We start from the raw sequence: 121,606 nt of genomic DNA on the forward strand, positions 1-121,606 counted from the left end.
GGAGGTGGGGGTGAGTCATTGAGCCATCTGTTGGATCTCCTACAGCGGAGTCCGCCCCACATCCGCCACAGGAATCCGGCATGTTGATCCAGCTGCATCTTGGGCAGAAAGAAAAAGAAAACAGAATCACTCGGCCAGAAAAACTACACTTTAGGTATAATTCATCAGCATTAAGCCACAGGAAAACACTAGCTACTAGCTACTGGCCACTAGCTCTAAGCTTCACTAAAAGACCCAGACTTTATATAAATTTGAGGCAGAGACCCGCTCTGTTTACTAATAAAATTAATTTTAATGGGTAGGAAGCATAGTAACACACTATGCCAGTATGCTAGCCATACAAAAGGAAAATAAATGTGTCTTAAGTCTGGACTTGAAAGTCTCTACAGAATCTGACTGCTTTATTGACGCAGGGAGATCATTCCACAAAGCAGGAGCATGATAAGCGAAAGCTCTGTGACCGCAGACTTTTTATTCACCCGAGGGACACAAAGTAGTCCTGCACCCTGAGAACACAGACTTGCCACTCATGCTACAGTTACTTTAGCTACAAATGACGGTGATAAGCAGTTGACTTTGTTGTATGGTGGGTGTTCCCGGGGCGTGCACGCTAACATCTCTGTAAGATGTCTTGTAAATCAGTTCAGAAGTATTACAAAAACAGCATTTTTAGATTTGGAACTGTTTTCCTCGTGAGCTTTTACAAATATGTGAGAAACATATTACATTTATATAAAAACAGCTAGACAACAGTCACTATGCTGTGAGCTAGGCGGCACTAAAAATAGATGAAATGCAGAAAGGCAAATGCTGAATGATGTGACATGCTGACTGCCAATGGGAGTAAAAAGGCAGCATTTTGTCAGCTGCTTACGTGAACAAAATTAACCAAGATGGTGGAATACACTCTGATATAGCTATAATTCTATACAACTCTAAGATGCTTGGAATTTTCCTCATATTTTGTAAAAAGTAGCATAAAATAAATAGTTCTAAATCTAAAAATTCAGTTTTTTTGTTATTGGTAACCAGATAATACCTCTGAAGTGGTTTACAAGACAGCTTACGGCAATGTTAGCATGCTAACTTCTGGTTAGATGTCAACTGCATTTGAATCTAATCTAACTAGCAATACAGGAACATCACCGTGAAAGATGTTGGAGTGAAACACATCAAGCAAAGTTTAGTTCTGTTAATCAGTCAAGCATTAAGTAAAAACTCATAGTGATAGCATTGGGTTTCCCTGTCCTTTATAATATATCATTAATAAACATTACACATGAACACCAAGTAACCACAAGCTGGTAATGCCGAGGGAATGATTAATTGACAAATGACATCTGCTTGTCACCTTCATTTGGACCTAATGTGAGTATAGGGTTACTGATTTTCTGGTCTGAGAGGAATTTGAACCAAACATCCTCTGGTCTCAAGCACACTGCTTTGACCTTTGGAATTTCAACCATCACCACCATTAATTTGTAGAGCAAGTAAATGGCCTGCCAATATGTAGATGTTGGGCAACACAACACACTTAAGTCCCTTTGGCTGCTCTCTTGTTTGCACTCGGCAACATCTTTGGCTGAGCAGGGGTAACCGGTGTTAGACTGGTGTCCCATCCAGGGGTCACAGACTCTCAACTGCTTCACGCTGCAGAATCCAGAGATAAACACCGGCCTCAAAGCCAATTGACTCAGTTGCTGCCATGTCACTGCCATTTTTCTGTCACGTCAAATTAGTCGCCAGTGTGACTATACGCAGCTGTCGACGTGTTTTACCATAGAGATACATTGTATATTTGGGAGTGGTATTTGCTCTTGAATTCCAGGTTTTAGTAATTATTTGTTTGAATTTTGTTATATTTCTGTTGTTGGGGCCTTAGTGTGGCCTTCAACTATTCAGAGGGTTTGGATAATATCACATAGGAGCGATATAAAACCAAATAGTCACCAGCAGGGCGGACATCTTGTCTGTACCAACTCGAAGCTGGACAATGGAAAAATGATCCTACACAATGGCCAGATGTTCAATATCCTGATATTTATTCCGACCTCATAAATACACCAGGTATTTATGAAAGCAATTTGTATTTTATATCACTTATGTCATGTATATGCATTGCGAATTGCCAGTCTACCCCAGGAGGGGCCAAAAGGAACGCGTGATACCGATCATTGTGATGCATGATCCTCTTGGTGTGTCATCATTATGCTTTGTGAAATACTGGTCTGTGCCCAGGAGGCCATGCTGCCCAAATTTTGCATTCTTTGTTTTGTTTTTAATATTGTGATGTATTTTAATTTTCTTTCTTGCTTTTCTGCTACAACGCATTGCCCAGGTATAAAAAAAAAAAAAAAAAAAAAACAGTGGCTAAAATGTAAAAAAAAAAAAAAAGAAGTTATAAATAAACAATCTTGTCACGCCAGCCAGCGTTGCTAAGGACGTTGCTAAGACCTCACAGAGTTCTCGGATGTGCGACTTCTCAGCTTGCTTAGCACTTGTCTAATATTGTAAACTAAGTTTATGTTTTAAAAAGTGGTAATGGTTTATCATTTAAACAGAAAATGAACAGAAGCGTGTGACTGTTCCCCTATTTTATGTACAATTTTATTAATTTTACACTCGATGGCGGGAGCTTCACAGTTATATCAAGGCTGTAGTGACACCTGCTGGTCACCTGCTGGTACGGCTGAAATAATTAATGAATCATTAATAAATTGAAAATAGTTGTTTATGTTGTCATAAGGCTTAAAACTTTCCTTTTTGCTAAAGCTTATAGTTAGGGCTGGATCAGGTGACCCTGAACCATCCCTTAGTTATGCTGCTATAGACTTAGACTGCTGGGGGGTTCCCATGATGCACTGAGTGTTTCTTTCTCTTTTTGCTCTGTATGCACCACTCTGCATTTAATCATTAGTGATCGATCTCTGCTCCCCTCCACAGCATGTCTTTTTCCTGGTTCTCTCCCTCAGCCCCAACCAGTCCCAGCAGAAGACTGCCCCTCCCTGAGCCTGGTTCTGCTGGAGGTTTCTTCCTGTTAAAAGGGAGTTTTTCCTTCCCACTGTAGCCAAGTGCTTGCTCACAGGGGGTCGTTTTGACCGTTGGGGTTTTACATAATTATTGTATGGCCTTGCCTTACAATATAAAGCGCCTTGTGGCAACTGTTTGTTGTGATTTGGCGCTATATAAAAAAATTGATTGATTGATTGATAATTTAAAGAAAACGGTTTTAGTTGTTTATATACACAAACCACTGTACAAAACCTAATTTATTTTCAATGTGTGCATCTCAATTATAAAATTAAATATATGCTACTGCTACTTTGTGAATTATTTAAAAAATAATAGTGAGCGTTTATCAAATTTGTTTTGTGAAAGTGTAAGGTGTTTATAAATGGATTACTCTTGTTATTGATAATAACAATGATAATAATAAAACTTTTACAGAAAAGTTGTACATGGCTCTGAGACTAAACCACAATAAATAAATAATCAAATGTATTTAAACTGGGCTTTTCTGGGCTTGCTAAAAGCCCATATAGCCACAGTGGGAGTCAAATTTCAGCATCACGAATTTTCAGCACTCAGAAGGAAGGAGTTTTGAAGGAATGTTCTGGATTCTCCATGAAAGTTCCATTCAACATTCTCAGGTTTCATTCTGTATTCTCAAATTTCCATAACATTTTCTAAAATGAAGTCAGGTCTGGAAGCTTATGCTGGAGATGCACATCACCACATCCACCACACCATGGAACTGCCCCAGATCCCGGATGACAACCACCCAGGCGCACAACCAGCACAGTCAGTTAGTGAGCCAGTTGAGCCTCATTCTCCTATCTCGCCATTCGCCAAACGCCTTTGTCCAGCATCATCACAATTCCATAAACTCTTCCCAGGCGTCTCCTGAAATTGGAGGCAGAGAGCCCAGGAACATGGATATATTATGTTCTGTCAATTATGTTCTCGTTTTCTTTCCTGAACAGCAAACTTTCAAGTTTGAATTTTACTCAGTAATATGCATTTTTTGGATTTATTTCGAAATTCAATGTGTACATAAAATGTAAAAAGTACATGTAAAGTTTTGAGGATAATACCAAAATATGGAATTGCCTTCGGTTCTGGATGGCAACCACCTACCCAGGCAAGCAACCGGTCCTTTCCCACATCTCTGAAATAACCATCTATCAGGTGAAATGTGAGCATCCATTGCTGTCCTCAAAAAAAAAAAAAAAGAAATAAAATAAAACAGAAAAATAATCAAAAAAATCGATACTAATTTGGTCTTTACTGTTTTAAGTTTGGTTTAGGGGCTATGTACGCCACTGAACAGCAGCTCCAGTGACCGCTTTCACAGCATTTACCGTCCTAACAAATGTATTGAGTAGTCTCGCGAGACCTCAACGACAACTAACGACAGCCATGGAAATAGCACCACGACGTCTCGCGATGTGATAGTAGCGTTACCCCATTTTCCCACTGTCCCTCAGTCTGTCGGATTTCGGAGCTACGGGAGAGTCGCCGTGGAAGGTTTTGTTGATGAAATCATCCTAATTTGGAAAAAGACACCACGTTATATGGTTACATAACCATACTCCGAGCTCCTTTATCTAATATTTGAAGATGAATATCAAACTACGAGGTAAGAGCGAAGTAAAGTGTGTGTGTAATGTGGAAGAATGTCCCTGAACGTTAGCTTTGGCTGTTTGCTAGCTGCATTGGATGAATGTGTTTGCAGACCATATGAATCCGCTGTGGTTCTTTTTTTCCCTCATCCTAAAAGTTATTTGATTCCAAAGAGGTGTTTGACATTGCTCGTGCAGCATGAATGGCGTAAGGACGTTGTAATCCAGCTGCTAACAGTTAGCCGGTATGCTAATGTGCAATCACTGCATCCCCCACACAGGCTGCTTGTGTCCCGATCGGATCATCGACTGCTGCCGTTTGGATTTGATGGTTCAACAACATTAAGACTCCCCCCCATCCCCCCACCCCCATCCCCAGTTAGCGTAGCATGTGTTAACAGTAAAATGTGTCCTGATGTCAGTCAAATCCTCTGTGTGAAAACAAATTAAACACCCAGATTGGAAGCGAATCAGATGTTGTAGTCCAAGAAAACAACACAGGAAGCCCTCAGATCTCTCAGCCTGCCTGCGTGGGGGTGGATGAGATGAGTTAATGCATTTGATTGACACGGATTGGTTTCCATGGTACTGACAGAAGAGCTTTCAAAAAACAAATGTGTTTTAATCCAGGGGTGCTCAACCTTTTTTGAACCAAGATCTGCTTTTAAAGTTGAAAGTCGAAAGCCATAGCATAGCCACAATTTATTGTGCACCAGTATGCAACCCCTGGCAAAAATTATGGAATCACCGGCCTTGGAGGATGTTCATTCAGTTGTTTAATTTTGTAGAAAAAAAGCAGATCACAGACATGACACAAAACTAAAGTCATTTCAAATGGCAACTTTCTGGCTTTAAGAAACATTATAAGAACTCAGGAAAACAAAATTGTGGCAGTCAGTAACGGTTACTTTTTTAGACCAAGCAGAGGGAAAAAAATATGGAATCACTCAATTCTGAGGAAAAAATTATGGAATCATGAAAAACAAAAGAATGCTCCAACACATCACTAGTATTTTGTTGCACCACCTCTGGCTTTTATAACAGCTTGCAGTCTCTGAGGCATGGACTTAATGAGTGACAAACAGTACTCTTCATCAATCTGGCTCCAACTTTCTCTGATTGCTGTTGCCAGATCTTCTTTGCAGGTTGGAGCCTTGTCATGGACCATTTTCTTCAACTTCCACCAAAGATTTTCAATTGGATTAAGATCTGGACTATTTGCAGGCCATGACATTGATCCTATGTGTCTTTTTGCAAGGAATGTTTTCACAGTTTTTGCTCTATGGCAAGATGCATTATCATCTTGAAAAATGATTTTTCATCATCCCCAAACATCCTGTCACTTGATGGGATAAGAAAAGTGTCCAAAATATCAACGTAAACTTGTGCATTTATTGATGATGTATAATGACAGCCATCTCCCCAGTGCCTTTACCTGACATGCAGCCCCATATCATCAATGACTGTGGAAATTTACATGTTCTCTTCAGGCAGTCATCTTTATAAATCTCCTTGGAACAGCACGAAACAAAAGTTCCAGCATCATCACCTTGCCCAATGCAGATTCGAGATTCATCACTGAATATGACTTTCATCCAGTCATCCACAGTCCACGATTGCTTTTCCTTAGCCCATTGTAACCCTGTTTTTTTCTGTTTAGGTGTTAATGATGGCTTTCGTTTAGCTTTTCTGTATGTAAATTCCATTTCCTTTAGGCGGTTTCTTACAGTTCGGTCACAGACGTTGACTCCAGTTTCCTCCCATTCATTCCTCATTTGTTTTGTTGTGCATTTTCGATTTTTGAGACATGTTGCTTTAAGTTTTCTGTCTTGACGCTTTGATGTCTTCCTTGGTCTACCAGTATGTTTGCCTTTAACAACCTTCCCATGTTGTTTGTATTTGGTCCAGAGTTTAGACACAGCTGACTGCGAACAACCAACATCTTTTGCAACATTGCGTGATGATTTACCCTCTTTTAAGAGTTTGATAATCCTCTCCTTTGTTTCAATTGACATCTCTCGTGTTGGAGCCATGATTCGTGTCAGTCCACTTGGTGCAACAGCTCTCCAAGGTGTGATCACTCCTTTTTAGATGCAGACTAACGAGCAGATCTGATTTGATGCAGGTGTTAGTTTTGGGGCTGAAAATTTACAGGGTGATTCCATAATTTATTCCTCAGAATTGAGTGAGTCCATATTTTTTTCCCTCTGCTTGGTCTAAAAAAGTAACCGTTACTGACTGCCACAATTTTTTTTCTTGATTTCTTAGTGTTTCTTAAAGCCAGAAAGTTGCCATTTGAAATGACTTTAGTTTTGTGTCATGTCTGTGATCTGCTTTTTTTTCTACAAAATTAAACAACTGAATGAACATCCTCCGAGGCCGGTGATTCCATAATTTTTGCCAGGGGTTGTAATAACACAATTTTCTGGCACAAAGATAAAGTTTTTACAGTAACAATACATTATTAAGATAAATGTGCACCGTGCAAAGAATAAGCACAAGTAGGCGTCAGACTGGCCTGTAACAGCACAACAGCAAAAAAAACCCTTTTTTAATTTTTATTTTATTTTATTTATTTATTTTTTGCCTGGTTGGTTACACCAGTTTTAATCAGTACCGTTGTTAATATTGATGTGAGGTGGGTGTTTCATGCAAAGCAGCAATTTAATGTGCTGGTTCAAGCTTTGTGATCAGTGTGAGAGGTATAAAAATCTCATCCAGGATCATTTGTGTTCTGGGAATCATTTCCTCCATAGTATTATAGTCAGGTTCATGAATGGTTGGACAGTGACACTATTTTTGTGTCTTTGAATCTGTACACAACCATAAAAGAGTTGGCATGAAATGATCAAGACTTTGTATGCAAAAATATCACATAACACATAAACCAAATATCACATAAACCATTTAGGAATTACAGCCATTTGTGTACACATTCCACTCATTTTCAGATTTTCTTGCAATTGTTGCCAGCTTTACTTGGTCATACACCTTGCTTGTGTGTAGTGACTTTGAATGTCTTATTTTGTGATTTGGTGATAGTATGTTACTGTGTGGTAAATCTGTGTGGACTATGCATTTCTCGTAAACTTAGTGACCATGCAAGAATGAGTGAGGGAAGCCACCAAGGCACCCATGGCAACTCTGAGGGAGTTATAGGCTTCTGTGGCTACAGTAAGAGAAACTGCACATAGTGCAGACTGTTGCATCACCACTCACAGCTTCAGACCCGAGGGGCAAAGACAAAGATTTATTTATTTATTTTTAAGTAGATGTTAAATGTCAGCTAAAGTTTGCCAGAAGGCACATGAAGTCAGGTCCTAGATATGTCTATGTAAGGTAATCCAAATCCTAACACTTTCAGCAGTAGGGGTGGTATGTAGGCCGGCCAATTATCTCAGGCATTACTTTATAAAGGCTCTTTACATCACAAGATATGTGGCTCAGCCCAAGTAGATTTAAGGGTACAGCCCGACCGGTATATCAATTGGCTGATATGAACCTTTCACAGATATATCGGTGGCATTATAGTGACATTAAATCGTGTAGCCAGCAGAGGACACGCTGCCATTTTTTTAGGATGCTTTCAAGCATGGCCGGGACCCCCATCAAAACTAGATGGGAAGCCTATTACAAGCAAATACTGAGCGATGTGACATAGTAACTACCAATCTGAGTGAAGGCAGTGTGACCTACGGTGCTTGGTTGTTTGTTTATGTAGATAGTTTATTTATGTTAAAATTTATGTTTAAATTGTAAAACATCAAGCCTCAGTTAGATTTCTTTGTTACAAGGGTTTGATGAAATGTGCGGAATCATTGCCATACTTGCAGATATATCGACATTGGATTTTTTTTATTTTTATTTTTTTTACTCCGTAATAGTCGTATTAAAACGGGCCCCCAAAATTCCTTATCAGTCAGACTTTTTAAGAAGTGAACCTACATATGACGACATGGTAGGTCCACAATGCACGCCTACACATTTGTAGATGAGTTGCAGTTGGGTCACAGTGTGTCCAAATTTTAAAAACAAAAATACTTGCCGTGAGTGTTACATGATTTCAAGACAGATGGCACTGCAGTACGTGCCTAAGAGCATTTATTTATTTTTATGTGTGTCCTGAGTTACAGAGGTGGTCTGGGGTGCGGTTCCAGCTGACCTCTGCTGCGGCTGCATGTAGTTCATTTACAAATAATGCAGAAACACTGGCATCACTGCAGTGATATAACTGTTCCACTCAGCAATTGCTAATAATAATAATATTACCATATTTGCATTAAAGATGGGTCTGGTTTGATTAAAGTGAATCGTGGTCAGCGAGAAGAGCCACAAAATATTTCCTCATCATCAGCTGCTTCCATAAAAATCTTGTCAGGCATACAGTATGAATGTTTGATAAATCCCTTATTGCCTAACTTATTCCAATGGAACAAGTTTTCTATTTTGAGAGTGGGGTGAAGTAATTTTAAGAGTGTGCCGTACATAGACTGTACTCATCCATGCAATCTGCACCTTTTACCTTCTGTTAAACTATCCACAGAAATTACCTCAGGTTATATTATTCTTGTATGAACACATGCCTGTATAAAGGGAGTTCTCCACAGTTTATCTCAAGCATGAAGGAGCATAAAGACGCATTTGAAAGACACTGTGCATCTTTGGGTACACGCAAAATAAATTCCCGGCTCTGTTTACAGATAAAAAATTAAAATAAAATCCTAAGCAAGTGAAAAACGACACGTCTGTTTGTGTCTGTATTAAAGGTGTTCAGATCTCCTGATCTGCACAGGGAGTGCAATGAAAATTTCAGCACCACGGAGCTGTCTGTCTCTTTTTGACTCCTCCTGCTGGTGATCATGAACAAACAAAGCCACGCAGTCTACCATAGAAGAGTTTGTTGTTAGATGTACATTAACCCCACTAGTGGAGGTGGTTTGGATTTGAAAGACCAGTCTCACACAAAAGACAGAAATGTGAAAAATATGCTGGAAACCTGTTGAAGTTGGAGCTCATCAGTAGGGATGTGAATTGTACAACAACTCACGATTCAATTCGATTCCGATTCTTGGGGTGATGATTCGATTCAGAATCGATTTTCGATTCAAAGAGCTCTGAGAAATAGTTACATTACTTAAAAAATGTTTATGTTTAAGAAAATGCACTTGATTTACAAGGTTAATCAAGTGATTCTAGATGTAAATTTACTTATCTGCTTTGCTCGTTCAGAGTAGGCTGGCAGTTTAGCGAAGCGCTGGTCAGTAATCGGCAGAGACCACTGCTCCGCTTCTTTTAGCTCCCGGTGATGGTGTAGCATGTGGGCTTGCGGATTTGAAGTATTTTCGAAGTACTTGACTTTCATTTTGCAGATTTTGCACACTGCATAAGTAATGTCAAGCTCCTTCTTACGCAGCAAATAATAAAATCCAAAATGCGCCCAAACATTTGCCTTCAGCAAAGACGGTGCTGGCTGAATTAGCTCTTCGTCCGCCATGCTAAGCTGCAGCTCACGAATGCTTGAAGCACACCGGACCCTCCCCTCGCGGGGACGCTGTAGTACGGAAGCCGTTGCCTGACAAGCAGTACACACAGCGAGTAAGCAAGAAAATGTTTTTAAAAAAAATGCTTTTTAAAAATCGATTCTTGGACATTTTGGATCGATTCAGAATTGTAATAAATAAGAATCGCGATTCGGACGTGAATCGATTTTTTTCCGGCACCCCTACTCATCAGTGAACTCATTTCACCACCTGCGAACTAACCACAGCAAAGAATATGAAAAGCTTTGAGACTTCACTGCCAGTGAAAAGCCTAAAATACCTGCAGAACATACTCGGCAAACTTTATTTGATCCAAGTAAAATTTAAACCTGTGATTAAAGTTTTTCTGTTTTTACTTTAGTGCTTAAGGGTTAAGCCCCTTTCACACCGGGGGTGCTCCCGGTTGCTCCCAGTTGCGCCGTGCATCATTATGACAACGCCACGTGGAAGCAACTCAGTGCCAAGACGATGCAGCTCGGCGCCACAACAGCGCGAGGGCGCAAAGGAGGAAGCAAGTCGGGCGCCGAAAAATTAAACCTGTTTAATTTTTTTGGCGTCCTGTGCTCGGCGCAGAAAGGAAGTGGTTCCAGCGCAAGTCGGGGCAAAGAGGCGTAATTCGGGGCAAAGAGGCATTACCCGACGTGACTCGAAGCCAATTTATGATTCCTGCTGTGTTCCGTTGTTCCCGCAGTATAAATCACACAGGATTGTTGTTATACCATGTACTCAATGCAGTAAAAATTACATGCTGAAGAAAAAAAAGCAGAATGATTGCCAGAAATATCCAGTAAAAACTCCGGACATCTCTAGTCCACTCATGGATGTTCGTTCACGCGTGCACATGTGAACAATTAAAAGAAAAAAAAGTGTGGCTCCAGGCATTAGTTCCTTGTTCTCTGCTCAAACTCTCACATCACAGTTAAAAAAGGGACAAAAAAGGACATAAGTCCTGAGACAGGACATGTTAACATCAAATAGAAATCCAGACATCTCCACATTCGCTTGAAGGTTCGTTCGCGCGCGCGCGTAGCTCGTGGTCAAAGGAGGAAAGAAAAGAAAAAAAATTGTCTGCAGGCAGTTAGTTCCTTTCTCTCCTCAAACTCTCTTATCACAGTTAAAAAAGGACATAAGTCCAGGACATGTCAACATCAAGGTGAACTCCAGACATCTCCACATTTGCTTTAAAGGACGGTGCGCATCTCGCGGTCAAAGAAGGAAAGAACAGACAGCAAAAACAGTTTACTACTTCCAAGGGCAGCGACGTGTGTACTGTGTTCAGAAAACAGACTGGATGAGAGGCAGAAAATGAGGCTATTTAAAGTTTAGAATGAGGGGGAGCAACTGGCAGCCAAACTCGCAGCGCAACGAAACATCATCAGGCGCAAGCCGACACAGTAATTAACCGGCAATTAACTCCAAACAGCGCGTTTTTTCGGCGTCGTCATGGCGCAATAGGGAGCAACTGGGAGCAGCCCCGGTGTGAAAGGGGCTTTAAGAAACCAAATAAAACCCATTTTCCAAAGCATTGTTTCCATGAATGCCATTAGTCAGCAATAATTAATGCCTACTAGGACTAAAACCTTTACAAACACAATACCCCCCAACTGTGTTGGAATAGGGCACCGCAGTCTCATTTGAACCCTGCATGATATCCTGGGATTTGACCACTTATGGGGACCTCGGCTCCCGTTGCACAATATCCACACAGCATAACTTCACATGGACAAACAGTGGACTGTTTTGTTTTCGGCTGCAGTCACGAAGTAGTTGCAAAAAGTGTTTTTTTTTTCGGTTCCTGGTGAAGAAGGGAAGATGAAGTGAGTGGGAGATGTTGTGTTGGTAAGTGTTGGCCTACACAGCTAACCAGACTAGCGCCGTTCTCTTGACTGCAAAAATACCTTGACATATTTGTACTCCGGGCATAAACAAACTGCAACACGTCCACTTTCCCACCACATCGTCACTTTTTCTTTGCATTTTCACTTTGCATGTAATTTGCCCAAAAATTCAGAGAAAATGCAGTGTTTTTTTTTTTCCCCGGAAATAGAGAAATTGTCATATGCATCATATTAATACCACTTTAGCTCCTGCCCTCAAATGAGACTGTGGTGCCCTATTCTCTGCCCACTGTACGATCTGCGTCGTAAGCTATTGACACACATCAGTAAATATGTCGTGATTTTATTACCTCCGCCAAGGAGATTGTTTTCGGTCATGTCCGTTTGTTTGTTTGTTGGTTGGTTGGTTGGATTGTTAGCAAGATTACTCAAAAAATCCTCAGCGGATTTCAATGAAATTTTTACCAGGGGTGTATCTTGGCCTGGCAGGGGTGGTGGCCAAGTGTTAATGCGCTTGATTTCAGTGCAGGGTTTAACCCTCTGGGGCCGACGCTGTTGTATGCGACAGCTGAGACCAAGATTTACTAAATTATAAATAACTTTTTAATGATATGAGATAGAAAGGTACTTTTTTGCTGAAATGTTAACTCTGCGGACTTTCGAGCCACCATCCACCATCTTTGTACTCCTCATAGAAGCTGTGTGATGACGTGAGCAATGTGAGTGTCCAATCGTAATTGGTTCACCATCACGTGGTTTATTTATTTATTAAAAAACATTATTCCTAGTACACAGCCTTCCCCTCTGCAATCAGTTCTTCTGTAAGTACATAACATTGATGCCAAGAAACAGCATTGCCTGTTCGTAATAAACAGCATATTTTTTTTCCCAAAATACTAAGAACGTGGCAGAATAACAGTAACAATGCATAAACATGTCCTATTTCATGCAGATCCCATGCTCTGTTGTTGTTGTTGTTGTTCCGGTGTCAGGAGCTCAGCACTCCCCCCTGCCTTCACTGCGCCTGCTTCATTTCGGAGCGTCAACAACGATTTACCGATTATCGCCTCATTTCTGCTTAAAACTGCACTCCAGTCACCATGTATTTCAGCGATAGACATCTGAAGCTTTTGTACAACAATCATTTTCACATAAAGGACGGGGGCGATCACAGCGCGACAACAGCGCGTCTGAGTTTGACTCTCTACATGCAAAGCGATCAAATTGAATAATGTGATAACCATCAGATGACGATGTCAAACTTCTTAAATCATTCTAAAGTCAATTTTAAGCAGAAACAAGACTGTTAAAGCAGAAACAGGCTAGTTGTAAAGAGAAACAAGGCGATAATCTGTTAATCACTGCTAGCGCGCCACCATGGTGCTGCTAAAGCCCCTTTCACACCGGGGCTGCTTTGAGTTGCTTCCTGTGGCATCATGATGACGCAGGAATATCTGCGTCAGGTGCACGCAGCAGGGGGCAAAGAGGAGGTGAGGACGCAGCCTGCAGGTTCTCTGCACAGAGGAATCAGAGTGCACAGTTTGGCTGCAGCGAGCAGCTGCATTTTTTTGTGTGCTCTTTTTGAGCATGTAGTTTTCACTACATTGTGTACACGGTATAAAAACAATCCTGCGTGATTTATACTGCGGGAACAATGGACCACAGCAGGAATCATAAATTGGCGTCGGGTAATGTTGTATTGTGAGGGTGTGGCTTCCAGTCATGTTGAGTACCGTCCTGTTGCTCTGACTTGCGCTGAAACAACTTAATTTCTGCGTCAAGCACAGGACGCCAAAAAAATTAAACATGTTTAATTTTTGGCGTCCGATTTGCTTCATCCTTTGCGCCCCTCGCGCTGTTGTGGCGTTGAGCTTGGCACTGGGTTGCTTCCACGCGGCGGCGTCATGACGACACATGATGCAACTGGAAGCAGCCTCGGTGTGAAATGGGCTTAACGCTCCGCGATGACACATGGGAAGTGAATGCAGGGGGAGTGCTGATTGTAGGAGAGTGCAGAGCCCCTGACACTGGTCCTTCAAGAAGCCTCAGAATGCTCCATTTTGATCTCAAAATGGTCTTTTGCACCATACCCCCCACTTGTTCACATTTGGTGTCGCCCCCTTGCTAAATTTTACTAGAAAAGACCCTGGATTATACAGGGTGATTATATCTAATCTCACTTTATAATGCTGTTGTCAAGATGTGGTTAGGCCTTCTCCTGAATGACCAGATTGGGCTGTGTGTGTGTGTGTGTGTGTGTGTGTGTGTGTGTGTGTGTGTGTGTGTGTGTGTGTGTGTGTGTGTGTGTGTGTGTGTGTGTGTGTGTGTGTGTGTGGTGGGGGGCACTATTAGAAAAGAGGTGGACGTACACAGAGGAACAAGTGGGAACTCTCGTGTATGTCATGGTTTCATTTTGCCTTTTCAGCCTCTGTGGCAGTGAGGGACTTAAAGTGGCATCTGCTTTGATAACACACCAGTAGTCCAGTTACATCCCAGTGGTTTCATTATGTAGACCAGTGATTTTCAACCTTTTTTGAGCCGTGGCACCCTTTTTATATTTACAAAATCCTGCGGCACACCACCAACCAAAATAATATTATAATGCTATTACCTCTGGTTTTGCGCAAAACCCAATTATCGCAATAGAAAATCCATACAGAAAACACCGCATTTCGAAAATCCTCAAGCATTTTGCGCTCTGATCTCAAGTAGGGCTGTCACGATTAGGAATTTCTGGAGATGATTAATTGTCAGACAAATAATTGCGATTGACGAATATATTGTCTATTTTTTTTTCTTTTTTTCCCCTTCTTTATATTCTACTATTGTAGTATAATTACACAACTCTGGAAGAACGTTTGGCTTCTGTGAGTGGAGAAACTGGGGAATGGTGCAACATTTTTATTTTTATCTTCATTTTACATACAGTCCCAACTTTTTCTGATTTGTGGTTGTTTCTGTTGCATTTCTGAAATTGTTTCTCCTCATCAGTCACGTTTTGTGCTTAAACACTGCATTAAGCTCAAGATTGAACAAATAAATACCTTTGGAAAATAACAGCTGTTAAAGTTCAGAGTTCTCACCTGCTTTTTGTGATCTCTGCGTCTGAACATTGTTTTTTTTGTGGCTCAGTTCATTCATATATTCTCATTTTTTAAATATGTTTTTAAAGATATTTGACCATTTATTTCATCTCATGATCTCATAAATTCAGCATACGACGCGCACATGGTGTGAACAGGATGGTAACGGCAGAATCACACCTTTAGAGAAAGTTCAGAGAGAAGTAAAGGCAGCTTCATGTTTCCGTTCACTTGGGTTAAAATCCTCTCTCTGCTCCGTGCTCGCTGCGCACTGAACGTCGCGCCTGCATTCAGGAATCTCCCTCACTCACCCCCTCCCTCGCAGTCTGCAGCCTGTTAACTCCGCGCGCGCACACACAGGCACAGACACACACACCGACAGCTCCGCATTTTAGACGGCTTTTGAAGGAGACAGCACTGTTTTAATCGGCCGTCAGCCTCCTTGTTATTGTCCCACATTAAGACGAGAGCGAGGCTGCAGCACGTTTGACATCAGATTCTGAGTTGTTTTATGCTTTATGAATAAAATAAATAATTCACGGTAATCGCGAATATGAAAAATACCCGCGGCACCCCTGACGATCGATCACGGCACCCCGGTTGAGAATCACTGATGTAGACTAATCCCACTAATTCAACATAAGCACTCAAGGGGACGTAGAGCCCATACTCTAGATGCTGATCAGGTTAAAAACAAAGTTTAACTTTTATTCTTTGCACAAGATAATGTGACCAACAGCAAATTTTCACTCAAGTGTCATGACTGTTGTTGTCGCATAGGTCTGTAAGTCAGTTATTTTTTAAACATGGTGCTTCCGCTCCATGCAACAAGAGGCCAGATGAATTTAATTTGCAACATTAGTTATTTATAATGAAAACACCACATTAGCAAGCAGAAGCTAACAGCTAATGTTACTGTGCAAGGCACAAAGAACTTAGAGTAAACTGCTTCTTGTTGCCACTGAACAGATGTGCCTGGATGCATGGTCTCCTTTAATGTCTGAGCTAAATATGTGGACTAATATGTGGACCTCACTAAATGAAAATATACTTTTTGAAATGACCAGTACTACAGTTAGCCTGACCTTAACCTAGCTGTCCTCCTCTGTTGCGGTTGTGACTGTCCCACTAAATGTATTCATACTGCATGCTTGTTTTACAGTCTGACCCACTGGGTTCTTCGATACAGAGTTGATCAATTTTATTTATTCAGGTATTTCATCACCAGTATAGTGTATAATACATGCAAACAACTGTTATGGCAGAGTGAGAGAAATCTTTTTGTGAACTTGCTCACAGATGTTTACTTATATTTGAGTATAAATTTCTTAAGCATATACCCAAAAGGGTTTGGGCCAAAACAGTTTGAAAAGCTTATTTTATTGTGTTTGTTTAAAAGTGCACATTGGAGTGTTGTGGGTCTTTAGTGCCCTTCTAATTATGACTCAAATTACTTTAGTTCAAGTAATTGTTTCAGCAGGATTGTGAGTGTTTCTTTGCTTTTGGGGGAAATTAACAAATCTTCTGCAGCGGTTTCATTCAGCTCTTTGTTAGTGCGATCCTCAAGAATGTTTGGGGGAGCTTTGTTTTGCTGACCTACTTAAGGTGGTCATTTTGTCCTCCATCTGTGATGATAATGAGACACCGATCCTCCAACACACATTTAAATAAATCCAAAACATATCTAAATGAAAGTGACATCCTGATGACTGTATGTCACACTATTCAAGTGGTGATGAAAAAGTTTGTTGTTGTTGTTGTTGCATGTGTGGTATTTGTGGCATTTAACTGTGCTTCATATTCCCCTGTTGTTTTATTGTAAAGAAAGTAATGTTTCTCTGTAATGTTGGAAAAGTTGTTCTTTTACACGTGCTTTGTTGTGAGGATGCAGCAGTGCTCAGTGGGAATGCAAACTAGGGCTGAAACGATTAGTTGAGTAACTCGAATAATCCAATTACAAAAAATGTTCAAGGCAAATTCTTTGCCTCAAAGCTCCATTTAACATTGTAGTACATATGCCAGGCCTGTGTATGGCGCTGTAATGTCTCCAGAAAAACAACAGAAGAAGACTAGAGCATGCGCATAAGCCCTGTAAGAGCTAATCAGTATAGCACTAAAAGCTACAGCTTTCCAACGCGACACACAGAGTAAAATAAAGCCTTTTAAGAGGAAGAGGGTCCATGCTGATCATCTGAAATAGACTTGGTGCGCATTTAAAGGACATATCGCACTGTAATTATACCAATTTAGATTTAGGCTATAAGTGACAATCCGATGACTCACCAGGATTATGTTGTGCACTGCCGTGACCGGTTTCAAAATATACGGCAATTGCAGCAAACAGCTTCAGAGACTTCCGAAAACAAAATACTCGTGAGTACTCGTGTGTTTCCGACAGGTGACGTCGTTACTAAAAGCGTCCCAGCGTGCGCTTCAATGGAATATATCTGTTAACATGAGGAATGGAGGCACAGATTAATTCCAAAGTTTACACAAGTGTGATGTCATGTTATGACAACTCGTTTTTAAGTGATAACTGTTCATTTTGATGTGCAGTCACGGTAAAAGCAGCAGCTGTGAGAAGGTTCAGTGCACCTGCAGCAATTAGTCATGAACACAGCCTGTTAAAAATGCTAATAAGTATTGTATATAACTGTGAAAAATCTAATAAATATATACAGTGAGGAAAATAAGTATTTGAACACCCTCCGATTTTGCAAGTTCTCCCACTTAGAAATCATGGAGCGGTCTGAAATTTTCATCTTAGGTGCATGTCCACTGTGAGAGACATAATCTAAAAAAAAAAAAAATCTGGAAATCACAATGTATGATTTTTTTTTAAATAATTTATTTGTATGTTACTGCTGCAAATAAGTATGTGACCCCTTACCAACCAGCAAGAATTCTGGCTCTCACAGACCTGTTTATTTTTCTTTAAGAAGCCCTCTTATTCTGCACTCTTTACCTGTATTAATTGCACCTGTTTGAACTTTTTACCTGTATAAAAGACACCTGTTCACACACTCAATCAATCACACTCCAACCTGTCCACCGTAGCCAAGACCAAAGAGCTGTCTAAGGACACCAGGGACAAAACTGTAGACCTGCACAAGGCTGGGCTGGACTACAGGACAACAGGCAAGCATCTTGGTAGAAGACAACAACTGTTATGATTATTTATTAGAAAGTGGAAGAAACACAAGATGAATGTCAATCTCCCTTGGTCTGGGATTCCATGCAAGAGCTCACTTTGTGGGGCAAGGATGATTCTGAGAAAGCTCAGAACTACACAGGAGGACCTGGTCAATGACCTGAAGAGAGCTGGGACCACAGTCACAAAGATTACATTAGTAACACATGATGCTGTCATGGTTTAAAATCCTGCAGGGCAGCAAGGTCCCCCTGCTCAAGCCAGTACATGTCCAGGCCGTTTGACGTTCACCAGAATAGAGCTTTTTGGAATCAACTCCACTTACCATGTTTAGATGATGAGAACAACCCCAAGAAAACCATCCCAACCGTGAAGCATGGGGGTCTGAATCATCCGAATGGTTTCCACCTGGATGTCGCCCAGTTTCTGGCAAAATTTGATGCGGCGCTGCTCCAGTTGTTCTGTCTTTTTCCTGGAAATGAAAATCCGCCGAGCTCACTGCACAATGGCTGCTTACCAGAAAATGATGCAGTCGACAGGTGTGAAAAAGTTCATGCATGCACACGAAGGTTCAAGGTTTGCTCATGCAAGCACACGTGATTTAAATCCATCAGGTTTTTGCAAAAAATAAAAAGGTCCAATACTTTTCTAACAGATCTCGTACATCTGCGTGTCCAGGCATGTCCGTGATCACATCAGCAGTAAAACCAGCAGCTGTTACAAACAGCAGCGTCACCACACTTTAAGTTCCAAAATCCAACAGACTCTGAAAAAGTTAAGAGTTTTGGGGTGAAGTGTGTCGTCTCCTCTGTAAATCCGAGCCGCTGCTTTCAAAGAAAACCACAGAAACCTTGTTATCGGACATAACCGCATTAGTTATTCTCCGTCTGTCTCCGTCTGGGATGTTTCTTTTATGCTCTTAACTACGTCACACGCAGAGAAATGCCAAGAATTGCAGAGTGAGACGTTTGTTGGAAATGCACCTATTTCCTCGCTTCAGGCAGGGGTGCGCTTGGTTTCAGTGCAGAAGGTTCTGGGTTCAAATCCCACCCCTGCCACATTTCTCCATGTAATGTGGAGTTGCGTCAGGAAGGCCATCCAGCGTAAAACCTGTGCCAATTTAACATGCAGATCCACCTTGGATTTGCTGTGGCGACCCTGAGTGCAAACAAGGGAGCAGCCGAAGGGACTTACTAGGAGAGGAATAAAAAACATCAGAAACCACTAATTATGAGCGCATGTGCGAAGGGAGACTTACAATCATGAGTACTTTGATGTTGTATTGCTAACTGGGATGTTAAAACATATGCGACATGTCCTTTAAAGCGAAGCAGTGTGTTTGTCTATTTTTAAAAAAAGACACAATTTTGCTGTCCGCTCTATGTGCACTTTATGTCAAATTTTCATGGGCCGTGTGTAGAGCGGATTTATGAGCGTGGGTTTTGTGGAAAAGCTGCACTCCAGAGACCAGTGTTTCACAGGCTGTGCTCACATTCACGTGCAGCCTGACTGCGCCTGCGCTTATGGTCCGGTGTGAGGAGCTCAGTCCCCCACCCATCTCAGCACTCTCCCTTCCATCATAGCTCCTGCACTGCACGTGCATCACTTTGGAACGTCAACAGGAGAGTGCTGAGCTCCTGACACCGGGAAAGATCCAAAACTTGTAAACATGTGAAAAAAATAAATAATCGCACAGGAAAACAGTTATACACTAAATTTGACAATCTGTGCGATGGAGCAGCACCATTGTGATGTTTAAAAACACAAAAATACTTTTTATCCGATTACTCGATTAATCGGCGGAATAATAATGGACTGCATTTATATAGCACTTTTCTATCTGCATCAGACACTCAAAGCGCTTTAGAAATAATGCCTCACATTCAGCCCGATGTCAGGGTGCTGCCATACAAGGCCCTCACTACACACCGGGAGCAACTAGGGGATTAAAGACCTTGCAAAGGGCCCTTAAGCCCCGTTTACACATAGACGGTAAGAGCTCCCGGAAACGTTCCGGAAGAGTTTTTGGCTCCTCCAGGCCGTCTTAGGGATCAAACGCCGTTGTTAACGCCAGCGCTAGGGGGCGTGGCGTAGTTCCATCTTCACCGGGAATCGTCGAAAAAAATTATTCAACATGTCAAATAATTCCGGAGAATTCACGTGACGACAGAGACCTCGCGAACAACGGCGTTTGATACTTTTTAATCGCCGTTTCATCCTGTCCCTTCCTGTAGTGCCGCAGTTTACACCGCCGTTATTCAGCGGCCGGCGTTGTATCCCTAATCAACGGTGTATAAAATGGAGATAGAGCCCATATCGGCGTACACAACAGCGTTTTAACCTGCGACAGAGGCAGACAAAACTGCGGCGCTAGCGGACAGGATAAAACGGCGTTCCAAACGGCCGATAGGCGGCGGTCAGTATAAAAATGCTAGCGCGCTGCATGCAGGCCTCTCACTCACGGCCAGCTCCAGATATTTTTGCAGAGAAGCTCCAGTATGCCTCCTAAAAGAAAGCTGGCAGCGGCAAGGACTTACCACTGGTTCAGAAGCAGAGGGGAGGCCTGTGGTGGAGATGGAGCAACACGTTGAGGAGGGGGAAAGGAAGGAGAAGAAAAGGCTGAGGATGATCTCCCTCCCCCTGCAGTGACAGAGGCATGTATTCCTGCTGCTTCAGCCTATTATACTCTGGGGGCGGTGCCTATATGCAAATGATCCTGGAGTAACGCAGGATTTGCCTGGATAAAAACCTGGGTATTAACCAGAGGTACACAGGGCATTATCGGCGGCAGCAGAACACCGCCGTTCTCACACGTGTCTTAACCTGCGATTGTAAAGGATAGAACTGGGTATTAACCCCCGTTGCCTGACGTGTGCAGGATGCTACGGCATCAAAACGCCGCTTTATTCGGCGGATTTAGCGGCGTTTTATCCACCTATTTGCGGATAGTACGGCGGTCAAAATGCCGGCGAAATGCTCCACTCCTTTCCACTGCGAAAACAGCCGGAACTACCGCGAACTTCAGTCTACGTACTACCCGCCGACAAAACAGTCTATGTGTAAACGGGGCTTTAGTCATTTTCCAGTCAGGCGGGGATTTTAACTGAGGATCCTCTGGTCTCAAGCCCAAAGCTTTAACCACTAGACTATCACTCCCCCTACACATAATCGATAATCCACATAATCAATAGAACACTCAGTTACTAAAATAATCGATAGCTGCAGCCCTAATGTCAGTCAGTCCTTTTCCATCATGTCATATCAGGGACTCATACCAACCAAGACGTTTTTTTTTTATTGTCTGCAAGAAAAACAGCTACAAAATCAAAAATGATTATTATTAATCATACTCATGTTACTGGTGTTATTATTTTATTTATTTTTTGTCTTTTGGTCACTTTGTTAATAACGTCACAGAATCTCTGTGGCCTGGAATTACTGTTGACTTTTTAACAAGTGAAGTGTTTCACTAACTTTCTGTGGAAACCTGTTCATCGTTTTCCTTTCCGATCATGCCAGAATGTGTGTAAAGGAGCGGGCGTGTGAATGCTCACACAGCTTGTCCTGCATAAATAAATAAATGCTTGTTCCTTAAGTGGTCATTCAGTGGTCAGAGTACTCAGCAGAGTGTTACTCATTCCTCAAATTCAAACAAACAAACAAAGTCATGCCTGATAAAACATCACCTAACGATATTCTGTTTATCTGCTGTGTCGTTTAATGTATAGTATTAATGTGCATCAGTCATCTTTAAAGGTACAAGAATGATAATGTTACAGCTGTTGTACTGGGAACAAGGTAGAAATTCACAATTTCAACATCAAGGTGCAGCAGACTGGAAAATTAACTTGAGAACTATGAAGAGAATAGTTGAGGGCCAAAAGGAAGAACAGAGTTTTGAGATTAAAGTCAGATTTCTGAAGAAATGGACTGCATTTATATAAGCCCAGTGCTTAACCACTAGACCCATCACCTCACCTAATAATAGTAATTAGAATGACCATTTACATACAGAGGGCTTTCTCAGGAATCAACGCATTAAACAAAATGAATTCCAATAATAAAAGAATAAATGTCATGACTAAAAATTACACAACAGTGCACAAAAATCTCAAAATAAAGAGCTGATAATGCAGAGACGTGCGACTTGTTCTGTGGAAAATGAGATTGTCTGTTCCTTCCACTTCCAAAGCCAAGGTTTGGTGGCCATCAAAACCACCTCTGATTGTTCATAACTGTTCACCTGATTTTGATGTACAACCCCAATTCCAATGAAGTTGGGACGTTGTGTAAAATTTAATAAAAACAGAATGCAGTGATTTGCAAATTCTCTTCAACCTACATTCAATTGAATACACCACAAAGACAAGATATTTAATGTTCAAACTGATAGACGTTATTGTTTTTGTGCAAATATTTGCTCATTTTGAAATGGATGCCTGCAACACATTTCAAAAAAGCTGGTACAGTGGTATGTTTACCACTGTGTTACATCACCTTTCCTTCTGATGCACTCAATAACCGTTTGGGAACTGAGGACACTAATTGTTGAAGCTTTGTAGGTGTAATTCTTTCCTATTCTTGCTTGATGTATGACTTCAGTTGTTCAACAGTCTGGGGTCTCCATTGTCGTATTTTGCGCTTCATAATGCGCCGCACATTTTCAATGGGCAACAGGTCTGGACTGCAGGCAGGCCAGTCTAGTACCTGCACTCTTTTACTACGAAGCCATGCTGTTGTAACACGTGCATAATGTGGCTTGGCATTGTATTGCTGAAATAAGCAGGGACGTCCCTGAAAAAGATTGGATGGCAGCATGTGTTGCTCCAAAACCTGGATGTACCTTTCAGCATTGATGGTGCCATCACAGATGTGTATGTTGCCCGTGCCATGGGCACTAACACACCCCCATACCATCACAGATGCTGGCTTGTGAACTTTGCGCTGGTAACAATCTGCATGGTTTTTCTTTCTCTTTTGTCCGGAGGACACAAAGTCCATGATTTCCAAAAACAATTTGAAATGTGGACTCATCAGACCACAGCACACTTTTCCACTTTGCGTCTGTCCATTTCAAATGAGCTCGGGCCCAGAGAAGGTGGCGGCATTTCTGGATGTTGTTGAGGTATGGCTTTTGCTGTGCATGGTAGAATAGTAGAGAAGCTTGAATCTTCGACTGGACTGGGTTGCTTGACGCGAGAACGTTTCGCTTCAAATCGCAGAAGCTTCCTCAGCTAAAATTCTTGCTCTGGTAGTCTGACTTCTGTCTTGACTCTTGTAGAGAAGAATAATCAAGAAGTCACAAAAGCTGGAGTTTTAAACCTAACCAGACCCCTCCTACCGAGAGGCAGACTGCTATAGGCTAGTGACTAAACAATAGCTCTAATTAGCACCTATTATGCTCTAGTTAGCACCCTCCTAATGACAGGGCAGCTGTCCCTCCTAATGATGGGACGGACCCTCTCCTGATGGCTCCCTTGACGACTCTGCTGATGACGTGAATGACTCATTACCATGAACAAAAGGCTGAAACTGCTTTGACCTGAGTACCCCATTGTAAACAGGGGATAAAGCGTGTCTCAGACCCCCTCCCCGGTTAAGGCTGGGTTTCAAACGTTTCACAAAGAGTGCCTCCTTGACCCCTCTCTCAAACCATTTCTTCTCTCTGGCTAATATTTTAACTTCCTTGTCCTCAAACGTGTGATTAGTGTCTTTAAGGTGGAGATGAACTGCAGACTGAGGTCCACTGGCGCCCTCTCTGCAGTGCTGGTATAGCCTTTTGTGTAAAGGTTGCTTAGTCTCACCTATGTAGTGTTTGTTACAGTTTTCCTGACATCTGATAGAATACGCTACATTGCTCTGTTTATAACTAGGGATCCTGTCCTTAGGGTGAACTAATTTCTGTCTCAAGGTGTTAACCGGTTTAAAGTAAACTGGGATTTTGTGCTGTCTGAAGATCCTCTGTAGTTTTTCCCCTACTCCTGCTAAATAAGGGAGAGACACTCCTTTTCTTCTTGTCTCCGTCTCCTGTCTATCTGGTCTCTTTGTTCTCTGGAACTTCTGCACTTTGTCCAGGGACCATCCTGGGTACCCACATACTGTGAGGGCTTTCCAGACAAGTTGTTGTTCTTTAGCCCTTCCCTCTGCAGTTGTGGGCACCTGTAGGGCTCTTTGTTGAAGCGTCCTGTGCATGGTAGAGTTTTAATTTGATGTAGTGATGAACTGTGTTAACTGACAGTGGTTTTCTGAAGTGTTCTTCAGCCCACGCGGTAAGATCCTTTACACAATGATGTCGGTTTTTAATGCAGTGCCGCCTGAGGGATCGAAGGTCACGGGCATTCAATGTTCGTTTTCAGCCTTGCTGCTTATGTGTAGAAAGTTCTCCAAATTCTCTGAATTTTCTGATTATATTATGGTCTGCAGATGATGGAATCCCCAGCAGGGGTGGTGGCCAAGTGGTTAATGTGCTTGGTTTCAGTGCAGAAGGTTCCGGGTTCAAATCCCACCCCTGCCACATTTCTCCATGTAATGTGGAGTTGCGTCAGGAAGGGCATCCGGCATAAAACCTATGCCAACTCCACCTCGGATTTGCTGTGGCGACCCCGAGTGCAAACAAGGGAGCAGCCGAAGGGACTTACTAGATGATGAATCCCTAAATTTTTTGCTATTGAACATTGAGAAACATTGTTCTTCAATTGTTGGACTATTTTTTTCACACAGTTGTTCACAAAGTGGATGCTCCTTTTACACCCAATCATGACACTCACCAGTTTCCAATTAACCTGTTCACCTATGGAATGTTCCAAACAAGGGTTGTTTGAGCATTCATCAACTTTCCCAGTCTTTTGTTGCCACTGTTCCCGCTTTTTTGAAACGTGTTGCAGGCATCGATTTCAAAATGAGCAAATATTTGCACAAAAACGAAAAAGTCTATCAGTTTGAACATTAAATATCTTGTCTTTGTGGTGTATTCAGTTGAATACAGATTGAAGAGGATTTGCAAATCATTGTATTCTGTTTTTATTTACATTTTACACAACGTCCCAACTTCATTGGAATTGGGGTTGTAAAATTAAATCTGAAAAGATGTTAAAATTAAATGATAATAAGCTGTGAAACATTTTATTATCATAGAAACATCTGAACATTGCAATGTTCAGATATTTCTATGGGTGATCACTTTTTATCATAAAACTGAGAGTTAACAGCACTGGTGACTGTTGTCTGTGATAAACAGCAGCAGCTGCAGGCTGCTTTATATGACTAAATAAAATTAAATGGACTAGACCTCTTTTTTTCTCCTTCACATGTTTCACAGGTGTTGTGCAGATGCTGAAGACTGAGTGAACCATGGCACAGTTTCCCACTGCGTTCACAGGTTAGTATTATTGTTTGTGAGTTTGAATTATTATTGTTGCCTCATGTGCTTATGGCCAGTTTGATCAGGACAGCAGTTTACTGAACCATTAATCCAACATGATATCCATCAGGCACCAATGAGTGAATAGATGAATGAATTAACACATTATGAATGAGTGCTTCCTGTCCAGTTTGCTACACAATAACTAGGGCTGGGCAGTATGACAGAATAAATACGTTTTTTCCCCCCCCATATTAATAAATGCATATCATGATACATGATTTAAATAATGCTGCCCATTTGAAGAGTATCCTTATGATGACTGAAACCCGAAGACGCTAGAGTGCTCATTCGTTAAACTTATTTTGGGAAACACTTTGTATGTAAGGTTAGAAAGGGCTACATAAGAAGTAGTAGTAATAGTAGTAGTAGTAGTAGTAGTAGTATAATCCACTATGCACCACACTACCTTTTTTTAAAGAAGCCCGCCACGGCATCTCTGCAAATTAATAAACAATCGTGTATTAAGTCAGTCATTCATTCATTTTCTGCCATGTATTTTGGTCCACATCGTGGTCACAGCACACTAAGCAGCTCATCCCACACTTCCTTATCCTCAGACAAGCCCTCAAACTCTTCCAGGGTCATCCCAAGGTGTTCCCAAGCTAGCTGGGAGGTGTAATCCTTCCAGCATGTCCCGTGTCTTCCCCAGGGGGCCTCCTCCAACTTGGATGTGCCTGGAAGACCTCCCTGAGATGGTTCAGGCATCTGGCGAAGATAGCCAAACCACGTTAGCTGGCTTCATTTGATGCAAAAGATCAGCGGTTGTACTCTGAGTTCCTCCTGGTTATTCAAACTTCTAACCTTGTCCCTGAGTGTAAGATCAGATAACCTACAGATGATCCTCATTTCCACCACTTGCAACTGCAATCATGTTCTTTCAGTCACTACCCAGAGTTCATAAATGAGGACAGGAGAGTGAGCTGACTGGTGAATCGAGAGCGTTGCCTTCTTGATTAGCCCTTTCTCTGTCGCAGCTGTCTGGTGTGGCATCCGCATGGCCTCAAGTACAGCCCCGATGTTTGTCCACTTCACGCTCCATCTCACCCCCCACCTGTGAACCAAACCACAAGATACTTGAACTCCTCCACTTGTAATACTAACTTAGTTCAACCTTTTCAGACAGAGGACCATGGTCTCAGGTTTGGAGGTGCTGATCCTCATCCCAGTCGCTTGAGCTAAAGCCGTGGTCACAACCCGTCGTACTTGAACGTGCGTGCAGTCTACTTGCATAAAAGGTGGGCTAAATTTGGAGATCCGTACGTCGTAAGTACTGCCGCAGTATGAATTTAAGAGCACGCAGACACACCGTAGAGGTTTTAGTGCATGCAGAACTTTCGCTGCGGTCAGACTGCAGATTCACTAGCAGTACAGATGACGCACGTTGTGAGTACTGCCTCAGTACGGATTCAAAGCAGCACATTTTCATTCAATTTCTATTGAATTAATCAAATCTGTACAGAGGCGGTATGCTACTCACCACATACTATGGAATGAAATTGTAGGTATCAGATCTTGAAGATTGTGATACACATATATAAATTCGAATTAAGTTGAAATTTAAAAATCTGGTAATCAAGTGTGTAGTGAATATATTCCTCTATCAGTGTTTCACACCTTGTGTGACTTTTCACTAACAGGCTGGACATGCTCATGCATCGCCGACGCCGAAAAACACCTGCCGCTCCGGTCCCGCTCATAACACACACTCCTAGAGACGTGCGTTGAACGTACTCCCTCCCTCCTCTTGCTACTGCCTCCGTACATTTTCACAAAACGTAGTGGCCGTGGCATCCACAGAAAACGTACGGCAAAAAAAAAAATGCACGGTGGGTTGTGACCCGCGCTTAAGTTAGCACAGAATTTCATCTGTGGCAGAGTAGTAGAAAAAAAAGTAAAAAATAAGAAAAATAATTTAAAAAACTAAAAAAAAAAAGGTAGACACAAGTTCTAAAGTATAATTCACAATATTAGTATATTTACCATAATGTATATAAAATTTTTAAAAAATAATGTAAAAAAAATTTTTTTTTTACTTTTAAGGACACCTGAGTATATGTTGGGACTATTGAACCGCTGTTAAACTAAAATCTGTGTAATTCTGGTGGAAAGTCAGTGATCACCTGCAAGTACTTGGGCTCATTTTTGCCTGAAATTCAGGTTTTAAAGTCTTTATTGGCTCTTGGACAGTGAACCTCAGTTGTTCTCAGAGTGTGAACATATAACTTTTAAGTGTGTTTTGAGACGAACCTCCATTCATGTTGTGCGTTGTCTTTAATCTCAGCTCTGTGTGGTTTGGCGACATTGCTTTCAGTAAGTTATCTGTCAAATTCATATCTATTGAGTCGTACATTTACTCTCAATTTGCTCAGCTTTTAAAGAAAACACGTGGGTTTTTCATTTGTTCTCTTTCTTCATCCGTCTGTTGTGTATGCGTCACTTCATCGGACTTGCTTTACAAGAACTGAAACTCATGACTAACACATTGTCTTAATGCTTTTTTTTTTTTTTTTTTTTTACTTTGTCTGGACTTCCAGGATTGTTGGCTAATCCCAAACCATCTCTTTGTGTCTTTGTGGGCGTGTTAGGTCCAGATGTGTTTCTGATCTCCTTGGACGAGAGAGCTAAACATGACCAGCAGTTTCACAGCCTCTCTCCAACTGCTGGCGGTTTTATCACAGGTACTAACAGTCAGCTTGACGTTCTCATTGTTAAAGTAGACCTGCATTAAAATAAATGTGGTCAGATCTCAGAAAGAAGTAGCTGATATGTATTTATAAGACCCTTATGAATGCAGTAAAGTAAATCTGCAAGCCCAAATGTGTAATTCAGCGGAGAAATCTTCATTTAAAAATTACAAATTTGCAGCTAAAATTTGGCCCTCAGCAAAAACTGTTTGTACATCCGGGTCATTGCAGTGACGTCCGGCAGAAGACGGAGCGCTCCTGCCTTCAGTCCGATCCCGCATTGAAATTGATTTTATCTGTTAGTAATGTTACTGTTATACACATCCTGGTTTCAACATCCAAAAGTAAGCTGCAATGAATGTGAGATACAGCTCTGCATGCTCAGATCAGTGGCGACATCGACAGCGGGCAACGTTCTTCTCCAATGCCTCGCTGTCTGCCTCCGCTGCGCTTACTGAGTCTGTGTGCTCAGTAAACGCCGCAGCGGGCCACTCACACCCCCGTGTCTGCTGTGCAGCCGGCACCACATCCCTGTCTACTGAATGGAGGTGCAGCCAACTTGGCACAAGTCCAGAAAATACGCTCGCTGTTTTGATGCGGAGCGGCCGGTGACACCTGTAGCTGCAAGGACAGACTTTCCGCAGCGCCGCACGTCTCGGTAATCAGAGCCGCAGAGCTCCGTGGCCGCTGAGAGAGGTTTATATCTTTTTAATGACTTGGATTCTTTGCGGTTCCCGCCTCCGTACCCCGCAACGGTAACACCGGAGGCGAAACACAGTAGATTTTCAATGCGACACCACTCAATCAAACGGGCGTATGAAAAAGTCCCCCAAAATAATTTTCAAGCACAAATAAAAGAAATGTGTACTCACCAAGCATACTGCAAGACAATATGAAGTTTTAAAAAAAGTAGATCCTTCCGTATAAGACAAGAAACAGGTGCAGATGCAAACTGACGTAAATCCACAAATTACAGTTGGCGCGTGCAATGCATGCTGGGAATAGGGTCTTTTCCCTGACGTCTTGGCAGCGTCCCGGATGTGATGACAGTTTTGCGGAGGGCTAAATTTTAGCTGTAAATTTGTCATTTTTAAATGAAGATTTCTCCGTTGAATGACAGATCTGGGCTTGCAGATTTACTTTACTACATTCAGAAGGATCTTACGTGTAAATATAAGTCATTTTTTGGTCCACAGATCTGACTGCATTTATTTCAATGCATGTCTACTTTAAGTTCTAAATCGTGATGTCTATCGGTACAAGGATGCTACTCCTGGTTATGAATTAACACATTCTGATCTGGAAGGAGACCCAGAGTGGGCCGATTGTTTGCTCTTGGTGGAGAAATGAGCTCAAGCTTATGTAATGTTGTACCAGTTAGAGGAAAGATACATGAGTGAGGACAGTCTTCAGTCTGTCATGTCCTTCCATGTCTTCTGTTTCTCAGGAGACCAGGCCAAGAACTTCTTCCTTCAATCTGGACTGCCCCCACCCATCTTGGCCCAAATCTGGTGAGCCACAAGATCAGGAAATTGAACATCAACTCACACAGTGACAGACGTCAGAAAGTCACATGTCAAAAGTTTTGCACAGTTTCATTTCATGATTAAGTCTGTGTTTACGTGCTGGTAAACATGCCGCTATGACAAGGACAAACCAGGTTTTAATATTCGTTGTGCTATGGAAAAGCCCAGAACATCTACCTTAAATAATGCAGAGAACGGATAGATAGATCAGTTCATCCCGATTGTTAACGCGAGTACAGTGGTCCCTCGTTTATCGCGGGAGTTACGTTCTAAAAATATCCCGCGATAAGCGAAATCCTCGAAGTAGTCAGCGTTATTTTTTACAATTATTATAGACGTTTTAAGGCTGTAAAACCCGTCACTTTATACACTTATCTCAAACAGGCATTAACATTTTCTCACTTTTCTCTCGTGTGTAAACACTCTCAAAGTTCAGACCTTAGTAGAAAAATAAGACCAACTTGTTTTCAGGCCCAAACATTTGTTTGAGAAATAAAAATAGAATGTTCTCCTACAAATAATTATGACGGCTTTTAGAACTAATGAATTTAATTTTAACGATCAACCTACGAGGTTGGACACATAAGAAATTATTAATAGTGACTCACCAGTATTTCACAGTTCCTCTGATTGCGCCTCTTCGTCCTGGCGCCGCTCCGCAGCGTGTTTTTCCACTAAGTGACACCTCGGTGCAGGTGTCTTTTTCCGAGTGAAGAACACAGTTATGGGTAGTTGTTGGTGGTCTTTTTTCTTCTGGGCAAGAAGATTCTTATAAACAGACACACAGAACACAATGCGCGTACTCTGCCTTCGCGGTGCTGTGGCCGGCCTGCTTGATGAGGACGCAGAACACAATGCACTGTTAAAAAAAAAAAAAGCATGCAAAATTGGACTAAAAAAATCCGTGAAACTGCGAGGCCGCGAAAGGTGAACCGCATTATAACGAGGGACCACTGTACTCAAGAACAATAAATGCTTTCATCTTGTAGGCCATCAAATTTAAAGGTTGGTGCATTTAATAAGGACATTTTTCCTTAATATCTGGTGTGCCAGATCAATCGAAAAAGAAAATTGGTCATCCATCTGTCCAGGGAGTGATCTGCTCTGCAGAGTTGAGTTTTTAAGCAAATCAGAGCGAGAGTTTCCTGTTTTCATACAAAACTGTGCAAAACACTAAAACCCTGTTGTATCTTTCAAGTACGTAAATTATTGTCTGTCTGATTCTGCTTTCACAACCTGTTTGGCGTTTTTTTCTCCTGTCAGCATGTGAACGCAGCATGAGAGTTTTTGCAGTTACTTTTTGTATTTGTTTGAAACCTAACAAGGTTTGTGAATTCATTCACAGCTCAGTCCCTCTCTCTGGAAATTCATATTTATCTTTTTTTTCTTTTTTTTCTTAAGTAAATGCCACAAATGTTCTATCCCGGTTCAGACGTCTCTGCTTTTCACTGTTGGCCTGCAGGGCTCTGGCTGACATGAACAGTGACGGCCGTATGGATATGCACGAGTTCTCCATCGCCATGAAGCTCATCAAACTGAAACTCCAGGGTCATCCGCTGCCCCCAACGCTGCCACCCACTATGAAACAGCCCCCACTTCCTCTCCCCCCTCAGGCCGGCTTTGGTAAGACACGCACCATAACGCCATGCGGGCAAAAAAATGTTTTTAGTACTTACAGGGTTTCTCTCGGGCCACGTTTGTTATCAGAGGTCTTAAGTCAGGGTGCAACTAACTTTTCATGATACAGTATTTCCTTTTATTTTAATTTTACAGTTTTTTATTGACTCATTAAAATGTGAAAAGTTGACAAATTACCAGTTTTCTCTGGCAACCAATTAAAAAATGAAGATAATATAAAGTTTATGATGATATAAAGAGGCAGCATGGTGGATTAGTGGTTAGCACTGGTAGCCTCACAGCATGAAGTTCATGGGTTTCATTCCCACCTGTGGCCATTCTGTGTGACGTTTGCGTGTTCTCCCCGTGTTTGCGTGGGTTCCCTCCGGGTGCTCACGCTTCCTCCCACATCCAAAGACACGCAGGTTAGGTAGACTGGAAATTTTAATTTGGCCGTAGGTTTGCGTGTGGGTGTGAATGCGTTTGTCTATATGTGGCCCTGTGACAGACTGGCGTCCTGTCCAGGGTGTACCCTGCCTCACGCCCACCCTATGACTGCTGGGATAGGCTCCAGCCCCCCGTGACCCTTAATTGGAGTAAGCAGGTATAGAAAATGGATGGATAGATGATATAAACAAAAACGATGGTCATTTTTATATTGCTGGATCTGTCTGGGGAATTGCTGGATGTGTCATATAAGGAATAATCTTATTATATACATAATGGAAATTAGGAGCAGGTGTGGTTGAAGAGGCAGAGAGAATTTACTGTCCCTCTCTGTAAAGCAGGGAGTAATTGACCCTGCTGCTGGAGATCACCCGCCCTATGTGTTTTCCATGTGTGCCTGCAACGACAGTGTTTTAATCAAGTCTGCTGTTTCCTCAGTCTTGATTGGCTGAGTGCACCTGACTTGGTTAAATAGCAGTGACTGGGGGTTAAATAGCAGTGAGTGGAGCACGCAGAGTTGTTAAACTTGCAGGGCAGGTGGTCTCCAGGAGCAGGTTGGGGACTCCTGCTTTAGAGGAAAGGACCATCAGCAGGATGGCATCAACTACATTGCTCTCTGTGCCAAGAAATATTCCTGCAAAGATCATTTTCAATAGGTTTTAGTCCTGAATATATTATATTCCGCTCAGCGACTGGAGCAGTCACACCCACAAAGTCAACCACTGGTTACATCAGAGCTCTGCAAGCACAGTTTGAATGCAAACATGAATCCTGGGTTTGTGTTTTCTTTAGGCATGCCTCCAATGGCTCCCCTTGCAGCTTCTCTGCCAGGTGTGCCTCCACTCCCCCTCCCTCCACTACCCGTCGGTGTGTCTCCGCCACTGGTCTCCTCTGCCCCGCCCTCTCTCCCTCAGCCCATCGCCAATGGAGCTCCTCCCACAGGCATGATGCAGCCCATCTCAGGCTTCTCACACCCAGGTGAGAGTAACACACACACACCCTGTGGAGGAAGGCAGAATGGTCATATGTCACATGCAGCAGTAATGGTGGCTTGAAGTGTAATTTTTGCAAATATCATTCAGGTTCAAGTCGTTTTTATTCAGTCAGACTGAAATTACGCTTCGATATTTCAGCTTCCTCTGTCAACAAACCTTCGTCCTTCAATCGTTCCAGTGCCAAACTACAGAAGGGGTCGTCTTTTGACACTGCTGGGTAGGTGACATTATGTAGAATGTTCTGAGTTTCAGTGTGGCTGTCTACTAAAAGAAGGAAAGTGCATTTTTGGAGTCTGTTTAAAAAGTATTCAACCATTATTACCCACGTACCTCTGTTACCCGTGTCAGTTGCCAGCCTCCGTCTGACTGGGCCGTTCCTCAGTCCTCCAGATTGAAGTACAGACAGCTCTTTAACTCCCACGACAAGATGATGAGCGGACACCTCACTGGTAAACACACATTTGCACACGCTCACTCCTGATCGTGTTTCATTCACATTCGTCACTTTGACCGTGCATTTGTGGACTTTGACACGTATCTGTTTCAGGTCCACAGGCTCGCACGATCCTGATGCAGTCGAGTCTTCCTCAGAGTCAGCTAGCAACGATATGGTCAGTGCAGTCATTCATTAGAAGACGTCAGACGTCATATCTAAAGAATGTTAACATATTTTAAAGTGGATTTTCTCCTTAATGTTTTTCCTCCAGGAGTCTGTCAGACATTGATCAGGATGGAAAGCTAACAGCGGAGGAGTTTATCTTGGCCATGCATCTCATTGATATGGCCATGTCGGGTTTACCGCTTCCTCCTGTGTTGCCGGCAGATTACCTCCCACCCACATTCAGGTAAATGCTGCAGTTACAAGAATCACACAAGTCCATTTCTGCCTCAATTACAAGCAGACTTGAAAGTTGTGTACCTGTGTTGTGATGTCCCTGAAGCGCTGTGTGTTAATAATAAATATGATTTTGTGTCTTTAAGGCGCGTGCGTAGCGACAGTGTCCAATCAGACCAGAGGAGTGTCCAGGAGGAGGCAGAGGAGGAGGTGGAGAGCCAGGAAAAGAAACTCCCAGGTGATTGGTTTTAACCTCTGCTGGGTTGGCGCCTCCTCACTTGATGAGACCTGCTGTTAGTTCTTGGTGTTTTCGTTTGAAAGTCACCAATGCTACATTTTCATTTTCTGATGAACAAATACGCTTCATTAGCAGCAAACCGTATTTATGTTGCACTATAAAGCATGTAGCACTGATTCAACATGGCTTTGTCCTTCATCACTAAAATTCCCAGTCTTTTGCCCCATTGGTTTCTTATTTTAGACTAACACAGTCCAATTAAATTTATTTGTATAGCACCAGTGGTCGGAGCTAACAGCACTTAAAGCACTCATTCCCAGCAGTAAACCTACAGAGAAGCACAGCGATTACTAATGTGGTCACTGGCAGTGAGACCTATGATTCACTAACAGACTCAGAATTTAGATATAATGAGGCTGAGACTTGCTCCATTGTTAATAACACAGTTTAAAAGGAGAGGAACAATAGTTTGACACTACACAAGTATGCTGGCCATACGAAAGGGGAAAACAGATGAGTCTTTAACACGACTTGCTGTGAAAGTAAGGGCAGGGAGTCTGGGCTGTGTGGGCGTTTTCAGTTTTACTCCAGTATTGTGTACTCTCCTTCCTTACATGTTCCTTCCATTTGTGTCACCACAGTGACATTTGAGGACAAGAAGAGAGAGAACTTTGAGCGTGGAAACCTGGAGTTGGAGAAAAGGCGGCAAGCTCTGCAGGAGCAGCAGAGGAAGGAGCAGGAGAGGCTGGCTGCTCTGGAGAGAGAGGAGCAGGAGAGAAAGGTACCACAGGAGGAGAAATCATTCCTCATCACAAAACGGTTTCTTTGGTTTCCAAGCTGACATTTGTGCATTTGTGTTTCAGGAGCGTGAACGTCTGGAGCACGAGAGGCGGAGACAGCAGGAGCTGGAAAAGCAACTCGAGAAGCAAAGAGAGTTGGAGAGACAACGAGAAGAGGAGAGACGCAAAGAGATAGAGAGGAGAGAGGTGTGGAGAAGGGGGAGGACAATAATGGCAATAGTTATTTTGTTGAAAAGCCTGATTGGGGTTCCCCCAGCAGGTAGCTTTTGGTGCATCGTTAATCATGTAGTATGTGAAAGGTGTAAAGGTGCTCTGACACTTGCACGACCTGTGTCATGTCGTGTTTAACAGGTACAGACTGAACGTGAGAGGGTCACCAGCACGTGGAGTTGCACAAAGAGAATTTTGAAATGTTCAAAAAATCTTTCACACATAAATGTCGTGCAACATGGAACAGTCTGCTCACCAACACTACATGCAGCTCGTCAAGTGTAGTAAAGAAGAAGTGAACAGAGCGAGTGGCTGCGTCAGTGCACCGCATCAGAGTGCAGCTCGTCTGAAGGATTATAACAAGATGTTAATGATCTGTCTCAGGGGGTGGCTGGATGACCGACTCCGATTTTGATAAAATTTTCATCATATACCCTCCAAGTAGATTGATTATGAATGGCAAAGTTAGTTTTTCCATCAGGCAAAATTTTACTTGAATTTTGGTCAATTCAGAATTTGATGTCAAAATGGCCTCAAATTGTGTTACATTAAAAATATAGTTAAAATGGCCAACTTTGACATATCGGTTCTCAATTCTTGACGGGTAGATAAAAAAAAAGTGAGTGTGATTCCTCATACAGGGTGCTAGTGACCTTCAAAAACCACTGTTTGTTCTGTGGCATACGTATATCCTTATATTTCTGTAATTGACACTTTTTAAAATCTATAGGTGAGTATTTTCAGGTCCAAATCTGGGTGAGCGGGAAATTTGAAAGTTCTCATAAATCAGTCAATTTTCTGCTTATTTCAGCAAACAAGATGTCCTTTCCTGTGTTTTCCAGTACGCAGAAATCGATTTATACGGTTATTTTGGTGATTAGAGGTCAAGGTCATTGATAAAGGTCAAGGCCATTCTCAAATTTTCCAATTTTTCACATATCTTTTGTGCTTAACAGGGCATTTTAGCACCTTAAATAATAAAATTTATTTGTGACTACATCAATTAATAGAACATATTGTTAGAATAAAGTTAATTGCTAACAACATTGCTAACAGTTTTAAGTATCTTCACATTCCGTGAGGTCATCAAATTGAGCATTCTAAACGCAGAAGTTGATGGAAAAACTTGTGTGATTCAGGAAGCGATTAGAGCTGCTTTCAGCAGCCAACTTGCAGAGAAAATGATTAATCCACTATGAAATAATTATTTTTATATACCCAGCGCAGAGCACATGGCAGCTGGTGGAACAAAGCACGGCGTCCAGTTGGGAACACAACGGGTGGGATTGTCATGACGACACGCATGCAAGTGCATGCATCAAAGTCATGCAAGTGTCAGGGCACCTTAAGGTTGAAGCACAGCTTTGATGGTTGATCTTCACCATTGCGGAGAAAAAAAAAACATTTTTATATCCCTACCCAGGCAGCAAAGCGAGAGATGGAGCGTCAGCGTCAGTTAGAATGGGAGCGCCAACACCGCCAGGAGCTTCTGACTCAAAGAAACCGGGAGCAGGAGAGCATCGTGCTCCTCAAAGCTAGGAAGAAGACACTGGAGTTTGAACTGGAGGCCCTGGTACAGTCACACCATAAATAAACAAATAAATACACACAAGTGAGGGCACTGCAGCGCCTCCTGCTGGGAAAATGCCACAGCACACCCTGCTAGATCGTAAAAATATAATAATAAGATAAATTGAGAAACGTATTGAGACAGTTAAAATTGTTTTTCAGACAGGTTTTTTTTTTTGTCTTGAGTTTGTGCCAAACAACAAATTTGGACTTTTGGAGAAATTAAATAATTTGTAATAATTTGTCAGTTGTTACTGTGGAAAATTGTATTTCTTTATTTTTTTCATCCTCCCCGGGTCTCACCAGAATGATAAGAAGACCCAGTTAGAAGGCAAACTAAAGGATGTACGGTTTCGTCTGTTGGCTCAGCGGAGAGAGGTGGAGCAGACCAATCAGACCAGAGAGACCCGGATCGCTGAAATCACTCTGCTGCAACAACAGCTGCAGGTCTGCAAAAAACACAACTGTTACTCAGAGGAACGGATTACTGTGTGTAGCCATTTCTATGTGTGTAGCCATCCTCATCCTACATGCACTAACCATCCAGCAGGAGGCAGACACATATTTGAGATATTACATAGAAGAAACAAAGTTGGTTTGTGGATTGATCTGGTGTATTAAAGTCCACCAGATTTTAAGGCCTTTCATCTGACCATAAACAAAGTGCAAAACCTGAAATGTTGAAAAACATAAAACTGCCAAGACGGTATGGCTTCACTTAATCAGCCAGTCTTTCTTTTGTGTGTTTGCAGGACTCTCAGCAGTGGTTGGGAAGGTTGATTCCTGATAAACAGACTCTAAACGATCAGCTGAAACAGGTCCAACAGAACAGCCTGCATCGTGAGTTTGCATTTCTTTAATTTGGCCTTCCATCATTTCTGCATTTGTCTGCGACTTCGTCTGATCTCACGTTTCTGTGTTTAGGTGACAGCCTGTCATCTCTGCAGAAAGCTCTGGAGCAGAAGGAGTCGAGTCGGCAGCAGCTCAGAGAGCAGCTCGAAGCAGTGGAGCGGGAAACCAGGGCCAAGCTGCTCGAGATCGACGCTTTCAACACCCAGCTGAAGGTAAAAAAAAAAAACAAATAAATGAAGCCCTGCCTCATTAAGTCACACAGTAACAAAGAAGGAAAGCAGATCGAAGGCTGCAAGAGGGCTGGAAGATACAAACGCAACAAGATAGAAAACACTGAGTGACAACACACAAAGCTAATAGTATCTCAGATCTGCAGCACTCTGTTTAAACCCTGTGCCGGCTCTTGGTGCATGTGCTGGTGTCGCGTGTCGCTGCACCACGGAGCCACCTTGGGACTTGGATGGCAACCACCCAGGCAGACAACCGATTCCTCACCGCCTCTCGAGAGTAAACATCTGTCTGAAATATTGGCGTGCCTTTGACCTCCTCCATCAGTACCTGTCTGCTGGATCATTCAGAGAGAAATGCACCACATGGTCAAAATTTCATAGCTGGCACTCTCTCACAACACAAGTGATTGCCTCCATTGGAGTCTCCCTTGCAATTTTGACCTAATCAGTACCACTTAAGGTGGCCAGGCGACACTTACAATCCAGCCTCAGTGTACTATGGCCTACACAAAATGTATGGTGGTCACCCAGGGTGACAGCTGTAGCCAGGTCGGGGTCAGTGAAGGATTACACATGGGTCACGTTAAAACTGCTTAAATCATATTGAAAAATATACCACATTATTTGTCTAATCATCAAGATTCCGAAAAGGTATAGTGTGGTCTATCTATTACTGAATGTTTGTGGAATTATGGGGTTAAAAACAGCAAAAATGGTGACAAAGGTCAATTCTAATTTGTGCAGGGTTCAAAAGGAAAAGTTGCTACAATTTTAGTATGTCCAACAGTCCAACACGAACTTTAAATAGCAATCCAATCCAAAATTGGTCAGTCAACTTGCAAAAACATTCAGATAGTTCAGAAACAATCCTGACAACACTGTTAATAAGCTTGTTTGTTTTTAAGCTAAGCATCATTGCTGCTACTGTGAGCATGCAGTGGTCGCAGCGTGCAATAGCACAAAACCAGCAGAACCAAAATTGCACCATAAATGGAACAAAATGGTAACTGGCACGAGTGAGCCATATCATATGACATACAAACCACCAACCAAATGAGGATCTATTTAGGTGTTATATAATGTAAACTATTCCTTTTTAAAACCATATTAACTCGACCAATAATTTGCATCATTTTTTAACAGAATTGTAGCAACTTTTTAACTTTTGACCCCTGTGCATACTGAAAATGACCGTTTTTCATTTGTGTAGGATTCCAACCCAGGTTTGTATGTTGGTCCACAAGCTCTTTATTCACTGAGCTACCTGCCTTAAATTTTATTTTCCTTTGGTCTGTCTGCTGTCCTTTGACACAATTAGTATCTTATAAACACTCACATCCCAGTGTCACTTTAAAGTCCACTTATGCTGCGCATGTGTGTGCGCATGTATCTTGTACATTTGTTATTGTGTGTATTCATGTTGAAGTGTGCTTTTGGAGATTGCGAGCTGAGGGATTTTACACTACCAACAGGTCAATAGAACAAAACTCTTCTGAGACAGAAGGATGGAGGCAGTTCTGGGTTTTGTTCCCTGCAGTTTCATTCGTCTGTTTCAACGCTTGCTCGTCTTATTTTTGTTCTTTGTCGTCATTGTCTTCTTTTTTTTTAGCCTGTCTGCTGCCACAGAAGCAGTCAGGTCACAGACATCTCCCGTGGTCTTGTCTAATGAGGAAGCGATAAGAGCGATAGGCCGCACACATCCCCGTAAATTAATTTTCAAATGGCTAATCAAATTAAATTGTTGAATTTTCTTCAGCTTTGAGGAAAATGCTTGTCTGGGTCATATTTCCTTCACAGGAAGACCTACAGATACCAAACTGAGTGCGTACATAATTCTTAGTTCTTCATATCATGTTCCAAAGTCACATAACTGTAACCTTGATCTTGACCTTTGTGGTTCTCGACGTGGAAACCACCTTTGTGATGTTTGCTTTATTATCAGATTATTATTAGTTGATCCATGTTGAGACAACAACAGGGCTGCAGACTGAATGTTTTCATTGTCTATTGTTCACTTCTCTATTTTTTGATAATACCACAGAAAATCTGTCATCTAGAATGAGGTTCTTGGTCTTTCTGTGCAGTCTTGCTAACACTAGTTTGATAGGGGACCCTTGTGTTGCGGTGGAATTAATGATATTCTTGAAGATGTTGGTCTGTTTTCTGAGCTGCAGGTAACACAAACAGTTAAAGAATGCAATGGTAGGAAAGATTTGAGTGAAGTTCAGTCATCTTGCCACGCAAGTGACCTTCAACCACAAAACATTTTTACCTGTGTGGACGTTCAACCTGTGTGAGAGGCTTCTGTCACTTTTGTGCTGTAATGATCGTAGCATACTATGTGTATATATGTATGTGGCAACCTCTCCCCTCACGCACAACCCCCCTACACACACACACACACACACACACACACACACACACACACACACACACACACACACGAGTCCCTTTATACAGAGAGTAACGACAACTGAGAATACGTGGCCATTTTGGGGCCAGTTGTGCTGAACCACTGAACCAGCGCATTGTGCACAGTGCACTAACCTATGTGTATATAATGCAGCATTGCAGAAACACTGGGTGGGTCAGGGAGAATGGTGAGTGATATTTTGTATGTGTGTGTGTTTGTGTTTAAATTGTTCGGAAATGTAGGTCTGTGAGAATGAGCTCCATTAGTATGTTCCAGATGGCCTGTGAAGGGAAATTAGTTTGTCTGAAAATATGGTAAAATGGTAAATAGAGTGCATATATCGCACTTTTTCCATCTGAATCAAAAGCTCAAAGCACTTTACAATGATGCCTCACATTCACCCATTCAAACAGACACACACCGATGTCAGGGTGCTGCCATGCAAGGCGCGCACTACACACTGAGAGCAACTAGGGAATTAAGGACCTTGCCTGAGGGCCTTCGTGATTTTCCGGTCTAAGTTTTAAACCGCTGATCTGGTCTCAAGTCCATCACTTAACCACTAGACCATCACCTCCCTTAAAAAAATAAATGAGCAACACATTCATGTATACACTCAAAACAGACAGACAGACACACACACACACAATTTCTAAATGCTTTTGTATCACTGTAAGCAGTACGACTATCTCTACTCTTTCCAACAGTCAAACGTGTGCAGTGAAATTAATTTCTGCACACACAATGATAAAATGATTTCAAAGTGAGGCAGTCTGAGTCCGTGGACATTTTTAAGTCAAGGCTCAAAACCTATTTTTATTCTCTTTCTTATGGATAGTTTTTATTTTTATTTGTTTTATTCTTTTACTTCTGTTTTATTTATGTATTTGAATTTTTTTTTTTTAATTTTTAATTATTTATTCAATTTTATGTTGACTTGTTTTATGTAAGGCACCTTGAGATGGCTTTTGCTGTGATTTGGTGCATTATAAGCTAATTAAATTAAATTAAACAAAATAATAACAAAATTACCAAGGCTGTGAGTCAATCTCTGGGCCAACAAAACCAAAAACAAGATCAGCAGCAACATAAAAAGATAAGCATGATAATTGTGTCCTCTTTAAATTTCAAAGACCAAACCACTTCTGTTTCTAAAATAAATTTTTAAATCTTATCTTTGGATGTCAGCAAGTCACAACACCAAATACAATACACGGGACTGAATAGTAACTTGACCGATCTCACAAAGCTTTGAAGAGGAGGTCTGCTTCCATCCCACATGGCCGACGTTCTTCTCCCACATTTTAAATCTAATGGGATCTGATGGAACTCTAACACTTGAATCCCTTGGCATTTTCACCAGACAAACAAAAAGGCTTTTGTAGTCAAATCAATGTGTCGTTGCCTAACAGGCAGAAGCAGAGACGAGCGTGGCCCTAAAATAGTTCAGTGAATCACGTGACCATATTTTTTCCTTATTGTCATGTTGTTACTCTCTACATAAAGGGACTTTAACATGCACAACCCCGCCTTCCAGACACACAACCCCCTGCCTGTGAGGGCGGTTTTGCTAGTTGTAATAAAAGTGACAATAATAATTCAGTTACATGAATCAAACTATTGAATCACACACATCAGTGAAAAGGAAACAAAAGAATACTTTTGGTTTTAGTTGGTACCTCAGTTCTAGGGTTTGTTTGTACAGTGCTTCAGTTTCTTGGGGATTTCGGCAAGACATTTCTTTGCAGCCATGTGACCGTAATGAACTGTTTGTAGAACAGAGATATGATGCTGAGAAGTGAAGCATGTTTGACTGTACTCCTGTCCAACTGCTTTTTTTTCTTTTTTAACATTCCTTTCTACTTCCCAAATTCTATCCTCACACTCATGTTGCCTACTGGGACGATTCCTCGCTCCTTTTTTATGTTTTTTTTCTCTCTCTCTCCCTCTGCTTCATCTTGTCTCCTTTCCTTTTCATCTCTACGTCTCTGCCTCCCGTTCACTGACGTCTCACTTCTTCTCAACCTTCTTATGTTCTTTGTTTAATCTGTATATTAAAACTTTCTTTCCTGTATTTTTTTATTTCTCCTGCACTACTGTTTTGTTCCCTTACCTGTGCCAGTGTCTGTGTGAGTTCTATGCCAACCACTGTGCCAGGATAGAAGCCCTGCACCGCCAGCTTGAGGAGGAACAGAGAGGGAGACAGGTAGAGCACACTGCCACAGCTGGACTGGAGTGGTAACGCAGATGAGATTTAATCTGTAATATAAAGCCACATTCTAGACACGTGACTGTAGTAGCAGGTGTGGCGTATCCAGCTGGACTAACCTGCAACTTTTTTTTTCCCCATTAGAGATAACTTTACAATCAGAAGAGAGTTTCTGTATCACTGTTGAAAATGAAGATAACTCACAGCCATTATGCATGAATTTAATCTATTAAAAACATCTTCAACCAGAAGATGGTTTGAAGATTCACTGCAGGTTTATGTGTAGAAATGTCAGTGAGTTCACTCGCACACACGAAACCGACAAACTCTCAACATGTAATGGACGTTCTCTGTGTGAGTCTCTGTAATAGTGTGTTTGAGTGGCACAGCTGGTTGTCATGACTACACAGAACTGCCTCGTCCCACCACAGCCCCCCAGACACGCCTCCTCATTTTTTGTTGTCGTTTTCAGCAAGCTCCGCCCCTTTACTGTGAATAAGGTGTAATAGTAAGATGGCCCAATGCCAGCCTCAAACACTGTTAATGCCCCGCCCCCTCCAGTGACCACCCAAACCTTTATCTGCACAGAAACGGTTGCATTTGAAAAGATGATCTTGCTGCACAACCTGTATTTGAGGAGGAATTTCTATAAAAGTCCGACCAAGGAATCGTGGAAAATAGGTGTTATAATTAGAGCAACACGTTTAAAAAGTTTGTTTTTTTGGAGGTGACATTAGCTGGGTTTCCACAACAAATTTACGCAAAAGTTACAGCATCATGCAACACTTTGTCCATCATATGGGACCTATTATCACGGAAAACTGTTTCCATTGCATTTTGTAAAATACAGCTTTTTCGAATTGCCTGAAAACCCACTTCGTGAGAGTGTAAGAACGTTTTTCCGATATGACTTTTTTTTTTTCTTCTTTTTTTTTCAAAATGCAAGTTTCCATTGTGCATATTTTCAATTTGCTTCTTCACATTGTGTAATTTGGAAATGGAAACCCACCTACTGTCACTTTTGAGGGAAAAACAACAAATTATTCAGTCCCTCAAAGTAACACACAGGGGAAAAAAAATTAATCTATTAAAGGAAAGGTTGGAGCCAGATCTGGGTTTGACTCAAAACCTAATGCCGCATTTACACATAACGGTGACAAGTCATGAATGCCACGAAGTACACATTCTTGGCCGCTGATCACGAATGTGATGATTCGGGGCAGAGGCGTCAGGTGTCCTCAAGAACTGCTGCAACCTGTTACTACACGTTACGATTAATGGCACGTGTTGCTGGAGAATTATCAGGAACCATTACACACGGTCAAGAATAATGTTCAGCGTTGTTGCGCGCTATTGCGTGTAACAGCATATCGTTCTGTCACGTTGTGAACGAGGTGCATTGTCTCCACACACACACCCATATTCATCCAACCGAATTCAGATCGCTCCAGTTTTTCAGAACTTTGTGACTGCATGCGTAGTTGGGCTCTGTGCCATGGAGTGGCGCAGAGAGGAGGAGGACAGAGCCAGATGTGTGGCTTCATGCGGTTCTCGTCTCACGCATTTTCCCAAACATTAGGCACGTGCAGCAGGTGGAACACCTGCAGGAGTGCGCTGAAGAGCACTGAAAGAAGACTTTTAGCAGACTTGGTGTCAGCAATCAAACTGAATGCGGTGCAGCAGGGTTTAATTGTGCGCACACTTCCTCCGCCGGACTGGAGGAGGTGCAGAGATGTCTGGCTGCACGTGAGTCTCCTCTCGCTCATCTGGCTCAGACTCGTTCTCCCGCTCATTGGTCACAACAGCAGGTGGAACACCTGCAGGAGCATCCTGAGGAGCTTCAGGAGGAACTGTGGAACGACACTTGGCTGACTTCGCGTCACTGTTCCTCTTCGGCATACTGCATCAAACTGAACGCTGTGGAGCCGGGTTTAATTGTGTGCATGTGACAGAAAACAGTGCTTTGTCGTGGCGTGCAGTAAAATGTGACGCCGCGTTACAAGTCGTGTCAAAACGTGACAGTTTCTGTGTCACTTCGTAATAACGCGTGACAGTTTGGGCTCCAAGAACCATCACAGGAACCACTACGAACGTTGTCATGTTCTATTAAGGATCACTACTCATCAAGATGGATCAATACGCTCAGTTGCGACCTCCACGACGTGAGACGAAATGAGGGTGGTGTGTGACATTCGTGGAAGATTTTTTCACAGCCAAAAACATGCTCCACGAATATCAAGAATATCACACACCAACACACACTATTAAGAAACCTCTTCAGATGCATTAAGTCACATTAAGAATGTCAGGAATGTGTCACGAATGACAGAAAAATGACATTCATAACGCATCTTGCTTATGTGTAAACGCACCTTAAACAAGTCTTCCCTGACACAAGAACCAGTCCCTTAAAATTCTGCCTAACTCTATCCACTACGTTTTGGGATGTTTTGTACATGGAGTAATCATATGACCTCTGACCTCCTCTCTTAGTTGGCTGACATATTGTGACACATGCTGACATGAGTGTCTTTGCTGGCAGAGAGGATTTGAACACGATATCCACTGGAGGTCGTATCAAGCTGGAGCTCTTTGACTCATCATGCTGGTGTAGCATCATTGTGTTGTAGTTGAACCTTTTTTGTGTACCTGGTTCCAGGTACCGCTCCCGTGGTTCAGAATTTTTGTATGTTGGACTGATGGAACATACCTCGTTTTGAGACCTGCCCTGTTTACACACCTGCTCCAGTCCCCGGCTGGTCCGTTGACCACTGAAACACCTCTGGGAGACCATCTGGAAATTCAGGCTATTGCTTAAACACATCTCAATGCTGAGGGTGTGGCTTGAAGACGCACAGGAAAGAACGCATGGCATGAACATAAAATATACTAATCAGACGGTACCTTAAAGTTGTGCTGAAACAGCATCAGTGGCGATGGTCAATTCTGATTTGTTTGTAGTAGACCCTAAACAATTGCTGTATTTTTTGGAGTTTAAGTCAGACCATTTTTCTGTATTATCAGCTCTTTAATTTGGGATTTTTTTGTGCATTGTTGTAGTGTACTTATTATTTCTGGTATTTATTCTTGTGAAGTTTATATATATATAATGTTAACATAGAATGTGGAGTCCAAATTGCCTTTAAAGAACATTAAAAGGTTTGAATGCTATCTCATATTCTTCACTGGCCATAAAACTCTGTGCTGATTCCAGTTCAGTAAGCTAATCTGTTAGTAAGTGCTTAAAAAGTAATAAAATTAATACAGAGGATGGATTGGTTTCAAGTGCTGTAAGTTGCTTAAAATTAGAGATTGTCTTTTTATAAACAAGTTTTAACCAGCCCTAAATCAATGGGGTATTATTTTAAATTGGATATAAAGTCAGTAGCTTTTAAACAGGTTTTAACCAGCACTAAACCAAATGTTTGTTGGTTTAAACTGGATTTGAACTGGCTAGCTTTTAAACAGGTTTTAATCATCCCTAAACTAACAGGGAAGTTAACCCTTTAATCCCCTATTGCTCCCGGTGTGTAGTGAGCGCCTTGTATGGCAGCACCCTGACATCGGGGTGAATGTGAGGCATAATTGTAAAGCTTTGAGCATCTGATGCAGATGGAAAAGCGCTATATAAATGCAGCCCATTTACCATTTAACAGTCCATTGGTTTAATGTGGCTATAAAGTAACTACCTTTTTAAAATAGGTTTTAACCGGTACTGAACCAATGGCACGTTGGTTTAAATTGGAGTTAAACTGGCTAGGTTTTTAAACAGGTTTAAACTGGCACTAAACCAATGGCGCATTGGTTTAAATTGGAGTTAAACTGACTAGGTTTTTAAAGAGATTTAAACTGGCACTAAACCAATGGCGCATTGGTTTAAATTGGAGTTAAACTGACTAGGTTTTTAAAGAGGTTTAAACTGGCACTAAACCAATGGCGCATTGGTTTAAATTGGAGTTAAAGTGGCTAGGTTTGTGATGAACGGCATCAATACTTTGTGCTGTTGTTTGGGTAAAATGGGATAATTTGTTGTTGATTTGTGGTAGTTGTCCGTGTGCTTCAGGGTGACTCTGGAGGCTTAGCAGTAAAGCAGCAAGTCACATTTATCTGCATACATTTAGCATTTAGGTGGTTTGCATGGTTACCACCAAGCAGGTTTTGATAGGGCAGTGAAGCAGTAGGCGGGGCGGAGCTTGATGTTGTCACTTCACTAATACGTCTTGCTGCTGGTGGTCATGGTGTTGGTGTTCCTGATCGTAACCCGTAGTGAACAGTCCATCATCCCACCTGTACCTCACTGCTGTTCCTTCCTGTATCCCATGGTGCTTTGCAGGAGCTGAGGGAGATCCACAGCCGACAGCAGAGGATGAAACAGAAGGAGTTAGAAGGAAACACACAGACACAAACACACACACACTCTCATTTACACACTGCGAGTGAGAGGAAGGCGGCTGAGCTGCAGGAGAGCAGGTACGATGTCCGGTCACGCACACTCACTTTACAGAATGTTGATTAAAAATAGTGAATGTTACAGCCGCTTTAATTATAACTAAGCGCATCTGTCTCAGGCTGTCTTCAGAGGAGGGCGTGGCCTGGAGGGACGAGGCAGGAGGCACCGCCCCTAAAGCTCCGAGTCCATCTGCTGGTTCTGCGTCCCACGCCTGGCTCAACAGAGTGACCCAGGAAGAAGAGGAGAGGAGGAGGAGAGCAGTGGAGGAGGAGGAGGAGGAGGAGGGCCGAAAGGCCGGAGGAGGAGGAGGAGCAGCCGTAGAAGGGAAGGAGAATGAGGGGCGAGGCAAGAAACAGATGCAGGAGAAACTCAACAAGCTGTTTAGCCAACAGGTCGACCCGTGGGCCTCAACAGGTCAGTGACACGAGCCACATGCAAACCACTCTCACTAAACCCGTCACTTAGTATTTACTGCCTTTTTTAATCATCTGCACCAAGTAACCTGACATAATGAGAGTTAAACCGTGTGATGAGCTGACGCAAAATATCAGCATTAATGGCACTGCGCCACCCTGTGGACACATTATGTCTGTGTTTATAATAAATGCGATATCTCTCACTCGCTTTCACTTTATTACTTTTACCTGCATCAAGGTGAAACTTCTTACACAAGATCAAGGGCGCAGTTTAGAACTAGAAATTGGGGGGACAAAATGCGAGACCCACAGGGGGTCTGGGGGCCGCTTTAGGCCCCCAGAAACCAATGGTTTCTAGATAAGCTCAGATGCATTCTGAGCATCCAGAACAGTAATTTTAATGTTTTGAGAAGACCATAAAGTGGACACCATTAGACTTATACAATTTGAAACTGTGGATATAATTACTTTATTCTGAGAATAGCCAGCATTGATTTTATTAACATCCTGGTGTAAGTAAGGTATCACCACATGTGTAGAACTCAAAAAGAATGATAGGTTGAGTTTTCATTAAAAAAAAACAACTGCAATGTGGTAAAATGTATTCATAAATATGAAAGAACAGGCTCTTAATAATTATTAACTATCGCATACTGTATTTTTTTTTTCTCTAGATTTGTTTTTGCATAAGTTTGAAAAAACAACAGATCATGTTTAGGATAAATTACTTATCATGAATTTAATTTTCGAAGTGGCACTAATGTCAACACTCATGGTGAACATAATTTCGCTTGCATAGACTGATTTTGGAGATCAAGCAATAATTGCAGATGGCCTTTCTGAGGTCCCAGATAGCTTTTCTGAGTTTAGTAAATTAGCATATGGTCCATTGATACTTATGTGTAAACACTAGTCCCTAGAGGCAACTGTTTTTGGTTTCAAATCTGGGCAAATGAAGTCCCAGAAAATTCAGAATGTGATAAACAAGAAACAGGTGTTGTAAACAAGTCAGTGCTGCTAAAAATACAAACTTGCAGAAACAAAGATACTATTCTGACATGGTTTTGCACATAAGACTGACATAGCATGTTTCAAGTACACACATATATGTCAAAAGGTGGGGGGGACATACCATATTCTGTCCCTCCTGGTTGAAAAGGTGGGGGGGACATGTCCCCCTATCCCCCACAAAATTGCGCCCATGCACAAGATCACAGAACAATCAATCATTTAATCAGTTATTAATAGATACCTATTTTGCTAATCGATTAATTGAGTTATTTTTTTTATTTATAATCCAAATTGTCTGATTTCGGCTTCTTCAATATCAATAGTTTTTGGTTTGTGTTACTAGTTTCTTCACTCCGTTCTCTCAGTAAACTGAATATTGTTGGTTTGTGGACAAAACAAGACATTTTAAAGCGTCATCTGGAGCTCTTCGATTAATCATTTGCTTGTTTTCTCAATTAATCGACGATGAAAATAATTGTTTTCTTGTATCCCTAAAGGTTACCTCACTCAGACCTTGAACGAGTTCATTGTTGGACATGGTTTTGGTTTAAGTAGTCTCACCCAGGCGACCAAATCTTTGAAATATTGTGTTTGTAATATCTTGACAAAGTTGTCGTGTGTCAAAGTGAAATGTGGCTAAGCTAAGCCCACGGACAGGTTTGATTCTGGGCGTGTTTCAGTTCTAATGCATGGGTGAATCTTTTTTTTTTTTTTTAACAGCAGAGAAGGCTCCTCCTCCGAGTCTCTTTGACCAGAAGGTTACAGGCGTCAGTTTCGATCAGCAGCAGCCAGTGAAGGTCGTCTACTACAGAGCCCTGTATCCGTTTGACGCCCGCAGTCACGATGAAATCAGTATCACCCCCGGAGATGTTCTCATGGTGAGTCATTCACTTTTACACCAGTGCAGATATTTCCCGTTGAGTTCAGTTGTAAATCTTGCGCTCTGTTTTTGAAGATGAGATTGGATCAAATAACTGTTAACTTATCGAGACAGCAGCCGAACTATGTAATGTAGCCCGCTGCAGCGCGTCACATGGAAAGATTTAATTTTCAGCAAAAAGACTTTTTAACTGTTACCAAGTTAATGTGGGCACAAAAGAACTTATTAAATCGTTTTTGTGATGTTGTTTTTGTACGTTATAGCCGTTATGGAGTATCAGTTTAATGTTGCATTTGTGGTATCAGGAATTTGTTTATACTGACAAGCTGCACGTCAGAAACACAGAACAGGTCCTGCAGGAAGCTCAAAATGTCACGAGCCCTCACAGATCGAATTCAGTCTGCCAAAGCTGCTGTGACGGCAGTGCGTTTGTATTAACCGTCTGCTTTCTCCTCTGCTGTGCAAACTGAAGGTGAAGGGGGAATGGGTAAGTTCTTAGCCCTGCCCACCGCTGTGCCTCCCTCCACCAATCACAAGCCGCCACTCATTGGTTTCTGTCTTTTAGCTCATCTCATGTGCTGTCTGTGTTCATTCCTTTGCCAGCGCATTAAGGAGTTTCCACATGAAAACAAATATTCATGAGATTTCAATGAAAAATCATACATGATCAGAAGAAGATGATAAATGAGAAAAGTGGAGGAAAAAAAAAAACATCAATCTGTTGCCATGCTTATTTTCCAGATACAGTGCACCACCTAGTGGGGATGAGCAGGAGTAATAAGTGTGTGAAATTCAAAAGAAAAGTTGTATTTGCAGAACACTGAGAAAGATGATCGTAGAAGAAATCGTTCCATTTTCATAGCTCCATGAATATTTAAATTTCCCTTTTTTACAAAAAAATCTGTCATATTTAAAATAAATTGTCAGATTGTAGCAAATACACTCTCAAACCAATTTATGATTTAAAAAATACAACACAATGCTGAAATACCCTCAGCTGTATCAGCATAGTTTTCTTTCTAATTTATATTTGTTTAATTGGTATCTCATTGCAAACTCTCTCTCTCTCTCTCTGTGTGTGTGTTTGTGTGTGTGTATATATATATGTGTATATATATAATTGAAGAAAATAAGAACAACCCCAGGTTTCTTTTCAGCACTGTAGCCAGGCTGACAAAGAGTCAGAGCTCTATTGAGCCGAGTATTCCTTTAACTTTAACTAGTAATGACTTCATGACTTTCTTTGCTAATAAAATTTTAACTATTAGAGAAAAAATTACTCATAACCATCCCAAAGACATATCGTTCTCTTTGGCTGCTTTCAGTGATGCCGGTATTTGGTTAGACTCTTTCTCTCCGATTGTTCTGAGTTATTTTTGTTAGTTACTTCCTCCAAACAATCAACATGTCTATTAGACCCCATTCCTACCAGGCTGCTCATGGAAGCCCTACCATTAATTAATGCTTCGATCTTAAATATGATCAATCTATCTTTATTAGTTGGCTATGTACCACAGGCTTTTAAGGTGGCAGTAATTAAACCATTACTTAAAAAGCCATCACTTGACCCAGCTATCTTAGCTAATTATAGGCCAATCTCCAACCTTCCTTTTCTCTCAAAAATTCTTGAAAGGGTAGTTGTAAAACAGCTAACTGATCATCTGCAGAGGAATGGTCTATTTGAAGAGTTTCAGTCAGGTTTTAGAATTCATCATAGTACAGAAACAGCATTAGTGAAGGTTACAAATGATCTTCTTATGGCCTCAGACAGTGGACTCATCTCTGTGCTTGTTTTGTTAGACCTCAGTGCTGCTTTTGATACTGTTGACCATAAAATTTTATTACAGAGATTAGAGCATGCCATAGGTATTAAAGGTACTGCACTGCGGTGGTTTGAATCATATTTATCTAATAGATTACAATTTGTTCATGTAAATGGGGAATCTTCTTCACAGACTAAGGTTAATTATGGAGTTCCACAAGGTTCTGTGCTAGGACCAATTTTATTCACTTTATACATGTTTCCCTTAGGCAGTATTATTAGACGGCATTGCTTAAATTTTCATTGTTACGCAGATGATACCCAGCTTTATCTCTCCATGAAGCCAGAGGACACACACCAATTAGCTAAACTGCAGGATTGTCTTACAGACATAAAGACATGGATGACCTCTAATTTCCTGCTTTTAAACTCAGATAAAACTGAAGTTATTGTACTTGGCCCCACAAATCTTAGAAACATGGTGTCTAACCAGATCCTTACTCTGGATGGCATTACCCTGACCTCTAGTAATACTATGAGAAATCTTGGAGTCATTTTTGATCAGGATATGTCATTCAATGCGCATATTAAACAAATATGTAGGACTGCTTTTTTGCATTTGCGCAAAATCTCTAAAATTAGAAAGGTCTTGTCTCAGAGTGATGCTGAAAAACTAATTCTTGCATTTATTTCCTCTAGGCTGGACTATTGTAATTCATTATTATCAGGTTGTCCTAAAAGTTCCCTGAAAAGCCTTCAGTTAATTCAAAATGCTGCAGCTAGAGTGCTAACAGGGACTAGAAGGAGAGAGCATATCTCTCTTCATTGGCTTCCTGTTAATTCTAGAATAGAATTTAAAATTCTTCTTCTTACTTATAAGGTTTTGAATAATCAGGTCCCATCTTATCTTAGGGACCTCATAGTACCATATCACCCCAATAGAGCACTTCGCTCTCAGACTGCAGGCTTACTTGTAGTTCCTAGGGTTTGTAAGAGTAGAATGGGAGGCAGAGCCTTCAGCTTTCAGGCTCCTCTCCTGTGGAACCAGCTCCCAATTCAGTTCAGGGAGACAGACACCCTCTCTACTTTTAAGATTAGGCTTAAAACTTTCCTTTTTGCTAAAGCTTATAGTTAGGGCTGGATCAGGTGACCCTGAACCATCCCTTAGTTATGCTGCTATAGACTTAGACTGCTGGGGGGTTCCCATGATGCACTGAGTGTTTCTTTCTCTTTTTGCTCTGTATGCACCACTCTACATTTAATCATTAGTGATTGATCTCTGCTCCCCTCCACAGCATGTCTTTTTCCTGGTTCTCTCCCCTCAGCCCCAACCAGTCCCAGCAGAAGACTGCCCCTCCCTGAGCCTGGTTCTGCTGGAGGTTTCTTCCTGTTAAAAGGGAGTTTTTCCTTCCCACTGTTGCCAAGTGCTTGCTCCCAGGGGGTCGTTTTGACCGTTGGGGTTTTTCCGTAATTATTGTATGGCCTTGCTTTACAATATAAGGCGCCTTGGGGCAACTGTTTGTTGTGATTTGGCGCTATATAAATAAAATTGATTTGATTTGATATATGTATGTATGTAATACATAATTATGTAATTATGCATTTATTGTTACTTACATTAAGTATTACGATCCTGTTGTCTTATGTACAATTTGTACATGTTCAGTCAAGCCCCCCTATTTTGTCACGTGATAATTTCACAAGGACCACACTGGACGTGTTTATGCTTTCTTATGTTATCAATGTATCATTGATATAGTCACCTCTGTATTTTTATATTAATGTTGCAGAATAAACTCAATCAATCATAAACAATATTTTATTTACATTTTAACGGCATCTACAGGAGGACGTGCGTGTGCGCATACATGAGCTTTTGATAAGGGCAGAAGTTAACTTTGACAGTGTGTGATGTGTATGCATGCTGACATCCCCGAGATGTCTTGTAAATCACTCCAGAGGTGTTATCAGGTTACAAAAAACAATGCTTTCAGTTTTAGAAGTGTTTATTTGTCGCTAGCTTTGACATAATATATGAGAAACGTGTTATATTTACACATAAATGAACCAGTTATGGAGTGTCAGAGAAAACAGTCAGAATAGGTCCAGGTTAGCCATCTTTGAACTTGTACATGGTCTGTGTCCCAAGAATGTACCCTGTGAATTTGACTCTGGCAGTAATAGGACTGGAGTTATTCTGAGCGCAGACAGACGGACGCATGGGCGCAAATCCTTCGCAGTACCCGATGGCCGTATTTTGATGGCATCGGGTAATGATGTGTTACCAGTGACGGAGACGAGGAAAAACACTCCCGTCCCAAAGCAGTCATGGCAACATACCAAGTTTTTACCATATATTTTTAAAAATGTTTTTAGTTTAAATTTTTTAAATTTTTTTTAGGTTTGTCATTTTGTTTGTCATCATCTGTTTGTGTGCGGTCTTTATTCATTGAAATCTCATGGATTTTTTTTTTTCTCCTATGTGGAATGTCTTTACTGTCTCTTTTTTTAGTGTTAATTAGAACTGTAAATGTTGCTGCTGTGCTTGTTACGTTAACACGGATAAGGTCTTCAGACATGAAGAACGACTCGACTAAGGCCTTGTAACTGACCCTGTTCCCTCCTAACATCCATTTTGCTGTGTGGAAAGGTTGACCGCTGGTGTTGCTTGTTGTCGAGGTGCGGTATAAGTCGCGTCCGTGCTTATTAATCAGGAAGAGTTGTTGGTGAAACTCTGTGACTTGTTTATGTGGTTTTGGTGAGTCCTGCACCACCACAGTCTTCATGCCGTCTTCTCTGTTAGGTGGACGAGTCCCAAACCGGGGAGCCCGGCTGGCTGGGTGGAGAACTGAGGGGGCGGACCGGTTGGTTTCCAGCCAATTACGCAGAACGGATACCTGACAGTGAAGCACCAATCAGCCTGCGTGCCACAGCCTTAGCCACACCCACTTCTTCCCAGCAGCCTGTGGCCACACCTCCACCAGCTCCTGGACACACCTCCTCCTCGACATCCTCCGCCAACAGCAACTGGGCTGATTTTAGCACCACGTATGTTCATCTCAAAAAGCTCGGCCTTCATGTGTGAAGAACCACCAGCGGCTGAAATAACGCATACCGTCACGACTAACATTTACAGGTTAATCACTTCCTGCTTCTCCACTGACCCAAACCTTTTTGTTTGTATGCACACAGTTGGCCTTCCACTGCAGCCAGCCAGTCGGACAGCGAGGGGTGGGACGCCTGGCCGACCTCCTCAACCAGTCAGAATCCCTCACTTAGTGTTCCCTCAGCACAGCTACGCCAACGCTCCGCCTTCACACCTGCCACCATGACAACGGGCTCCTCGCCCTCTCCTGTCCTGGGACAGGTATGAACAAACAGGAAGCCTCGTTTTGACTGGATGCTGAGACTGAAACCCCGTGGAGGAGATAAAAATAATTAAATATAAAAAGAAACTACTCTTTAGGCAAAGTAACAAGAGTCTACATGAGCATAGTTTTATGAGCTTTTTCTGTTATTGCCTTCAAAGCGTTGCATCTTTTTACAGCAAAATCATCTTCAATTTTCACTATTTATGTTGTGTTTCTCTGGATCCTGATTGATTTTTCAGAAGAGGGAAAATAAGGAATAAAAGCAAGCAATACATGTGAAATGACAAATCTATAATTATATATGTGTGTGTGTGTGTGTGTGTGTGTGTGTGTGTGTGTGTCAGGGCGAGAAGGTCGAAGGGCTTCAGGCTCAGGCCTTGTATCCTTGGAGAGCAAAGAAGGACAATCACCTCAACTTCAACAAAAACGAGGTGAGATGAACTGAATTGATTTTTTTTTTTTTTTCTGGTGAGCTTTTTTTTTTCTTTTTCGTATATAAATTGTCGCTTCCTGGAGCATTCATAGTTTTATACTTTTTCATTGTTTAGTTTTATGGAAGTTAATTTTTATTATTAGCATATAATATTTTATTATTACTAGTAATTATTACAATTTTTTTCCTTTTTTAATGTAGATAATAACCGTATTGGAGCAGCAGGATATGTGGTGGTTAGGAGAACTGCAAACAGGACAAAGAGGCTGGTTCCCCAAAAGTTATGTCAAGCTCATGTCCACCACTGTGATCGCCCCTGCTGGTGTCGCAGCACGCAGCAAAAACACTAGGTACCTTTTAAAAACTCTTGTTGTAAAGTCAAAATCCACTTGGAGGAATTTGCTGTTTTTGTCAATATTTCTGAGAAAAGTCAAAATTTTACACGTATTTGTCAGTCTTATATATATATCATTTTAAAAAGTAATATTTTCTCACAGTGAGTCTGGAGTATCAGACACCCCTCCCAATGGAAAACGTCCCTCCCCTTCACCGACAAAACCCTCAGATTCCAGTGAAGGTAAATGTGAAATCATATCCACACAGGGTTTGTGTTAGTTTGTTTAATAGTTATGGAGTCTCTCTCTCTCTCTCTTTCTCTCTCTCTCTCTTGCACACAGAGTACGTGGCCATGTACACCTACGAGAGCAGCGAACAGGGAGACCTCAGCTTCCAACAAGGTGATGTCGTCATGGTGACCAGAAAAGAAGGGGATTGGTGGACCGGTACAGTGGGAGGCAAGACTGGCGTTTTCCCGTCCAATTACGTTAAACCGAGGGACTCTGCGTCAGAGGTGAGAGGACACACCAGGAGACACCCTGAAAAGTATCATCTTCATTTCAAACAGTCATCGTTGTTTTAACCTTCTCAAACTCTCATTTGCAGTCGCTGGGTTCGGCAGGGAAGACGGGCAGCCTTGGAAAGAAACCAGGTCAGTGAGGAAGAAACCAGCGGTCAGGTTTGACATTTCTATACCACATGATCAAACATTTAAGAAAACAAACAAAAAGATGGAAAGTGAATTTGTGCTTTTATAAAACATGGGAATAAACAGAATACAGGTTCTGCAGAAGCACCAACATTAACAACTCTTCCTTCGTTCTTCTTTTTCCTGTCTCTCCTTTAGAAATTGCTCAGGTGATCGCCCCCTACAGTGCAACGGGAGCAGAGCAGCTGACTTTAGCTCCAGGACAGCTGATCCTCATCAGGAAAAAAAATCCAGGAGGCTGGTGGGAGGGTGAGCTGCAGGTACACAACTACAAACTGGATTTACATACATATATATTCATTAATTCATTTTCTATACTCACTCCAGTCAAGGGTCACGGGGTGCTTGAGCCTATCCAAGCAGACATAGGGTGCGAGGCGGGGTACACCCTGGACAGGACACCAGTCTGTCATACGGCCACAAAAAGATAGACAAACAGATTCACCTACCGTCAATTTAGAGTCACCGTTTCACTTAACCTGCATGACTTTGGAAGTGGGAGGAAGAAGGTGGAGCACCTGGAGGAAACCCACACAAGCACAGGGAGAACATGGAGTTTATAGTCCTCAACTTCGGGGCAAGAACTCACAATCTCCTGGACAGTGGGCAGACACTCTAATCATGAGGCTAAATCCCACACGCTCTAGCATCTTTTGGCGTTGGGAAGTGAGGTTTACTGACTACATATGCACAGCGACTCCTGCTGACCTCCGTCACATGAGCTGAAATGCTCTAAAATGCTTTAATTGTACATTGTGAACATGGAGGTTTTTCTTATAATTCTTATTTGTAAAATGAAGTACTTTTTTGTTAAAAACTTAAATAAATCATCACAAAGCAGTTTAATTTTGTTTTGTGGCCATTATCACTCATAATTATTGACTGTATTTTCCAGACTATATGTTGCAGAGGTGGGAGTAAATCACCATCAAGTCACTCTGAAGTCATCAATCATCAAGTCCCAAGTCAAGCCTCAAGTCATAATGACCACCAAGTGTTTGAAAGCTGACTTGAGACTTGACTTTGGACTTGCAGATTGATGACTTGACAGTGACTTACCTCTGATATGTTGTACCTTTTTTTCTTTATCAGAAACTAAATTTAGATTTCTGTGTATTGTTGTGTATTTTATTATCAGCATTTATTCTTTCATTATTAAAGCTTATTGTGTTTAATGCTTTGATTCCCAGGGAAGTCCTTTGTAAATAGTCATTCTAATTATTATTTTTAATAACAGATGTATGATTTTTTTTTCATTATATAAGTTGCTCCAGAGTATACGTCACAGCCCCCCCCCCCCCCCCCCCCCCACAAGTAAAAAAATAATAATTGTGAATTATACTGTGGAAAATACAGTGCACTGTTTCATATGAATCATGAAGGTTCTTTTTGGGGTTCTTGACTACTTGCACCCTGTGTTTCGGTTGGTTCAGGCTCGAGGGAAAAAGCGACAGATCGGTTGGTTTCCAGCCAATTATGTAAAACTGCTCAGTCCCAGCACCAGCAAGACCACACCCACAGAGCCCACTCCTCCTAAACTGGCGCCTGCCAGCACAGGTATGTGCCCACTGAAACAAAGACAAAAATATCATTTTAAATGTCATTGACAAATCCTCCAAATCCACAGTCTGTGCGCACTACAGTATTTATGGCCACGAACGAGTTTAAGTGCACTTTTAAATGGTAAATAAACTGCATTTATATAGCGCTTTTCCATCTGCATCAGAAGCTCAATGTGCTTTACAATGATGCCTCACATTCACACAAACACACTCACAGACTGATGTCAGGGTGCTGCCATACAAGGCGCTCACGACACACCGGGAGTAACTGTGGATTAAGGACCTTGCCCAAGGGCCCTTAGCGATTTTCTAGACAGGCTGGAGTTTGAACAGAGGATCCTCTGGTCTCAAGCTTAACCACTAGACCATCACCTCCCCGTACAATCACCGGGACCTCAATTTCTTGAGAAGTAATTGAGGTCCTGTTGTTTAATAATAAATATAACAAGCAAATTAAACGTGTAAAATTTGGAATATGTTGCTGTCTGAGTTCTTTCTATGAGATTCTAACAGCGGCCACTGAAAGTGCTTCTGTGAATCATTTGTTATAAATATTTAAAATATTTTTACTATTTTGTTTGTCCTGTTTTTGTTTGTCCAATGACTTCTCAGGACATACGTAATGGGGATCTTTGCATTAAGACTGCTGTAGTAGAGGAATTTCTTCTGATGTAGTTTGGGACTGATCCAATAAGGATGCCGCTTACAATCAAGCAAAAAGGGAAACTGTTGGAATTCTACTTTGAGACCAGGTCGATCGAACAACAATATCACTGTAATTTTGCAGTTAGAAAAGCTCCAGACAGAAAGACAATATGGAGGATTGTAAAGAAGTTTCAAACTGATACAACTGTTCATTGTTAACAAAGGGAGATTTGGCCAACCCAGAGGAGTGGAGCACATATTTAGCACGTTTTGTAAATGCCAAAACTCTTACAAACTGAGGCGAAATTAGAAATGAACACCAGAGATACAATTCCCTGAGATATGCTTCAAGATGACATATATCTGTATCCAAAAGTGTGTAGATTTTCTACTGCTTTATTTTTGTGGCACTTTTCGGGGGGGAGGGGACACCCTGTTGGAGCTGTGTCTGCATTCTCTGCATTGCATCAGACCTGTTTCCGGTGGGAGTTGGACTCCACCAAGGCTGCCCCTAGTCACTAATCCTATTTGGGATGTTTATGGACAGCATTTCAAGGTGCAGTCAGGGACCGGAAGGTGTCCAGTTTAGTGACCTCAGAGTTGCAACTCTGCTTTTGCAGATGATGTAGTTCTGTTGGTTTCATCAGGTGGTGACCTCCTATGAGCACTGAGCAGATTTGAGGCTGAGTGCGAAACGATGACAATCAGCACCTCAACATCTGAGGCCATGGTCCTCTGTCGGAAAACGGTGGATTGTCCCCTCTAGGTCAGGGGAGAGTTACTGTCCCAAGTGGAGGAGTTGAAGTATCTTGGCGTCTTGTTCATGAGTGGGAGTAAATTGGAGCAGGAGATAGATAGACTGATTGGAGCTTGGAGCAGCAGATTGGAGCCCGAAGGTGAGCCTCTCAGTTTAACATTTGATTTACGCTCCTATCCTCACCTATGGTCATAAACTTTGGATAATGACTGAAAGAATAAGATCACGGCCCCGCGGTTCTGCTGCTGGAACACCGCCGTCTGTGCTCGTCTGCCCGCCTTCGAGGCCTGACAGCCCCGCTGCTGCTGCTGGAACACCGCCGTCGGCGCTCGTCTGCCCGCCTTCAAGGCCCAACAGTCCCGCTGCTGCTGCTGGAACACCGCCGTCTGTGCTCGTCTGCCCGCCTTCGAGGCCTGACAGCCCCGCTGCTGCTGCTGGAACACCGCCGTTGGCGCTCGTCTGCCCGCCTTCAAGGCCCAACAGCCCCGCTGCTGCTGCTGGAACACCGCCGTCTGTGCTCGTCAACTATGTTTGGTGGCTGGAGTGGATTGACGGAATTAATGTAGTGAGTGCAAGTTATTCTGTTTTCTAATTATGGGGCCTAAAAAGGGGACTGCGGTTATGGAGGAAGAACTGGAGGAAATTAGAAAAATGTTAAAGGACATGTCGGCGCAAATGAAACCTATTAAAGAGGTGGTGGATCAATTAACAATTTCACAACAACAACAAAAATATTGGAATTAACGAATTACAAAAGGCAAATGAAGAGAAGGACAAGTCAATAAGACTTATGGAAAATCGCATTGCCGACCTTGAGCTACAGACTAGGTCAAATGACCTCATCACGGGTTTGGACATTAAACCTCGGAGTTATGCAAGAGCAGTGGCTCCAGGAGGGGAGCCCTCTGAGTTGGACACCCAATCTGTGGAGGACAGGTGATCTCTTTTCTGAGTGCTAAAGGAATTTCGATAAACTCTGGAGACATTGAAAACTGTCACCTTTTACCCCAGAGAGGTCAAACGCAATCAAAGTCACGGTGTTGAGGTTTGTAAAAAGAAAACAGAAGATTGCGGTTCTCAAGCAAGCAAAAAAACTTAAGGGAACTAATGTGTACATAAATGAACACTTGACTAAAAAGAATTCAGATCTTTAAAGACAAGCTCGACTCCTAAAAAAGCAAAATAAGATACAGGCCACATGGACATTAAATTGCAAAATGTATATTAAACTAAACGGGACACCAGAAGAGGCTAAAACCCTGTGCATTAAAGATAAATATGATTTGAGCAAGTTTAACTGAAGAAAGGCATAAATAATGAAACAATATGGTGAAAATCACAAATAAGATCAATGACTAACCTTATGGATGGCTTTTCATCATTTGATGATGGAACTCTTGCGCCGGAGTCTAGCTTAAAAATCTTTGAAGATACTGAACACAGTTTTCATAACTTTGAAAACAACATTGACCCAGATTGTTTTTTTTTTTCATGAAAATATTATTCAAAATTGTAAATATTTTACTGAAGAGAAACTGAAGGATTACTCTTTAATAAATGGGACTTTTTCTATTATACATTTTAATAGTAGAAGTCTCCTTACAAATTTCTCTAAAATTCAGGACTGTTTAAGAACATCAAATAAGCAACTTTCAGTTATACCTATCACTGAGACTTGGTTGAGTATAATAATCGATTTGATTATTCGATTATCGATGCGAATTTGATAATTTGAGACAGCTCTTGGACTTGGTGGACAGGGAACTGCAAAAATTTAAATACTGGTTTGACTCTAATAAATTCTCACTTCATTTTGGTAAAACTAAGTGCATTATATTTGGAAATAAGCCTAGAAATTTAAGCAGTAAATTATTATTGAATGGTATTGAAATTGTATCTCAAACTAAATTTCTTGGAGTTTTTGTTGATGACAAGCTTAGTTGGAAAACTCATATAAAACACATTGAGTCCAAAATATCAAAGTTATTGCTATCATATACAAAGTACAATACTTTCTCCCCCAACATCTGTTGGTTTCATTGTATCACTCATTACTTGTCCCTTATATGACTTACTGCATTGAAGTTTGGGAAAATACATATAAAACAAATACTAATCCAATATTTCTGTTACAAAAAAAAGCTATAAGAATGATAAATAAAAAACCATATCGTGAACCAACAAATTCACTGTTTGTTCGTCTTCAGTTTTTGAAATTTTATGACTTGGTTGATTATTTACAATACAGATAATGTATAAAGTTAAAAATGTACTCTTGCCTCATCATGTCCAGGAGCTGTTTAAAATGAGAGAGTCCAGTTATAATTTGCGTGGATCTGTGGTGTTTGATAGAAGAAAGATTCGAACTACTGCTAAAAGTCATTGCATGTCTGTAAAGGGTGTTAGAGTGTGGAATGACTGGATTGTATTAAAGTATCCAGTACATTGGCTTGTTTTCAAAGACTGTATAAAAATAATACATTAACTTGTTATAGTTTGCGTAATAAATTGACTGTGTGGCTATTTTTTTGTTTGTTTGTCTGTTGTATTACTTTATATGTTTCACTGCGTTACATTGCAGACTGGTAATTGTTTTTTGTATTTATTTTTTGTTTGTACACAGAAATTGATGTAAAAATCATTCAGAAAAATCATTCAAGATGCACCCTGGTCATCTCCCTAAAGCTGGGCTTACACTGTGCGAGTTTTGGCCCTTTTTCAGCCGATTTTTCACTCGTGCGAGAATTTTTTGGATCGCGCCGAGTTTCAGCTTAATCGTGTGCCCTGCATCGTGCAGTCAACATGGAGTAACGAGCTGCGTTTAAACATCTCACGACCACCTCCCAATCGGGAATCGTATGGTCAGATGAAAATCAAACCTGTTTGATATTTTGGTCGGCCATCGTGACTCGTGAGGGTTCCGTGCTGTTGAAGCAGCACTACAAGCGTTTATGTGCTGATTACCTCGTGCACTGTCCATGAGCAAACACCGGAGAGAGCAAACAGTGATCTCATGTAAAGTCTTGTGGGTTTTTTCTTTTTATTGCGTTCCCTCGTAATAACCTAATATCACATTAAAGGTCATGCCTATCAGCGCGCACAGTGAGTGGAATCAGGTAGGGGAGACTGAACGTATATATCACACACACACACACACACACACACACACACACACACACACACACACAGCAGACAACAGGGTTTATGACAGATGAGCACAGCTGTATGACTCCATATACAATATAGTTTATTTATACAACAGTGTAAGTAGCAACACCTGTTATGAATGTTTATGTTTCCTTTTTATACCGTCCTCTCATGAATCATGTTGCTGTCTGCTGTGTGTGCACGCACATATGCGTTCAGTCTCCCCCACCTGATTTCACTCACTGTGCGCGCTGATAGGCATGAAATTAATTTTTTAAAAGAGATTAAAAAAAAGCTTCTGTTACATTTTGCTTCTGGAAACATGAGCCCGGCGTGTGGTTTTTGAACGTACAGTGTGAGCAGTCAGATCGCATCAGAGCATCGGGGTGTACAGTGTGAGACCATGAATCGTGTGCTCTGATCTATTAAACCCTGCGGTTTTGTTGCACAGTTTGAGCTGGAGCCGAGTACAACGATTGAAAATATAGTACAGTGTATGCCCAGCCTAAGGAGCCATGATTCATGTCAGTCCACTTGGTGCAACAGCTCTCCAAGGTGTGATCACTCCTTTTTAGATGCAGACTAACGAGCAGATCTGATTTGATGCAGGTGTTAGTTTGGGGGATGAAAATTTACAGGGTGATTACATAATTTATTCCTCAGAATTGAGTGATTCCATATTTTTTTTCCCTCTGCTTGGTCTAAAAAAGTAACCGTTACTGACTGACACAATTTTTTTCTTGATTTCTTATAGTGTTTCTTAAAGCCAGAAAGTTGCCATTTGAAATGACTTTAGTTTTGTGTCATGTCTGTGATCTGCTTTTTTTCTACAAAATTAAACAACCGAATGAACATCCTCAGAGGCCGGTGATTCCATAATTATTGCCAGGGGTTGTATATTTTCCAACTGGCTTGGGAATGTCTTGGGATACCCTGGAAAGAGTTGCAGGACTGATCTGCTGGAACTTCCATCAACTCAGAGGATTCTGATAAGAGGCAACCAAATGCAATAACTCAAAAATTTTATAATTTTGAGGGTGTTTTTTCTTTGAACTGTGTTTTGCGCTTGCATGGTCAAAGTGAGTCCGACTGATGTTCTCTTCCCGCCGCTGTGCGGCAGTTGTGTGTCAGGTGATCGGCATGTACGACTACGTGGCCCAGAACGACGATGAGCTGGCCTTCCAGAAGGGTCAGGTGATCACCGTGCTCAACAAGGACGACTGTGACTGGTGGAAGGGGGAGCTCAACGGGAAGGAGGGGCTGTTTCCAAGCAACTACGTCAAACTCACTACAGACACGGACCCCAGCACGCAGTGTGAGTACGCACACGCAACACGTATGAACACTCTACAATCCCAATCTAACACACGCACACACACAGGTGTGGAGATGCTGTCCCTCTCTCTATCTTGGTTTGACCTATGACCTTTCACCTCTACACTCCTTTGGGCCTCTTTGAAAGCCTCCTGCTCGCCCACTGTTTCTGTGTGTTGTTTGTTTGTTTTCGGTGTGCGTTTGTATGGTGTGCATGTGTGTATATGTGGCTTTAGTTTTCTTCTGCATGTGTCCCTGCAGCCTGATCCTCCTCAGTGTTTGTAATGTGACCGTAAATTAATATTGATGGTTTATGGTGAAACAGAGCTTGTATTTTGTCAGTTTTCTAATCAATTAATCACATAATCAAAGGGTTAATCGATATTGGAAATAATCATCAAAGACAGCCAAACTGTTTGTTGTAAGACTGATGATTGGCAAGGACAAGAATTAAAAACTGGTACTAGTTGAAATCCAGTTTTCCCATCCATCAGAATTATTTGTCTTCGATGTTATCAATTCTTCTCATCGGTTTCAGAATTTTTCCACACAGAAAGAATGGGACCGATAATTAAACCAGATAATGAGATAAATTCCCATCCCAATAAGTCAGTGTTGTTGCTCTGTTCTACAACCCCAATTTCAGTGAAGTTGGGATGTTGTGTAAAATGTAAATAAAAACAGAATACGATTTGAAAATGCTCTTCAGCATACATTCAACTGAATACACCACAAAGACAAGATATTTAATGTTCAAACTGATAAACTTTTTTGTGCAAATATTTGCTCATTTTGAAATGGATGCCTGCAACACGTTTCAAAAAAGCTGGGACAGTGGTATGTTTACCACTGTGTTACATCACCTTTCCTTCTAACAACACTCAATAAGCATTTGGGAACTGAGGACACTAATTGTTGAAGCTTTGCAGGTGGAATTCTTTCCCATTCTTGCTTGATGTACGACTTCAGTTGTTCAACAGTCCGGGGTCTCCGTTGTCGTATTTTGCACTTCATAATGTGCCACATATTTTCAGTGGGCAACAGGTGTGGACTGCAGGCAGGCCAGTCTAGTACCTGCACTCTTTTACTATGAAGCCACGCTGTTGTAACACATGCAGAATGTGGCTTGGCATTGTCTTGCTGAAATAAGCAGGGATGTCCCTGAAAAAGACGTTGCTTGGATGGCAGCATGTGTTGCTCCAAAATCTGGATGAACCTTTCAGCATTGATGGTGCCATCACAGATGTGTAAGTTGTCCATGCGATGGGCACTAACACACCCCATACCATCACAGATGCTGGCTTTTGAACTTTGTGCTGGTAACAATCTGGATGGTCTTTTTCCTCTTTTGTCCAGAGGACACAAAGTCCATGATTTCTAAAAACAACTTGAAATGTGGACTCATCAAACCACAGCACACTTTTCTACTTTGCGTCTGTCCATTTCAAATGAGCTCAGGCCCAGAGAAGGCGGTGGCTTTTCTGGATGTTGTTGATGTTTGGCTTTCGCTTTGCATGGTAGAGTTTTAACTTGCACTTGTAGATCTAGTGACAAACTGTTAACTGACAGTGGTTTTCTGAAGTGTTCCTGAGCCCACGCGGTAAGACCCTTTACACAATGATGTCGGTTTTTAATGCAGTGCCGCCTGAGGGATCGAAGGTCACGGGCATTCAATGTTGGTTTTCAGTCTTGCCACTTGGGTGTAGAAAGTTCTCCAGATTGTCTGAATCTTCTGATTATATTATGGACTGTACATGATGGAATCCCCAAATTCCTTGCAGTTGATCGTTGAGAAACATTGCTCTTAAACTGTTGGAATATTTTCTTTCACAAAGTGGTGATCCTTGCCCCGTCTTTGCTTGTGAACTGCTGATCCTTTTGGGGATGCACCTTTTATACCCAATCATGACACTCATCTGTTTCCAATTAACATGTTCACCTGTGGAATGTTCCAAACAGGTGTTCTTTGAGCATTTCTAGTTGTTCGTAGTTCCTTGTTGCCCCTGTCCCAGCTTTTTTGAAATGTGTTGCAGGCATCCATTTCAAAATTAGCAAATATTTGCACAAAAACATGAACATGAATATTCAATTGAATATAGCTTGAAGTGGATTTGCAAATCGTATTCTGTTTTTATTTACATTTCACACAACATCCCAACTTCATTGGAATTCTGGTTGTAAAAAGTTTCTTTGATTTTTAATTTTGTAATCACATTTTTAATGTAATCCAAGGTAAGAAAACTTGTGTGCAGTTTAACATAATATATACCGTATTGTCTGGAGTATAAGTTGCTAGTTTGGGAAGTCTTGCTACTTATACACCAGTGTGACGTTTTACAGAAAAATCACACATTCTGTATTAATAATAATGATTGCAGTGATGATATTGGTCTTTCCCAGGAATTGCACTAAACAAAATATTAAAAGAATAAATAAGAAAAAATATGTACTCAAACAGTGGACAAGAAAACCTAAGTTAAAGAGCTAATAACACTGAAAAAGATGTGACTCATACTTAATTTTATGGTGATAAAAATTATGATTAAATATTTGGATGGGCTGCGGCGTTCGTCAGTTTGGGAATGGCCATTTTAGCCATTTGGTAATGACCGTTTTAATGTTGCAACTGCTAATGAGTATTTTTGGGACCAACCGATTAAGTTGTGGTTAAAAAACAGTAAAAACCCACAGTTTTCCCGATGCATGACATCACCAAAACGTCTCGATTTGTCCTCCCAGCCGCCTGCCTCTCTCCTTCTGTCTCACTGTTTGCCGCTCTAGACTCTGTTCCTATGCTAGGTTTTAGGCTACACCTCCACACGGTCTGTCTTGCTGCACGCTCCACCCACTTAGCGCCCAATTGGTTCTTGTTGTTGTTTTTGTTTTGTTGTTTTTGTTGATGTTGTTGTTGTCATCCTCTCTCTAGGATCATATCATTACCCAGAACCCCCCTCTCCTCAAAGCCCTCAAAGAGACCCACTAGGCCACGCCTACTAGGCCACTCAACCAATGGGACAGCAGCAAGAGGTCACATGATGACCAGGAAATGGCGCCTCTCCACCAATAGAAGCCAGAGAGACAGACTGTAACGTTAAAACGCCCCGTGATAGCCAAAACACCGTCTATGCATGGCTCTGACCAAACCCTGTTTATCTTAAGGCTCTGGCTGCAACAGCACTGCTCAGCAGGAAGGAGCGCAATAGCCACGCCCCCTCCCCTCCTCCGCCCGCTCTTTTCACACTTAAAAAGTGGAGCCAAGGGGAGGGACGGGACTGTTGAGCTCCTTTTCTCACCGATTGGACTGCACATTGAGCACAATGACCGTCTACACAACACGTTAACACATCTACACACACAGACACACACGCGCGGCTGTTTCCTAGCGTGGGAAAGTGGATAGTGGGTCATTTTGTGGCTTTTTGGGAGATTCTGGCTCCCTCCCTCTTACATTCCTCTTTTATCTTTTTTTTTTCTTCCACCTTGCTTCCATTGGTTCAGCAGCTTTATTCACCTGTCAGTCTAAAAGTGCTTGCTCCACCCCCTTGCCCTCACTAACTCCTCCCCTCCCACAGCTTCACAGAAAGACCCACTATCTGCTGGAGGACCAGATAACCCCCTTTCAGACACGAAAGCTGTCAGGTTGCTGTTAAAGCAACTGAAATTCAGACACGCGTCCGTGTCTCAGTTCTGTCCAGACTCAACTGGATCTTTACTGACCCGGCCAGTACGGTAAGTCACACCCGCTTACGTTTTGTGAGCATTTTATCCTCAGTGCAAACGGAGAGCAGTGATCTGGTTTCTCTCTGATCAGATTCCCGCTATTTTTAAAACTTATATTCAGTTGGAATTTCTCTGAACAATTCTGCCCCCCAAAAAAGATGCTTTACAAAACCCACAGTTTGAGAGCGCCTGCTCTACATGGGTTTAAGCACAACGTCTTGCCATTTGTAAACACGATGTACACAAATGCGTCCTAAGACAGACATAGTCTCGTGCATGTTATCATCACGTAGAGGTGACGAGTCATAAACAGATCAGATCATCATTCACTGCTTGAACCAGCCAAAAAAAAAAGGGACACGTACGAATACGACTTTGTCACAAACCTGTCTAGGCTTGTCTAGGCTCTTGCACTTCATGGTGGCACGGACACATGCTTACGTATGTACGTTTGAAATGTTTGTAGTTTGAGCCGGCCACCAGCTGATGGCAGCACTGAGGAACATAGAGTACCTCAGCGTGATCGGCTTCTGACTGTGCGCGGCGCGTGCCCCGTTACCCGTAACGAGATGACATCTACGCAAACGTGACTCTCAGCAGGATTTTAATTGCGGCTTTTTAATCGAATCAGTTCAAATGACCAAAAAAGTAATTTGTGTTTTTATGAAACACCAACAACAGTTTACAGTCACGTGTCTGAAAGGGGCTTCTTTTTCAACTCCTCTCCAAACCAAAGACTCTTCTCTTTTCTTCTTCTTTCCCACTCTTCCAAACCAGAGCCGGGAGGGACTTAGACCGGGTTTAGAACAGTCAAGGTCTAAGCTCCAACCCAGATGCAGTTCCCTTCCACGGTTTTTCCCACTGAGTCTGCTCCTTGCATCCTTCATTGCTGGTGGAGGAAGCAAGGAGGCATGGAAGGAAGCGAGCATCTGGCATGAGACCGAGCTCGTAGCTCAGAGAACATGCTAACCAACTTAAATACACACACATACAGCGTGCGCGGTACAGAGCTTTGGGCCACAACAGACACTCACACACACACAGTCCTGTTTTTTTCTATGTGTACTAGTTTAACATTCTACTGTATCTATTAACATGGAATAATCTGTTTTTTGTTTACATGTTTAATGTATTGTCTGTTGCTATGATGATAAAACTCAGGAGTGTACGTTGGGTCTGAACAGTTGCTGAAACGGTCTTTATTAAGTTTAAAAGCTCAAATGTTTTTGTTTCAAATGTCACTTTGCGTCTGGTGCTGGAACGATCAGTATTTTTTTGTTTTTTTTTATTTTGGAATTAGCAAGAACAGCCAAAAATTTTAATTGTACAGTATGAGTTCTTTTGAAATCCCCTGGCTGTCCCCCCATTGTAGAACTATACAAAATTAGAATTTAATTTTTTTTATTAATATTAATATTGTCATTATTGTGACTCTGCAAACAACCTCAGTGAATTAAAATATAGACGTATCAGTTCATATCAGAGGTTTTGGAAACAAGTGTTTATTTATGCAATCAGAAACACAAAGAATTATTCAACAACAGCAAAAATTTTGTCCATATAATCAAATACATAAATAAAATGAACAAAAAGGAGACTGCCGAGGGAAGCCACCAGGATACTCACGAGAACTCTGAAAGAGCTGTCGGGTTCTGTGGCTGTAATTAGAGAACCCGTTACAAGAAATCAGATTTTTCTTGATATAAAACTGATCTAAAAACATTTGTTGTTGATGTTTAATGGATTTGGACATTTTATTAAATAGTCTTGTTTTACTCAATTTGGCTCATTTGCTTTTAAATCTGAACATATTTGAATTTTGGTGCTTCACATTCAGGTTTACCAGTAATTTGTGTAAGAACTATTGAAAATGAATAAATAAAAAATTGATATCCACACTGAAGGATGTGGACTTCCCTGTTAAATTCTTATATCAGCCACATAAACACATAACAAAAAAAAGGAAAACAAAAATTGGTAATCACGTGTACAGTGGCAGTAATATCAGTTTGGAATAAGCAACATGTCTTTTTGTGTATTAACCACTTTGACTCATGATCTAAAAGAAAAAAGACAGTATTCTTTTTTGTTTTGCCTTCGGATCTTTTAATAAATCGTCCCATGTTGAAAGCCCTTTTCACTTTAATTTGTCTGTATAAGGACTCGCACGTTCTCGCCACCTTGATGTTTTTATATTTTCTAAGAACTGCGCTGTAGTTCCAAACACTCGTGAAAGTCTGACTGGGCTGCAGGAACTAATCAGTGTTTCCTCACTGACTAATGTAGAGCACTAGTTCCTGTACCATCAGAGAGTACCTACCCTAACGGGTCTGAAAAACGTACTCAGGAACCAAAACTACTTTGGTATGAAAAGTACTGTGAAGGTGGCTTCAGAAAGAAAGAGGACAGTTCTCAAGGAATATCTTTGCACGATGCTGACGTATCACAACCAACCTCAGTTTGTTCCCATAGCAACAGACTCATATGACAATGGTTTCCATGTCAGATTTTGTATTATTTGTTTTTTCACATGACAGTATTGTGATTTTAATGTTGACCTTGAAAAATATGATGACATAAATGAAATGTTTATTGTAAGTTTTTATACAACAAGCAATAGCTATTATTATTATTAATATTAATATTAATCTGCTTGGATCCCGTTGGCTCCTTAGTGCATCAGTATTAAAGGTGAAGCTCTCAGATTGGCTGATGAGTCAAGACTGTTGATTCTTTAACCCGAGTCGGCTCCATGCCTGAACCCGATCACAGGACAGTTCTTTGTGGGTCCCCATGGGACACTACAAGTACAGGTTTTTGAAGTACTAGATTGAAATACTTTGGGAGACCCCTAGAGACCAGAGCCATGCTGATGAGAGCATTTTGATGGTTTTCCCCAATATATCCAGTTAGTGTACACATGATGTTAACTTTTTGCTAAACAGAGAACTAGAACAGTGAACTTAAAAACATGTTTTCCTTTCAAGTTTCATCGGGTTCATTTAATTCTGTTACACTATTGAAATTAACTTGCTGATACTTGAAATGTTCTTGGGGTAGACAATCCATTAGAACTTTTTAAAAATTATGTTTTATTACATTTTTTATTTCATTCACACGTTTTGTTTTATTGCAGTAAAAGCTGCAGTGGAAGTTGTCTGGTTACATTTCCAGGTGATGAGGAATCGGCCCAATAAAGGTTTTGCATAAATAAATGGTACAGGTCTGGGAGTAGTGTCCCCATCAGGTGGTGATGTTCATCTCCACATCCACCACACTATGGAACTGGACTGGGTTCTAGATGGTGGCAGGCAACAGGTCCATCTACCTGCTGCAGCCAGGTGGTAAGTGGGCGACCTCTTGGCTTTTATCCGTTGCTGGGGTCCTCAGCACTGAGGCATCTACATGCTGGATCATGCACAAAGAAATCTACTACAGTGCCAAAATGTTTGCTCACAATAAAAATACTGTACCTCATCCAAGACTTCCATAGTGACCAATCGTAATTCCAATGATACCGAAGGATCCTCTGAGCAGACCTAGTAGCAAAGACAATACAGTTGTCCCTGGTTAGTGTCCAGATCTCACAGCCATTCAGTAAGATGGGAAGCACCTGTTAAGACTTGGACCGTCGTTTCCTGCAAAGATATTGGCATCAGCCCTTACTCAGCGATATGTGGTGGAACCTGAACCTCCATTGTCAGATTCTCACCAAAACGTACCACCAGCCAAGCAAATTCACCATGTGGCAAAGCTGCTGTGCTAAAAACATGGAAGGCTGGCGGACATCCTGCTACTCCAAGCACAAGAGAAGAGAAGAGATGGTGGTAGTGATGATCAGTGCTGGAGTAGATGAGCACTGATCAGTGCACAGGCAGTAAGAAGGCCATCTTCATCATCTGTGCAATGATATGTACATCCACAAACATCACCACGAACCTCTGCCTCTGCAAGTCTGGCAAATCCAAATGGATCTGGGAAAGTAGCTTGAGTTGCTTGACATGCTCAGTGTGTCTCACCTCAAGAGGTACATTACCATGTTCTTTGGATTTCTCCCTTTATGTTTGGGGTCACCACAGCAGATCCAATATGGATCCTCATGTTGATCTGCACAACTTTTTTGTAATGTGGACTTGACCCAACTCCACATTACATAGAGAATAAGCATGGATGGTCTTGAGCTGGGAACCTTCTGATTTGGAAGCAAGCACATTAGCTACTATGTCCTACCATGCTGCCAGGAGAGTGATCATGCTGGAGCTCATATAATTCCCAGTCTCCTGAAAAGCATGCTTGGAGGAGACTGTTGGGAGGAAGCTTGCCAAGTACAAGGGACTTCCAGTGCAGACAGTGAGGTTGGAAGTCGAGTTGATACCTTGTCGAGGGCTTTTTAGAATGACCTCTGGTGAGGACTTTAAGTACTTTGAACATCGAATGACAAAAGTTTAGCTGTCTACGACACCACTGGTGTGGCATGAAGTGCTTTGAGGTGGCCCATGGAGGTGAAGGACCTGTCTTGACCCATCTGGACACAACCTTTTAAAGCCCCATAGGGGTTACTTGGGGGGAGTGTTGATAGGAAGCAGATAGGAAGTTGAAAGACCCAAAGCCCCAAATAATTCCTGGGACATCACTGATGATACATCCAGAGGCATCATGAGGTATTTACAGAAATTTGTCAACAGATATAGCAAGAATAAATCATTATCGGGCTTATGCTCAACTCCGGTTTACATTGTGTGACGTGGATGAGAATCTGTGAATCCCCGTGGACAGATGGTAGTCCATTACAGTTGAACAAGAAATATCTGTACTGCGACAGTACAGATATTTCTTGTTCAACGTCATCAACACATATCTTCAAGCACACAAAAGTGGATTCAAACCCTGGCCTACAAGTCGGCAGTTCGGTTCCTATGCCACAGAACCATCTATGTTCATTGTCCACTGATGCTCACTGTAATCAGAGACTCAGTTATGACACTACAACCATGTGGTGCTTTTTCCTGGAGATGATCAAGTGCACAGGTATCTACCTCCACAACTGGACAAGGTCAGGTGGACACGTGTCTGAAATCGATGTGGACTTTCAGGAAGTGGGGATGGACCTGCCTGGATAGTTGGCGAATGTTGCCCACATTTGTGCAGTGTGGTGCCCCCAGACATGACGCGACCCTGACTGGTGGAATTCCAGTCAAGGAACGTCTCAGCAACTTGATTTTATTTGCCAGAATGATGTGGACCCGATGGCGCCCAGGAAAGGTGATGTGTTTTTAACTGCAACGTTCAGTTATTACAAAATGACATCACTTGATATCATCACAGGACGGTAATGATCCAAACCCAGCCTGGATCATGTCCTTCCATTAACGGAAAATACATTTCTAATGTAGCAAAGAACAGAATTTAAACTTTTAAAATAATGTCTTTTCACACTTTGATCTAAATTCAAATTGCTCTGAAGCTTTGCTCTGGTCTCATCTGGCTTCTTTTAAAATTCTAAAGGTAAAGCTTTGTATGAGCTGCATTATATCTAAAGAATGATAACATGAATGTAAATACCACTCTGATGAAAAACGCCAAATGTAACCTGACTGGTGTTGGTGCAGGCATGAATGAGTGAATGAAATAAAGCATGAATGAGCAAATTCATGGGAACAGGTGCTCAGTTCCTCTGGATCCTCTGGAAGCAAAAAGAAACGACATGTTTTGTCAAACGATCTCGAGGTTTTATTGGTGCATGTTTTCTGATGGAAGAGTGAATCTGATGATTTAAGTGAGGATGAATTACATCATTCCAGGTGACATGATGAATCGCATATTCCAAAAGAAAAATTGATTTAATAATCAGTTTTATAGCATTTCACTCATAAATGGTGTAAAGAATCCAATAAAAAACTGATGTACAGATTAAACAGTAAATCAAAATCAAATCAAATCAATTTCATTTATATAGCGCCAAATCACAACAAACAGTTGCCCCAAGGCGCTTCATATTGCAGAAAAACCCCAACTGTCAAAGCGACCCCCTGTGAGCAAGCACTTGGCGACAGTGGGAAGGAAAAACTCCCTTTTAACAGGAAGAAACCTCCAGCAGAACCAGGCTCAGGGAGGGGCAGTCTTCTGCTGGGACTGGTTGGGGCTGAGGGAGAGAACCAGGAAAAAGACATGCTGTGGAGGGGAGCAGAGATCGATCACTAATGATTAAATGCAGAGTGGTGCATACAGAGCAAAAAGAGAAAGAAACAGTGCATCATGGGAACCCCCCAGCAATCTAAGTCTATAGCAGCATAACTAAGGGATGGTTCAGGGTCACCTGATCCAGCCCTAACTATAAGCTTTAGCAAAAAGGAAAGTTTTAAGCCTAATCTTAAAAGTAGAGAGGGTGTCTGTCTCCCTGATCTGAATTGGGAGCTGGTTCCACAGGAGAGGAGCCTGAAAGCTGAAGGCTCTGCCTCCCATTCTACTCTTACAAACCCTAGGAACTACAAGTAAGCCTGCAGTCTGAGAGCGAAGCGTTCTATTGGGGTGATATGGTACTACGAGGTCCCTAAGATAAGATGGGACCTGATTATTCAAAACCTTATAAGTAAGAAGAAGAATTTTAAATTCTATTCTAGAATTAACAGGAAGCCGATGAAGAGAGGCCAATATGGGTGAGATATGCTCTCTCCTTCTAGTCCCCGTCAGTACTCTAGCTGCAGCATTTTGAATTAACTGAAGGCTTTTCAGGGAACTTTTAGGACAACCTGATAATAATGAATTACAATACAGTACAAATACATTAAATATAAATAAAAGTATACAAGCCATTATTTTATTTAGCACCATCTGTGAGTTGCCTATAGTCTCTTTGACAGGCACTGAAAATCTAATGGAAAAATTCCACACAGTTCCAGAGATATGCACAAAATTTACCCCCAAAATAGCACTTTTTTAAATCAATTTTGTGTGATATGATATTTAGCATTATCATTTAAAGTTGAATGTTAAAGAAATAACCGTGTATTTTGTCTGTTCGTTTGTGCTTCATATTAACACACAGTAATACATTTTTGTAAAGGTAAAACTGTCGCAAGTGTAACGCTGAGAATAAGTCCTTGATTTATTTGTGTCAAAACCTTAGCTATATCTCCTACTCTTTCAATAATACCAGGAACTAATGGACAGAATTTCTTTGTTTCTGGCTTCTGCAGACTAAAGATGATACCTCCAACTGTTGTCGCAAGTGTTACGCTCTAGCTCATTATAGTATATATGCACTGATAATTTCTAGCCGAGACCAAGAGAAATATTGAAACTCTGATATATAGCCATACCCAAAATTATAACATTTCACAAAAAAGACCACTTTTATATTTTGATGGTGTGTGTGTATATATATATATATATATATATATATATATATATATAATGTTGGTACAATTTATTGTACCAACATTAATAACCCCTTGAAGAAATTCTATTGTACCTGCATTAATGGTAAGTGTCCACCAGGTGGAGATATTCCATATCTTTTTGTTGAAGTAGCTGCTGTACTTAATGGATCCTTTGTCACTTTTTGGTGATATAAACGTGCAGCGATTTCTCCAATTATTTTTTTTTTTTTGTGGTAGTCTCTCTTTTATGAGAGAACTTGGTTGTATTTAATTGGGTCTTTAAAATAATATTTACAATTAACTTTTTGTTGTCATGCACCTATAAAGAATTCAGTCTTTGTCTTTGGAATAGTTTCATCAAGATGCAAATGAGTTGTGATGTGCTAAAATCAGACAACATAGCTAACATTTGTTCATAGTTGCTGCTAGGCAGTTCACATATTTTAGATATGGCACACAAATAAAACAGTAAAATCATTAAAACATGATATTCAAACATTTTTGAACACACAGAAAAGGGTAATGGTACGACGACAATGGGCTATTTACTCGTATTACATCCACCAAGGTGTACTTTAAACAAGCGTTTAGCTTGACAAAGGTTGACGACTTCAAGGTCCAAACAGAAAACAAAACATAAAATGAAAGCAAAATGGCATTTTCAACATGTTATTCTGTAAATAAACTACTGTGTTTTTTAGCACAACCCAAAACACCCGAAGCATCACAGCGTCCTCAAGAACCGCCAGAAAGGGTTCAAGCAATTCCTCCTCTTTTTGTTCATCCTCATGTACGATATCTCAAAAATTTGTCACAGAATTAACAACATGCAGCTACGGTCCAACATGTCACTGACCTTCATTTAATTTTTTTTACAACCCCATTTCCACTGAAGTTGGGATGTTGTGTAAAATGTAAGTAACAATCTGGATGGTCTTTTTCCTCTTTTGTCCAGAGGACACAACGTCCATGATTTCCAAAAACAATATGAAATGTGGACTCATCAGACCACAGCACACTTTTCCACTTTACATCTGTCCATTTCAAATGAGCTCGGGCCCAGAGAAGGCGGCGGCGTTTCTGGATGTTGTTGATGTATGGCTTTCGCTTTAGCATGGTCGAGTTTTAACTTGCACTTGTAAATGTAGCGATGAACTGTGTTAACTGGCAATTGTTTTCTGAAGTGTTCCTGAGCGCATGCGGTAAGATCCTTTATGCAGTGATGTTGGTTTTTAATGCAGTGCCGCCTGAGGGATCGAAGGTCATGGGCATTCAGTGTTGGTTTTCAGCCTTGCCGCTTAAGTGTAGAAAGTTCTCCAGATTCTCTGAATCTTCTGATTATATTATGGACTGTAGATGATGGAATCCCTAAATTCCTTGCAATTGAACATTGAGAAACATTGTTCTTAAACTGTTGGACTGTTTTTTTTTTTTTCAAGCAGTTGTTCACAAAGTGGTGATCCTCACCCCATCTTTGCTTGTGAATGGCTGAGCCTTTTGGGGATGCTCCTTTTATACCCAATCATGACACTCACCAGTTTCCAAACAGGTGTTCTTTGAGCATTCATCAACTTTCCCAGTCTTTTGTTGCCCTGTCCCAACTTTTTTGAAATGTGTTGCAGGCATCCATTTCAAAATGAGCAAATATTTGCACAAAAACAATAAATTTTATCAGTTTGAACATTAAATATCTTGTCTTTGTGGTGTATTCAATTGAATATAGGTTGAAGAGGATTTGCAAATCATTGTATTCTGTTTTTATTTACATTTTACACAACGTCCCAACTTCATTGCAATTGGGGTTGTAGTATTATTATTATTATTATTATTTATCTATTATCTATTTTACATAATTATTGTATGGCCTTGCCTTACAATATAAAGCGCCTTGGGGCAACTGTTTGTTGTGATTTGGCGCTATATAAAAAAATTGATTGATTGATTGATTGATTGATTTAGCCATAATTGAATTTGAGTGTCCAAACATGGCAGTGTCAGCTGTTGTTGTTCATTCGGCTGCTCCCGGTTGTTGTTCGGGTTGCCACAGCGGAAACAGCCCAATCCGCATTGGGAATTGGCACAAGTTTTACGCCGGATGCCCTTCCTGACGCAACTCCAGTTTTACCCGGAGAAACACTCACAGCTGCTGGTGTTCCGAAGAGGTCTCCCATCCAAGTACTAACCAGATCCTGCTCTGCTTAGCTTCTGAGATCTGACATGATCAGGCTGACACAGAGCAGACCGGCTGCCAGTATCAGCTGATTTATCCAAAATAAAATGATCAGGATCGAAACCACAGTGATCAGGATCAAAGAGCAGTGATCAGGAACAAATATAATAATAGATCAACAATCAGGAATAAAAGTCAACAGTCGGGAATAAAAGTCAGGATCAAAGATGAGTAATCAGGAGCAAATATGTCAGTAATCAGAAAAAGGTTTGCAGTCTGAAATAAAGGTCAGGATAAAATAGAACTAATAAAAAAAGAAAATACCAAAATCATCAGTCAGCAATTAGGAATCAAGTTCAGGATCATAGGCAAGTGATCAGGAACACATATAATGAAGGGTCAGCAATCAGAAACAAAGGTCACTGATTAGGGATCAAAGTCAGAATCATAGCTGAGTGATCAGAATTAATGATCAGGATCAAAGATTAGCAATCAGGTCAAATCTCAGTAAGCAGGATCAAAGTCAGCAATTATGATTTAATGCTAAGTGATCAGGATCAAATACAACAGATTAGCTATCAGAAACAAAGGTCAGGATCAAACGTCAGTGACCAGGAACAAATATAATAATAGGTCATCAATCAAAAACAAAGGTCAGTGATCAGGAATAAAGGCCTGGATCAGAGATGAGTAATGAGGAACAAATTATCAAAATTATAGGTCAGGCTCATACACAAGTGATCAGGAAAAAAAAACATGCTTATTTACAGTCTGTTCCTTTCTCTGCCCCTGGCCAAGGCTGACGTACTGTGGCCTCTCTGTAAAGTAGCTGTTGATCCAGGAGCTAAATACCTGCTCCACACCCAACTTCTCAAGCTTATCCCTCAGAACAGAGGGATGGATGGTGTTAAATGTGCTTGAGAAGTTGAAGAACATAAGCCGCACATCCCACCCCAAACCGTCAAGAAAGGAGAGTGCCCTGTGCAGCATGAACAGTATGGCATCCTCCACACCCATGTGAGCTCAATAGGCAAACTGTAAAGGGTCTTGTGCAGGCTGTAGTTGTGGCCCAAGAAGCTGAAGGAGGAGCCTCTCAAGGGTCTTCATAACTACAGACGTCAGGGCCACTGGTTTGTAGTTTTTGACCCCTGACGGCCTCCCGACCTTGGGCACTGGCACAACGCACGAGGTCTTCCACTGCCTCGACACCTGCCCCGTCTGCAGGCTGCGGTTGAAGAGCACCTGCAGAGGCACTGCCAGCTCTACAGCACAGTCCTTCAGGACCCTCTGTGCTATGCCATCAGGCCCAGCTGATTTACCAGGAGGCACCTTTCGGAGCTCCGCCCTCACCTCATCCACAGTGAAGTAATCCCCGTACGGTCCCCCCACAAAGCTGCTGGGTGGAGCAGAGCAGGTGACAAGCAGCAGAGGTGGAGATGCTGCTGGGTGGAGTAGAGGAGGAGGCGACAGCAGCAGAGTCAAACCTGCAGTAAAAGTGATTGAACTCCTCGGTCATAGTGGTGTCCCCGTGTGGCCCACTCTCCTTCGCTTTGTAGCCAGTAATGGCTCTCATACCAGTCCACACTTCCCTCATGTTGTTATTTTTCAGTTTGCTCTCTAACCTCCTTTTATAATCCCTTTCAGCTTGCTTCATGCTCTTCTCCAGGTCATGTTGTACAGCCCTGATATGGTCCCCATCCCTTGTTTTTAAAAGCCTCCTTTTTCAGATTTAGTTGGTGTTTAATGCTGCTTGTTATCCAGGACTTGTTTGGGAAACACCGCACTGTTTGGACAGGGGCCACAACATCCGTGCAGAATTTTATATAGTCAGTGACACAGTCCACCTTTCCCTCCAAGTTGTCATCAGTAGCCTGTGTGACTAGAAGTGCGTTCAATCAATCAATCAATCAATTTTTTTTATATAGCGCCAAATCACAACAAACAGTTGCCCCAAGGCGCTTTATATTGTAAGGCAAGGCCATACAATAATTATGTAAAACCCCAACGGTCAAAACGACCCCCTGTGAGCAAGCACTTGGCTACAGTGGGAAGGAAAAACTCCCTTTTAACAGGAAGAAACCTCCAGCAGAACCAGGCTCAGGGAGGGGCAGTCTTCTGCTGGGACTGGTTGGGGCTGAGGGAGAGAACCAGGAAAAAGACATGCTGTGGAGGGGAGCAGAGATCGATCACTAATGATTAAATGCAGAGTGGTGCATACAGAGCAAAAAGAAAAAGAAACAGTGCATCATGGGAACCCCCCAGCAGTCTACGTCTATAGCAGCATAACTAAGGGATGGTTCAGGGTCACCTGATCCAGCCCTAACTATAAGCTTTAGCAAAAAGGAAAGTTTTAAGCCTAATCTTAAAAGTAGAGAGGGTGTCTGTCTCCCTGATCTGAATTGGGAGCTGGTTCCACAGGAGAGGAGCCTGAAAGCTGAAGGCTCTGCCTCCCATTCTACTCTTACAAACCCTAGGAACTACAAGTAAGCCTGCAGTCTGAGAGCGAAGCGCTCTATTGGGGTAATATGGTACTACGAGGTCCCTAAGATAAGATGGGACCTGATTATTCAAAACCTTATAAGTAAGAAGAAGAATTTTAAATTCTATTCTAGAATTAACAGGAAGCCAATGAAGAGAGGCCAATATGGGTGAGATATGCTCTCTCCTTCTAGTCCCCGTCAGTACTCTAGCTGCAGCATTTTGAATTAACTGAAGGCTTTTTAGGGAACTTTTAGGACAACCTGATAATAATGAATTACAATAGTCCAGCCTAGAGGAAATAAATGCATGAATTAGTTTTTCAGCATCACTCTGAGACAAGACCTTTCTGATTTTAGAGATATTGCGTAAATGCAAAAAAGCAGTCCTACATATTTGTTTAATATGCACTTTGAATGACATATCCTGATCAAAAATGACTCCAAGATTTCTCACAGTATTACTAGAGGTCAGGGTAATGCCATCCAGAGTAAGGATCTGGTTAGACACCATGTTTCTAAGATTTGTGGGGCCAAGTACAATAACTTCAGTTTTATCTGAGTTTAAAAGCAGGAAATTAGAGGTCATCCATGTCTTTATGTCTGTAAGACAATCCTGCAGTTTAGCTAATTGGTGTGTGTCCTCTGGCTTCATGGATAGATAAAGCTGGGTATCATCTGCGTAACAATGAAAATTTAAGCAATACCGTCTAATAATACTGCCTAAGGGAAGCATGTATAAAGTGAATAAAATTGGTCCTAGCACAGAACCTTGTGGAACTCCATAATTAACTTTAGTCTGTGAAGAAGATTCCCCATTTACATGAACAAATTGTAATCTATTAGACAAATATGATTCAAACCACCGCAGCGCAGTGCCTTTAATACCTATGGCATGCTCTAATCTCTGTAATAAAATTTATGGTCAACAGTATCAAAAGCAGCACTGAGATCTAACAGAACAAGCACAGAGATGAGTCCACTGTCCGAGGCCATAAGAAGATCATTTGTAACCTTCACTAATGCTGTTTCTGTACTATGATGAATTCTAAAACCTGACTGAAACTCTTCAAATAGACCATTCCTCTGCAGATGATCAGTTAGCTGTTTTACAACTACCCTTTCAAGAATTTTTGAGAGAAAAGGAAGGTTGGAGATTGGCCTATAATTAGCTAAGATAGCTGGGTCAAGTGATGGCTTTTTAAGTAATGGTTTAATTACTGCCACCTTAAAAGCCTGTGGTACATAGCCAACTAACAAAGATAGATTGATCATATTTAAGATCGAAGCATTAAATAATGGTAGGGCTTCCTTGAGCAGCCTGGTAGGAATGGGGTCTAATAAACATGTTGATGGTTTGGATGAAGTAACTAATGAGAATAACTCAGACAGAACAATCGGAGAGAAAGAGTCTAACCAAATACCGGCATCACTGAAAGCAGCCAAAGATAACGATACGTCTTTGGGATGGTTATGAGTAATTTTTTCTCTAATAGTTAAAATTTTGTTAGCAAAGAAAGTCATGAAGTCATTACTAGTTAAAGTTAATGGAATACTCAGCTCAATAGAGCTCTGACTCTTTGTCAGCCTGGCTACAGTGCTGAAAAGAAACCTGGGGTTGTTCTTATTTTCTTCAATTAGTGATGAGTAGAAAGATGTCCTAGCTTTACGAAGGGCTTTTTTATAGAGCAACAGACTCTTTTTCCAGGCTAAGTGAAGATCTTCTAAATTAGTGAGACGCCATTTCCTCTCCAACTTACGGGTTATCTGCTTTAAGCTACGAGTTTGTGAGTTATACCACGGAGTCAGACACTTCTGATTTAAAGCTCTCTTTTTCAGAGGAGCTACAGCATCCAAAGTTGTCTTCAATGAGGATGTAAAACTATTGACGAGATACTCTATCTCCCTTACAGAGTTTAGGTAGCTACTCTGCACTGTGTTGGTATATGGCATTAGAGAACATAAAGAAGGAATCATATCCTTAAACCTAGTTACAGCGCTTTCTGAAAGACTTCTAGTGTAATGAAACTTATTCCCCACTGCTGGGTAGTCCATCAGAGTAAATGTAAATGTTATTAAGAAATGATCAGACAGAAGGGAGTTATCAGGGAATACTGTTAAGTCTTCTATTTCCATACCATAAGTCAGAACAAGATCTAAGATATGATTAAAGTGGTGGGTGGACTCATTTACTTTTTGAGCAAAGCCAATAGAGTCTAATAATAGATTAAATGCAGTGTTGAGGCTGTCATTCTCAGCATCTGTGTGGATGTTAAAATCGCCCACTATAATTATCTTATCTGAGCTAAGCACTAAGTCAGACAAAAGGTCTGAAAATTCACAGAGAAACTCACAGTAACGACCAGGTGGACGATAGATAATAACAAATAAAACTGGTTTTTGGGACTTCCAATTTGGATGGACAAGACTAAGAGACAAGCTTTCAAATGAATTAAAGCTCTGTCTGGGTTTTGGATTAATTAATAAGCTGGAATGGAAGATTGCTGCTAATCCTCCACCCCGGCCCGTGCTACGAGCATTCTGACAGTTAGTGTGACTCGGGGGTGTTGACTCATTTAAACTAACATATTCATCCTGCTGTAACCAGGTTTCTGTTAGGCAGAATAAATCAATATGTTGATCAATTATTATATCATTTACCAACAGGGACTTAGAAGAGAGAGACCTAATGTTTAATAGACCACATTTAACTGTTTTAGTCTGTGGTGCAGTTGAAGGTGCTATATTATTTTTTCTTTTTGAATTTTTATGCTTAAATAGATTTTTGCTGGTTATTGGTAGTCTGGGAGCAGGCACCGTCTCTACGGGGATGGGGTAATGAGGGGATGGCAGGGGGAGAGAAGCTGCAGAGAGGTGTGTAAGACTACAACTCTGCTTCCTGGTCCCAACCCTGGATAGTCACGGTTTGGAGGATTTAAGAAAATTGGCCAGATTTCTAGAAATGAGAGCTGCTCCATCCAAAGTGGGATGGCTGCCGTCTCTCCTAACAAGACCAGGTTTTCCCCAGAAGCTTTGCCAATTATCTATGAAGCCCACCTCATTTTTTGGACACCACTCAGACAGCCAGCAATTCAAGGAGAACATGCGGCTAAACATGTCACTCCCGGTCTGATTGGGGAGGGGCCCAGAGAAAACTACAGAGTCCGACATTGTTTTTGCAAAGTTACACACCGATTCAATGTTAATTTTAGTGACCTCCGATTGGCGTAACCGGGTGTCATTACTGCCGACGTGAATTACAATCTTACCAAATTTACGCTTAGCCTTAGCCAGCAGTTTCAAATTTCCTTCAATGTCGCCTGCTCTGGCCCCCGGAAGACAATTGACTATGGTTGCTGGTGTCGCTAACTTCACATTTCTCAAAACAGAGTCGCCAATAACCAGAGTTTGATCCTCGGCGGGTGTATCGTCGAGTGGGGAAAAACGGTTAAAGATGTGAACGGGTTGGCGGTGTACACGGGGCTTCTGTTTAGGGCTACGCTTCCTCCTCACAGTCACCCAGTCGGCCTGCTTTCCCGGCTGCTCGGGATCTGCCAGGGGGGAACTAACGGCGGCTAAGCTACCTTGGTCCGCACCGACTACAGGGGCCTTGCTAGCTGTAGAATTTTCCACGGTGCGGAGCCGAGTCTCCAATTCGCCCAGCCTGGCCTCCAAAGCTACGAATAAGCTACACTTATTACAAGTACCATTACTGCTAAAGGAGGCCGAGGAATAACTAAACATTTCACACCCAGAGCAGAAAAGTGCGGGAGAGACAGGAGAAGCCGCCATGCTAAATCGGCTAAGAGCTAGTAGCTACGCTAAGCTAGCGGATTCCTAAAAACACGCAAAGCGAATAATGTGTAAATAATTTAGAGGTGATTCAGCAGAAGGAGTGCTTTAGTTAAGGCACGTAAAGATTACACTGGGAAACAAATCGTAATCTAGATAACTAGATCAGTCTAACTGCGCAGATCAAACAGCTAACAGATACAGAAAAACACCGCTGTGCTCCGGAACAAGAAGTGATACAATACCGCAGTTCCATTCAGTAGACTGGAAACAGTCCCTCAGAGCTTCGCTAGTCTCTAGTTCCTCTCTTCATTTGTTCATTTGTCCAGTGTTATAGCTCAAACTTCAGAAGACATCTTGGACACGGAATTAAAATCACAAGAGGAAAAAAACTGAAAAGGGGTTTTGTTTTTTGTTTTGTTTTTTGAGGTGAAGATGAAACCTTCTAGAAACTTAAAGCTGTGTTTTTGTCCAGGTCGGATAACCACGTGGTTAACGGCTTCCTGTAGACATCGTTAAACCATTTTCATGTTTGATTGCTGTGTCTTGATGTGCACTTTGTGTATGTATGTGTGTTTCAGGGTGTGCTGACCTTCATCTGCTGGACATGCTGAGCCCCATGGAGAGGAAGCGACAGGGCTACATCCACGAGCTCATCGTCACCGAGGAGAACTACGTCAACGACCTGCAACTTGTCACTGAGGTGAAGACGCGACTCAAAGCCACGGGAAACCACAATGTTTGAGGGAGAACATAAATCACTTAACCTGGGATTTTGGTTTCAGATCTTCCACAAACCTCTGCTGGACTGTGAGCTGCTGACGGAGAAGGAAGTGGCCATGATCTTTGTCAACTGGAAGGAGCTCATCATGTGCAACATCAAGCTGCTCAAGTAAAAAAGGATTTGTAGTCATAAAACCAAAAACAAACCTACCCTTCAAATAAATTACACAACATATTTCGCTTTGATTTGGCAAACTACAATCAAAACTTGTGAGAGCCTAAAATTGAAGGACAAAAGGCCAACGTTCAGAAAAAGTGAAGGATATCATCACCCACGGCGCATCCGGAAAGTATTCACAACGTTTCAGTTTTCCACATTTTGTTATGTTACAGACTTTAGTCCAAAATGGAGTCAATCATTTTTTTCCCCTTGCAACACCCCATAATGACAACATGAAAAAGTTTGTTTTTTTTTTTGTTTTGTTTTTTGCAAATTTATTAAAAATAAAAACTAAGAAATCACCTGTACATAAGTATTCACACCCTTTGTTTAATACTTTGTTGATCCACCTTTGGCAGCAATTACAGCATCAAGTCTTCTTGAATATGATGCCACAAGCTTGATGCATCTATCTTTGGGCAGTTTGGTCCATTCCTCTTTGCATCACCTCTCAAGCTCCATCAGGTTGGATGGGGAGCGTCGATGCACAGACATTTTCAGATCTCTCCACAGATGTTAATCAGATCAATCAGTTTCAGGTCTGGGCTCTGACTGGACCACTCGAGGACATTCACAGAGTTGTCCTGAAGCCATTGCTTTGATATCTTGACTGTGTGCTTAGGGTCATTGTCCTGCTGAAACATGGACCGTCCCCCCAGTCTGAGGTCAAGAGCGCTCTGGAGCAGGTTTTCATCCAGGATGTCTCTGTACATTGCTGCATTCATCTTTTCGTCCATCCTGACTAGTCTCCCAGTTCCTGCTGCTGAAAAACATCCCCACAGCATGATGCTGCCACCACCATGCTTCACTGTAGGGATGCTGCCTGGTTTCCTCCAAACACGATGCCTGACATTCACACCAAAGAGCTCAATCTTTGTGTCATCAGACCAGAGAATTTTGTTTCTCATGGTCTGAGAGTCCTTCAGGTGCCTTTTGTCAAACTCCAGGTGGGCTGCTTGTGCCTTTTACTAAGGAGTGGCTTCCTTCTGGCCACTCAACCATACAGGCCTGATTGGTGGATTGCTGCAGAGATGGTTGTACTTCTGGAAGGTTCTCCTCTCTCCACAGCTCTGGCAGAGTGACCATCGGGTTCTTGGCCACCTCACTCACTAAGGCCCTTTGCCCCTGATTGCTCAGTTTAGACAGACAGACAGCTCTAGGAAGCGTCCCGGTGGATTTGAACTTCTTCCATTTATGGATGATGGAGACCACTGTGCTCACTGGGACCTTCAAAGCAGCAAATTGAGCTCAAGATGCACCTGAGCTCAATTTTGAGCTACATGGCAAAGGCTGTGAATACTTACGTACATGTGGTTCCTTAGTGGGGTTTTTTTTATTATTATTATTTTTAATAAATTTGAAAAAAAGAGCTTTTTTCACATTGTCATTATGGGGTGCTGTGTGTAGAATTAAAAAAAATTCATTCATTTTGGAATAAGGCTGTAACATAACAAAATGCGAAAATAGTGAAGAGTTGTGAATACGCTCCAGATGCACTATAAAAGAGCGCAGCTTCTGTCCCAACTGACTTTTTCTTTCTGCACCATTTGATAATTTCCTGAAAAGCCATTCATAGAATTTTTCTGAATTTTGATGCAAACAGTCATGGTATGGTCATGGTAAAAAGCCCCCGCCCCCCATTTCAGCTGTTCAGTTAGTTGCAGAAAAGCTGCCCAATACCTTTTTCTTTAATTTTTCATAAATAATATTTTAGAGGCAGGAAAGAAAAATGTCATTGTCCTTGAATTGTTCTAAGGTCCCCCTCAGCTCCCACCTCCCCCAGCAAAAGGCGTTTTGCATAATTCTCAAGAACTCCTCAGTAACTTCTTCTATAATTTTGAATATAGATTTCTTGAATCAACCTACACAAAAATTTCATTGATCTTTAAATCATTCTAAAGACCCCCAGAAGGTTTTTTTTTTTTTTAAACTGCTGTCTGTTGATTTTCTCAAAGACTATTCAATAATATTTTTATGAAATTTGGTGTAGACATTGCCTGGGTGACTATCTACTCGTGGCAAACTGGACTTTCTGATTGAGTTCTGGTGCGTTCTTCCCCACCCCCAAGAAGGATGAACAATTTCAGACAAATGCATACAAATGACTTCCTGTTTAATGCCATTTTCCCCATATAAGGTCAAAATTACTCTTTTTGTCCAAAGGATTTCAGGGGTTTTGTTATGTTTTTGTTAGTTGTGTAGTTTTTCTGTTCTTCTTCCTTAAGTTGTTCCAGTTTTTCAAATGATCATTTATGTTTTCTGTCAGATGAGTAATTATGATTTTTTTTTTTAAAAACATTTGCTGTAATTAGTTTTATTTGTTGTGTGTGTGAATTAACATCTGTCATCTTGTAATTTTACTTTAAAATGCATTTTACTGTAAATGCTGTCACCCTCACACTAAAATGTCATCTTACTCCCCCCCCAAAAAAAACAAAAAAAACAAAAACGAAAGAACCTGTAGAGACGGCACTGGTTTTGTGCAAAAGTTTAGCCACGACGCTCAGGCTAACAGTAGCTAATGTTAGCAGTTCCAAGACGAACTAACAGGAATAAGCTGATATAAAAGATAAGACTTTAAAATATTAAGAATTGTACAGCACTTTCAAAAATATCAACAAAAGTTCATTAAAATACAATAGCACACCTAATGTATAAAAAATAAATGATAAAATAGGAAAAACCTTTAAAAAAAACAACAACAAAGATTGCATATTTAACCAGGAAAGTCGTTTAGCAGCACTGAATATCTGAAATAAATTGTCACCGATTTTACAGTAACACGACCGGCCAATTTTAAGGTAGTTTTTCTTTGAATTTTTTGAAACAGCCCATTTTAAAAGTGTTTTTCTTTCATTTTTTCTTTTAAGGAAATTTTTAAAAAGAGAAAATAGAGAATAAAATGACATTAAAAATGAAATTCAATCCAAAAAATAATTAAATAAATAAATTCTGATTAGGTGATAAAATTCTGTATCTACTCTTTCTTTTGTCTCGGTTCCTGTGCAGGGCTCTGCGCGTGAGGAAGAAAATGTCAGGTGACCGCATGCCGGTGAAAATGATTGGTGACATCTTGACCAATCAGCTGCCTCACATGCAGCCTTACATCAGGTGGTGTCAGCACGCTGTGTGTGCTTTAGTGTTCATGAATCAGCATCTGTTTTTAAGAAGACCACTTTAATGCAGAAGTCATAACAAGAATTCTGTGTCCAGATTCTGCTCGTGTCAGTTGAACGGGGCCACGCTGATTCAGCAGAAAACAGATGACAACCCAGAAATCAAAGATTTTCTCAAGGTAAATCGGCGTGTTTGTGGGTGTTGGGCACAAAGCTGGCAATTTTGTGTCACCCATTACAATAACGTGTGTTGTAGGCCTTTTAAAAGCAGATCTAAAAAGTCTGACGCAGTGACTTGAGTGCAGCACTCAGACTCGCCTCACACAAGCAGGTTCACCACACACACACACACACAGCAATACATAGTAGTACTACATAATAGGAACACAAACCTGAGTTGAACACAAAAATAATACAAAATAATGGTAATAAATAGAAACAACTTTTTTTTTTCTTCCTAACTGCAGCTGGGGTTGTGTGGAGATCTGGTGGGTGGAGAAGGGAGAATTCAGTTTTCACAGTCAGTCCAGACATTAAACATTGAAACAAAAAATATATCTCCTGAAAATACATCACTATGAAGCACAACAACATATGCTTCGAGATAAAAATAGGATACAGACCTCCAACCTTATAACAGATAAAGAAAAATCACTCAGACTGAGTCTCAGTATGCAGATAGACCAAGAAATGGACAAACAGTTCGGATTGTACGATACAAAATTTCATGCAGTGATCCATCTAGTACATGGATGAAGTCCATCTCAAAGTCCAACTGATGCTCTTCACACAGCGGAGTCACGTGTTGTAGGATGCCATATTCTCAGAGGTGTTAAGTCAACTGTTGCAACTGCTAGCATCGTTTGTATATTGTTTTCTGCCAGGGTTCTTACTCACCCTGTCTATGCATAAACCTCCCCATACCTTTCACTTATACATCCGTTGAATACGATAGTGCTGTGCGCTTTGCTGTCCAGTTTGACAGGTGATGCTCTATTTGGTTAATTTCTTAATATGTCTACAAAACAACCTGGCAAAGTCCAACCCCCTTTGCCGCCAGTTCACATGCCCTGTAAGCTCCTGGCAAGAAGACGTGGGCATGCACCATATGGATTTATGTGCTAGGTTTTAGAATGTGCGCCACAGGTTGTTGAGGTTGTCTACTGATTGGTGGCGTTGTGTTAAAACATTGTGAAGATGGAAGCTCTCTCTCTGTGTCTCTGTCAGAGGTTGGCGATGGATCCCAGATGTAAAGGAATGCCGCTGTCCAGCTTTCTGCTCAAACCAATGCAGAGAGTCACACGCTACCCGCTCATTATTAAGAACGTATGTGTAACACACACACACAGACACTGGAAGCAAAGGTCACCTTAAAATTTGACCAATCTGTGTGTTTTTCAAGTTGAAACTTCAGTTGACAGCCGTCAGGAAAAACTCTCAGGAGTTTTGACCACAGTGAAGCCAGTGGACCACATCCCACTGTTAATTTGTAAACAAGATAACTTCAGTTGTACTTCTTGGGGTCACGTATGCACAGTGACCCCAAGAAGCCTCTTGGTTTTGGGATCAAAAGGTGAAAGGTCAAGGTCACTAGAGGGTACTTTGTACAAACCTTGTGAGCACAAGAACTTTTTTTTTAACTGCCCGATTGTCACGAAACTTGTGTGTATGTGTTTTATATATTGACCCCAAGAAGCCAGTTGTCTTTGGGGTCAAAAAGGTCAAAGGCCAAGGTGACTAGATCATACTTTGTAAAAATTATTTGGACACAATAACTTCTTTGCGAACTGCCTGGTTGTCACCAAACTTAGTATGTGTGTTGGGCATGGTGACCCAAAGAAGCATATTTTTGGGTCAAAAGGTCACCTTTACTGAACTGCACTTTGTGAAAGCCTTCTGCAGAACTTACCGTACCATGCACCTGTCTCTTATTATTGTCTGCCCAAGGCACCGTGGGTTAGTGCAGACTCTGCATATATATATATATATACTGTGAACATACTAACAAATAAAACCAGAAGCACAACACGTACAGTGACAGAAATGAGCCACAGATGGTTGAAAAGGCAACAGGGTGCAGGTTCGAGTCCCAGTGAAACAGACTGCAGGTTAATCTGTGTGTGTGTGTTAATAACAGATGGACCGCTGAGGCAGGAGAATCTTTCCAACTTACCGACGAAAACATCAGACAGTGCAGCTTTAAATCATCATAGATTTGAAGAAAACAGCAAATTTTGAAATTTTTTTTCCTCCCATTCTCTCCGTAGATCTTAGAAAATACTCCAGAGACGCATCCGGACCACAGTCACCTGAAGGCAGCTCTGGAGAAAGCAGAGGAACTGTGCTCACAGGTAAACAAACAAACACATACACTTTTTAAACCAAAACTGGACAATAATGCAAGACTCCTGCTTGATCCCAGATGACCTTATTGAGGTCAGGAGGGTCACCCAATGCAGGATTAGACCCCAATTGTAAGATATTCTCTCCGCAGAACCACTTCGATGTCGGACTTAGTCCTCCGCGTGGCGGCTGACAGGATTCCCGTTTCACATTTACATTCTGCGTGTTTTTAGGTGAACGAGGGCGTCCGGGAGAAGGAGAACTCAGATCGTCTGGAGTGGATTCAAGCTCACGTCCAGTGTGAGGGCCTGTCTGAAGTAAGACCAACACATAGGATTTTGGACTTGTCCTGATGAAGGTGTTCAGGATCAGGCTGGAGGATAAATGGTTTATGATTAAACACTAACCACATTCATAGCGACTCTTTTGTTTCCACTTCGTCATGTCGTCACCAACAGCTTATTGTGCACAACTCGAACTTTAAGCAGACTCTCTCGCCCTCTGGTGGCCTCCTAAAAACCTCACTGTTGATTTTGCGCACGGTAAATTTTGCAGTGTTGAAGTAACACTGAAGGCAGTGCACATGCCCATTTAACAGTGTTAAATGAACTCTCTTGGTGTTAGATCAACTCTGTCCTGATGCAAATTTACATTGTCCCTGATGATCAGCTTGATTTGTCACTCTAATAGAGTTGATGTAACACTCTTTGGAATGGGACCAAATACACTTGCTGCACTGCAAAATGTACTCTGTGGAAATTTTTAAAGGATGAGTTCTCTTTTTTGAACCCGAGTTGCACTAAAACATTTGAGATTGAACCTTTCTGATTGTTTATGATTGCTGAAACCTTTTTGCTTTTTTACTTACACACACACACACACACATTCACCACTGGCTCACATGCTTTGTAATCATCAACATGTTAGTGATACAACAAATCCTGAGGACAAACTGTTGCGCAGCACTCAGACGCACCTTACATAAGCAGGTACACAGCAAGTGTCACATGTTAGGAACAAGAAACTGATTTGAAGACAAAAATAATGGCGTCATTACTCACATATTTCCCAATTCTTCTTCGCTGGGAGCTGATGAATGAAAGGTTTGTCCACTAGGGGGCAGATTAGCTCTGAGTCATGGAGAAGCTCCTCTTCCAGTGGCTTTGCTGCCCCTGTAGGTGTCACATGTGACATCATACATGTTGTCACATTGTTTTATAAAACCACAGAGGTTTGATGAGTAAAAACTGTTTCGCTTCTTTTTAAGAAATCTTTAAAGAAGCTTCATTTCTCTTTCTTGCAGCAACTGGTGTTTAACTCTGTCACCAACTGTCTGGGTCCCAGAAAGTTCCTGCACAGCGGGAAGCTGTTTAAAGCCAAAAGTAGCAAAGAACTTTACGGCTTCCTCTTCAACGACTTTCTGCTGCTAACGCAGGTGAGTCGCCAGAGCCGCAGCGGGACACACGCACAAAACTGATACCTCCTCCTGTTCCTTTTCACTGATCTACTTTTTTTTTAATCCTCCTCCAGGTGACCAAACCTCTGGGCTCATCTGGCTCAGACAAAGTCTTCTCATCCAAAACGCACCTACAGTACCGCATGTACAAGACAGTAAGACACCCAGTGTTCACTCACGCACGTGCGACATAACGCTGTTCTAACAGCGGATCCGTGCATGTCAAACATTTCAGGAGTTAGTGTGTTTTCGTATTTTCGTAAAAAATATTTATCAAACAAGTGGTTACTTATTGTTCATAGGACAAGCAGGTTTTCAGTGCCACTTAAGGATATGAAATCACATATACAGTCCAGCCTCAGTGAACCATTAACAACACAAAATGTATGGTGGCCACCCAGGCTGGTAGCTGTAGCCAGGTAGCTGTCAATGAAAACATACACAGGGGCCAAATAAAAAAAAAAAAAACAAATGCTCCAGTCATGTTGAAAATATACCACATTATATGAAAATTCAGTAAGGTATATGTCTGATCATAAAAATTCCAAAAAGGTATAGTTTGGACTATCTATGACTGAATGTTCTGGAGTTATGGGGTAAAAACAGCTATAATGGTGGCAAAGGTCAATTTCAGTTTGTACAGGGTTTAAAAATTAAAGTTCCTCCAATTTTGGTAAAAAGTGATACAAGTTATTGGTTGAGTTAATAGGTTTTGAAAAAGGAATAGTTTGCACCATCTGTCATGCTTAGTTACCAAATTACAGGGTAACTTACGTCACATGATGTACGTCAAATTCATTAAGGTATATCTTATATATTATATTCCAATTCTAAGGTGGAACTATGCTAGTATACTAAGGTATATCTAAATATCTAAAAAGGAAGATTAAAATAGAAGAGTAGAAAAGAGTAGAATAGAGTCACTTAGGTGCCTGATCTTGAGAACCAGGGATGGTAGGTTGAAAAGCTTTTTTAACCCATGGGAACTCTCCCTACTCACCCAAGCGGCTCAAGAAAAAAGTATATATAATAATAAATAATAAGACATAAGAAAGATAAGACATCATATATATAACTATATTTAAATATTAAGTGTAATAAACAACATATACGATAAATATGGTACTATATAATATACAGGAGTAGGTATTGAAACCTAAATATTAATACAGAAGATTTGGTCATTGTCATGGTATTTTATTATAGAAACAGAAGCTATGATGTAATGTGTATTGTTATCTATGTAAAGTAACTCTGCGAGCATACTATATATAGGAAAATAAAAAGCATAATCTATATGCTATCGAATCCAATGGACGTCAGCCATGTTTGACCTTTACTTTGGAGACCAAACATTCAACACGGTCAAAACTATCCCATTTATTAATCCTATTATCTCAACCAGTAGGTTGCATCACTTTTCACGAAAACTGGAACAACTTTAGTTTTTGACCTTTGTACAAACTGAAACTGACCTTTGTCACCATTTTTGCAGTTTTTACCCCATATCTCCAGAACATACAGTCATAGATAGTCTAAACTATACCTTTTTGGAATCTTTACAATCAGACAAATAAAGTGGTGTACCACATTACTTGCTTAGAAAATTTAATTCATCTTATTTTGTTGTTCTTGCAGATGAGGTGATATTTTTTTTTAAATTTTATTTATTTGCACAGTAAAATTTTAGGTTTATCAACAAGAAATGTTGACATTCTGTCTTTCTATCTGGTTTTGCCCCCAAATTTGAAGGTTTGTATTTTAGACCAGTTACCAAATTTCTGCCAAATTTGGTAAAAATTGTTCCAGTAGTTTTTAATTAATCCAGTTGACAAAGAGGCACTCTTTGTTGACACACAACACGGAGCCGCATTCATTTATAAAGGAATAAAAACACTAAAACTACATTTATTTTGGGCTCAGAAACCTGTGTGTCATTTCCAGATGAGTAATTCTGCTTCCTGTGTGTGTGTGCAGCCAATTTTTCTCAATGAGGTTTTAGTGAAGCTGCCGACAGACCCGTCAGGAGACGAACCTTTGTTCCATATCTCGCACATCGACCGTGTGTATACGCTCAGAGCCGAGAGCATCAATGAAAGGTAAAACAACGCGCGCTCAGACTGACATTTAAAATCTATATATTTATTTTTTACCAGCGTACATCTGAATTTTGGAGTTTTAAGTTGTCATTTCTCACCTTGATCGAGGGCAGAAAACAAAAGTGTTAAAATATAAAACTGAGGGAGTCTGATCTTTCTCAACTTTTATTTGAAAAAATGATTTTATTTTATTGTTTTTGTTTTTTTAACAATTTCTGTCACATCTTACCTTCAGCTTGACCTCAGAGAAAGTATATTCGTTATACTGTTAAAGTCATAGAGAATGTTTGTTTTGGTGCCAAATAATAAAAAAGACCAAAAAAACGTTTGTCGTATTCCCACATTCAGTGGGAAGGTCAAAGGTCAGATGTGTAATTTTTGCAGCAGGGACTGTTTGGTTATTGGATTATAATAGCTGGATGATATTTTAAAGATATCTGAGGCAAATAAGACAGAAAAAAAGCTTCAGAATAATGAAAGAATTAAAAATCTTTGATTTCCATTCAGGTTTAAAAGATGCAAAAAAAAAAAAAAGAAAAGAAACAAAACTCAAAACCAGCAGGAAAATGTGTTTAAATATCTATAGTTTGGTTAAGGTTGATGTAATCTGGTTTAACAATGATTCTACATTGATAATAAACTGGTTTAAAGTAGTAAAACTGATGTTTTTGGGGGTGATTTGTTTCTTGTTTTGTTTTTGTGAGTGCAGGACAGCGTGGGTTCAGAAAATTAAAGCGGCGTCAGAACTCTTCATCGAAACAGAGAAGAAGAAGAGAGAGAAAGCTTATCTCGGTATCTGCTGCTTTCTTCAGGAGAATATTTAAAGTCAGCACTCGTGTTTTTGATCTAATTGTACGTCATTCTTTGTCACTGTCTCAGTGCGTTCTCAGCGGGCGACGGGAATCGGGAGACTGATGGTCAACATTGTGGAGGGAATCGAACTCAAACCCTGTCGCTCTCACGGTGCGTTCACTGACACTGGAATTTTTCTTTGCCATAACCTGTGACTTTGACTGTTATTTATTTAACTGTAATTTTCTTGACCAAAAAAAAATCTGTTTTTGTTTGTTTTTGTACAGGAAAAAGTAACCCGTACTGTGAGGTGACGATGGGCTCCCAGTGCCATATCACAAAAACGTTACAGGTACGAATATATTGTACATATTTATTTCTGTCACGTCTGCTGCATCAGACTGAAAAATAACTGTTTAAAAACTCAAATTAGATGGTCCTTCTTTAATCATTAAAATTTGTATATAATAATAACAGTCTTAATATTTATGATAGGTTTGAATTGCTTTTACAATGATAGCCAAAGTCTTTGAACACCTGCTTTGATAATGCAAAGCCCATCTCTAATAGCATTATGGCTGTCACGATACGTCACTGTCACAACTCCATGTATATCACAGTACATCTTTCACAACTCCATATCACGATATGCCTATCATGAATCGGTACTATCACGATACACCTATAATGACTTCATATATATCACGATATGCCTAGGAAGATTCGTAGGTAAACTTCAACTGTGAGAGACAGAATCTTAAAAAAAAAAAATCAGAAAATCACATTGTCCATCCATCCATCCATTTTCTTCCGCTTTATTAGGAGTTGGGTCGCGGGGGCAGCAGCTCAAGCAAAGCCGCCCAGACCTCCCGATCCACACACACCTCCCCCAGCTCCTCCGGGGGAACCCCAAGGCGTTCCCAAGCCAGCCGAGAGACGTAGTCCCTCCAGCGTGTCCTGGGTCTTCCCCGGGGCCTCCTCCTAATGGGACGTGCCCGGAACACCTCTCCAGAGAGGCGTCCAGGGAGCATCTGGAAAAGATGCCCGAGCCAACTTAACTGGCTCCTTTCAACGTGGAGCAGTAGTGACCCCGAGCTCCTCCCGAGTGACCGAGCTCCTCACCCTATCTCTAAGGGAGCGCCCAGCCACCCTGCAGAGGAAACTCATCTTGGCCACTTGTACTCGCGATCTCGTTCTTTCGGTCATGAGCCAAATCTCATGACCATAGGTGAGGATCGGAACATAGATTGATCGGTAAATTGAGAGCTTTGCCCCCCTACTCAGCTCTCTCTTCACCACGACGGTCCAATACAGCAACCACATCACTGCAGACGCTGTACCAATCCATCTATCGATCTCACGCTCCATCCGTCCCTCACTCGTGAACAAGACCCCGAGATACTTAAACTCCTCCACTTGAGGCAAGGACACTTCACCGTCCTGAAGAGAGCAAAGCACCTTTTTCCGGTCGAGAACCATGGCGTCGGATTTGGAGGTGCTGATTTTCATCCCGGACGCTTCACACTCGGCTGCAAACCGCCCCAGTGCACGCTGAAGGTCCTGATTTGACGAAGCCAACAGAACCACATCATCCGCAAACAGCAGAGACGAGATTCTGTGGTTCCCAAACCAGACCCCCTCTACACCCTGGCTGCGCCTAGAAATTCTGTCCATAAAGATAATGAACAAAACCCGTGACAAAGGGCAGGGCCAACGTGCACTGGAAATAGGTTTGACTTACTACCGCCAATGCGAACCAAGCTCCTGCTGCGGTTGTACAGGGACCAGATAGCCCTTAGCAAAGGACCCCAGACCCCGTACTCCCGGAGCACCCCCCACAGGGTGCCCCGAGGGACACGGTTGAACACCTTCTCCAGATCCACAAAGCACATGTGGACTGGTTGGGCGAACTCCCATGAACCCTCAAGCACCCGATGGAGCATGTAGAGCTGGTCCAGTGTGCCGTGACCAGGACGAAAACCACACTGCTCCTCCTGAATCCGAGGTTCGACTGTCGATCGAATTCTCCTCTCCAGGACTCTGGAATAGACCTTACCGGGGAGGCTGAGGAGTGTGATCCCCCTGTAGTTGTAACACACCCTCCAGTCCCCCTTCTTAAACAGAGGGACCACCACCCCGGTCTGCCAATCCAGAGGCACTGTCCCCGACCGCCACGCGATGTTGCAGAGGCGTGTCAGCCAAGACATTCCCACAATATCCAGATACTTAAGGTACTCAGGACGGATTTCATCCACCCCAGGAACCTTGCCACCAAGGAGCTTTCTAGCCACCTCAGTGACTTCGGCCTGGGTAATGGATGAGTCTGCCTCTGAGTCCCCAGTCTCTGCTTCCTCTTCGGAAGACCTGACAATGGGATTGAGCAGACCCTCGAAGTATTCCTTCCACCGCCCAACAACATCCCCAGTCAGGGTCAACAGCACCCCACCCACACAGTAGACAGTGCTGTTGGAGAGCTGCTTCTGCCTCCTGAGGCGTCGGACGGTTTGCCAGAATTTCTTCGAGGCCAACCGATACTCCTCCATGGCCTCCACGAACTCCTCCCAGACTCGGGTTTTTGCCTCTGCGACCACACGGGCTGCGGCACACTTGGCCTGCCGGTACCTGTCAGCTGCCTCCGGGGTCCCACCTACCAACAAAGACAAGTAGGACTCCTTCTTCAGCCTGACGGCATCCCTTACCTCCGGCGTCCACCACCGGGTTCGGGGATTGCTGCTGCGACAGGCACCAGAGACCTTGTGACCACAGCTACGAGCGGCCGCATCGATAATGGAGGTGGAGAACATGGTCCACTCGGACTCCATGTCTCCACCTTCCTCCAAGATCTGGGAGAAGCTGTCCCGGAGGTGGGAGTTGAAGAACTCGCTGACAGAGGGTTCCGCCAGTCGTTCCCAGCAGACCCTCACGATACGTTTGGGCCTGCCAGGTCTGACCGGCTTCCTCCCCTCCCAGTAGATCCAACTCACCACCAGGTGGTGATCGGTCGACAGCGCAGCCCCTCTCTTCACTCGAGTGTCTGAGACACATGGCCGAAGGTCAGATGATATGACTACAAAGTCGATTGTCGACCTCTGGCTCAGGGTGTCCTGGTGCCACGTGCACTTATGGACACCCTTGTGCTCGAACATGGTGTTCGTGATGGACAAACTGTGACTAGCACAGAAGTCCAACAACTGAACACCACTCGTGTTCAGATCGGGGAGGCCGTGCTTCCCAATCACCCCCTCCAGGTCTCATTGTTGCCGCCGAAGAAGGTCGGGTACTCTGCATTGCCGCTCGGCCCATAGGCCGAGACAACAGTGAGAGACCTGTCCCCGACCCGAAGGCATAGTTCACCGGAGTGAACTCCAACACATGGCGACTGAGCTGGGGAGCAATAAGCAATGTGACCCCAGCTCTCTGCCTCTCCCCGTGGGCAACGCCAGAAAAGTGGAGCATCCAGCCCCTCTCCAGGAGTTGGGTACCAGAGCCCAAGCTGTGCGTGCAGGTGAGCCCGACTATCTCTAGTTGGTATCTCTCAACCTCCCGCACAAGCTCAGGCTCCTTCCCCCCCCCAGCGAGGTGACATTCCACATTCCAACAGCCAGGGTCTGTGAGCGCGGACTGGGCCGCCGGGCCACCCGCCCTTGACCAAGTTTGCACACTGCAGCAGGGATCTTGGTCCACTCCTCTACACACATCTGCTCAGATCTGGACGTGTGCTGGCGTGAGCAGGAGGACCTTGCTGCCCTGCAGGATTTTAAACCATGATGGCGTAGTGTGTTACTAATGTAATCTTTGAGACTGTGATCCCAGCTCTCTTCAGGTCATTGGCCAGGTCCTCCCATGTAGTTCTTGGCTTTCTCAGAATCATACTTACCCCACGAGGTGAGAACTTTCATCTGTCCATCAGCGTTTCTGAGATAAAGGAAATGATAATTGATTTCTGTAGATCAAAGCAAAATGTCTCACAAACTGTTATTCAGAACAGTAATGTTGAAAAAGTGGATGAGTACAAATATTGAGGAACCATCAAATTATCCTTTGAGGGCAACACATATGCTGTCTGCAAAAAGGCTCATCACAGACTTTTCTTTTTGAGGAAGATGAAATCATTTAGCGTGTGCAGGACTCTGGTGACTTTATCACTGTTTTATTGAATCAGTCCTGAGATTTTGTATGGTGGTGTGGTATGGTGGTCTTCCAATGATCAGCATGCGTAAGCTAATAAAACTGGTAAGCGTTTGCATCTAAAGTGGTCGGGGTCCCACTACCACAAGTACAACAGATTTATGATAAATGGGTCAGAGGAAAGATGAACCAAATTTTGAACTGCCCTGAGCTCCCACTCTTTGGGGAGTTTAATTTGCTCCCCTCTGGCCGCTGTTTTAGGCTTCCTAAGGTGAGGACTAGTCCTGCCAGGGACTCTTTTATTCCTGTGGCTATTAGAAATGTGAATCCATTGAACTGACTTTTTAAATTTTTTAAAGGACTTTTAAATATTGTACAATTCTTTTTAATTCTGTCCATGTTTATGGTGACAGTTTTTAGTTGTGTATTGTTCATTGGCTTTGTCATTGGTTGTTTTGGGGAAGGAGTGTTGTCATTGTTGAGTGTCTTGTGTGTACAGTTGCTGTGGGTCTGGTGAGGGTGCGCTGTTGCACATGTGTTTGGACATCCTGCTGCACTCTAACTTAACCTTTTTAAGGATAAATAAAGTGAAACTTGAACTTGAGGTGAGATCTTGCATGGAGCCTCAGACTGAGGAAGATTGACCGTCATCTTGTGTTTCTTCCATTTTCTAATAATTACACCAACAGTTGTCTTCTACCAAGCTTCTTGCCTGTTGTCCTGTAGTCCATCCCAGCCTTGTGCAGGTCTACAGTTTTGTCCCTGGTGTCCTTAGACAGCTCTTTGGTCTTGGCTATGGTGGACAGGTTGGAGTGTGATTGATTGAGTGTGTGAACAGGTGTCTTTTATACAGGTAACAAGGTGACAGGTGCAATTAATACAGGTAAAGAGTGCAGAATAGGAGGACTTCTTAAAGAAAAATTTACAGGTCTGTGAGAGTCAGAATTCTTGCTGGTTGGTAGGTGACCACATACTTATTTCATGCAATAAAATGCAAATTAATTACTTAAAAATCATACAGTGTGACTTTCTGAATTTATTTTTAGGTTCTGTCTCTGAGTTGAAGTGTACCTACGATACAAATTACAGACCTCTACATTCGTTGTAGGTGAGAAAACTTGCAAAATCGACAGTGGCTCAAATACTTATTTGCCTGACTGTATGACAGTACACCTACCACAACTCGATACATATGATACACCTATTACAAGTCCAAACATATCGTGATAGGTCTACCATTAGCGGGGAAATTAGTGCAGAAAATCCACTATGGTGATAGTGCAGTTTATCTGCCACGGAGGGAAATTCAACAAGTTGAGACTGTGGCCTCCTCCCGTAGACGTGTCCATAAAAATCAAAGAGGGATATGCTTTGCAAACTTAATACCCATTACTATATTGGATGATGTTGAAATTGAGGATGGCCCAGTGGTTGTTCCAGCAATAGCAAAGATTTCGTGTCTGCTACCTACAATGCGCGTGGAATGTCTCAAACCTAAACCTACTTCTAGGCATCTTATATATGCTACTCTGGAACCACCCCTAAACCCAAACAGTTCAGCTGTCAACCCCGCTGAGGTCCTTAGACTGGGTCTCATTAACATAAGATCACTGTCCTCAAAATCATTGTTGATTAATGATTTAATTATAGATCATCACTTAAATATGATTGGGTTATGTGAAACCTGGCTTAAACATACAGCTGTCCACCCCTTAAATGAAGCCTGCCCACCAGCATATACATTTAGTCACGTCCCTCGTGATGCAAAGCAAGGCGGGGGTGTTGCTCTTATTTATAAATCTAGGTTTATCTTATTAGCTGTTGGGGGTCACAAATATAACTCGTTTGAGCATCTGATTCTCTGCTCAGGATATTATGCATTGCCAAGGTCAGAAGAATAAAAAATCAGCTGTATTACTTTGTCACTGTATATAGGCCTCCTGGCCCATATTCTGAAATCTTAGATGAATTTGGTGCGATCATCTCTAACTTGTCAACTAGTGCAGATAACATTCTGATCATTGGTGACTTTAACATTCATATAAATAAGCCTTCTGATCCCCTCTGCAAATTATTTATGGAAATTGTGGATGCATTAGGATTTCGGCAATGCATTCGGGATTCGACGCACATTAGTGGAAATACCCTGGATCTGGTTCTCACACGTGGTATTGCTGTCACGAATATTGACATCATGCCTCTTACATCAGTGGTCTCTGATCACTCACTTATTAAGTTTACAGTTTCGCTGCCATGTTTAGTGGAACAACCACCTTATTTATCACTGCAGCGATGCATCAACTCCTCAACTAAGACTGAACTAGAAGCTAGACTGCTTGATGTCTTAGCCTCACTTTTGACAAATACCCAGTCAGTAGACAGACTTGTGGATAGTTTAAACTCAGTGCTCAAAACGACACTTGACATGATTGCACCACCTGTGTTAAAACCGCGCTCCCCCAAATCTCAGTCACCTTCGTGACCTCAAACATAAAGCAAGAGGTCTAGAACGGAAATGGCATCATTCAAAATTAGGAGTATTCCACCTTGCGTGGCATGATGCTGTCTTAGACTATAAGCATGTATTATTGGCTACAAAACGGACGTATTACTCTGATTTGATCAACAAAAACAAGCATGACCCAAAGTTCTTGTTCGACGCGGTGGCAACACTTATTCATGGACCTGTAGCTTGCTCTCCTTTTACAGCACAAGATTTCCTAGATTACTTTGAGAAGAAAATAGATGACATTAGGTTGAACATATCCCAGCATGCCTTAACCCAGCCACTGCACCCTGCAATTGAGGTGGGCACCACTACTGAGGTATTACCTAGATTTACAGAATTTGATAGTATCTCTCTAGACATGCTGACGAAACTCGTAACGTCAACAAAAAGCACAACCTGTTTATTTGATCCTATACCAATAAAACTGTTTAGGGACCTGTGGCCCACTTGGGCCAATTGTGCTGGAAATGATTAATCTTTCTTTAACTTCTGGATCTGTTCCTAAATGTTTCAATTCTGCAGTGATTAAACCATTACTTAAGAAACCAAATCTTGACCCTAGTGTATTGAAAAACTATCGGCCGATATCAATTCTATCATTTTGCTCTAAAATTCTGGAAAAAGTGGTGTCACGACAGCTCGTAGACTATCTTACTGAGAATAATCTCTTTGAGCCACTGCAGTCTGCTTTTAGAAAATATCATTCCACAGAGACGGCTCTCACTAAAGTGGTGAATGATCTTCTGCTTACAATGGATTCGGACACCACTACGGTTCTGCTGCTGTTAGATCTCAGTGCTGCATTTGATAGTGGATCATCATATTCTACTTGATAGGCTGGAAAATCATTTTGGGATTACTGGGAGTGCCCTTGCATGGCTGACATCATACTTGACCAGTCGTTCTCACTGTGTTTTGTACAGTAACACTACCTCTAACCTTAGTGACATGAAATTTGGGGTTCCTCAGAGGTCTGTCTTAGGCCCCCTGCTTTTCTCCCTTTATATAGCACCCCTTGGGCACATATTGCGGCGTTTTGGGATTACCTTTCACTGCTATGCAGATGATACTCAGTTATATATGTCGATAACTGCTGGTAATCTCGATCACATAAAATCCTTAGAAGATTGCCTTGCAGCAGTGAAAAGTTGGATGTCTAGAAACTTTCTACTTTTAAACTCTGAAAAGACTGAAATGATGGTTCTTGGTCCAGTGAGACATCGGCATCAATTTGACCAGTTAACACTCAGCCTAGGCTCGTGTGTCATACATCACACTGATAAAGTGAGGAACCTTGGGGTAATTTTTGATCCTTCGTTGTCCTTTGGCCTCCATATTAGAAATATTACTAGGACTGCTTTCTTCTACCTGCAAAATATAGCAAAGATTCATCCCATCCTGTCTATGGCTGATGCTGAGACCCTGATCCATGTGTTCATCTCTTCTAGATTGGACTACTGCAATGTTCTATTTTCTGGTTTACCGCAGTCTAGCATTAGGGCTCTCCAATTGGTTCAAAATGCTGCAGCCAGACTTTTGACATGAAGCAGAAAGTTTGACCACATTACACCCATTTTGGTGTCTCTTCACTGGCCTCCTGTCCCAGTGAGATCAGATTTTAAGGTTCTGCTACTAACCTATAAAATTATTCATGGACTGGCACCTCCCTACCTAGCCGACCTAATTAAACCTTACGTACCGGCCCGGGCTTTACGTTCTCAGGGTGCAGGACTACTTTGTGTCCCTAGGGTGAATAAGAAGTCTGCGGGTCACAGAGCTTTCTCTTATCGTGCCCCTGTTCTGTGGAATGATCTCCCTGCGTCAATAAAACAGTCAGATTCTGTAGAGACTTTCAAGTCCAGACTTAAGACGCACTTATTTTCCCTTTCATATGGCTAGCATACTGGTACAGTTTTATTTTACGCTTTTTACTCTTTTAATTCATTTATTAGTAATTGGAGCGGGCCGCGTCCTCACCTTCACCTAAATTCTGGGTCTTTTAGTGAGGCTTAGGGCTAGCGGCCGGCGATCACCTTAGTATTGCTTCTGTTTTTCTTGTTGTTTAATGCTGGCAAATTATACAGTATTTTTTGTCTTTCTGGTGCCTGATTCTGTTTTTTCTCTCTGTTTAAGGTGCAGTTGTGTTTGTGTTGGCGACCCTCCTGTCCTGTGCACCAACAGCAATTCTTGTATATTCGTCCATGAATTGTTCTGTGAATTATTTCTGTAATTTATGTTTGTATCATGGCCCAAGCAGAGGGTCACCCCTTTGAGTCTGGTCTGCTTGAGGTTTCTTCCTCAGAGGGAGTTTTTCCTTACCACTGTTGCTCTGGGGGTTAGTAAGGTTAGACCTTACCTGTGTGAAGCACCTTGAGGTAACTCTGTTGTGATTTGGTGCTATATAAAGAAAATAAATTGAAATTAAATTGAAATGATCCTTATCACGGTACATGTGTCGCAATAGAAACCTCTTATTGTGATTCAATATGTGTCAAGATACAGTTATGATACAATATGTGTCAAGATACACCTCTCAGTGTACAACATTACATTCCTTCTTGCACTAATAAGGCAGTAATCCAGGTTTTATTATTAAAACAAATGATTTAGAACCATAAAATTGTCATCCTTGATGTTAGTTGTTCACCATTTTCACACATTTACAAGTGATTTGTGAGACTCTTCAGTAAGTTCTCATTTCGTTTTTGGAGAGGTTGGTTTTAAACTATACAATATCACAGTCCTTTTAAAATACAACACTGTTTGATACAGGCTCCTCAGTACAGTTTTCAAACTACACAGCTTACAGCTACATATGTTTAATGTGTATAATGTCATTTCTTCCAATAAATTGCAATTCTGTTGTTTGTCTTCTTAGTGGTGTTGGTACTTATAGCAAGACATTTATATGACTTGACTGATATTTTATTTCTCAACACACTGAGACGAGACGGTCTTTTTTTAACATGTAAATGCCTTTAATGTTTTTATGGGCTAACTTGATGTTGCGGTGGTTCTTTCGTTGCAGGACACGTTGAATCCGAAGTGGAACTCGAACTGTCAGTTTTTTATAAAGGACCTGGAGCAGGACGTCCTCTGTGTCACTGTGTTTGAGCGAGACCAGTTCTCACCTGATGGTCAGTAAATTTTACTTCTTTTATTCTTACAGAAATCCAGAATTCTACTTGATCTGTTTTTGCTACATTTGATTCAAGAAAAGTTGAAATCGGATGTTTTGTTTTTCTCTGTAAAATTGTTTTGAATCACAGGATAAAAAATATATAAGTCCATGCTAAAATACCGTTGGCCATATGAGCATAAAAATAAGAAAAAGAATGTGACCTTTTGACTTCTTAAAATAGGTCAAGGTTAGCCAACTTTGAACTTGTCCAAGGTCTGTATGCCAAGAATATTCCCTGTGAATTTGAAGACCCTGGCAGGAATAGGACTGGAGTTATGCTGAGCACAGACAGACAGACAGACAACTGGATGGACGCAAAGCCTTCGCAATAACCGATGGTCATATTTTGGCCTCAGGTGAAAACCAAACTGGTTTTAATCTGGCTAAACTAAAGATAATCTAGTTTAATAATCTAGTTTAGGGGAGGTGATGGTCTAGTGGTTAAGCGTTGGGCTTGAGACCAGAGGATCTTCGGTTCAAATCCCAGCCTGACCGAAAAATCACTAAGGGCCCTTTGGCAAGGTCTTTAATCCCCTAGTTGCTCCCAGTGTGTAGTGAGCACCTTGTATGGCAGCAGCTTCACATCAGAATGTGAGGCATTAGTGTGTAAAGCGCTTTGAGTGTCTGATGCAGATGGAAAAGCATGATATAAACGCAGTCCATTTACTATTTTACCATTTTAATCTCCTCCATCCCAGTGATATTCTGGTTTAAAGTGTTTTTTTAAAAGTGTAGTTGAGCTTTTTTAGATTTAAGACACAAAATGATCTTTCACTTGCACCACTATAATTTTATTTATTAGCTTTTAAGTAATTCATAATACCACATTACCAATATGATCAAAATTCACGTTGTCTAGAAAAGAATTTATAAAAGGTTCCCCAGAAGGGAAAAATTTTAAAAGAACAGACGGACTTGAACTACTTATGACAGCAACGTTTGAGACCAATACAGTCTATGACAGGGGACGTCATGGATCATGTGGGGCTTCCCCAGACTTGTACAAGATATTATGGGAAGGACACGATGACAGCCAATCAGAATAGAGAGGCACTGTGATGTCACTGGCCGGTCTCTCTGTGGCTGCTCATCCAGCATGGCAGAAAACGCTCCAAAACCGCGGCATTTCTGTTTAAATCCAACATGTCCTCCTGCAGACAGTGTTAAAAAAGAGAAAACATTCCTTATGGAATTCCCCTCAGATAAATATGTTCTCTTGATTAAAATGAGCTGTAATTTTACAAGACGTTTCAAAAATAACATCATCATGCTTAGATTTCAGGTGAAACTTAATTTTGTCACTTTACTGAAATTTGGGTGGCACTCTTGGGTGGCAAGTGTTTTAAATTAAAGATCTGTGTGTGTGTGTGTGTGTGTGTGTGTGTGTGTGTGTGTGTGTGTGTGTGTGTGTGTGTGTGTGTGTGTGTGTGTGTGTGTGTGTGTGTGTGTGTGTGTGTGTGTTTAAAAAAAAAAAAAAAAAAAAAAAAAAAAAAGCCAACAGATGACTCTCCTGCAAGGACATTGGAACCAGGGTTCCAGAGATCTGGTGGTTGATCTTTCACCATTTTTTCCTCTTCACAGTGCAAGTTTTGAGAAGTTTGACATATGGTGTCAAACACATGAACACCTGTGTAAATTTTAACTAATTTTAATGCACAAACATACATATTTTTGATGCTTGGAAAGGATGACATCATATGATACATAACTTTATCTCAAAAATGTTACTCTATAGTCTATACAGCTTTACTAAAGCTGTATGCTGCATCAAGCTCAGTGAACGTCACATGACAAGTTTGACAAGTAAAAAGCCAAATTATCACCAAGTAAACAAAATCATAAATTTCACTGGAAGTAATGAGTAAAATATTCAGTTACAATGAGCCAAATGAAACTGAATATATTAGCACTGCTATTAAAACAAAACATGCATTTTAATATTTTGCATTAACCTCCAGGAAACAATTATACACTGAACAAAAATATAAATCCAACACTTTTGTTTTTGCTCTCATTTTTCATGAGCTCTATAGTCTGTAGTTCTATAGCTCTATAGTCTATACAGCTTTACTAAAGCTGTATAGACTATAGAGTAACATTTTTGAGATAAAGTTATGTATCATATGATGTCATCCTTTCCAAGCATCAAAAATATGTATGTTTGTGCATTACAATTAGTTAAAATCTACACAGGTGTTCATGTGTTTGACACCATATGCAAGGCAATTTTATTAGCTTTCATTTGGTACCACTTTCAATGCTATAGCATTAACCTCTGGGAAGCTACAAAGAAAACAAGGACATAATATCCAGAATTTTGCAGCGTTTTTGAAAAAACTACATGGCTCTTGAGGCAGGCATAGCCAAGGTCCAAGATCAAAGTAACTGGTATATTTAGTTAATTTAGACCTTGGAGAATGGGAATAATATCAGTTTGCATAAGTTTGATGAAAAAGGTCTAATTTGGATTCAAAAGGATTCAAAAGAATTTTATTGTCATATGCACAAAAGAACATGTTCCCTGCACAATGAAATGTGTCTACTGCATTTAACCCATCCTAATTGCCAGTAGGAGCAGAAGTCGCCATTAGGCGCCTGGGGACCAGCTCCAGATGTACATCCCTCCCTAATTTGAAGAGGTCTAAGGCCCGGCCAGACCTGACCTGACCTTTGAAAGCTTAAAGCCAGTGTTACACTGATTGTTTTTAGTTGGATACTTTTGGACCAGCTGGTTGATGAACTAACTGGTTGCCAAAAAAAGTTTTGGGTTGTTGAAGGCATGTTTCTCTCAGAGAAACTGATGAGCATTTTTCCCCACTTTCAAATATTTTCTATACTAAAACGATTGGTTGATTAGTAATCAACTAATACTGAAAATACAGTATTCAGAATAATAGTAGTGCTATGTGACTAAAAAGATTAATCCAGGTTTTTAGTATATTTCTTATTGTTACATGGGCAACAAGGTACCAGTAGATTTAGTAGATTCTCACAAATCCAACAAGACCAAGCATTCATGATATGCACACTCTTAAGGCTATGAAATTGGGCTATTAGTAAAAAAAAAAAAGTAGAAAAGGGGGTGTTCACAATAATAGTAGCATCTGCTGTTGATGCTACAAACTCAAAACTATTATGTTCAAACTGCTTTTTTAGCAATCCTGTGAATCACTAAACTAGTATTTAGTTGTATAACCACAGTTTTTCATGATTTTTCACATCTGCGAGTCAACCAACTTGTGACACCTTTCAGCTGTTATTCCACTCCAAGATTCTTTAACATTACACAATTCATTCACATTTCATGGTTTTCCTTCAGAAACAGCTTTTTTGATGTCACCCCACAAGTTCTCAATTGGATTTAGGTCCGGGGATTGGGCAGGCCACTCCAAAACATTAATTTTGTTGGTTTGGAACCAAGGTTTTGCTCGTTTACTAGTGTGCTTGGGGTCATTGTCTTGTTGAAACACCCATTTCAAGGGCATGTCCTCTTCAGCATAAGGCAACATGACCTTTTCAAGTATTTTGACATATCCAAACTGATCCATGATACCTGGTATGCGATATATAGGCCCAACACCATAGTAGGAGAAACATGCCCATATCATGATGCTTGCACCACCATGCTTCACTGTCTTCACTGTGAACTGTGGCTTGAATTCAGAGTTTGGGGGTCGTCTCACAAACTGTCTGCGGCCCTTGGACCCAAAAAGAACAATTTTACTCTCATCAGTCCAAAAAATATTCCTCCATTTCTCTTTAGGCCAGTTGATGTGTTCTTTGTAACCTCTTCTGCACGTTTTTTATTTAACAGAGGGACTTTGCGGGGGATTAAATTAGCTTCACACAGGCGTCTTCTGTCACAGCACTTACAGGTAACTCCAGACTGTCTTTGATCATCCTGGAGCTGATCAATGGGTGAGCCTTTGCCATTCTGGTTATTCTTCTATCCATTTTGATGGTTGTTTTCCATTTTCTTCCACGCGTCTCTGGTTTTTTTGTCCATCTTAAAGCGTTGGAGATCATTGTAGATGAACAGCCTATAATTTTTTGCACCTGCGTATAAGTTTTCTCCTCTCCAATCAACTTTTTAATCAAACTATGCTGTTCTTCTGAACAATGTCTTGAACGTCCCATTTTCTTCAGGCTTTCAAAGAGAAAAGCATGTTCAACAGGTGCTGGCTTCATCCTTAAATAGGGGACACCTGATTCACACCTGTTTGTTCCACAAAATTGACGAACTCACTGACTGAATGCCACACTACTATTATTGTGAACACCCCCTTTTCTGCTTTTTTTTTTTACTAATAGCCCAATTTCATAGCCTTAAGAGTGTGCATATCATGAATGCTTGGTCTTGTTGGATTTGTGAGAATCTACTGACTCTACTGGTACCTTGTTTCCCATGTAACAATAAGAAATATACTCAAAACCTGGATTAATCTTTTTAGTCACATAGTACTACTATTATTCTGAACACTACTGTAACTAGTTGCAGTTTTCCTTATTTTCTGCTTTCAAATGAGTTGACATGAAGTTTTTTTAACGCTTTTATCTCACATTTTATGTACGAAATGATGTCTTGATTGGTTCTAGAAGTAATAAAAATTATTTTGAAAATAATCATTAGTTGCAGATCAATAGTTAAATCCTGGAGCTGCACGCAGAACTAAATCATCTGGAATTTGTCTTTCCGGATTTTGTAATAAGTGATATTTCAAAAAAGTGTCAGGAAAATTTGTCTTTTATTATGCTGCGTTCACACCGGACACCACGCGACGCCACAAATTCGCATCCCTCGCTTGCTGATGGCTGCTTTCGCTGCGAAAATTCGCCCCAGTGCGTCATCAAATAGGAGGAGCTTTCATTCCGCTCGCCGGCTCCGGTTGTCAGTCAAGTCAACACAGTGGACCTTGATCACACGGAGCGAGTTGCTGTGTTCTATTTGTTGTGGAAAGATGACAAACGTCGCCAGTGGCACCATCCCTGGGTTCACAACATCCTGAGTTTCATCATTTGCTGTAGGAGCTGCGTCTGGATGACGGCTGCTTTCAGCGGTATTTCCGCCTCTGCAGGACCCAGTTTGAGGACCTCCTGTCCCGTTTGCACGCGCACATGTGAATAAGAAAAAGAAAAAAAAAAAACTGGCTGCTGCTGCTGCTCGCTCTCCTCTCCAACTCTGTCATAATTGTGTTATAAACCAGTCACCATTTGTTTTATTATACATTATACATCACAGACGATTCGTTTGCACACACACGTGAAAAAAAAAAATGGCTGCTGCCGCTGCTGCAGTGCTGCTGCTTGCTCTTCCCTCAAACTCTGTCATAATTGTGAAATAAAGGACAAAAGGGACATACGTCCTGCTCACAGGCTGGCTGCCAGAGACAGGACATGTTCACATCAAGTATAAACTCCAGACATCTCCACGTCACTACATATCCAGTCCCTGATTGATCATTGCAACGCGACAAGAGGAAAAAGTTCAGATTTTTCTACTTGGGGAGGAAGGTGACGCGATATCGTGCGACAAATGCGCCACTCGCTCAGAATCACTTAATTCGCGTCCATCGCGTCGCATTGCCTGGCTTGGACTTTTGTGGCGGCGCAATGTGTCCTTCCATAGAGATTACATGGCAACCTCTCGCCGCCATCACTCACGTGGCCTCCGGTGTGAACGCGACATTAGAGTTTGAAAGTGATCCAGACTGAATCAATCGCCGAACTATGTTTGCAGACTTTTTACTGATAAAGCGTTGGCATCGTACTGTACCGTGCTGTGCTGTACATGCACTCACAGTGTGACTTTTTGTTGGTTCTTGCCAAATGCGTGACCTTCATGTTTGTCCATATTTGCTGAGTTTGATGTTTGTCTTTGTTGGTTTTCGTCTCACATGTCCACTACCCTCCCCTCAGACTTCCTGGGCAGGACGGAGATCCGGTTGGCTGAAATAAAGAAGGACCAGGGCTCTAAAGGACCAATCACAAAGCGACTGCTGCTGCACGAGGTTCCGACGGGGGAGATTGTGGTCCGATTGGATCTTCAGCTGTTTGAAGAACCGTAAAACCTGACAGGACTACATTGGACTGCAAAGGATTTATAGCCGTTTGAGGGACTGTGGGCTGGAATTTGGACCTGACGGTTGTGCTGGGTCAGACTGGACCATACGGATCCTCTGGTCTGGATTCTCTGAGGGATCCGGTTTAGCACCTTGATGCTGTTTAAGTTTGAAAAACTTTGTGTCGCACAAATTTTCTTTTGACGCAAATTAACCGACGGTATTTGTTTCTGAAAGCTAAAATGTCTGATTTAAACTAGTTTAAAATATATTTGACATTATTTAAACTACTCTAATCTTACAGTAAGACCAACCAAAACTAGTTTGGCCAATTAACAAAATTTAAGAGCTGATCTAATTTGATTTTGGGGCATTTTAAGCCATTTAATGTCCCGTAAATTGTAAACCTGTGTGTAGATCAACCACAATAGCTTAAATAATATCTGATTTCATGTACTGTAGTTCAAAACCTTTTTGGAGCTGCAATTCAGACTGTCTACCCCACTACAAGGACCACCTTGGGTCCTGGGTGACAACCACCCAGGCAGACAACTGGTTCATACCCGCCTCTCAAAACTAACCATATATCTGCCACAGCCAGGTGAAATGTGGGCGTGTCCGCAGCTTTCTCCAGCCGCTGGAGTTCTCAGAGGTCCAGGGGGTTTTGTCTTTGGAGGGTGGGGGCTGGTGTGGTGCTCAGGGGTTGCACACTGCATGGAGCCACCCAGGTCCAATGTTTCAACAAAATTTTAGTTTAAATTTAAGTTTTAGCTTCAACAGTTATGGTAATTATTGTCCAAAGAGTTGAAGGTCCAGTTCAGTCCTGTTTCTGCGATGACCACACTCTGACGTGAACAGGGCGAACCTTCTTTACTTGAAATCTCCTCACAAATTGAACAGGCTAATCACATGGGAGGTGGGAGGGGCTTATGGGCTGGCTCATTTGCATTTTGAAATTAGGGGAGAGGAGATGATGCTTGTTAAGGTTTCTTGCTTTCTCAGCAGTTTAATAAACAACTTTTGAAAAAAAACATATAAAAGTTAAAATTATCTGCAGATTGTTATTTTCGTATCATATGCCAGAAAATATCAAATAACACTGCAGAGCTTCTTTAGGGATCATTTTACTGTTGGCAGATTGATTCATCAATTAATCATTAAAATGAAGTAATTTCACATTTTTAGTTCTGATTATCAGGCTTCCTGGTTTGAAGCAGCCTGAATGAATTAATCAGTAAATGAAGTTTGAATAATCACTGTGTCACACTGCTAACCTCGTAACGTCGACCCTTCAGACTGGATCCAGTAACTTAAGTCTTCTTCATCATCAGTGCTCATCTTAAATATGTTCCACAGATCTTTGTAGTTTTCTTTTTCTTTCATCATCATCACGAGCTCTCGGTTGTTGTTGAGTATTCTGAGTGGCGTCAAGCCAACTCGGTCGCTGTGACCTCTCAGCACACGGGATGGTCCAGACCAGTTGGCTCCAGTCCTCCGTCGGTCCAGACCAGTTGGCTCCAGTCCTCTGTTGGCCCACTGCAGCCCTCTCGGAGAACAGTTGAGTGATTAATGTTTTCTGGCCTTGTGCTTCGTCTGATGGACTCACAGACACTCCAGTGACGATCCCAACCCTCCTCCTTCATCCCGACAAAAACCTTTGTGCAAGAGTATGTGCGATTGCGTGAGTGTCGGATGTGCTGATGACATACAGAACATTTAGTGTTTTTAGAAGGTTTTTCACTCTCCCCCCCAAGTCTTAAAATCAACTGCAGGTAAGCAGCCAACAGGTCTTACTTTGTTCTGGTTGGGTTTTTACTGAATACTCGGCACTTTGTTTCAAGAAGTGCATGTACGTACGAGGAAAATGAGAATTACTAAAGAGAAAGATTTTACCATCTGCTGTTCACTATTTACAGGTAAATGATCGACATCACAAATCAGTTTCAAGCGTGTTAATTACAGTAATAATAATGCAGTCAGAGAACAGATGTGACAGCTGAATGAAGGCAGTGGTTCCCAACCTGAGGGTTAGGACCCGGCAAAGGGGTCACAAGATAAAGCCAAGAGGGTCTCCGTGTTCATTATTTGAACATAATAAAAGTATTGTTCAACAAAAATATTTATGTCCTTTTTTTATTATTACGTTCACCCTCTGGGTTCCACTGACTCGCTGGCATGTCCAGGTCATTTTACCATACCGTCAAAAATCCCCCTTTTCAGTACTTGCATATCATATACTGAACATTTGTTGCATATCAAAATGTTCAAAACAATCTCAGCTTTCTGAATGTGAGACATATTTGTCGAAAACACTGTGTAAAAGATATAATTTGGCTCTAAAGCTGTAAATGCACAAAACGAAATGATTGATGATCCAGATACAACAATAAAAGATAATCGTTTGGGGACGGGATCATTATGATGCTGGAGTCTGAGGCCCCTGTTTTAAGGGGCCACACATGGATGGGAATCACTGCATTATTGTTCTGTAATGAAAGTGTCTTTTTCATCATTATTATTGTTATTTTATTATTATTGGATGCACATGCAAGTTGGAGTCTTAGATTTCTCAGACGTCTTAAATTATGTTGTGATAATGGGGTGCTACTAGCAGCTGGGGAACCCTGAGTCCGCGATCCCAAAGCTGTAAAAGACTCCTGAAATGTTTCTGCATTTTCGGTTTGTTTGTGACCCCGTGAACATTCACGTAGAAATAATTTAATGTGCATCAGCACTTTTAAAGGTGAAGTGTCACTGATGTTGGAGCAGAACAGAGCGCGACTGAATTATGGACAACTGCTGGAAAGAAACTTTACCTGGAAAATTACAATGAAACCTTTAAAGCGTGAGAGTGTCATAAGTCATTTTAGATGACTTCATTTATTTCAAAGGAACATTTCATTTAAGCTATAAATAAGGTGTTTTTTAACCTTTTGTTTTAATGTCGTTGGTTTTAGCGTCTCTTTCTCTGCCCGCCTGATCCTCTCTCATGGAAAACAGGTGCTGCAAAAAATAGATTTTCTTTGATCTCGGAAAGTTTTGCAAATACAAAGCCTTCATTATAAAAAAAAAAATATCTGAGTAATAAGTGACCTTTATCATCATGGGAATGTTTCATTTTAATAATGGCAGTCTACAAGTGGAAAAATTTTGTTTGTTTGCTTGCAGTACCTTAGTTGACCACTTGAAAAACTGGCAGCAAACTGACACTCCAACATATCCAACTCTGTTAAACTGCAAGTGCTGCTGTTGTTTGTTTTAAACAGGAAATGTGTAGCATCTCTACTTAGTTAATGCTTGCTGGACACTGGACACGACGTGGTTGACTATCCGAATTTCGCCCACTCCACCAGACTGTACATCTGATTTCTAGATCTAGGTCTAGAAGTGTGTGTGTGTGTGTGTGGTGGGTGGGGGTGGAAACGATAGCTTGATTTCCCGTACTTTCCGCAAGTTTGAGAAAGATTTGAGCTCAGCACAATTTCGCCAAACTCAGGAGTCACATTTGGATTCACAGTTAATCTTCCAGGTAAAGTTGTCTCCATCAGAGATCAAAATTGCACCGGTCTCTTCAGTCAGCTGAGAGGTCAATGTATAACTCACCAATTCACCAGTTGGTTGCTTTGCTTAGTCATTTTAATTTAATGACGGGGTTACATTTTGTGACCAGCCACTGTCCAATCAGAATTCAGCAACACACGGCTATTTTACAGCAGCTCAGCCACACAGGAAGCCAGGTGTGTATGAGCGTGTACGTGACGAGAATGATGCTGATAATGCTGAACACCCTGTGTACTGTTGTCCAGTAGCTCCTGCCTACACTGTACTGCAGCTAACCTGATCCATTTTGAAGCCGTTCTACCTTCCAGGTTGTGTATAATACTACTGCTACGTGAGAGTTTAATATATGAGTGCTGCGGCAACCACGGACACGGCCCTCTGTCGCTTATCACTGTAGAGGATGATGTACATTGTTGTCTTTCAGTGTTCTGAATAAACCTCAGTTGTACCAACACTGCAGCTGTTCAACTTCTAAGATGCTTTGTTTTATATATATATGTATGTATACAGTTGTATGCAAAAGTTTGGGCACCCCTGATAATTTTCATGATTTTCCTTTATAAATCATTGGTTGTCTGGATCAGTTAAATATATCATATAGCAGACAAACAGTGATATTTGAAAAGAGAAATGAAGTTTCTACAGAAAGTGTGCAATAGTTATTTAAACAAAATTAGGCAGGTGCATAAATTTGGGCACCCTTGTCATTTTATTGATTTGAGAACATTTAGCACTAATTATTGAAACACAAAATTGGTTTGCTAAGCTCATTGACCCTTGACCTCCTTACACAGGTGAATCCAATCATGAGAAAGGGTATTTAAGGTGGCCATTTGCAAATATTTCCCCTCTTTACATCTCTTTGTAATGGGTGGCAACATGGGAGCCTCTAAACAACTCTCAAAATGACCTGAAAACAGAGATTGTTCAACATCATGGTTTAAGAGAAGGGTACAAAAAGCTATCAGAGATTTCAGCTGTCAGTTTCCACTGTGAGGAACATAGTAAGGAAATGGAAGACCGCAGGCACAGTACTAGTTACGGCCTGAAGTGGCAGGCCAAGAAAAATCTCATAAGCTGAAGCGAAGGATGATGTCATAGTCAACCCACAGACCTGATCCAAAGACCTATAACATGATTTTGCTGCAGAGAGTGTCTCGGTGCATCGTTCAACTATACAGCGCACTTTGCACAAAGAGATGCTGTAATGCACAGGAAACCCTTTTCAGCGCACAGGCCACAGTCACTTGAGGTATGCTAAAGCACATTTGGCCAGGCCAGCTTCATTTTGGAATAAGGTGTTGTGGACTGATGAAACTAAAATTGAGTTATTTGGACATAAGGGGCGGAAAAAGAACAGCATTCCAAAAAAAAAAAAAAATGCTACCTACAGTAAAATTTGGAGGTGGTTCCATCATGCTGTGGGGCTGTGTGGGCAGTGCAGGTACTGGGAATCTTGTTAAAGTTGAGAGTCACATGGATTCCAGTCAATATCAGCAGATTCTTGAAAACAATCTTCATGAATCAGTGACAAAGTCGAAGTTGCACCAGGGCTGGATCTTTCAACAAGACGACCCCAAACACTGCTTAAAATCTACAACCCCTGGCAATAATTATGGAATCACCGGCCTCTGAGGATGTTCATTCAGTTGTTTAATTTTGTAGAAAAAAAGCAGATCACAGACATGACACAAAACTAAAGTCATTTCAAATGGCAACTTTCTGGCTTTAAGAAACACTATAAGAAATCAAGAAAAAAAATTGTGGCAGTCAATAACGGTTACTTTTTTAGACCAAGCAGAGGGGAAAAAAATATGGACTCACTCAATTCTGAGGAATAAATTATGGAATCACCCTGTAAATTTTCATCCCCAAAACTAACACCTGCATCAAATCAGATCTGCTCCTTAGTCTGCATCTAAAAAGGAATGATCACACCTTGGAGAGCTGTTGCACCAAGTGGACTGACATGAATCATGGCTCCAACCCGAGAGATGTCAATTGAAACAAAGGAGAGGATTATCAAACTCTTAAAAGAGGGTAAATCATCACGCAATGTTGCAAAAGATATTGGTTGTTCACAGTCAGCTGTGTCTAAACTCTGGACCAAATACAAACATGGGAAGGTTGTTAAAGGCAAACATACTGGTAGACCAAGGAAGACATCAAAGCGTCAAGACAGAAAACTTAAAGCAATATGTCTCAAAAACCGAAAATGCACAACAAAACAAATGAGGAACGAATGGGAGGAAACTGGAGTCAACGACTGTGACCAAACTGTAAGAAACCGCCTAAAGGAAATGGGATTTACATACAGAAAACCTAAACGAAAGCCATCATTAGAACCTAAACAGAAAAAAAAGGTTACAATGGGCTAAGGAAAAGCAATCGTGGACTGTGGATGACTGGATGAAAGTCATATTCAGTGATGAATCTCAAATCTGCATTGGGCAAGGTGATGATGCTGGAACTTTTGTTTGGTGCTGTTCCAATGAGATTTATAAAGATGACTGCCTGAAGAGAACGTAAATTTCCACAGTCATTGATGATATGGGGCTGCATGTCAGGTAAAGGCACTGGGGAGATGGCTGTCATTACATCATCAATAAATGCACAAGTTTATGTTGATATTTTGGACATTTTTCTTATCCCATCAATTGAAAGGATGTTTTGGGATGATGAAATCATTTTTCAAGATGATAATGCATCTTGCCATAGAGCAAAAACTGTGAAAACATTCCTTGCAAAAAGACACATAGGGTCAATGTCATGGCCTGCAAATAGTCAGGATCTTAATCCAATTGAAAATCTTTGGTGGAAGTTGAAGAAAATGGTCCATGACAAGGCTCCAACCTGCAAAGCTGATCTGGCAACAGCAATCAGAGAAAGTTGGAGCCAGATTGATGAAGAGTACTGTTTGTCACTCATTAAGTCCATGCCTCAGAGACTGCAAGCTGTTATAAAAGCCAGAGGTGGTGCAACAAAATACTAGTGATGTGTTGGAGCGTTCTTTTGTTTTTCATGATTCCATAATTTATTCCTCAGAATTGAGTGATTCCATATTTTTTTCCCTCTGCTTGGTCTAAAAAAGTAACCGTTACTGACTGCCACAATTTTTTTCCTGATTTCTTATAGTGTTTCTTAAACCCAGAAACTTGCCATTTGAAATGACTTTAGTTTTGTGTCACTTCTGTGATCTGCGTTTTTTCTACAAAAACAACTGAATGAACATCCTCCGAGGCCGGTGATTCCATAATTTTTGCCAGGGGCTGTATAAGGCATTCATGCAGAATAAATACAATGTTCTGGAATGGCCATTTTAGTCCCCAGACCTGAATATTATTGAAAATCTGTGGTGTGATTTTAAGCGGGCTGTCCATGCTCGGAAACCAATAAACCTGAGATGTTTTGTAAAGAAGAATGGTCCAAAATACAACCCCAATTCCAATGAAGTTGGGACGTTGTGTTAAATGTAAATAAAAACAAAAATCCTCTTCAACTGATAATCAAATGAATACACCACAGAGACAAGATATTTAATGTTCAAACTGATAAACTTTTTTTGTTTTTGTGCAAATATTTGCTCATTTTGAAATGGATGTCTGCAACACATTTCAAAAGAGTTGGGACAGGGGCAACAAGAGACTGGCAAAGTTGATGAATGCTCAAAGAATACCTAATTGGAAACAGGTGAGTGTCCTGATTGGGTATAAAAGGAGCAACCCCAAAAGGCTCAGCTGTTCACAAGGAAAGATGGGACAAGGATCACCACTTTGTGAACAGCTGCGTGAAAAAATAGTCCAACAGTTTAAGAACAATGTTTCTCAACATTCATTTGCAAGAAATTTAGGGATTCCATCATCTACAGTCCATAATATAATCAGAAGATTCAGAGAATCTGGAGAACTTTCTGCACATAAGTGGCAAGGCTGAAAACCAACATTGAATGCCTGTGACCTTCGATCCCTCAGGCGGCACTGCATTAAAAACCAACATCATTGTGTAAAGGATCTTACTGCGTGGGATCAGGAACACTTCAGAAAACCATTGTCAGTTTACACAGTTCGTTGTTAAATCTACAAGTGCAAGTTAAAACTCCACCATGCAAAGTGAAAGCCATACATCAACATCCAGAAATGCCGCCGCCTTCTCTGGGCCCGAGCTCATTTGAAATGGACAGACGCAAAGTGGAAAAGTGTGCTGTGGTCTGATGAGTCCACATTTTAAATTGTTTTTGGAAATCATGTATGTCATTTTCACCGGACAAAAGAGGAAAAAAGACCATCCAGATTATTACCAGTGCAAAGTTCAAAAGCCAGCATCTGTGATGTTATGGGGGTGTGTTAGTGCCCATGGCATGGGCAACTTACACATCTGTGATGGCACCATCAATGCTGAAAGATACATCCAGGTTTTGGAGCAACACATGCTGCCATCCAAGCAACGTCTTTTTCAGGGACGTCCCTGCTTATTTCAGCAAGACAATGCCAAGACACATTCTGCACGTGTTACAACAGCGTGGCTCCGTAGTAAAAGAGTGCAGGTACTAGACTGGCCTGCCTGCAGTCCAGACCTGTCGGCCATTGAAAATGTGTGGCACATTATGAAGCACAAAATACGACAACGGAGACCCCGGACTGTTGAACAACTGAAGTCGTACATCAAGCAAGAATGGGAAAGAATTACACCTACAAAGTTTCAACAATTAGTGTCCTCAGTTCCCAAACGGTTATTGAGTGCATCAGAAGGAAAGGTGATGTAACACAGTGGTAAACATACCACTGTCCCAGCTTTTTTGAAACGTGTTGCAGGCATCCATTTCAAAATGAGCAAATATTTGCACAAAAACAATAACATTTATCAGTTTGAACATTAAATATCTTGTCTTTGTGGTGTATTCAATTGAATATAGGTTGAAGAGGATTTGCAAATCATTGTATTCTGTTTTTTTGGGGTTTTTTTTACATTTTACACAACGTCCCAACTTCATTGGAATTGGGGTTGTACCTTCAACCAGAATCCAGACTCTCATTGGAAGCTATAGGAAGCGTTTAGAGGCTGTTATTTCTCCAAAAGGGGGATCTACTAAATATTGATGTATTTTTTCTGTTGGGGTGTCTAAATTTATGCACCTGCCTAATTTTGTTTTAAGAATTACTGCACACTTACTATAAATCCTAGAAATTTCATTTCACTTCTCAAATATCACTGCTTTTGTCTGCGATATGATATATTTAAATGAAATTGCTGATCCAAACAACCAATGATTTATAAAGGAAAATCATGGAAATCATCAGAGGTGCCCAAACCTTTACATACAACTGTATATATACAGTGCTGTGAAAACGTTTGAACATCCCTTGAGCTTTTACATATTTGAACATTTTTAAGCCATCAATAAATAAATAAATAAATACATTCAGGCTTTTTATATAAAACTTTCTAAAACGATGCCCTTTAATCTCACAGTGAAAAGAAATCTCAACATCACGAATTAAAAGAAATCAAAATCTAAAAGCCAAAATGATGCCGTGAATAACTAAGTGCAACATATGCACATTGGGTACATATTGCGGCATTTTGGGATTACCTTTCACTGTTATGCTGATGATGCCGATAACTGATGGTAATCTCATTCACATAAAATCCTTAGAAAATTGCTTTGCATCAGTGAAAAGCTGGATGTCTAGCAATTTCCTACTTTTAAACTCTGATAAGACTGAAATGATGGTTCTTGGTCCAGTGAGACATCAGCATCAATTTGACCAGTTAACGCTCAGCCTCGGCTCGTGTGTCATACATCACAATGACAAAGTGAGGAACCTTGGGGTAATTTTTGATCCTTCGTTGTCCTTTGACCTCCACATTAGAGATATTATGAGGATTGCTTTCTTCCACCTTTGAAATATAGTGAAGATTTGTCCCATCTGGTCTGTGGCTTATACTGAGACCCTGATTCATGCGTTTGTCTCTTCTAGATTGGACTACTGCAATGTTCTACTTTCTGGTTTACCGCAGTCTAGCATTAGGGCTCTCCAATTGGTTCAAAATGCTACAGCAAGACTTTTGACACGAAGCAGAAAGTTCGACCACATTACACCCATTTTGGCATCTCTTCACTGGCTTCCTGTCCCAGTGAGATCAGATTTTAAGGTTCTGCTACTAACCTATAAAATGTTCCCAGACTGGCACCTCCCTACCTAGCTGACCTAATTAAAGCCTACATACCGACCCGGGCTCTGCGTTCTCAAGGTGCAGGACTACTTTGTGTCTCTAGGGTGAATAAAAAGACTGCAGGTCACAGAGCTTTTTCTTATCTGTGGAATGATCTCCCTGCATCAATAAAACAGTCAGATTCTGTGGAGACTTTCAAGTCCAGACTTAAGATGCACTTATTTTCCCTTTCATATGGCTAGCATACTGGAATAGTATGTTAACTTTATCTAAATTCTGGTTGTTTTAGTGAAGCTTAGGGCTAGTGGCCGGCAATCACCTTAGTATTTGTTCTGTTTTTCTTGTTGCTTAATGCTGACAAATTACACCGTATTTGTTGTCTTTCTGATGCGGCTCCATCCAGAGATGGGAGTGGTGTCTTCTTCTGGACACCAGCATAGACTTCCAAAATTTCCTGTATATTTGTTTTGTCAATTGTGTTGGTAGCATGGCCCAAGCAGAGGGCCACCCCTTTGAGTTTGGTCTGCTTGAGGTTTCTTCCTCAAATCATCAGAGGGAGTTTTTCCTTACCACTGTCACCTTTGTTTTTGCTCTAGGGCAGGGGTGGGCGTCGAGGGTCAAGACACTGCAGGTTTTCCGTGTAACCAATCACCTCAGCAGGTGGGTTGCTGATGAGCTTCTGCTCTGAACATAAACACCTGGTTGTCAATGAAATCACCTGCTGAAACACCTGATCTTTAATGAAATCACCTGCTGAGGTGATTGGTTGCATGGAAAACCTGCAGTGTCTCGGCCCTTTATGGCACATGATTGCCCACCCCTGCTCTAGGGGTTAGTAAGGTTAGACCTTACTTGTGTAAAGTGCCTTGAGGCAGCTTTCTTGTGATTCGGTGTGATATAAATTAAATGAATTGAACAAACACTTTTTTTATTTTTTAATAAATTTGCAAAAATCAAAAAAAAAACCTGTTTCATATTGTCATTATGGGGTATTGTGTGTCGAATTTTGGGGGGGAAAAAGAAATTTCATTGATTTTGGAATATGGCTGTAACACAAAATGTGGAAAAAGGGAAGTGCTGTGAATACTTTCCGGATCCACTGCAAGCAAGAGTGGTGATGCCAAATTCAAAACTTTCACTCTGCCCAATTTCTCCAGTCACAGGGTTATCTGGGAATCCCGATGGCTTTCCTCACTTGTCTCCTTATTGCACAGCCTTTTAGTTTTTGAGAACTATCTGCTCCACACAGATTTACCATAGAGCACATACTGTTTGTTTTTTGTCGTAACTGATGTAAATAAAGTCCAAGACATAAACACTGTTTTGGAAATGTACCGAATTTGGTGCTTCTATCACCATTTACAGGATTGTTTCAGTTTTCTGCTGCAGTGTAATTCATGATGTAGAGGTTATTTTTCACAGAGAGTTTAATGGGCATCATTTTAGAAATTTTAACATCAAAAGCCTGGTTATTTATTTATTTATTGATGTCTTAAAAAATTTAAAACATGTGGCTCAAGGCCATATATATATAAAATTTGTGCAGATTTTAACTATGATCCTTGTGGGGGCACTCCAAAGTATAGACTGTATGATGCAGGATGGACAGCAGGTGGCGCTCAGTGCAGCATGTGGCCCTCTTGGTGCCATCTCTTGTCTGTCCTCCACATTTTTCAGCTGCTTTGAGTGTTAACGGAGGCTGTGTTTGCCAAGTCAGACCCTCCTCACCACTGCCGGCCCCCCACAACCCCCGTCAGTCACGACTCTGATACAAAATGCTGTGAGTCACAACCTCAAACACTGAAGAATGATCAGTCATAGGTTACATCCAAAGCAAAAAGATAAAAGGTGATAAAAAATAGTCATTACCAGCATACTGTAGAGGGGCACTCACTCACTCACTCATTCATTCATTCATTTATTCACTCACTCACTCACTCACTCACTCACTCATTCATTCATGCACACACCAAGGCACAAACTGATAGTCAAAAATGAAAATCCTTCACTTCCTGTTGGCCTTCAACCTGATCATACCTGAAAATTTAAATTTAAATACATTTTCTGTTCAGTTTCGACTCACCTTTTCATAAACTGTGAAAATCGGTCCCTCGCTTTTTGAGAAACCTGACAATCTCCTGGAGACTTTCCCAACAACTCTGCAAAAAGGTGATTGATCACCAAAACAATACGAGGACAAACAATGGTGAAAGAATACGATGAGCAATGTTTGTTTACTTCTTTGTTCCCTGACTCCTCCCATGTTTTTTTGGCCTATTTCTGGCAAACTTAGTGTTTTGATGAAGGTTAACCTCGGAATTACAGAGTTCATTTTGGCAAAGGTCAAAGCCACAGGGATCAAAGGTGAATTTTAACTCTGATTTCCATCAAACGTGGCGTGTGTGTATTTGGGTTTTAGAATTGCCCAACTCAGATTAAATTTGCCAAATGTGGATCACTGGGGTCAAGCTCATGTCTGTTGGTCAGTTGGTTGGTTGGTCGGTTGGTCTACTCCTCCCAGGTCACTTGGATGCTTTCTTCCAAACTTGGTATTTGGGTGCAAGCTGACCTGAGCTGAAATTTTCCTTTTAGCAAAGGTCAGGATCATTGGGGTTAAGGTTAAAGCATTTGA

At 41.4% G+C, this 121,606-nt stretch overlaps 1 protein-coding gene and 1 long non-coding RNA gene across 5 annotated transcripts; both read left to right on the top strand.

The window, feature by feature from the left end:
* Positions 1–4,495: 4,495 nt before the first annotated feature.
* itsn1 (intersectin 1 (SH3 domain protein)) lies at positions 4,496–112,628 on the top strand. Of its 4 annotated transcripts, none has more exons than XM_034185693.1 (46): positions 4,496–4,639; positions 25,553–25,612; positions 28,243–28,335; positions 29,789–29,852; positions 31,330–31,490; positions 32,724–32,909; positions 33,065–33,143; positions 33,275–33,375; positions 33,474–33,537; positions 33,634–33,771; positions 33,908–33,999; positions 34,641–34,780; positions 34,863–34,985; positions 36,433–36,582; positions 36,885–37,025; positions 37,331–37,418; positions 37,503–37,642; positions 42,196–42,279; positions 46,616–46,752; positions 46,851–47,146; positions 48,880–49,037; positions 53,605–53,849; positions 53,994–54,168; positions 54,517–54,603; positions 54,807–54,955; positions 55,103–55,182; positions 55,283–55,455; positions 55,548–55,593; positions 55,789–55,910; positions 57,084–57,207; positions 62,882–63,076; positions 83,195–83,316; positions 83,399–83,505; positions 86,566–86,667; positions 86,770–86,851; positions 87,900–87,998; positions 88,940–89,023; positions 89,249–89,332; positions 90,319–90,450; positions 90,546–90,626; positions 92,449–92,570; positions 93,280–93,362; positions 93,450–93,533; positions 93,650–93,714; positions 103,028–103,136; positions 109,097–112,628. In XM_034185693.1, the coding sequence occupies exons 2-46, from the start codon at positions 25,585–25,587 to the stop codon at positions 109,243–109,245; spliced, it is 5,364 nt and encodes a 1,787-aa protein (XP_034041584.1). In that variant the 5' UTR covers positions 4,496–4,639; positions 25,553–25,584; the 3' UTR covers positions 109,246–112,628. The 4 variants fall into 4 exon arrangements, with proteins under 4 accessions (XP_034041584.1, XP_034041581.1, XP_034041582.1 ...); XM_034185690.1 differs by lacking the exon at positions 42,196–42,279 and adding an exon at positions 49,512–49,526 and having other exon boundaries at positions 4,497–4,639; XM_034185691.1 differs by lacking the exon at positions 42,196–42,279 and having other exon boundaries at positions 4,497–4,639; positions 109,097–109,245.
* On the top strand, positions 77,244–83,029 carry LOC117523989. Its single transcript, XR_004564666.1, has 3 exons — positions 77,244–78,229; positions 78,553–78,554; positions 82,864–83,029. It is a non-coding gene; the product is annotated as an uncharacterized LOC117523989 (long non-coding RNA).
* Positions 112,629–121,606: the final 8,978 nt, after the last annotated feature.

The sequence above is a fragment of the Thalassophryne amazonica genome, chromosome 13, assembly GCF_902500255.1.
Source record: "Thalassophryne amazonica chromosome 13, fThaAma1.1, whole genome shotgun sequence".
Lineage (NCBI taxonomy): Eukaryota > Metazoa > Chordata > Actinopteri > Batrachoidiformes > Batrachoididae > Thalassophryne > Thalassophryne amazonica.

Coding starts and splice junctions, on each gene's coding strand:
- itsn1 (XM_034185693.1), top strand. CDS start 25,585: ATGGCACAGTTTCCCACTGCGTTCACAG. Junction 87,999..88,939: donor ACCCGCTCATTATTAAGAAC/GTATGTGTAACA, acceptor TTCTCTCCGTAG/ATCTTAGAAAATACTCCAGA. Junction 89,333..90,318: donor AGTGTGAGGGCCTGTCTGAA/GTAAGACCAACA, acceptor TCTTTCTTGCAG/CAACTGGTGTTTAACTCTGT.